Source organism: Lepisosteus oculatus, chromosome 18 (genome assembly GCF_040954835.1).
Source record: "Lepisosteus oculatus isolate fLepOcu1 chromosome 18, fLepOcu1.hap2, whole genome shotgun sequence".
Classification (NCBI taxonomy): domain Eukaryota; kingdom Metazoa; phylum Chordata; class Actinopteri; order Semionotiformes; family Lepisosteidae; genus Lepisosteus; species Lepisosteus oculatus.
The window spans coordinates 14,119,224-14,263,402 of NC_090713.1; the positions used below are offsets into that span (position 1 = coordinate 14,119,224).

General features: G+C 45.5%; 2 protein-coding genes across 2 annotated transcripts; one reads left to right on the forward strand and one right to left on the reverse strand.

Moving 5' to 3' along the window:
- The first annotated feature begins 37,383 nt into the window (after positions 1–37,383).
- On the forward strand, positions 37,384–43,874 carry LOC138224120 (thiosulfate:glutathione sulfurtransferase-like). The gene is made up of 4 exons (XM_069180557.1): positions 37,384–37,838; positions 39,807–39,931; positions 41,816–41,979; positions 42,653–43,874. The coding sequence occupies exons 1-4, from the start codon at positions 37,826–37,828 to the stop codon at positions 42,705–42,707; spliced, it is 357 nt and encodes a 118-aa protein (XP_069036658.1). The 5' UTR covers positions 37,384–37,825; the 3' UTR covers positions 42,708–43,874.
- A 5,566-nt stretch (positions 43,875–49,440) lies between these two features.
- Positions 49,441–100,370, reverse strand: LOC138223996 (latent-transforming growth factor beta-binding protein 3-like). Its single transcript, XM_069180183.1, has 19 exons — positions 100,322–100,370; positions 92,983–93,108; positions 91,672–91,803; positions 89,353–89,481; positions 87,869–87,988; positions 83,062–83,184; positions 82,831–82,953; positions 77,937–78,056; positions 75,540–75,668; positions 72,988–73,158; positions 71,336–71,419; positions 70,269–70,397; positions 66,454–66,591; positions 65,303–65,443; positions 61,370–61,498; positions 53,482–53,643; positions 52,502–52,591; positions 51,638–51,769; positions 49,441–50,627 (listed from the first exon to the last, which is right to left on the reverse strand). The coding sequence occupies exons 1-19, from the start codon at positions 100,368–100,370 to the stop codon at positions 50,473–50,475; spliced, it is 2,382 nt and encodes a 793-aa protein (XP_069036284.1). The 3' UTR covers positions 49,441–50,472.
- Between the last annotated feature and the right edge of the window lie 43,809 nt (positions 100,371–144,179).

Consider the following 144,179-nt stretch of genomic DNA (forward strand, 5'->3'; position numbering starts at 1 on the left):
GCTCTGAAGGAGGAATGAGTTACCACTGAACTGAAATGGGCTGTGTTAATTGGAACTCTTTAGTTTAGGAACAAGTACAGTATAAAGGACCACAAGGTAATTACCATAAGACTGGTAAGGTAATTCCTTCTTAGCCACAGAGCCACCATGCCATCCCAAGGGTCAGAGGTTCCATCTCGGGCCTGTCCGGGCCTCGGGCCACAGAGGTGTAAATCAGATGTTTCAGCCATTAAATGGCTCTGTGGCTAAGGATCTGCGCCTGTGGCTGGAAAGCTGCTGGTTTGAATCCCATGGCCAGCAGAGGAATCCTGCTCAGTTGGGCCCCTGAGCAAGGCCCTTAACCCCAACTGCTCCAGGGGTGCCGTAAACATGGCTGAGCCTGTGCTTTGACCCCAAGCTGTCTGCCTGTCTACATGTGTCTGTGTCTCATGGAGTGTAAGTTGGGGTAGGTGAAAAGATTAATTGCTAATACAAGAAAATTTTATTTGGCCAATAAAGTGTATCTTATGTTAAATTATTTTTCTTCTTCAGGCTGTGTGTGAAACATTTGTTTTTATACATTATACATGCAGATATCTGGGTCTTTGCAGTAAGACTACTGTAGCAGTCCCTGTGTCCCCAGGAAGCAGTGATTCAATGAGGAAGCCATGAGGATAGTGAAGATTAGAAATGTGGAGATTAGAAGAGGTTTTGTGGGGAACAGACCTCACACTTCAATGTGATACTATGTGCATAATGTCCTTTCATTTAGTGTGGACTGGATTTCGTGAAATGCAAACTGACAGCAAGTTATTGAACTTTCGATTTTTAGACAGTAATTGTCATGTATAAGCATGTCTGAAACACTTCTCCAAATATGAACATACAAACAAGATTTATTATAATGAGTCTCAGAAGATAGTTTCACTGATGAAATCATTTTTTCTGTTACAAAGAAGACAGCAATGACCTGTTCTGTCCCCCTCTTGTGGTCATTATTAATATTGCAGTCATTGTTGATTCTTGTGGTTCTGTTTGATTAACTTATCTGAATGAAAAACATCCAGATCTCCAGTGTCACACTGATGACGTACAGAATTCTGTCCAAGATATTCTTTCTGCAACCGAGGAAATTTTCTGTTGGTGAACCCACTCTTATCTTTGCCTTATATTTCAAAATAAGACAATTTGACACTTTCTTTTTCTTGACATGTTGAATGGACAAATCGAGTTCACCCACCTGTCTACCTTGTGGCCAAACCCAGGAAATCAAACTGTGCAAGATTGTTTTTAAAGACCAAAGTTCAGTGAGACGTGGTTATCCACAGGTGAAACCAGCTTCCTGTCTGACTGCATTTCCGCGGCAACCAGCCTGACTGGTAGAACTAGCCAACTCCACTGCAGCCCTACAAGAACAGAAGAGACAACTGGTACATTGTATTAACAGCCAGACCCAGACATCACTGTGTTCCTGAGCTGATAAAACTTCAAGTGAATTTCTTTAGCTTCTTCTAAAGTATAAGAAATAAAAACTGTATGAAGAACAGTAATGAATCAATAGTGCAAGCAGATATAACCCTGCAATATATCTTTGAAATTTTCAAAATCTAAATTATAAACCAAACGGGATTTTGCAAACATTTTTTGAAACGCTGCAGTATGGTATTGAATGAAGGGCACAAAATTCAGCATCAGCACAGTGTAACATGACAAAGTGGGCAGGAGACTTCAGTGTTAGAGAGCTGTGATACACAGTTCAATGAATATCATGAAGCTGACAAGAGCTCCACACTCACATGTCATTCTGAGAGTGGTCTGAGTAAAACTACAGTTTATAGGAATGATTTTTTGAGTTATGGCATTGCTGCCTGGCAGTGCTGGAGCCCTGGATTCAATTCCCGGGGTGCTGACTGGGTGGAGTTTGCAAGTTCTCTCCGTGTTCATGTGGGTTTCCTTCATGTGTTCCTGCCGCAGTCCGAAGTCATACTGGTAGAATAACAGGCTGCAGGCTGGAAACCTTACCCCAGTGTGAGTGTGTGAGTGTGTGTCTGTTTGTATCTGTCTGCACTGTAGTGGACTGGCTTCCCATCCAGAGTGTATCCTGCCGTGCGCCCTTTGCAAGTTATACAAGTAATGTAGCATCACATTGTATTCTGTATACATGGAACAAGTAATAGGTTCATTCCAGGCTGAAAAGAGAAGAAAGAAAACACAACGTTTCGGCCATGGAGCCTTCTTCAGGTATGCACCTGAAGAAGGCTCCACACCTGAAAAAGGCTCCCTGACCTACCTGAACTTCTGTATACTGTATATGTATTCCTTAGGATTTTTCTTTCTGTTCTTGTATCTATATCTGTTATATCAAGCACACCATAAAAACATTCTTAGCAACCAAAATGTTTATTTTTGCAAGAGTGTTTATCTTGACCTTGCTCCCCTGTGTATAAAGTGGTTAGAAAATGGATGAATGGAATTTTTGGTGCCACCAGTGAACACAGTTCTCATAAGCAGAAAAGTAAAACCCATTGAATATCAGAGATCTCAGATGTAATCAGTATCTCTCCAGCCTGACACTCAAATTATTGAAACAAGAGATCATTTAATCACACTTGTTTGAATACTGTGACTGTACTCTTATAGTTTTAAAATAAACTTGTAAGTGCACCTGCAGTAGGTCCCAGCTGCAGCAGTGCAGTCGCTGTGCAGTCCTGCTGAGGGAGGTTTTTGTACGGCTGTGTAACACTGTGTGGGCAGATATTTACTGCTGAGGTAGTGTAAACTCTGACAGTAATAATCTGCTGCATCTTCAGCCTGGACTCCTGTGATGGTCAGAGTGAAGTCAGTCCCAGATCCACTGCCACTGAAACGCTCTGGGATCCCAGTTTGACGGGTAGTTGCATAATAGATCAGGAGTTTAGGAGCTTCTCCAGCTTTCTGTTGGTACCAGGCTAGGTAGTTGTTATTATACACTGCAGGACTGGTCTTACAGCTCACAGTGACTGTCTGTCCAGAGAGAACAGATTTCACTGTTGGAGTCTGAGTCACAGTAACCTGTCCCCTGGATTCTGAAAACAAGACAAAACACAATTATTACAGGAATTTAATAACTATAAAGTTTGATTTCCATTTTGTTATTTTACACTTTTCTGTAAAGCTTATTTTAATAATATTCTACAATAACGTTCTATAATCTTCAAAGATTGAAAAAAACTGAGTTTAAGTCAGTTAAATAATATGCTAGAAGCTGTATACTCCATCACAAATAAAACAACTTTTTTAAATCAACACCTGGCCAAATATAAAATTATACCCTGAGCAGAGATGAGGAGTGTCCAGAGGAAGATGGTGATGAAGGTCATTGTTACGGTGGGTTCTGTTGCCATGAAGGGCAGCTCTCAGTCATGAAGTGTTAAACTCACAGGGCTATAAACACTCCCAGAGCACTGAAGCACGTGCTGCCAATGCAAAGTGTCTCTTCTATGCAAATTGTCTTCCTGGGTTCAGCAGCACTTGTAGCCAGTCAGAGCTGAAAACACAGGCTTGGTGCTGTGTGTTGTGACAGAGCAACATGAGCAGTTTAGCATGAACACTCCCAGGACAGCAGGACTAGACAGAGAGCAGCTTTATAAGGAGCAGAGAATGAGACACAACCAGCTGAGCCCTTATTCCACTCAACACACCTGGAATGGAGTGGAGTGTGGAGAGTCTGGTTAAAGTAGCTCTTGGCTCTGTGTGTGGGGCTGGAGAGTGAGACATTGAAGAGGACCTCTCTGATTTCAGGGACACACTCTGAGAGAGTGTGCCCTCTGGTGGCATGAAAGTGATTTGGTTTTCAATGAAAATACATTTATTGGAACCTCTTCATTATAAATACATACAGTACTTACTCTATACATACTTGTCTAGCTTGAAAAATCATTCCTATCCATTGTGTTTCAAAAGGAGCATTGGATGTACATTCCTAAGCCAATACATTTTTCCGTCTCCAGAAATCACAAACCATGAAAACAATCTGAGACCCAAGCAGCCCTTCTTAGCACCAGTTGTGTTCCTGTTTTATTTAATTTTTTTCCATGCTGCTCCCCTTGAAGCAGCTCCAGGAGATAAACATGCTCCATGGTTGTCCTGACATTAAAATCAATTATCACCCTGGTCTCAAGCAAGATATAATCATATTAAAATAGAAAAAAGAGACATACTGGGGGATTTACTGTACTGAGCAACGGCTTCGGCAGCCGCTTTGTCGTTCACATGCTGTTCACCTGCACGTAATAGGACACAATAACACACAGGGAGAGAGAACTAGAGTGGTGCCAAAGGAAAGAAAATAACAAACAAAATGGAGCTGGCTAAGAAAGTGAGGGAAAGCTGACCTAACTACAAAAGTACTACACACAGTCTTCGGCTTCTTCAAACACCCTAGCTAACCTTCACTGACTACCCAAAACCATACAAGACAAACGACACTCACCCGTACTAAAGTAGTGTGACTAATACAAAAATCAACTACGTGTGCAAAATGTACCCAACAACCTAAACTAACTCAATACACAAAAGTTCGCACAAATACACAAGTGAACTACGAATACCAATAAGGGAAAATGAGAGTAGACACAAGTAACAGGGTACAAAAGAACACAGAGTTTGATACCATACGTTTGGACAAGGTAATGGCTAAATACAAGATAAACACACAAACAAACGAAAGTACAAAGAGACGAATACAAACCAACAAAAGCCGGAGCTATAGGAAAACACACATGCGCGCATACACACATGCGCTGTGGATGGCAGCCAGGTCACTCAGCACCAGCCCCTGGCAGGCCTTGTCGCTCCTCTTCAGGAAGAACAGGGGCTCGTCTGACCAGGTGTGAGACACCAGACCAGCCCGACCCCGCTCTTGAGCGCTTCGCTCACATAGGAAATAAAGATCGATGGGCGATCCGTGATGGACTTGCCCCCGTGGATCCCTTCCTTCTCCCAGAACCTCTCCTTGAAGACCAGGAAGAATTCAGTCCAGCTCTTGTAGTGGACACTCTGCAGGGCCTCTCTCTTGTACAGGGGGAGAGGGGGGTTAAATCTGACTTATATGAGGGTCCCATAACTATGACATGGAATCCAGGCACAGAGAAACAAGACCTATGGGTGTAATGAGGCTGTTTAAGGTGGAACTGTAATAAAGGTCTGTAGGTCATAAGATGAATCCTAGAGCTGGAACAGGTCAGCTAGTGAGCAGCAAGCAGGAGCAGCAAACAGGCAAATCACAGTCAAGAACTGAAGTCAGGAAAAAATCGCAGCTCTGAGCTGGAGTGACACATCAAAGGAACAGGGAAACATCTGATGTTTTAGGACTAGAGAAGCAATCCAGGTACTCAGTTAAGTGAAATATAAGGAAAATTCAAAGCCAAAGTTAAGACAAATCAGGTCGATAGTCCAAGGAGAAACACAGACACAGCCAGGAACAAGGCAGTGGCTCAGAGCCAGACCTTATACAGCCTGCTTCACCAGGAGACGGGGAGGACGTGGTGATCCACAGGTGAAGCAGGCTTCCTGTCTGACTGCGTTTCCACAGCAACCAGAACTAGCCAACTCCACAGTGCCCCCACGGGGACGGGAGAGACAACTGGTTCACAGTGTTCCTGAGCTGATAAAACTGAAGGATAATTTCTTTAGGTTTTTCTAAAGTTTAAGAAATAAAAACTATCCAAATCCAACTAACTCTTAAATGGACCAGTGGTGTTTCATTATTACCAGGAGATATAATCTTACACTTACATCTTTGTATCATTACATTGTATCTTTGAAGTGTTCAACTGTAAACAGAGGAGGATAAAGACTTTAAAGAAATATAAAAATAGGGTTTTTCAAAATGTTTATCTCTAAAAAAAGCACTACAGTCTGGTATTGAGCTCACCTGTCATTCTGTGAGCAGTGTGATTAAAAATACAGTTTGTAGGAATGATTTCTTGAGTTATGGCATTGCTGCCTGGCAACTCTGGGGCACTGGATTCAATTTCCTGGGTGCTAACTGTGTGGAGTTTGCATGTTCTCCCTGTGTTTGGTGGGTTTGTGTCCAGGTGCACTGGTCTCCTCCCACAGTTCGAAGACATGCTGGTAGAATTACTGGCTGCTGAGGAAATTGACCCCACTGTGAGTGGATGTGTTTGTGTCTGTCTGCCCTGCAATGGACTGGCTTCACATCCAGAGTGTATCCTGCCTTTTGCACTCTTTGAGATTAATTCAAGTAATGAAGCATCAAATTGTATTCTGGATATATGTGTTACTTATGTTTTTCTTTCTCTTCCTATATCTATGTTTTTTTTTGTATCTTTATTATTTCAAACACGACACTTTTCAGTTGCAGGAAAATAAAACCCCTTGGATATCAGAGATGGCATATGTAATCAATATCTCTCTCCCCTGCCTCACAGTCAAAATGATTCAAATGATAAATAATTTAATCACAGTTCTTTGAATACTGTAACTTTGTGAAAAGGTCTCTTATAGTACTAAAATAAACATGTAATTGCACCAGTACTGTAGGTCTCAGCTGCAGCTGTGCAGTCCTGCTGAGGGAGGTTTTTGTACGGCTGTGTAACACTGTGTGAACACATAGGTACTGCTTGGATAGTGGAAACTCTGCCACTGAAACGCTCTGGGATCCCAGTCTGACGGGAAGATGCATCATAGATCAGGAGTTTAGGAGCTTCTCCAGCTTTCTGTTGGTACCAGGCTAGGCGGATATTACCATACACTGCAGGACTGGTCTTACAGCTCACAGTGACTGTCTGTCCAGGGAGAACAGTTTTCACTGCTGGAGTCTGAGTCACAGTAATCTGTCCACTGGATTCTGAAAACAAGATAAAACACAGGAAATGCAATAATTCAAGAACTAGAATGCTTGAATTTATTTTAGCTATTTTTACATTTCTGTAAAGCTTGTACATAATATGTTAATAGCCATATCTTCCATCACAAATTAAAAATATGTTTAAGACAACAACTAGCCAAGTATTAAATTATACCTTGAACAAAGATGAGCTCTCAGTCATGAAGTGTTAAACTCACAGGACTATAAACACTCCTAGAGCACTGAAGCATGTGGTGCCAATGCAAAGTGTCTCTTCTATGCAAATTGTCTTTCTGTGTCTGTAGAAAATGGAGAAGAGCAGCTGCTGTAGTTGTTAATTAAAACAGTGTGGCTCTGATATGCAAAGCGCTTTATTCTCCTGTATATAAATCCTGTGCCAGAGCTGCCATTGTGATCTGAGCAGTGAGCAGAGGTAGGACTTGAAAATAGACAGATAGTTTTCCTCTGTTCTGTATCATTCAATAGTCACATTTTTTTTGAAAGATGAGATAGAGGGGCTTTCTGTCTGATCCCTGACTGAATTTAAGAAAGACATTGAGCAACAGGAGACTCCAGTAGGTGAGGGCCAGGGAGAGATCACATCATCTCACTCTGTACAATATCTCCCTCTGCTGGGGACTGTGGGGAGAGCATTATCATTACAACCCTGCTCTCCTCACGATCTCAACCTGGGAGGATGAATTTCTCACACAGCCTGCTCTCAGCCTCCAGGGGACAGCAGCTCCCTGTAGAAGAGAGCAGGGACCTGTAGCCTCCAGTTGACAGCAGAGGGAGCTACACTGAGGGGGCTGTTCTTTCCACTTGCTGGAGGGTAGAGTTCACACTTTCACACACCGGTCTGCTGAAGTGGTTTCATTATATACAGAAAATTCAAGGTGGAGGTTGGTGTTGGGTTTTGAAGAGCCTCCAGAGGAAAGATTTGCTTTAATAAAAACTCCTTGCACTGTAATTATTCTGCAACTGCAAGTTTTAATGTGCCGAGGCCACATGATCCGCATGTCACAAACCGTATTCCCGCGTGCACCTCTCGCCGTCAACACCTGTACACTAGTTAAGCTATTATCACTTCTCACACCTTTTCCTATTTATACCCTCTCACTCCTCTCAGTCCCCGCTCACTGTTCAGCTTGACTTTTGACTTTCTCTCGTGCACATACCTTTCTGACTTGACTTCTGGATACCCGACCCTGTTCAATTTCTGGCTTCGACTTCGTCTCTGTCTAATATCTTTTGGATTTGGATACTCTCGACCTGACACTCTGGAAACCCGACCCAGTCTTCCTACCCCGACCTCGTATTCTTCCTTTCGCTTCTGGGATTTGGATGCCAAACTCATTCAAACTACTCTCTCAGCACACAGCATAGGGTCTGAGCAGTTATTCTCACACGTCGTAGTGACATTGACACTGCAGGTATTTACAGTAGGTTGAAAACTATCATGAGCAGATATTTCTTATAGCCAATCACAGTACTGCTGGGCTTTTGCACAGTGCTGCTGTCTGAATGCTTGTGGACATTGCAGCTGTTTTACTTCTAATTTATACTACCGCTATTGTGTTCTGTATTAATTACATCCATATTCCTGCAAACCACAGTTTTATTTTGTTTTATTTTATACTATTATGCTGTTGTCACACATTCCATTATGTTCCTGTCTCCAACAATGTCATGTGTTATGTGAGGAAACATTCAAGTAAGCATTTCATTGTACTCAGGTACACATGACAATAAACCTGAACTTGAGGTATGAGCAAAAGTGACCCTTGTGTCTTATGGGAATCAATCATTAATCAAAAATAGGAATTTTATTTTATTCAGTGCTAGTAGTATTAGAGTACTGTATTTTTAGAATAGTTTAAAGGAGGCTTCAATATCTTAAATATAAAGATTTCTGTCATACTGTATGATGTTGTTCGTTCCTGTTTTATCTGGGGAATGAATATTGCTGGAGCCACTGTGTCTAATAATTGAACTCCATATTACTGCAGATATGTCATTCATGAAATTCAGTGTGTTTGTGTGCAGTTGAGTTCTGTTTCATTGTCTTCTCTCTCAGCACCTGCAGGAGGTCCCAGCTGCAGCAGTGCAGTCACTGTGCAGTCCTGCTGAGGGAGGTTTTTGTACAGGTGTGTAACACTGTGTGCTTGGCCAGTTACTGTTGATGTTGCGTAAACTCTTGACAGTAATAATCTCCTGCATCTTCAGGCTGGACACCAGTGATGGTCAGAGTGAAGTCAATCCCAGATCCACTGCCACTGAAACGACTTGGGGTCCGAGAGTTTAGATTATTTACAAGATAAATCAAAAGTTTAGGACCTCCTTCAGATTTTTGATGGTACCAGCCCATGCGTTCACCATAGCTGTCACTGTAAACTGCAGGACTGGACTTACAGCTCACAGTGACTGTCTGTCCAGAGAGAACAGATTTCACTGATGGAGTCTGAGTCACAGTAACCTGTCCAGTGGATTCTGAAAGGAACAAAACAGAACAAGAAACACTGAAAGTTATACCAGAATATTGTTCAAATATGTAGTACAATATTTGTTTACATACAGTATTTCTGTTACAAATTCTTTCTACTGTATACCATTCTTACCTTGAAAACAGAGAAAAATAATGAAATAATATCTTACCCTGAGTGCAGACGATGAGTGCCCAAATGAAGATGGTGATGAAGGTCATTGTTGCTGTGGGTTCTGTCGCCATGAAGGGCAGCTCTCAGTCATGAAGTGTTAAACTCACAGGGCTATAAACACTCCCAGAGCACTGAAGCACGTGCTGCCAATGCAAAGTGTCTCTTCTATGCAAATTGTCAGCAACAGTTCTAGAAAATATTTTGTCTTTGAATGGACTAAGATTAGCATTAAAACATCCATGAAGAAAACAATTGATCCTGACAAGATTTATAACAAGAACATGATAAGGCAAAATTGGTCGAGATCATATTGTATTTGTTGAGGTTACGAGGTTTCTGATAAATGATTTTGAGAAGTTATGGTTTGTGACTTGATTACATTTTTATCTGAAACCTGTTCTTATACTGTACATTCTGTATGTATGGTGTTCCTATCCTTTCAATTGTGAAGATTAAAGTATGAAGGAGGTGAATATGAAAATTATGAGAATTTATCATTTCATTGCAATACAACAGATTCCTATTCTTATAATTATGTACAGTATGATATCACTGTCTGTTGAGTTGTGATTAAAAGGGCAGTAAGAATAAATAAATACAGACTGACTTACACCTCAAAGCAACTTAACCAGAGCCTGTAGATACACTGTTGGCCACACCTGAGAGGGAAAGTCAATTCTATTGTTGATTCTACTGGAGATGAAGAGATTTGACAACCAGACACCAGCAGTGAAATCACAATGAGGCAGCAGATGTTTCTCACTGTAAGGTGCTCAGACACTGGTGGCTGATGTTACTTTTATATTTCTGCCAGGTTGCTTGTGAGCCAAATCTATGCCATGGTCACTGCCTGTGTGTAATCAAAATGGAGCAGCTTGACTTCATTATAAATACATCTTTCTCGTTAATAGATATTTGATGTGAAGTCTTAAATGACAAAGCAGTGTGACAAATAATCAACAAAGAAGAATTAGGTTTTGGATCAAATTAGGGATAAAGTAAAAGGCACGGATCAGAAGATTACTTTTCTCTTTAAGTACAGTGACATTCATCATTATGTCCTGGAATGTGCATCACATCACCCAGACCCCTAGATAAGACTCCTGCTTCTCCTGCTGCTCAGTGTGGAAGAGAGAAGTGATTAGAAATGCCACTGTGAAGCTGTTCTGTGTCTGAGCCTGGAGTCATTGTTCACACATTGACAATATTCCAATCTCTATAGATACAGTAACTCATTTGTATGGGTAGAAATGGACTAAGTAAAGTCTGTGTAATTCTAGAGGAAATATTTGACTTAGCCAATAAATTAAAAATGAGTAGAAAATTAACTTTTCATTAGCACAATAACCCATAGCTCAAGTCCAGAGCCACACTGAAGAGGTCTGACAGGAAGAGACTGGATGTCCTTGAGTGTTCCAGTCCCAGTCAAAGCCCAGATCTGAATTCCATAGAAAAGTGATGAGAGGCTTGACAGCTGAAGTTCATAATCAATCCCCAACAGACCAAATGAGGACTGAAGCTGTTTTACCAGGAAGAACAAACTACACCATCCTGCTGTTCACATCTGAGGGAGACATACTGTATCCAGGAATGCTGACAACAGTAATATTTGCCAAATTTGCTTCTCAGCAACGCCTGCCTTAGGGGACTGAATACTGATGCATCAGTACGTTTCTCCATCTATATCATCCTTGAAGGTTTCACTGGCATTTAGCCTCCTACACCTATAATAGAGTTAATTTAAAACTCAATGAAAATAAATGCTTGAAAAAAAAGAATAAGACATTACTTGGAATTCAACAAAGTGTCTATATCATGAAGTATAAGATAAGATCACTTTATTGTCCATATACAATTTCTTGTTTAAATAATTATATAATAAATTTATTTTTGCATACCCCAGCCTGCTCTCCAGGGAGAGAGAAGCCTGGGGTCAGAGCGCAAGGTCAGCCATTTGTGGTGCCTCCGGGGGAAAGGTTTGTGATAGAGACAACAGTACTTACACCACGCTCTCTTCTTTAATTTTCGTGGAGTTTTTCTCCGTTTCCAAGCCAGCCCGCAATCCGTTCTCTCAATCCTTATTCAATCCGAGTTCCAAAGTCCGTAAAGTTCCACCAATCCATGCCGTATCTAAATCGTAAACCGTAAACCATAAACCTTTATTTCTTCCGTGAATCCGTTATCCTTAAATCTGTCCCAATACCAACCGACTTCCACTATCTTCTCCAAACACATTCACCTACTATCTTCCGTGCCGGTTCACTGTTTCCAGGGCATATACAGTATATTTTGTTTCCTGCTGAGACACACCTGTGTCTCGTTGTTTTTCGGACTAAGCCCTTTCCATCTGCGGGTCAGCTGACTTCTCTTAGCGGCCATCTTGGTCAGGTCTAATTCAAGTATAGTGAGCAGATCGTTCCTGAAATACCTGTCCTGGATGACCCTTCCTCTGGTCGTCTTACACATTGTATACAATGTCTCTGGAGCAGATGGGGTTAAGGGCTTTGCCCAGGGGCCAAAAACCAGGGGTTTAAAAACCGAAAATTACGTGAATCACAAGTCCAAACTACAATCACAGACCTGAAACTCACAAAAAAAGATGAATTGTGTTTTATGATTACTTTTTCACTTTTTGTACTGTAAATCAATGAAAGACTATATATCAAACTCTGTGAATTGTCTGTACCTGTATAGTTTTTTACTTCTTGTATTGACATGTTGTATCTAAACAAATGCATTTAGAATATGGGAAACTGCCTAATTTGCAGAAAAACCTAATTTCATAAACATTACAATATTTTAAACAAATACCACGATATCAGAAAAAAATTAAATAAATTTATCTTTTATGTGAAATTAATAACTATGGATAAGACTGGGGATTCTTATAATGACAGTAAATAAGTAACAGAATACAGTACGGATATGAACAAATATTTTAATTTCTCCCTTCATTACTTTTGTTTTCATGTTTGAACATGTGCATGAAACTTTTATTTTCCCTGTTGTTTGAAAATAGTATAAATATGAAATTCTTGCATAACTCTAATATTTTTCTTCAATGTCAATCAAACCCCATCTACACACTGAGTTTGGACTTGGGGCTCAGGATGATCTGGGATATTACACAGGGTCACTGTGAGCTCAGACAGGAAAGACAGTGAGAGACTGTAGATGTGAGATGAGGACTTTAATAACTGTACATCACTGTTCTTTTTCACACAGACTTTCAGATTTATAAGCTGGGCTTTATGATCTTGTGTTTGAGCTTTCCTTCTGTTTTGGAGTGCATGACCGATTATTTTCAAATGAACACAATTGAATTAAGTGTATAAGTTACAGAATTTGCTAACACAAATGTTTATATTACACCTACATCTTTTTTGTGTATTTTATATTGTGTATAATTATTAAAAAAAATAATTTAGGGCATTTCAGGAATCCTTCTTCAGATGCTTAGAAAGGAAGGCAACCATTGGCACAGAGGAGACAAATGCCAACAATCTGCAATGAACCCGAGGCTGTTCTGTTGTCTTTATCGATGGGCTGTTGTACAGTGCAGGTAGCAGTAATCTGTCTCCCTCTTGTGGTCAGTTTTGAAAACTGCAGTCTGTAATGATTGTGGTTCTATTTGACAATAAACACACAAGAAGGAGAATCATCACGGGCTTCAGTTTCTTCAGGCTCCTGATTCATCTGATTGTCATTCTAACAGACCCAGGGTCCTGTGAACAGGCAGTCCCACATGTTAATAAGAAATTAACTCTACTGCCTGAACAGTAGCTTTTGCTTTCTCTTCTCAGTGATGGAAGCTATCAGTGGAGCAAACATAAAGAATATACAATATTGTTTAAAATGCTGAACAGATATACTTTTAAATTTTATCAATAATATATAACATATTATCTACTTAACTGTTAAAAGCAAAAAATATTCATATTTTTCATTTTCAGTTTCATTTAATAATGTGGATACATGTAGAAGTAATTTGGGTAAAAAAATAACTATAACATTAAGATAAAAGTTCATACATTATGTACAAACTAAGTGGTGCTCAGTTCACTTGCAGCAAATCTGCAGCTGTTCTCAGTCTCAGTCCTCTGTGGTTCCTGTTGATGAGTCAGAGCAGCTCCTGTAGAGCTGAGGGAGGTTTTTGTACAGACATGTATCACTGTGTGAAAGGGTAGCTTCTCCTCTGCCCACAGTAATAATCTCCTGCATCTTCAGCCTGGACTCCAGTGACTTTCAGTGTAAAGGCTGTTCCAGACCCACTGCCAGTGAATCGATCAGGAACCCCAGACTGACGGTTTGTTGCTCCATAAATCAGGAGCTGTGGAGCCTGACCAGGTTTCTGTAGGTACCAGTTCAGGTAGTTGCTAACAGACTGACTGACTGTACAGCTGATAGAGACAGAGCTTCCTGGGAGAACAGACTGAGCTGGAGACTGAGTCAGAACAATCTGCCCACTGGACTCTGGAGGTGAAATGGAAACAAAGAAAGAGTATTAATACTTGCTTGTTATAAATTTTTGCTGTTTTTACACACTGAACTTCTAAAACTTTGGTTAAATATTTTGACACAATAATGAAAATCAAGACTGCTTCATCACAAATTATGAAAGATGTTTAATTTTTAATCCTCACCTTGAGCAAAAAGCCCCAGTGTCCCCAGCAGTAGAATCAGTGGCATCATTGTCCTGTGTGTCAGTGACTCTGAAAGGGCTGAACAGTGACTGATCCACACTGTGAGTCTTAAAGTGTTTAGAGCAGTGAGGCGGCACAGGTACGCAAAGCTCCTTCCTGTATACAAATCCTCTCACAGACAGTTTAATGTGATCTGAGCTGTGAAAACAGATGGGGCTTGTTAGGGTTTTGTGTCTGTTAATGTTTTGCTCTGTTTATCCCAGTCAAAGATGGGTTACTAATCTCTAGCATGCTAAAAACACAGCTTATCATATTACAGCTTGAACCTTATACTACAGTATATGTATATTACTGAATTATACAATAATTCTGAAACTGAACTGAAAAAACAACAATCTTGTTTGTCTAATAGATGTTATATTGAGTTCAGTACCACATATCAGGAAAAAAAAAGAAGAAATGAGCTCAGATAGAATTAAATTAACTGCATCATAGGGCAATTGATTGGATAAGGAGGTTGTTTCAAATAAACACTTTGTGTTGTTTTCAGTTCAGAAATGTGAAATAAATATCTTTCTTTAATATCACCAAAATGTTTGGCTAAACGTGTGACCTCTGAACCCAAGAAAGGCTGGTCCTGGTCAGGTCTGCAATGGGAAACCAATAATATGATTGTGTTTCTGTGAGTGGTGCTTGTAGAGCAAGAGTGTGCAGACCTTCAGCTGTATCAGGAATTCAGTAGCTGTCCTGTAGGAGGTGCTGTCCTATTGATGGGCTCTGCGACACAGCTGTCGTTTTTTCACCTGAAGTCCTGCTAGTCACCACTAGAGGGCACTGGTGGACCAGGAACTACACTCGATCCCAAGGGCTCTGGTAGCCGTGTGGGAATTCTGCCTTGATTAAATGCCCAGCAGCTGAGTCTCTTGATAGGGCAGCTATAAAAGGTGCTCATTCATGTGCTTTAGTGTTTAGTACAGAATCTCACCTTTTGTCCTTCAGATGCAGGAGCAATTTTCCTTTTCACAAGAAGAGCAAAGGTCTTTTGTTTTCTTCCTTATGACCAGTACAAGCTTGGCTTGTCACATTTCCCTTAAGCCTCAAAATAATTAAAGGAAAGATCCCTGAGCTGGTCCTCTGGCTCTCACTCAAGGGGTATTGATCTGAGACCGTTGTCGACGCAGGACCAGAGTTATTCTAGCACCACAACCCTGTTACAGGCATTCAGTCAAATTCTTGAGCTGCTGGTTATTAAAGACCCATGACACTTTTAGAATGTTTACCACGGTATCCAATGATGTGAATTTGCACAAACAATAGTAATGCCATATTTACTTATCTTCAAGAGTATGAATGCTGAGTGTGTTGACTAATTGATCCTGCAAGTTAGACCATAACAGATGGTGTATTTCAAGTTCAAGCTCAAAACTTTATTGCCAGAAAAACTAATTGCATAGAATGTGGTTTGTTGAGTTCATACAATGAAATACATGCAATACAAATACAATATAAAGCCAATAACACAATGCATCCACCTAACACATTCACAAACCATCCTAACCACATGTATTTGATGAATTTTTGGTGTATTTCGATGGTGTATTTTTTACTTTGACCTTATTCAAATATTTTTTTGTCATTCCGGAGTGACCAATTAGCCTTTGCATAAAACACGACAATTCATACAGCACATACTGTATACAGCAGTAGCAGATCCTCTTTGAGGTATCATGAATAGAAGGGGTTTTGCAGATAAACCCCAAATTTTCTCTGTTTTACTGAGGTTATCCCAAGCTCAGGCAGTAACAAAGTGTTATTTTCTCTGCCCTCGTTGTACTTGGTCTTGAATCTTCATTTCTCTTTCATACTCTAGCTGTAGATTTATTGTTATTTAGTCTTTAACCTTAATTTCTCTTTCCACACTCCCTTTTTTACACCTTTAATAACCTGGAGTTCAGCCAAGCAGACACTGTTGGGCCCAAGGCTGCTGATACAGTACATGTGACATAATGAATGACGCAATGTACTGCCAAATCCTACAGGAAAACATGTTTGACTCACTAATCTAAACAATGGGCAAAAAATTCACTCTTCGTTGTGAATAAAGATCCGAAGCATAAGGCCAAAACCACACTGAAGAGGTCTGACAAGAAGAGACTGAATGTCCTTGAGTGCCCAGTCACAGTCAAAGCCCAGACTTGTGTCACGAAGCGTGTTTTCAGGACCCTATGCAGATGGCAGAATCCGGAAGTGAGTGAAACAACATGGGAAAAGAAGACTAGGAGTGGGTCTGGTAGACGAACAGGGGGGGCGTGATCCAAGGCAAACAAGTCCAAAGGGAGTCTGTAGGGAAATCCAGACCGGGCAAAAGTCCAGAGGCGGGTAATCCATCCAAGACAGACATGACAGAAGCAAAAAGCCGGAGTGGGATCCAGTGAAGGGTCAGGGAGATAAAAAGGGGTAACGGGGCCAGGCGCTCCCAACCCTGGACCCAGATGGTCAGGACGCCATTATGAAGTCAATGCCGTCTAGCCTCTCCTGGGCTCGCTGGTAGGCGGGCTTCTGAGCGTCTGTCTTCCAGATCTGAGGCTGGAATGGTAGGAGCGTCTGGCTTTTAAAGAAAAAGGCTGAGACAGGAGGCAGGTGCAAAAATCAAGACAAACAAGAAAGAGCCAGAGTGTCCTTAAGAGGAGGGACTTATGATCGTGACAACTTGAATCCAACAGAAAAGTGATGGAGAGACTTGACAAGTGTGGATCATTAACTGATTTTGCCAAGATGAATGGACCCATTTACGTTATCCCTCAGCACAAATCCAGTAAAGACCTGCAACCTACTGTATGCAATAACTGAGCTGAAAGGAGAACAGTGGTCTGGGCTGGTGATGAATCCTACATGCAGGCAGGCAGACGAGTGAGCAGGAGGGCAGACAGGCGAACAGGCAGTAAACTGCAAGCTGGAAGGAAACATTCAGCAGCCAGAGAAACACAGTCCTGTGGCCATGCTGTGATCATGCAAACAGGCTTTCAAGGATAAGAAACAATGTGCACAAACAAAAGGAGTATAGTCAGGTGAAGTGAGAAGGTCTGTAGCACAGGAGAGGATCCAGACAAGGTAGAAACTGTCAGGGTCAGAGACAGGGAAACAAGCAAAGCAGAAGGGAGATCTCAAACATAGTATTACACCCCAATATGGCTGTATTAAATTGCAGTTCATAAGAAAGTTCAACTTATCCTTGATGACCCCTCCCAACTTCTTCACTCCAATTTCCAAGAGCTGCCTTCAGCAAGGTGGTTTAGAAAGGCTGTGGCCAAGAAAAATGTCTACAAGAAATCCTCTGTTCCCTGAGGAGTTTGTATATTAAACACAGCTCAGTGTCTCTTTCCTGTATGGGAATATATGTAATGGTAGTGTAGTATGGGCAGAGCAAGATTTGTGTACTGTATACAATTCATATTTTTGCGTGCCTAGGCCTATTGTTTGTATTGAATGTGAATTTATTTTATGTTGAGTATTGCCTTTTTTAGTTTTGTATGGTGATGCCAAAGACAAATTTCCACCCTTTTGGATGGCAAATAAAGTTATATCTTAACTTATATCGTTAATGAAGTTCAGCTTTTGTCTCAGTTCAATTGCTTCATACAGTAAACTGTGTTCTGTTCATCTGTCTTCATCTCAGAAGGTCCCAGCTGCAGCAGTGCAGTCGCTGTGCAGTCCTGCTGAGGGAGGTTTTTGTACGGCTGTGTAACACTGTGTGAACACACCACCACTGTGGTAACTCTGACAGTAATAATCTGCTGCATCTTCAGCCTGGACTCCTGTGATGGTCAGAGTGAAGTCAGTCCCAGATCCACTGCCACTGAAACGCTCTGGGATCCCAGTCTCACGGTTAGTTGCTGCATAGATCAGGAGTTTAGGAGCTTCCCCAGCTTTCTGCTGGTACCAGGATAGGCAGTCATTGCTTGAATAGCAGTTGCCTACTGCACTGCTGGTCTTACAGCTCACAGTGACTGTCTGTCCTGCAGTTACAGATTTCACTGATGGAGTCTGAGTCACAGTAACCTGTCCTCTGGATTCTGAAAATAAAAAACATCATTATATTTATATTGTTTGTTTTCATTGCCAGCATTATATTTTTGCATTGTTCAATGTATTATACTTCAATTATATCTTCCCCCCTAAAATAAAAATAAATAATGAAATAATATCTTACCCTGAGTGCAAACGAGGAGTGCCCAGATGAAGATGGTGATGAAGGTCATTGTTGCTGTGGGTTCTGTTGCCATGAAGGGCAGCTCTCAGTCATGAAGTGTTAAACTCTCAGGGCTATAAACACTCCCAGAGCACTGAAGCATGTACTGCCAATGCAAAGTGTCTCTTCTATGCAAATTGTCTTCCTTGGTCAGTAAACCGTAGACTGTTATTATAGCAGTTGCTTAGAGCAGGGAGTTTTTTCTGAAGTATGAAAACAACCTTATTTTATACATACTGTATCTATATTGTAGGACTAAAAGAGTTATGATCTGCTTGAAGAGTGAAAGTTCAGTCTGCACCACAGATTGTCTTTCTCTTATTGCAGATAAAAACAGATGACACAGTGGCTGCTATCGCTGCCTCACAGCACTTGAGCACTGGGTTGAATTCCTGTGGTGCTCTCTGCATGGTGTTGATATGATTTCACCTGGTTCAAGTGAGTTTTCCCCTGGTGCTTTAGTTTCAGCCCACAGTCTAAAGGACATACCAGGCTTTTTGGCTTCTGGGAAAGTGGTTTGACAATGACCATGTTTGTTTCAGTGTCTGCTGTGTGGTGGATTGCTGTCACGTATATCCTGCCCTGTGCTGTTTGCTGGCTGGGATAGACTCTGGCACCCTCGTGATCATGAATTGGATCAAGCGGATAGAAAATGGATGGATGGAATATCAATAAAGTCCAACACTGAAACGTATTTTCAAATGACATAGAATGATAATTGTTAATCATCATGAGGTAAGAACTCATTTATTTGTATTTTCTTCCCTAAGCCCTAGAAAAACGTGATGAGTGACTCAACGTGCTGTCTTTATTCTCTGCAGTGTGGGACAGGGTGTAGTCAGAGGATTTTTACAGGTGTTACAATCCTTCCTCTTACTCCTCTGTGATCAAAGAGACCCTGGAGAGGAGGAGCACTCTAACATAACAAGTGTAGCTGCTACTGGACTGGTGAGATGAGTGGGTCACAAGTTGTGGGCACAGTGGAACAGCAGACATACAAAAGACTTTGAAGACAAGGGAGGACCCACTCCAGATCTCCAGCACTGTCCTTCTGCCGTCTCTGTATTAAAATATTTCCTGAAGAAATAAAGTTAACCATAATTTGAAAAAGGGATGAAATTAATTAATTAAGTGACGCGCCGGTTGGAGTATTCTCGGTCGCATTTAATGGCAACGTCAGCTCAAAGATTTGGTTCAAACCACCAAATGGAGACGGGCGTGCCGACAAGCGGACCCTGCTGATGTGGGATTAACGCTAGGATGAGAGATTGCTTCTCATTGCAATGTATTTCTCATTGCATTGTCACTGTGCAAAGTGTCATTTGACAAATGTATAGACTTTGTGCAAATATTTTATAATAACTTTCAGAAGAAATCAGGGATGTAAAAGTGTCCCATTTTTTCATTCACGAGTACAGGTAAAGATAGCCACAGTTAAGCTTTTCATTACTGCCCTGTAATATTGTGTGAAAAGTGGGTAGTTTTGATCTTTATAAGAAGATAAAATACGCCCAGTGCGAGAGGGGACAGGAGACAAGGAGATGAGCCTGATAGAGCTGGAGAGGAGAGGAAGAAGACTGATAGGCTGGAACCCACTCAGGCCAAGTAGGGACAGAAACGGAGCAGCTCTGTGATATTGATACTGTATATTGATGTTGGCAATGAGCGCCCTCTTCTGGGCATTGCAAGAGCTTTTTAAGTGTAATAGTGTGATAGGCTGGAGCCGCAAGTTTTGTTGCAGACAGCATAATGAATGAGGAAACAGGCCTTCATTGATAACAGATTATAACATCACTGGAGACTAAAAAGCCTCGATAGAATTCCTCTACAGACAGCTGCACAGCAGTGCTGAGATATTCAGAAACACTGCTAAGTTAATAATTATAATAATTGCTTACACTTATATAGCGCTTTTCTGGACACTCCACTCAAAGCACTTTACAGGTAATGGGGACTCCCCTCCACCACCAGTGTGCAGCCCCACCTGGATGATGTGATGGCAGCCATAGTGCGCCAGAACGCTCACCACACAGCAGCTCTCAGTGGGGAGGAGAGCAGAGTGATGAAGCCAATTCATAGAGGGGGATTATTAGGAGGCCATGATTGGTAAGGGCCAATGGGAAATTTGGCCAGGACACTGGGGTGACACCCCTACTCTTTTCAAGAAACACCCTGGGATTTTTAATGACCACAGAGAGTCAGGACCTCGGTTTGACGTCTCATCCGAAGGACGGCGCCTGTTTACAGTCTAGTGTCCCCGTCACTATACTGGGGCATTAGGACCCACACAGACGGCAGGGTGAGCGCCCCCTGCTGGCCCCACTGACACCTCTTCCAGCAGCAGCCTCAGCTTTCCCAGGAGTCTCCTCTCCAGGTACTGGCCAGGCTCACATCTGCTGAGTCTCCAGTGGAGCTGCCAGTTGTGAGTTGCAGGGTGATATGGCTGCTGGCGAATAGTTAAGAATAATTTAAAATAAAGGTGGGTAGCTAGATCTGTCACACTGTTAGAGTTTTTACAAAACACACAAACAAATCTCTGTTGTAACTGAACCTCAGCAGGTGTCTGTTTTCACTCGCAACATTTTACCTGAGTGTTTTAACCGTAATTGTGTGTATTTCTTTGTGAACCTGTGAAAGTATGTATCTGCACAGGTTTTAAACAAAGTCGGTGTCTGATTCACTAACACTGCAATGAGGTGGGATCAGTGGCGGATTAAGGTGATCAGAGACCCCTAGGCTACACGTTGTGTAGCCCCCCCATCCCATTACCAGAAGAAAGTGAGAGAAAATACCGCTTCCTCTCCTCTCTATTCCACTCTGTTCTTCCTCTCTCACACTCTTCCTCTTCTCTCTTTTCCACTCTGTTCTTCCTCTCTCACACTCTTCCTCTTCTCTCTTTTCCACTCTGTTCTTCCTCTCTTACACTCTTCTTCTCCTCTCTCTTTTCCACTCTGTTCTTCCTCTCACACTCTTCCTCTCCTCTCTCTCTGTTCCACTCTGTTCTTCCTCTCTCACACTGTTCCTCTCCTCTCTCTTTTCCACTCTGTTCTTCCTCTCACACTCTTCCTCTCCTCTCTAGTCTTCCTCTCTCACACTCTTCCTCCCCTCTCTATTCCACTGTTCTTCCTCTCTCACACTCTTCCTCTTCTCTCTCTTTTCCACTCTGTTCTTCCTCTCACACTCTTCCTCTCCTCTCTCTCTATTCCACTCTGTTCTTCCTCTCTCACACTGTTCCTCTCCTCTCTCTTTTCCACTCTGTTCTTCCTCTCACACTCTTCCTCTCCTCTCTAGTCTTCCTCTCTCACACTCTTCCTCCCCTCTCTATTCCACTCTGTTCTTCCTCTCTCACACTCTTCCTCTTCTCTCTCTTTTCCACTCTGTTCTTCCTCTCTCACACTCTTCCTCTTCTCTCTTTTCCACTCTGTTCTTCCTCTCTCACACTGATCCTCTCCTCTCTCTTTTCCACTCTGTTCTTCCTCTCTCACACTCTTCCTCTCCTCTCTCTTTTCCACTCTAGTCTTCCTCTCTCACACTCTTCCTCTCCTCTCTCTCTATTCCTCTGTTCTTCCTCTCACACTCTTCCTCTCCTCTCTCTCTATTCCACTCTCTTCTTCCTCTCTCACACTGTTCCTCTCCTCTCTCTCTTTTCCACTCTAGTCTTCCTCTCTCACACTCTTCCTCCCCTCTCTATTCCACTCTGTTCTTCCTCTCTCACACTCTTCCTCTTCTCTCTCTTTTCCACTCTGTTCTTCCTCTCTCACACTCTTCCTCTTCTCTCTTTTCCACTCTGTTCTTCCTCTCTCACACTCTTCCTCTCCTCTCTCTCTATTCCACTCTGTTCTTCCTCTCACACTCTTCCTCTCCTCTCTCTCTATTCCACTCTCTTCTTCCTCTCTCACACTGTTCCTCTCCTCTCTCTCTTTTCCACTCTAGTCTTCCTCTCTCACACTCTTCCTCCCCTCTCTATTCCACTCTGTTCTTCCTCTCTCACACTCTTCCTCTTCTCTCTCTTTTCCACTCTGTTCTTCCTCTCTCACACTCTTCCTCTTCTCTCTTTTCCACTCTGTTCTTCCTCTCTCACACTCTTCCTCTCCTCTCTTTTCCACTCTGTTCTTCCTCTCTCACACTCTTCCTCTCCTTTCTCTATTCCACTCTGTTCTTCCTCTCACACTCTTCCTCTCCTCTCTCTCTATTCCACTCTGTTCTTCCTCTCTCACACTGTTCTTCTCCCCTCTCTCTTTTCCACTCTAGTCTTCCTCTCTCACACTCTTCCTCCCCTCTCTTTTCCACTCTAGTCTTCCTCTCTATTCCACTCTGTTTTTCCTCTCTCACACTCTTCCTCTCCTCTCTCTTTTCCACTCTGTTCTTCCTCTCACACTCTTCCTCTCCTCTCTCTCTATCCCACTCTCTTCTTCCTCTCTCACACTGTTCCTCTCCCCTCTCTCTTTTCCACTCTGTTCTTCCTCTCTCACACTCTTCCTACCCTGTCTTTTCCACTCTGTTCTTCCTCTCTCACACTCTTCCTCTCCTCTCTCTTTTCCACTCTGTTCTTCCTCTCTCACACTCTTCCTCTCCTCTCTCTTTTCCACTGTTCTTCCTCTCTCACACTCTTCCTCCCCTCTCTTTTCCACTCTGTTCTTCCTCTCTCACACTGATCCTCTCCTCTCTTTTCCACTCTGTTCTTCCTCTCTCACACTCTTCCTCTCCTCTCTCTTTTCCACTCTGTTCTTCCTCTCACACTCTTCCTCTCCTCTCTCTCTATTCCACTCTAGTCTTCCTCTCTTTTCCACTCTGTTCTTCCTCTCTCACACTCTTCCTCTCCTCTTTCTTTTCCACTCTGTTCTTCCTCTCTCACACTCTTCCTCTCCTCTCTCTCTATTCCACTCTCTTCTTCCTCTCTCACACTGTTCCTCTCCTCTCTCTTTTCCACTCTGTTCTTCCTCTCTCACACTGTTCCTCTCCTCTCTCTATTCCACTCTGTTCTTCCTCTCTCATACTCTTCCTCCCCTCTCTTTTCCACTCTGTTCTTCCTCTCTCACACCCTTCTTCTCCTCTCTCTTTTCCACTCTGTTCTTCCTCTCTCACACTCTTCCTCTCCTCTCTCTTTTCCACTCTGTTCTTCCTCTCTCACACTCTTCCTCTCCTCTCTCTCTATTCCACTCTCTTCTTCCTCTCTCACACTGTTCCTCTCCTCTCTCTTTTCCACTCTGTTCTTCCTCTCTCACACTCTACCTCTTCTCTCTTTTCCACTCTGTTCTTCCTCTCTCACACTCTTCCTCTCCTCTCTCTTTTCCACTCTGTTCTTCCTCTCACACTCTTCCTCTCCTCTCTAGTCTTCCTCTCTCACACTCTTCCTCCCCTCTCTATTCCACTCTAGTCTTCCTCTCTCACACTCTTCCTCCCCTCTCTTTTCCACTCTAGTCTTCCTCTCTATTCCACTCTGTTCTTCCTCTCTCACACTCTTCCTCTCCTCTCTCTTTTCCACTCTGTTCTTCCTCTCACACTCTTCCTCTCCTCTCTCTCTATCCCACTCTCTTCTTCCTCTCTCACACTGTTCCTCTCCCCTCTCTCTTTTCCACTCTGTTCTTCCTCTCTCACACTCTTCCTACCCTGTCTTTTCCACTCTGTTCTTCCTCTCTCACACTCTTCCTCTCCTCTCTCTTTTCCACTCTGTTCTTCCTCTCTCACACTCTTCCTCTCCTCTCTCTTTTCCACTCTGTTCTTCCTCTCTCACACTCTTCCTCCCCTCTCTTTTCCACTCTGTTCTTCCTCTCTCACACTGATCCTCTCCTCTCTCTTTTCCACTCTGTTCTTCCTCTCTCACACTCTTCCTCTCCTCTCTTTTCCACTCTGTTCTTCCTCTCACACTCTTCCTCTCCTCTCTCTCTATTCCACTCTAGTCTTCCTCTCTTTTCCACTCTGTTCTTCCTCTCTCACACTCTTCCTCCCCTCTCTCTTTTCCACTCTGTTCTTCCTCTCTCACACTCTTCCTCTCCTCTCTCTCTATTCCACTCTCTTCTTCCTCTCTCACACTGTTCCTCTCCTCTCTCTTTTCCACTCTGTTCTTCCTCTCTCACACTGTTCCTCTCCTCTCTCTATTCCACTCTGTTCTTCCTCTCTCATACTCTTCCTCCCCTCTCTTTTCCACTCTGTTCTTCCTCTCTCACACTCTTCTTCTCCTCTCTCTTTTCCACTCTGTTCTTCCTCTCTCACACTCTTCCTCTCCTCTCTCTTTTCCACTCTGTTCTTCCTCTCTCACACTCTTCCTCTCCTCTCTCTCTATTCCACTCTCTTCTTCCTCTCTCACACTGTTCCTCTCCTCTCTCTTTTCCACTCTGTTCTTCCTCTCTCACACTCTTCCTCTTCTCTCTTTTCCACTCTGTTCTTCCTCTCTCACACTGTTCCTCTCCTCTCTCTTTTCCACTCTGTTCTTCCTCTCTCACACTCTACCTCTTCTCTCTTTTCCACTCTGTTCTTCCTCTCTCACACTCTTCCTCTCCTCTCTCTTTTCCACTCTGTTCTTCCTCTCACACTCTTCCTCTCCTCTCTAGTCTTCCTCTCTCACACTCTTCCTCTACTCTCTCTTTTCCACTCAGTTCTTCCTCTCTCACTCTTCCTCTCCTCTCTCTCTATTCCACTCTGTTCTTCCTCTCTCACACTGTTCCTCTCCTCTCTCTTTTCCACTCTGTTCTTCCTCTCTCACACTCTTCCTCTCCTCTCTCTTTTCCACTCTGTTCTTCCTCTCTCACACTCTTCCTCTCCTCTCTCTTTTCCACTCTGTTCTTCCTCTCACACTCTTCCTCTCCTCTCTAGTCTTCCTCACACTCTTCCTCCCCTCTCTATTCCATTCTGTTCTTCCTCTCTCACACTCTTCCTCTCCTCTCTTTTCCACTCTGTTCTTCCTCTCTCACACTCTTCCTCCGCTCTCCCTTTTCCACTCTGTTCTTCCTCTCTCACACTCTTCCTCTCCTCTCTCTTTTCCACTCTGTTCTTCCTCTCACACTCTTCCTCTCCTCTCTAGTCTTCCTCTCTCACACTCTTCCTCTCCTCTCTTTTCCACTGTTCTTCCCCTCTCACACTCTTACTCCTCTCTCTCTATTCCACTCTGTTCTTACTCTCTCGCACTCTTCCTCTCCTCTCTCTTTTCCACTCTGTTCTTACTCTCTCACACTCTTCCTCTCCTCTCTCTCTATTCCACTCTGTTCTTCCTCTCTCACACTCTTCCTCTCCTCTCTCTCTTTTCCACTCTGTTCTTCCTCTCTCACACTGTTCCTCTCCTCTCTCTCTTTTCCACTCTGTTCTTCCTCTCTCACACTGTTCCTCTCCTCTCTCTCTTTTCCACTCTGTTCTTCCTCTCTCACACTGTTCCTCTCCTCTCTCTTTTCCACTCTACTCTTCCTCTCTCACACTCTTCCTCTCCTCTGTATTCACCCCTCTCTCTCTCTCTCTGTGTGTTTCTCGCGAGACTGAGTGAGTGAGTGGGCGGAGCTTCGGTGGGTTTGATCGTGTGGCGGTGTTTTCTTCCCTGGGTTTGTGTTTTTGTGTCTTTTTTGGGGAAAAGCGGGGTTTATTTTCTCTTCATGGCCGGTTCTGGAGGCTCTGATCCTCCAGACCTCTCCTTTGAGAAACTAACTCGTCGCCATGGTGTGAAAATCTCCCCTGCGGAGTTCTGTCCGCTTGAGAGGTGCGTTCTTGCGGTCGGGGAGGTCGTGGGCTGCAGGAACATCAGGTCCGCTTCCCGCATGAGTGGAGGTATAGTCATTTTCTTGCAGTCTACCGATTTGGCAAACACCCTGGTGGAGAAGGGAGTTGTCCTGGACGGCACCTTCACCCCGGTACTGCCTCTCGCGGCCCCGGCTCGAAAGATCACCCTCTCCAACGTGCCTCCGTTCATGAGGAACGAGCTGCTGGAGAGGGAACTGTCCCGATACGGACAGGTGGTCTCTCCGATCAGGAGGGTCCCTCTGGGCTGCAGGGCTCCGCAGCTGAAGCACGTCGTCTCTTTCCGGAGACAGGTCTACGTCATCCTAAAAAACCCCACGGAAGAGATCAATGTGGCCCTTAAATTTCGTATTGACAGCTGCGACTATGTTGTATTCGTGACTTCGGAATCGATGAAGTGCTTCAGGTGCGGGAGCGAGGGGCATGTGGTGAAGAACTGCCCGGAGGTGGAGGAAGAGACAGGCAGGGAGCCTCAGCCCCAGGGCGCACAGGAGGCTAGCCGACAGCGTCAGGCAGCGGGGAGCGGAGCAGCGCAGGGAGGCAGCGGGGAGTCAGAGCCCACGGCCGGGGTGCAGGAGAGGAGATCGCTGGAGGGAGCAGGTGAGCCCGAGCCGGTGGCGTCCCAATCAGGAGAGCAGATAGTAAAGAGTGGACCACCGCAGCCCTCAGAAGAGCAGGGAGCCCCCCACACCGGAGAGCAAGAGATGAGCGCTGGCGGAGAGATGAGCGCTGCTCAGGAGAGTCAGGGAGAGAGAGAGCAGGTAGTGACACCGACAGGGGAAAACGCGTCTCAAGCGCCAGCGAAAATTGTAGACACGGTGTGGGGAGGAAATGAGTTATCATCTGAAAAAATAGATGATGGTTTTAAGACGCCGCGGAGAAAGCGCACGAAAAAATCTGTGCAGAGTGCGGTGCAGAAGAAGCGCAGCACAGAGAGCTCGGTGGAGGGCGGCTCTGTCGCCGGCCCGGGGGCCGCGAGTGACTCCGACACCGGGAGAGTGAGGACGCGCTGGAGTGTCCTCGCCGCCACCGCCGCCGCCGCCCGGAGCTCCTCGGAGTCCGGGAGCGACGACGAGGGCGGCTTCACCGACTCCTCTCTCGCCTCGGGCTCCTCGGCCCGGCGGAGCTGCAGAGGAGGCTACAGTTTCCAGAGCATTAGGGAGTTCTTAGAGAAGACTAAAGGTAAGAGGGGAACTGTGGTCGAGGACTTTTTTCCCGACACCGAGCTCTTTGTCCTCTCCGCGACGCGCCATCTGAAGAGGGGCTCGGGTGCGAATGACTTCAGCGATCAGGAGAGATGGCGCCTGAAGAGCCTTTTAGGTAAGATCAAGGCAGGACCGCGGAACGCACCTCAGCACGAATGAGTCCTGTCCCTCACGTCACTTCACTATCCGTCTGCGTGCTACATGTCTCTTCGTGTTTTATGTTTTTTCTTTTTTTCTTTTCCGCAAACATGGGCGACATTAGGATAGGGAGTTTGAACACCAATGGGTGCAGGAGGGCTTTGAAGCGAGCTGCGGTGTTGGAGATTATCAAAGAAAAGAACCTGCAGGTGACTTTCCTGCAGGAGACCCACACCGACAGCTCCAACATCGTCGCCTGGCAGCGGGAGTGGCAGGGGGACATCGTGTACAGTCACGGGTCCCCTGTGAGCTCGGGGGTCGCGGTGCTGTTCTCTGTGGGGTTCAAGCCCCTCTCTATCGCCGTCCAGGAGGTGGTGAAGGGTCGCCTGCTACTCGTGCGAGTAGTTATCGGAAAGAAAACCTTTGTTTTTATTAACGTTTACGCTCCCACCGACGGCGGGGAGAGGGTCACCCTCTTCAGGGAGCTTGAGACTGCACTGGCGACCTGCCAGCCTGAAGAGCTGGTCTTCCTGGGGGGGGATTTCAACTGCACAGAGAGCAGCACACTGGACAGGAATCATGCAGAGCCACATGGCCCGTCGGCCAGGGAGTTGTGCAGGATCCTCGTCAAGTCTGACCTCACTGACATCTGGAGGAGATGTCATGGGGACACGAGGGAGTACACCTGGGCCCAGGTCAGGGGGAATACCCTCTCTCTGGCCAGGCTAGACCGATTCTACTGTCGTAAACATCATTACAGCATCGTCAAGCAGTGCTCCATCTGTCCAGTGGGCCTGTCGGACCACTGTCTCACTGTCTGCACAGTCGCTGTGCCATCAGTGAGGTCCCGCAGTGCCTACTGGCACTTTAATACCCAGCTGCTTGACGATGCTCACTTCTGCGACTGCCTCGTGTTCTTCTGGCAGCAGTGGAGGAGTCAGAAAGCCCACTTTGTCTCCCTGAGGCAGTGGTGGGATATTGGCAAGGTGCAGATTCGCCAGTTCTGCCAGCAGTACACTGGAAGTGTCACGAGAGGTATCCGTGAGTCCATGAAGGCTCTGGAGAGAGACATTCTGGAGCTCCACCAGGCTCTGGAGTGTCGTGCAGACAGGAGGCTAATTGATGACCTCCACACCCAAAAAGAATCACTCATTGGCCTTCTGGACACAAAAGTACAAGGAGCTCTAATAAATTCTAGGGTTCAGAGTGCATCACAGGTAGACGCCCCGACTCGCTATTTCTTCGGCCTAGAGAAGAAACCGGGCCAGAGCCGGCAGATCCACTGCCTGCGCTCGGAGACAGGGCAGGAGCTGCACGAGGCCGGGCAGATCCAGGAGAGGACCGTGCAGTTCTATAAAGCGCTCTTCTCCAGCGAGGCTAGTGAGGACTCGGTCCGCACACGCAGGTTCCTTGAAGACCTTCCACAGGTCCCCGAAGAGGAAAGGGCAGGGCTGGAGAGGCCTCTCTCCCTGGAGGAGCTCTCCACCGCACTCAGTGGCTTGAGCAATGGCAAGACCCCTGGTCTCGATGGCCTGCCAGCCGAATTCTATCGTGCCTTCTGGGCTGTGCTGGGTCCTGACCTGCTCGATGTATATTTGGAAAGTCTGGAGCAGGGGGATCTGCCACTGAGTTGCAGGAGAGCTGTTGTCACCCTGCTGCCCAAGAAAGGGGACCTGTGTGACATTAAGAACTGGAGACCTGTTGCCCTGCTGTGTGTGGATTATAAAATCCTGTCCAAGGCTCTGGCCAACAGGCTGAAGGTGGTGCTGGGGTCTGTGGTGCACTCCGACCAATCGTACTGCGTGCCCGGAAGGTCAATCTTTGATAACATATTTCTGATTCGAGATGTTTTGGCCACCTCCAGACTATTGGGTTTAGACACTGGTCTCATTTCGTTAGACCAGGAAAAGGCCTTCGATAGGGTTGAACATCAGTATTTGTGGAGGACCATGAGGTCCTTCGGGTTCAGCCCTGTCTTTGTTGCCATGATTCAGGTGCTGTACAGTGACATCTTCAGTGTGCTAAAGGTCAACGGAGGGCTGAGTGCTCCGTTTCCAGTGCGGAGGGGAGTCAGGCAGGGCTGTGCACTCTCAGGAATGCTCTACTCCCTTGCCATCGAGCCTCTGCTACATCAGCTGCGCCGGGTCATCAGGGGCCTGTCCATCCCGGGCTGCCCCGACTCCACTGTCAAGATCTCGGCGTACGCTGATGACATCATGGTCGTGGTCAGTGGAGAACAGGATGTCAGGGCGCTACAGACAACTTTAAGTGATTTCCAGCGGCTATCATCAGCCAAAGTGAACTGGGCCAAGAGTAGCGCCCTACTCCTGGGGGAGTGGAGCGAGATGGGTCCCCCAGCCTTGCCAGAGAGGCTCAGCTGGACCAGAGGGGGACTCAAATACCTGGGGGTGCACCTGGGGGACGAGGCCAGCGTGAAAAAGAACTGGGAGGGGCTCCTTGAAAAAGTGAAAGGTCGTCTGGACCGCTGGCGCTGGCTGCTCCCCCAGATCTCCTACAGAGGCCGGGTTCTGATTGTCAACACCCTGGTGGCTTCGATGTTGTGGCATCGCCTGGTGTGTCTGGAGCCACCAGCCGGACTGGTCGAGGAGCTGCAGGCCACGCTCCTCGACTTCTTCTGGGACGGACTGCACTGGCTGCGGAGGGGCGTCCTCTATCTGCCCAGAGAGGACGGAGGGCAAGGACTTATCGACATCCGGAGCCGAGTGGACGCCTTTCGCCTGCAGGCAGTGCAGAAGCTGCTGTTCGGCCCGGCCTCGCTGTCCTGGAGGGAGCTGACCTTCACCCTGCTGCGTCGAGCAGGACACCTCGGGCTCGACTGTGTGCTCTTCCTGATGGACACCAGCAGGGTTGACCTGTCTCCACTGCCGCCTTTCCAGCGCAGTCTCCTGGAGGCCTGGCGGCATCTGCGCGTGCAGAGGGAAGAGGAGCGGCCCAGTCTATACTGGACACTCAGGGAACCATTAATACACAATCTACGAATGGACATAGAACCGGGCCGCTCCTTGGACTTTACCAGCAGACTGGTCCACGCCAACATTACACAGCTCCACCACCTGCTGGACGTGGATCAGGGCTGCTGGCGCAGCGTGGAGTGGGCGTGTGACGCGCTGGGACTACACTCGCGGCGGTGTGTAGACAGGTTTCTCAGTCAGCTTCGCTCTGCTCTGCCTCTCGAGGAGATGCTGCTGATCCAGGGTCTGTTTGAGGATCATCGCATTCCAATCACACAGCCTCCTTTCCCTGGTCTGCTAGTGTCTCCTGCGCTCAGTCCCGGACCGACGGGATCTCTCCTTGAGCCCCTTGCCTCAGAGGAGAGGTCTCTAGCTGGTGTTGGGGGGAAATGTCTGTACAGACTAGTCGTAACATCTAGGCACCAGGCCCAGCTGTCCGCGCTCCCTGACACTCCCTGGAGGGCTCGTCTGGGAGTGCCGGATGACGTCCGGCCTGCCTGGGGTAGCCTCTACAGATTTCCCCTCAACAAGAGGGCTGGTGATCTGCAGTGGAGGGTCCTGCACACCATCCTGGGGGTCAACTCGTTTGTGTCGGTTCTGGACCCGGCGGTGTCTGACGCCTGTCCCTTCTGCGCTCAGAGGGAGACGGTGTTCCACTGCTACAGCGCCTGCCCCCGCCTGTCGCCCATGTTTGCCGAACTGATCCGGCTCTTCACCAACCTTGGCCTGGCCTTCAACAATGTTATCTTCGTGTTTGGGGTAGGTCATACAAAAAAACGGAAAACTCAGACCCTCCTCGCTAATTTTCTGCTGGGCCAGGCCAAACTCACCATCTACAGGACTCGGAAAAATAAGATCTCTGGTTCCGGGTCTGTAGACTTGGTGAGGATGTTCGAAGGGTTGGTGAAGAGCAGGATATCGTTAGAATTTTTGTTTTACAAATCGCATAATGACCTCAGAACATTCGAAAAGTTTTGGTGTTTTGGAAATGTCCTGTGCAGTATCATAAATAATGAAAGAGTTTTATTCCAATTATGATTTTTATTTATTTTTATTTTTTTTCCTCTTAATTCTTAAAATAGAGTTTTAAGACCCTTGATTAATACTTTTGTTTTTTTTCTGTCAAATAAAGTTTGATTGAACTCTCTCTCTCCTCTCTCTCTATTCCACTCTCTTCTTCCTCTCTCACACTGTTCCTCTCCTCTCTCTTTTCCACTCTGTTCTTCCTCTCTCACACTGTTCCTCTCCTCTCTCTATTCCACTCTGTTCTTCCTCTCTCATACTCTTCCTCCCCTCTCTTTTCCACTCTGTTCTTCCTCTCTCACACCCTTCTTCTCCTCTCTCTTTTCCACTCTGTTCTTCCTCTCTCACACTCTTCCTCTCCTCTCTCTTTTCCACTCTGTTCTTCCTCTCTCACACTCTTCCTCTCCTCTCTCTCTATTCCACTCTCTTCTTCCTCTCTCACACTGTTCCTCTCCTCTCTTTTCCACTCTGTTCTTCCTCTCTCACACTCTTCCTCTTCTCTCTTTTCCACTCTGTTCTTCCTCTCTCACACTCTTCCTCTCCTCTCTCTTTTCCACTCTGTTCTTCCTCTCTCACACTCTACCTCTTCTCTCTTTTCCACTCTGTTCTTCCTCTCTCACACTCTTCCTCTCCTCTCTCTTTTCCACTCTGTTCTTCCTCTCACACTCTTCCTCTCCTCTCTAGTCTTCCTCTCTCACACTCTTCCTCCCCTCTCTATTCCACTCTAGTCTTCCTCTCTCACACTCTTCCTCCCCTCTCTTTTCCACTCTAGTCTTCCTCTCTATTCCACTCTGTTCTTCCTCTCTCACACTCTTCCTCTCCTCTCTCTTTTCCACTCTGTTCTTCCTCTCACACTCTTCCTCTCCTCTCTCTCTATCCCACTCTCTTCTTCCTCTCTCACACTGTTCCTCTCCCCTCTCTCTTTTCCACTCTGTTCTTCCTCTCTCACACTCTTCCTACCCTGTCTTTTCCACTCTGTTCTTCCTCTCTCACACTCTTCCTCTCCTCTCTCTTTTCCACTCTGTTCTTCCTCTCTCACACTCTTCCTCTCCTCTCTCTTTTCCACTCTGTTCTTCCTCTCTCACACTCTTCCTCCCCTCTCTTTTCCACTCTGTTCTTCCTCTCTCACACTGATCCTCTCCTCTCTCTTTTCCACTCTGTTCTTCCTCTCTCACACTCTTCCTCTCCTCTCTCTTTTCCACTCTGTTCTTCCTCTCACACTCTTCCTCTCCTCTCTCTCTATTCCACTCTAGTCTTCCTCTCTTTTCCACTCTGTTCTTCCTCTCTCACACTCTTCCTCCCCTCTCTCTTTTCCACTCTGTTCTTCCTCTCTCACACTCTTCCTCTCCTCTCTCTCTATTCCACTCTCTTCTTCCTCTCTCACACTGTTCCTCTCCTCTCTCTTTTCCACTCTGTTCTTCCTCTCTCACACTGTTCCTCTCCTCTCTCTATTCCACTCTGTTCTTCCTCTCTCATACTCTTCCTCCCCTCTCTTTTCCACTCTGTTCTTCCTCTCTCACACTCTTCTTCTCCTCTCTCTTTTCCACTCTGTTCTTCCTCTCTCACACTCTTCCTCTCCTCTCTCTTTTCCACTCTGTTCTTCCTCTCTCACACTCTTCCTCTCCTCTCTCTCTATTCCACTCTCTTCTTCCTCTCTCACACTGTTCCTCTCCTCTCTCTTTTCCACTCTGTTCTTCCTCTCTCACACTCTTCCTCTTCTCTCTTTTCCACTCTGTTCTTCCTCTCTCACACTGTTCCTCTCCTCTCTCTTTTCCACTCTGTTCTTCCTCTCTCACACTCTACCTCTTCTCTCTTTTCCACTCTGTTCTTCCTCTCTCACACTCTTCCTCTCCTCTCTCTTTTCCACTCTGTTCTTCCTCTCACACTCTTCCTCTCCTCTCTAGTCTTCCTCTCTCACACTCTTCCTCCCCTCTCTATTCCACTCTAGTCTTCCTCTCTCACACTCTTCCTCTACTCTCTCTTTTCCACTCAGTTCTTCCTCTCTCACTCTTCCTCTCCTCTCTCTCTATTCCACTCTGTTCTTCCTCTCTCACACTGTTCCTCTCCTCTCTCTTTTCCACTCTGTTCTTCCTCTCTCACACTCTTCCTCTCCTCTCTCTTTTCCACTCTGTTCTTCCTCTCTCACACTCTTCCTCTCCTCTCTCTTTTCCACTCTGTTCTTCCTCTCACACTCTTCCTCTCCTCTCTAGTCTTCCTCACACTCTTCCTCCCCTCTCTATTCCATTCTGTTCTTCCTCTCTCACACTCTTCCTCTCCTCTCTTTTCCACTGTTCTTCCTCTCTCACACTCTTCCTCCGCTCTCCCTTTTCCACTCTGTTCTTCCTCTCTCACACTCTTCCTCTCCTCTCTCTTTTCCACTCTGTTCTTCCTCTCACACTCTTCCTCTCCTCTCTAGTCTTCCTCTCTCACACTCTTCCTCTCCTCTCTTTTCCACTCTGTTCTTCCCCTCTCACACTCTTCCTCCTCTCTCTCTATTCCACTCTGTTCTTACTCTCTCGCACTCTTCCTCTCCTCTCTCTTTTCCACTCTGTTCTTACTCTCTCACACTCTTCCTCTCCTCTCTCTCTATTCCACTCTGTTCTTCCTCTCTCACACTCTTCCTCTCCTCTCTCTCTTTTCCACTCTGTTCTTCCTCTCTCACACTGTTCCTCTCCTCTCTCTCTTTTCCACTCTGTTCTTCCTCTCTCACACTCTTCCTCTCCTCTCTCTCTTTTCCACTCTGTTCTTCCTCTCTCACACTGTTCCTCTCCTCTCTCTTTTCCACTCTACTCTTCCTCTCTCACACTCTTCCTCTCCTCTGTATTCACCCCTCTCTCTCTCTCTCTGTGTGTTTCTCGCGAGACTGAGTGAGTGAGTGGGCGGAGCTTCGGTGGGTTTGATCGTGTGGCGGTGTTTTCTTCCCTGGGTTTGTGTTTTTGTGTCTTTTTTGGGGAAAAGCGGGGTTTATTTTCTCTTCATGGCCGGTTCTGGAGGCTCTGATCCTCCAGACCTCTCCTTTGAGAAACTAACTTGACGCCATGGTGTGAAAATCTCCCCTGCGGAGTTCTGTCCGCTTGAGAGGTGCGTTCTTGCGGTCGGGGAGGTCGTGGGCTGCAGGAACATCAGGTCCGCTTCCCGCATGAGTGGAGGGATAGTCGTTTTCCTGCAGTCTACCGATTTGGCAAACACCCTGGTGGAGAAGGGGGTCGTCCTGGACGGCACCTTCACCCCGGTACTGCCTCTCGCGGCCCCGGCTCGAAAGATCACCCTCTCCAACGTGCCTCCGTTCATGAGGAACGAGCTGCTGGAGAGGGAACTGTCCCGATACGGACAGGTGGTCTCTCCGATCAGGAGGGTCCCCCTAGGCTGCAGGGGACCGCAGCTGAAGCACGTCGTCTCTTTCCGGAGACAAGTCTACATCATCTTAAAAAAAACCCACAGAAGAGATCAATGTGGCCCTTAAATTCTGTCAATTTAATCTGACGAACTCCCAGCGCTCAGCGGTCTGAAAGTCGACTTTAATAGAAGGCGAGCGCTTCTTCGTAATATTTTAGAGCACAGGGTGCTTATTTTTACAGTACATGAGTGCACCTCAGGGTGGTGTTCATCAGGTACCTAAGCGATATTACCTCAGGGTACCGCTGTAACCAGGAGCGCAGATCCGACAGTCACAGCCTGATGTAGCTCTACATTAACAATAATAATTGCTCACACTTATATAGCGCTTTTCTGGACACTCCACTCAAAGCGCTTTACAGGTCATGGGGATCCCCTCCACCCCCAGCAGTGTGTACCCCCACCTGGATGAGGCACCAGAACACTCCCCACACCCCAGCCCTCAGTGGGGAGGAGAGCAGAGTGATGGAGCCAGTTCAGAGAGGGGGGTTATTAGGAGGCCATGATGGGTAAAGGCCAGGGGGGAAATTTGGCCAGGACACCAGGGTAACACCCCTACTCTTCTCGAGAAACACCCTGGGATTTTTAAGGACCACAGAGAGTCAGGACCTCAGTTTGACGTCTCATCCGAAGGACGGCGCCTGTTTACAGTCTAGTGTCCCCGTCACTATACTGGGGCATCAGGACCCACACGAACCGCAGGGTGAGCGCCCCCTGCTGGCCCCACTAACACCTCTTCCAGCAGCAACCTCAGCTTTCCCAGGAGTCTCCCCTCCAGGTACTGGCCAAGCTCACACCTGCTGAGCTCCTGTGGGGCTGCCAGTGGTGAGCTGCAGGGTGATTTGTCAGTGAAACCGTCTGAGCAGTATTTCTACTGGATTAGAAGAGCTGGATTCACAAGCCTGCTTGTTTACAGGGTCACAGGGCCGCTCCACCTCACCGGAAGTCCTGCTGCCTCGTTCTGAAGCCCAGCCCTGCGGCTTTCCTCTAGTTTGTGATGTGAATTGGAGGTTTTACAAGTCACTGTTTCCAATTGACTTTCATTGTGGTCTGAAATGCGCTCCTCAATGCCGATCCTTTCGATCCCCGACACTATAAAAATAGCCGCGCACTGTGGATAATGGGGATTACCGACTGTTTTGTTTGGCAAGTGGTTGTTAAGCCTGGATTCACACAACAAAGAGTTCCTCCAAGCCTCCTGGGTGATACCATTTGCTGTAGCCTTTTCACTGTCCCTGAGCCCTGACCAGGCTCCCACTTGGAGCGGTGGTTCTGTGGCTCAGGATCTGCGCCTGTGGTTGGGAGGTTGCCAGTTCAAACCCCACAGCCAGCAGAGGAATTCTACTCTGTTGGGCCCCTAAGCAAGGCCCTTAACCCCAACTGCTCCAGGGGCGCCGTATAAGTGCCTGACCCTGCGCTCTGACCCCCAGCTTCTCTCTCCCTGTCTGTCTGTCTCATGGAGAGCAAGCTGGGGTCTGTGAAAAGGCACATTCCTCACGCAAGAAACTGTATAGGGCTGATAAAGTGATCTTGAGTTCTGATTTGATCAAATCTGATTGATCTGATGTAAATCTGTACCAGTCAGAACCAGGGATACAAGCTTTGATGTAATCTCAGGTGTAAAGGCCACTATCCACCCACCCATTTCCTCACTGCTCCCCCCAATTCAGGGTGCACAGGGGAGCCGGAGCCTATCCCAGCAAGCAACGGGCACAAGGCAGGGCAGGGTGTGTGCCCTGTGAGGGACGCCAGTCCATCACAGGGCACACACAGACACTCACATCAGAGCCAAATTTCACCTTCCAGTATGTCTGGACCGTGGGAGGAAACCGACACGAACACGAGGAGAACACGCAGACTCCACACAGACAGCTGGAACTGAGCCCAGGACCTCAGTGCTGTCAGTATCTTATATAAATAGCTGAAGGATGGAGCTGCGTCAGCATGACTTGGCGACAACGGAACAAGTGAGGATTTAATCCACGCTGAAAAGATGAGAGAAAAAACACAACGTTTCAGCTGTAGAGCCTTCTTAGGGTGTAGTGTTACTTTTGTTATTTTTTCAGCATGGAATAAACCTTTACCTGTTCCTTTGATATAAATATACTTGCTTTCTTTACCTACAAGGATCAGAACTGAACTGTATATGATTAAGACACGGTGTCAGGTTTCACGCCACCTGCCCTGACCGCGGTTGGAGTTTTTGCCAAGTCATTGCGGGCGGTTTCTGGACACTCCACTCAAAGCGCTTTACAGGTCATGGGGATCCCCTCCACCAGCACCAGTGTGTACCCCCACCTGGATGAGGCGCCAGTCCGCTCCCCACACCCCAGCTCTCAGTGGGGAGGAGAGCAGAGTGATGGAGCCAGTTCAGAGAGGGGGGTTATTAGGAGGCCATGATGGGTAAAGGCCAGGGGGGGTGATTTGGCCAGGACACTGGGGTAACACCCCTACTCTTTTCAAGAAACACCCTGGGATTTTTAATGACCACAGACAGTCAGGACCTCGGTTTTACGTCTCATCTGAAGGACGGCGCCTGTTTTACAGTCTAGTGTCCCCGTCACTATACTGGGGCATCAGGACCCACACAGACCCCATTACATGCACCAATATTCCAATGTATTTTTTATAGCGCCTTTCACAACAAGGTTGCCCCCCAGGGCGCCAACAAGCAGGGGATCGTTAGCAATGAAACACCGGAACGTATCTATACCGCTGCGCTGTATGAGTTAGCGATGTTTTTTTTAAAAAAAAAACTACTGCGTTGCAAATAATTGCGATACGTCCCACCCCCTGCGTCCGCTGTGCTTTCCTGAGCTCCCAACCCAACCGGTAGCAGGAGTTTGCGTAGTTACCAAGGTTTAACAAGAGAGGGGAGTCCGCAGGGCATTTGGATGAGCAGCAACAAGTGAAAACGGCCAAGAGCCAGCTTTCACCGTCTCTCTAGCTGCACACACGGGCGCTGCTGGAGCTGAACCCGCCGCGGACGCCATGTCGGACCCAGGTAAGTCTCGCCCTGTTGGACGCCGGTGTCCTCATTTCGGACTTATCGGGGAGGGCGGGGAGTTTCACACATCCGAACCGCTGCTTCCCTCACTCCAGGCGGAAGCTAAGACAGCGATCTGTAGCGAAACGGGGGGGTTTCACCCCTGAAGTTGTGACAGACGGACCTGTATTCCACATATGCGCGAACATGGCTTGGTTTTGGCCCGATCGCTTGAGGCAGTCGCTATAGGAGGCAACAAATCTTAAGCATTTTTGTGTCAACTTGGCCCGGAGTTGTGTATTTCCGCGATATAACATGAGTTCTATGTTGCAAGAGGCGCCGGCTGTGAACACGGCTCGCTCGGACTATGATTTGATCTCATTCAAATTGAACAACCGATCGCCCGTTCAGACGTTTTCACCAAAAAATCACTCCCACCCACCTTGAAGTATATATGCATTTGTATGTTTAACGCCGCAGGTGGGTGAATCGGCCGTTTCGTTTTGCGGTTTAATACTCAAATTTTCCACCTGGGTCCAGAGCGGCTGTATTTCCGTTCCCTGCTAGTTCCGACAGTAGGCTGTTGAATTAATGTGCAGCTGGGAGCGACTGAGCACTTTCCTGACTTCAACACACGGTGTGGCACAGTAGCTCGGGTGGGGAGCCGCGTCAGCAGGCGTAGTCTGCAAAGGAGCAAGTAATAGGTTTATTCCCGGCTGAAAGGAGAAGACAGAAAACGCAACGTTTCGGCTGTGAAGCCTCCTTCAGGTGTAGGACAGTGTGGTGAAGTCTTGCGAATGGCAATCCTACCGCGAAACGTACTGCTCTCGCTCACCTTAACATTCACAGTCTCCATCTCGACATTCAAACGTGTACAGTATGTTGTGGGTCGCCTTTCAGAGAAGGGCATCATTGTGGTCTTCATAAATGAGTGCTTATTAATCATGTTCGCATATCCCAGTAAGTCGAGGCGGAAGCTGCAAGGGTTAACAATCGTTGTTTTAAACCACCGCTCTGTCAGTGTGTCGTAGCATCACGCCCTCAAAGATTTAGGGACGGTAGTGATTTTTATACCCGAGACGAGCGCCCCCTGGTGTTCATGTTCCACCACAATGACGAGGAAAAACGGACCCATCCAGCTTCGAACAGGTTCTGGCAAGTCAGGGGCGCCGGGGAAACCGGATCTTATCCCAGCAAGCAACGGGACGCCAGTCCATCACAGGACACACAGAGACACTCGCACCAGGGCCAGTTTTCCCAGAAACTAATGAAACCACCAGCATGTCTTTGCACTGTGGGAGGAAACTCATGGAAAAATAGGCAGAACGTGCAAACTCCACCCAGACAGATGCCCATGAATGGAACCCAGGGCCCAGGTGCTGCAAGGCAACAAGACTAACCACCCTGTCAACTCTCTTTCTATTTAATTTGTAATCATTTAGTTTTGTAATAATAATAATAATAATAATCATAATAATTGCTTACACTTATATAGCGCTTTTCTGGACACTCCACTCAAAGCACTTTCCAGGTAATGGGGATCCCCTCCACCACCACCAGTGTGTACCCCCACCTGGATGAGGCGCCAGTCCGCTCCCCACACCCCAGCTCTCAGTGGGGAGGAGAACAGAGTGATGGAGCCAGTTCAGAGAGGGGGGTTATTAGGAGGCCATGATGGGTAAAGGCCAGGGGGGAAATTTGGCCAGGACACCGGGGTAACACCCCTACTCTTCTCGAGAAACGCCCTGGGATTTTTAATGACCACAGAGAGTCAGGACCTCGATTTTACGTCTCATCCGAAGGACGGCGCCTGTTTACAGTCTAGTGTCCCCGTCACTATACTGGGGCATTAGGACCCACACAGACCGCAGGGTGAGCGCCCCCTGCTGGCCCCACTAACACCTCTTCCAGCAGCAGCCTCAGCTTTCCCAGGAGTCTCCCCTCCAGGTACTGACCAGGCTCACACCTGCTCTGTGGTCCCTGCAGGCAAAGTGATCTCCTATTCCGAGCTCAAGGCCCTCCTGGGGAAGAGCCCGGACCTGCTGCTGGTTGACGTGCGCACCCAAGAGGAGGTGGACAAAGGGAAAATTCCAGGCTCTATCCACATTCCCGTTAAGCCTCCTACAGCCCGGCTCTTGAAAACACAAGGCAGGTCCTAACGAGAGGGGGGGGGGGGGGGCATTCAGCCATATCGAGCCCAATACAATAATTGTTGTATTGTTATTGAACAATAAACAGGGTGTCGGCTTCAACAGCCTGGCTCTGCAGCTTGTTCCACACCCCCACCTTCCTCTGTGTAAAGAAGGACCTCCTGTCCTGACTGGAGGGTCTCACCCAGCTGTGTCTTGAGAGCAGCCAGGGTAGGGGCTTCAACCACAGGGCTGGGCAGCTTGTTCCCCACCCCCACCACCCTTTGTGTAAAGAAGGGCCTCCTGTCCCGACTGGAGGACCTCACCCAGCTGTGTCTTGAAAGCAGCCAGGGTAGGGGCTTCAACCACAGGACTGGGCAGCTTGTTCCACACCCCCACCTCCCTTTGTGTAAAGTGATGCCTCCTCTCTTGACCGATGGATGGCATCCAGCCATTTCTTAGAAAGCAGCTGGGACAGAGGAGTTTTAAAGCCCCCTCCCTGGTCTGGATTTATGTTTTTTGACCTTTTTCTGTAAAAAAATGTGTAACATTCTGAGCCAGAAGACCGTGACTAACATCATCTGGGTTTCTCACAGGCTAGAGCACAGCTGGGCCTTTCATATATACTGTCAACTCCCTTCAAAGAAAGATCAAAGAAATCAATAACCAATAAAAAACTCAAATCTGAGCGATAATGTAAGTCCCGCACCTATCGCAGTGTTTTGCTCACTTTCCACCCAGAAGCCTGAGGAGTCTTAAGTATAAATGAGCAAAAACCTAGTGTTAAGGACTGTTTTTTTAAAACTTTTAGGTTAGATACTGAAATTAAAAGTGAATTCATATTTAAGTGCCTTAAATGGAGTTTTTAATGAAAGTTCGGGAGGAATGAAGGCAGCCGCGCTCATTCGACACAGCTGCCGCAATTCTCACTAATCCTGACGTAAGCAACCGGTCTCCATAAATATCAAACGTCACCCTCTCCTCTTCCTCGTTCGTTTTCTGCATCCCTCCTCCACACCCTCTCCACCGTTGCAGCTACCCCATTGGTCACACGGGGGTCCTATCCTCCCCGTCCAACGGCCGGGAGGTTGGCCCTCAGCCAAGCGGGTTACGCCAAATCTCCACATCACAATAAACGATTCTAATTTCTCCCAAGCTTTCGGCTGCTGTCATTCCTTGTGAATTTATGATGTTACTGAAGCTTCATCAGGGGATGATGAATACTCATTTAACATTTGATCACTTATAAAATTAGTAATTGGGGTGGAGTGGTGGCTCTGTAGCTCAGGATCTGCACCTGTGGCTGGGAGGTTGCCAGTTCAAATCCCGCGGCCGGCAGAGGAATCCTACTCCGTTGGGCCCCTGAGCAAGGCCCTTCACCCCAACTGCTCCAGGGGTGTTGTATAAATGGCTGACCCTGCACTCTGACCCCCAGCTTCTCTCTCCCTGTCTGTGTGTCTCCTGGAGAGCAAGCTGGGGTCTGCGAAAAGACACATTCCTAATGCAAGAAATTGTATATGGCTGATAAAGTGATCTGATCTTAAAATGATATATATATATAAAAACAATGATTTAATTAAATAAATGGAATCTGGTTTTGTTTGACTATATTTCCATTCCCTTATGATCCTACGTGACTTCCTTTCAGGTTTTTATCACTGTGAAGGTGCCCTGAGCTTTTGCTCAGCCTCACTGCGTGTCCGCTTGCTTTAATCTCGTCTATCCAAAAAAGCCTCGTACCCAGAACCCCACCCTCGTCCCCGTTTCTTCCGGATACCAGGGACTGTACTGTACTGGGACTGTCTGACCTCCCAGCTCTGCAGTTCTCTTTGTAATGCAGTGGCGCGTTTCCTCTCCCGCCCTGTAGTGGGCGCTGTGGAGCGGGAGCTGGCCCTGGACCCGGCGGCCTTCCAGGACAAGTACGGTGTGCAGAAGCCCCCCCCGGACGCCCCTCAGCTCGTCTTCCACTGTCAGATGGGTTGCCGAGGAGCAACGGCCACAGAGACAGCACGCGCCCTCGGATTCGAGAAGTATGCTTTCCTGGCGATCCATTTCGCCCTGTGCCTCTTAAAGCTATTTTAGTACAGGCCTTGCAATCAGCTGCTGAGCCGCTAATTTGCTCCTTCTATCTGATCAATTAATCGTGTTGGTTCGATTTCGTAATTAATTGATTAGCAAGCCAAATCTGGGATGGATCACCCCATCCGACAGCACCCTGTCACTGGATTAGAGGGTGCCGATGAGGAATTGCTGACGCTGGTAATAAAGGGCGCCTCCTACTGGTCGACGCCAGGAAGTACTCCCAACAGCTTTGGTCTATGAGTTGGAGATGGGGTCTCCTTGGAGTTTCCCCCGGGAAAGATCAGGGTTCTCCCAGGGTGGGGATGACCAGTAGGTGTGGTGGGAAGAGCGCCTCCTACTGGTGGACACTGAGAATACCGATCGGGTCAGTTCAGGCTTAGCTCCTGGGATGACTGAAAGTTGTTATTGCAGTTATGTCATGTAAGTAGTGATGAAACTAATTCAGTTCATCTTCGGCAGGGAAACCAGGATATAATCTTGAGAGGAAACGGTATTTGAAGTTTTTTAAGGGAAACTTGCTCTGCAGTGCATCACAGTGCACGCCACCTGGTGTTTTTTCCTGCTGCTTCTTGAGTCCTTCGTAACTGAGGGCGTTTTCTCTCTCTCTCTCGTTACTTTCAGGGCCCGGAATTATGCTGGCGGGTATAAGGAGTGGGCAGAGAAGGAGAGGTGCTGAAGTTGCCCGCATCGCTATAAAAACCTGGCGGGTTTCTGGATCTCCGTATTCCGAACTTGCAACCTAGCGAAAGTGATCAACACACACACTGCTGTGGAAATGCCTTGAAGAGCTCTAATAATAATAATTAATAATTGCTTACACTTATATAGTGCTTTTCTGGGCACTTCACTCAAAGCGCTTTACAGGTCATGGGGATCCCCTCCACCCCCAGCAGTGTGCAGCCCCACCTGGATGAGGTGCCAGTCCGCTCCCCACACTCTCAGTGGGGAGGAGAGCAGAGTAATGGAGCCAGTTCAGAGTTTAATTCACAATTAATAGCAGATGAACGTTTTCAGCGTCAAAAATGTACCTGACAGTTTCACTCGAGTTTTCTAGTATTTTGAACAGCTCTGATCTAGTACTGCTGCTCAGTGTGGGGAAAACTAGGTTTCAAATGTCATCAAGTTAAATCTCAAATTCCCTCCGGCAAGACTGCTTAACGACGTGGTCACAAGATACACTACTAATGAGCGGCCAGCAGAAAGTGTTGCAGTGGCTGATCTCACCGGGTTTAACCATCTGATTTAATTGGCTCGTAGGCGGGTGTCCTCATTAACGGCGTCCTCTCCTCTCTACACGTTTAGAAAATTTAAAAGGCTTCTGGCTGGGCTGGAAAGACACAGGTCAGGACAGTCTGTTAGCATGAAGCATGAAATTGCAGTAGGCGATACCAGAGGCAGGGTGTAATCCGAATTCACGAGCGCATTCAGTAATTAACGAGAAACCGTAATTAACGAGCCCAGGACAGCTGCCCTAACAAGTATAAGAACTTCCTGAGCGCCGTATCAGGAAGGAATAGGATGAAGATGCGTGTTGCTTTGACTACAGAGCCTTCCGATATTGCTGATCGGTCAACACTGTTGTCTTCAATTAGGCTGTGAAGCTCTTAGCTTCTAGCAGGAATGTCGCCTTTAAATTTGATCTATATGCAATATGATTCTTCACAGCAAAGAGAAACTAGATCCAAAACACGGTTTTAGTCTCTTTAAGCCTGAAATTACCAAATGCAAAATATCCCAGACATCTGCACAGCAGTGTGTATGTTCACGAGGTCTGGAGATGCTAAAACGTCCTTATTTTAGATTGTTAAACTGGAACTGAAATAAAGCCATTTTCCGTTCTGGACATCTGGTTGGTTGTTTTTGTTCGACAGGCTTGACAAAACAAAACGAACGTTTTGTATTCCATACCGAAAAGAAACGAGACACCGTCGTGGTTGAGAAGAAGCCGGCCATGTTTTCTGTTTTTACTTTGGTCTTGGCACGGTTTCTCTCTCTTTTTAAAACACCTTCACCCTCTACCGCCCCTGGATCCCAATCCGGTGTTTCTCCGACGCTGCGCGGCGTGTCGGAAAGCCGAGCTGGTGGCTGCTGTCGGGGCGGATCTGTTGCGACGTTTTTTTTTCTGTCTTTCTCTCCTGCTGGTTCTCTATCATCTTTTTTTCCCCCTGGTGGGTTTTCCCCTCTTTGGATCTTTGAGTCCTGGTGCGCTGTCTGCTTTCTCTTCCCGAGTTTTTTTTTTCCTTCATTAGTCTGCTCGAGCCGTTTAGGTATGGAAGCGACTTAGTATCTCAGAATTGCGATTTAGTAATTCTTTAGCTCAGCTGGCAAGACCCGGGTTCGAGCCCATGCAGGGAGGCACGAAGTAGGGTAGGAGCGGCGAGGGGCACCAGCCCTAGAACCCGAATCCGTTACAATAACAAGAGGACAGACCATGAAATGTGGGATATTTTGAAGTCGCAAATGTGAGATATAAAGTCGCAATTCTGAGTTACTAAATCGCAATTCTGAGGTACCATAGCGCGTTTTTTTTTTACTCCCTGGCGGAAATGGGCTTCCATAGGTTTAGTCCAAACTTTCGCTCCGCTTGGACTTAAGCGTCTTGGGAGGGTGAATTTGTTTTGTTCCTTTACGGTTCTGCTTCTGAAGTATAACCTTCCTCCCCCCGTCTCTGCCCCCCTCGGTTCATCGCAGGCTCTGCCACCTTTCTTTAACGTAGCGCTTTTCTAATATTTGAAATCCTCCTCTTTTAAATCGCCTTTAGGCCCTGAACTGGGCTAAATTTTTATTTTTTTGAAGAGTATTCTGTCATTAGAAAGTGCACTGTTGAACGGTGTTCTCCATGAGCATTGTTTCAGGGTTAAATAGGTTAAGAGTCAGGAATAGCCCATACATATTAGCTGTAACAGTTAAAAATGCCAGTGCATTACGTGCCAAATGCAACAGTTTGAAAAGCTGAAGCCTTTTCTTTCAAACTTTTGCTTTTAAGTCATCATTCCCATTTAGGGCAAAGCAGTGCAGAGAGCCATATAGGCAAGAAAAAAAATTGTGAAGATGATATTGAAATATCACTTTTTCTAAAAATCCTTTCTGTCCTAGAACACAACCATTCCATCAAACATCCTCCATGTTTTCTAATTATCCTAACCCTAGCTAAAGGTTTGACTAAAATCCGATCAAGTCCGTTGCCTTCAGCAGTTGGTTGAAAGGGATCGGATCAAAAAGATGATCTCCTCTCCTCAGGATGAAATGTTTCCCTCCAACTTGCTCCTTTGCCACTCTAATGGTGCTGCAGCCTGCCTGCTCGGATGTCGTCCCTAGGGGGCGCTCTTACAGACGGCGGGGAGCTCGATTTCAGCTGCCACACCCCTCTTTCCTGACGCTTCCTCGTCCTACAGGCGTCTGGGTCCGTGTCAGGTGGTCTTCAGCCACACGCGGGAGGTAGCAGGTGGTCAGAGAGCTGTACCAGATCACCATCATTATGGAAATAAGCTCTCTATAATGACAAGAAACACCTGCCTTTGCATTTAATAATAATGATGATGTTGCTTTATCGGCCCTATACAATTTCTTGCATTAGGAACGCGTCTTTTCACAGACCCCAGCTTGCTCTCTATGAGACACACAGACAGGGAGAGAAGCTGGGGGTCAGAGTGCAGGGTCAGTCATTTATACAGCACCCCTGGAGCAGCTGGGGTGAAGGGCCTTGCTCAGGGGTCCAACAGAGTAGGATGCCTCTGCTAGCTGCTTGATTTGAACCGGCAACCTTCCAGTCACAGGCACAGATCCTTAACCACAGAGCCATATAGCCAATTTGAACAGAGATCTTCGCCGACCACAGTCCGTTCGGGAGATGTGAACCCAGACTCTCGCCGACCGCAGACCAGCCCCCTTCACGACAAGCCACAGCGCCACAATTGTCTCACGTTTGCCCGCATTTGTCTCAGGCGGCCCTCCTCCAGCCTTGCAGGTGCCCCTGGACTGATCCCTCCTGGGGTGGGGGGGTTCAAGCCTCCAATGGCCAGGAAGCCTGCCCGTTGACCAAGCAGGTTAAGCCAGTCGCACAGTATCGCACCAAGAATTCCACGCGCTCACTCCTTGGATGTTGGTGTCCCCGGTGAGCTATCGACGACACCTCGACACTTCAGCGTTCCCAGCTTGATTTTAAAAGCCGGCATCCTTATGCTCCAGTGCTACAGCTTGAAGGCTATCGGGATGTGAGATTGAGTCCCGCACGTCACCATTAACGTGCGCCCATTAATTCTTATTTATAATCATCTTCATCATTTTACACTTCTATAGCGCCTTTCGGGACCCTCCACTCGGAGCTCTTTCCAGGTCATGGGGATCCCCCTCCACCCCCCAGCAGTGTGCTGCCCCACCCGGATGAGGCGCCAGTCCACTCCCCACAACCCAGCTCTCAGGGGGGAGGAGAGCAGAGTGATGGAGCCAGTTCAGAGAGGGGGGTTCTTAGGAGGCCATGATGGGTAAAGACCAGGGGGGAAATTTGGCCAGGACACCGGGGGTACACCCCTACTCTTCTCGAGAAACACCCTGGGATTTTTAATGAGCACAGAGAGTCAGGACCTCGGTTTGACGTCTCTTCTGAAGGACGGCGCCTGTTTACAGTCTAGTGTCCCCCATCACTATACTGGGGCATCAGGACCCACACAGACCGCAGGGTGAGCGCCCCCTGCTGGCCCCACTAACACCTCTTCCAGCAGCAGCCTCAGCTTTCCCAGGAGGAGTCTCCCCTCCAGGTACTGGCCAGGCTCCCACCTGCTGAGTCTCCAGTGGGGCTGCGGGTTTGTCCTTTGTCTTGTACTAATGCAGTAGCTCCAAGGTTCTGCACTGTATTTCCTGTGCTTCTAGCTCTGTTTACGTTACTTTAAGCGACACACTGACGGCAGACTCTTGCAAGAAGACACGGCTGTATTTTGACACTTTATTGGCAAAAACGTGGAAAAGTGCAAGTCTAACAGTCAATAATAAGACTGAAGATTTAACGAAAGGGAGCAGTAGAAAAAAAAGTAGGAATCCCATATAGAAATGCAGCATAAAAAATATTCAAAATGCCCTTTATTTCCAAAGTCAGCATTTCACTTTGTCTGTGACAGGTGCAGATCAGCTTTAGGCTGCTAACAATGTTTTTTTTTAAAAGCAGGTTTTACAGATTTTTAAGGTGCAGATCTAGCAAGAGAACACAGAAGAGAAATGCCATCTTTTCACAGGATCTTTTTCATCTTGCCTATGGCTTCTCCCCTAGAGTAGAAGGAGTAAGAAAAAAGACGAGACTCTTATTTCACATGCTGTGCGCTAAAACAACCCAGGAGACAGGCACTGTTGTTCAAAAGCTAGAGATATTATTCTCCATCAGGCTTTCTGCCGAGTACTTTTCCAACTTGGTGTGGAAACAGTCCGGATCTGTTACCGTTATTAAAACAGATTTTTTTTAGCTTACAGTGGATTACAAAGGATCTGTACTCTGCAGTACAAAAAAGCAGCCTTTTATCATGATCTGCAGAGAAGAGCAAAAAAATGTTCATGATGAGGGATTGCCTGTCAATTAGGCCTGGTTGATTCATGCAATTGAACAGCTACTGCAATACTTCCTATTGGCTGCATATGTACTGTATAGTTCACCTTGAGTATTCGAAGACTCGACTGCAAGGTAAATTAAAGGTTTAGAAGCCTCACCACAGTGCCCTTGCATGGATAACATCCCAAATTGCTAGAATAACTGAAAACACAACTGAAGGCACCCCGAGTCTCAAAGCTGATTCCTGGAGAGTGTGGTGTGTTCTGCTTTTATTCATGGATGCTCCAGCTACGGTGCTCAAGGGAACGTTTCCGCAGGTCTTTCCTCCCGGCGGCTGTCAGGGTGTATAACGCTGCCCTAGGACGAGGCTAGGACTGTTAGCCCCTCATCTGCTAATCTGTGGACAGCATGGTGCTCCATTGTACTTTTTGGACAATCTGAATGAACCCTATTTGCACATATTTTATTGTTTTTACAGTGACTATGATCATCATATTTTGCACACACCTATGTATTTATTTTTATTTATTTTGTATAATTTTTCATCTATTCTGATGTCTGTTTTTGCTTGTCTTGGGCTAGACTGTTGTAACACATCAACTTCCCTTTGGGATCAATAAAGTCTTATCTATTTATCTTATGGTCCAAATCAAACTCAGTAAGTCAATCCATTAACCTCATTATGGACTTCATTGAACTAATAAAGGTTTTTTTCAGTTTCTTAAGATCTTTCACAGTTGGTTAAAGTACACGTTGGTACACCTCCGAGCCTTGTTAGGAGCACTGTCATTATCCTGTTTGTTAAATAATTAGAGCAGGTCCTGACACCCCTATTCTAAGTGAAATGTTGATGTTCGTGTTGCCCATTGGAACTCCTGATTGTGTCTAGGATGTCTGCACTGCAGTGTAAAGAGCAACTGCCCCAAAATGCCTTTTACAGCAATCCACTGCAGGGTGGTTTGAGAGGAGAGGAAATAAGTATTACAAAGCTGACCTCAGACTGAAAGAAATTCATATTTTAAAAAAGCATGACACCTGTGCTCAACTGAGTAAATACTGCAACACATTTTTTTTCATGGATCAGTTATTGGAAATAAAAAAAGGTTACAAAACCAACTGAAAATAAGTAATTCAGTGGTTTTCAAAACTATGCATATCTGTCGGAAAGTAAGAATCACAAAGTCCACATACTTCTGATGCCTCTTTGAGCATGAGGTCACAGTTCCCAAAGGGTGACTCTCATTGTACCGAAGACAGGAAACAACGTGTTGAATTATCAAGCGCCCTGGCATTCTTTAAGTGCGAGTAAAGTATAATAAATCTCTTTTGGTTTTTGAGGGCTCTTGTCTCAGGTGCAAGAAATCGCACGTCTTGCCTTAAAGCCAGGTCTTCATCCCCGGTCCTGAAGAGTTTCGCCAATTCACTGCTTGGAATCCAGCGATGGCGAAAAACCATGTTTACTCGAACCAAGATCCTTTTAATAAGGTGACTTTTTTTTAAATAAAGCACTTAAAAGATCATTTGGCACCAAAAAACAAAAGTGAAGATACAGCATCCCTCCAGCTAGACTCGAGTTCCCTTTAATTGAACCGGTGACCTGCTTCCTTGATTAAGTTACAAGTGTCGCCCAGTTGAGAGACGATAAAACAAGCGATTCAAGATGACTTAGTAGACCAACTGTCAGGACATCATGTGACCCTCGTCCCACGCCAGAATTCCTAAAAACTCGGAATTCTCTCTTTTACCTGGACCATCATCTCTGGAGTCGAGCTTCCAGTCCAATTTTTTTTCCCAGGTAGTCAGGAAAGGGCAGCTCTTGTCTCAAAGCGAGACAGCGCTACGACCTGCCTGGACGAGAGCTGGGATGTTTTTACCTCTGTGCTCGCGGCGGCCGGGTTTTGAAGGAATCGGGCGATTTCAGTCCGTCAGTACTGGGGGAGGGGGGGGACGCTGCCGCCGCTGATCTGAAAAGTCAGTCCGAGCCCGCGGAGCTGCGGGGATCTTCCGAAACCTCCGATAGGGGCCCGGGATTTCAGAGTCTTTCGAGACAAGGCACCTACGGGTAACGTCCGGCACACAAAGGAACAATCTTGGTCCTCGATGTTTTAAGGTCACAAGGGGAGGGGGGAACAAACTTATTCTACCAAGGGATCAGCAGCCCTTTTTATTGGGGGTCTTTGTTTCAGTCTCTGCACTGGTCTCGGAGGGGGGGGGGGGACTGTGGGGGGTCAGCTCGAGCAGAAAGAGAAATCCGCCAACGGAAGCACCGAATGGAAAGCGTGAGTCCCGCCCCTCGGCGTTGGCGGACGTGGCCGGGAAATGCGATTTATTCATGTTTTTGGTGTCTGTCGTACAAGACGTCTGCGCTGCGTCCAGACGGTTTTGCTTCACTCGTCCAGGCGACGATAGGAGAACAGCCCCTTAGTAAGAGGCCTCGAGTTCAGTCAGGATTGCGGGGACGCGCGAGTCGACTCGCCCCGCTGACGGCTCCTTTCGGACGGGCGGCCAATCAGGACGCCGGGTGGCAGAGCCTTCTGGGAGTTGGCCATTTTCAATAAGGTACCTGGGGCGGGATGCTACAATCTGTGTGCGGGCTTTTCGGCGTCACCGCCTCGGTCCCACCCCCTCCCCGACACGACGACAGCCGGGAATCTGTGTCACCCGTGAACTCTACCTCTCCCCTCCTCCTCGTCTCGGCAGGGCCCCAGAGGCACCCTGCTACAGGAATGCTGGGAAATGACTGGAAGCAGAAGGACAATGATCTGCTGGGAGACCCGTGAGCTGGACGAGCCTTGGGGGGGGGAAAGGGTGGGGGGAAGGCAGAGGGGAGCTGGGGAGAATGGAGACAGAGAGAGACGGGGGGGGGGCAATGGGGAGAGAGAGCGCAGGCGCCCAGCGGGGGGCGCTAGGGAGCCCGGCCGCGGCGCACGCAGACGTTGGGCTTGGCGGCGTGGCTGAAGCCCTGCTTGCACAGGCACTTGTAGGAGCCCGGGACGTTGACGCAGCGGCCGTTCTGGCAGGGGTAGGCCCGCGCGCTCAGGTCCGCGCACTCGTCGATGTCTGGGAGGAGGAGAGAGAGAGGGGGGGGGGGGACACGTGTCAGCAACTCCATTTGGCACCGCCACCTCCCGAGGAATTCTCTGCTCTTTCAAATGTGTGTCCCCACAACCCAAACGTTATCCTACAGAGACTCCACCGAACCCGTCCCGACAGTCACTGGGGGGGGCCTGGTTTGGTAGCTTGAATACACGCAACACAGCAAAAACAGACTGAGCAGGACTGTGAAGACCAGCACCATCGCTGGTGCAAAACAGCTACAGAAGGCAGAAATAAGCAGCGCAGAAGACAAGTACAATCACTGCCCGTCATCACCTTACACAGCGGAGATCATTTCGAACAACATGACACCTTCCATCCAGATCTATCGATTTAGACCACCTCGAATCAAGTGCAGTACAACTAGGTTATCTTTTATTCCCACAGCTATAAACCTGCTTTATTTGGGGAAAAAAAATCATTGCATATTTTATTTATATTTATATTTTATCTCCTAATGCATGTCTCTTATTAGGTAATGGGTTCATGCGGTGTTAAATGTATTGCGTGCTTTGTTGATTCTGCCTGCAAAGTAAATTTCGGTATCTGGGACAATAACAGGAAGGAAGCTCATTTTTGGTCCAAAATGAATCCAAAACTAAACAGCTGTTTGTGTTGGGAGAGCCTGGTGGGGGGGGGGGGATGTCTAGCCCAGTTGCTCTCTCTGACCTCTGACCCCTGTTTCAGTGGAAGGTCTCTTAAGTGCTGGAGCACTGTTCTGCCATCACTACAGCCAAAAGAGAGGAGAGAGAGATGGGTGATGGGAAAGGATGCAGCAAGAAGGGGAATGATGGGAAGGGAGGAAGGAGGAAGAGAGATGGATGATGGGAAAGGACGCAGCAAGAGGGGGAATGATGGGAAGGGAGGAAGGAGGAAGAGAGATGGATGATGGGAAAGGACGCAGAAAGAGGGGGAATGATGGGAAGGGAGGAAGGAGAGAGGAGTTTGGAGGTTCTGTTCTGTAGGGTACCTACCGATGCAGCGCATCCTGGTGTGGTCGAGCCTGAAGCCAGGGTTGCACTCACACATGGTGCCCAGGTAGGAGCGCACGCAACGCCCGTTGGCACAGCTGCACTCGTCTGAGTCCTCTTCCGAACTGTCTCCTTCTGGGAGAGATGGACAGTGAAGGAGGAGGAGACAGAGAAACAGGTGGTGGAGAGAGAGAAAGGGATGATGGGAAAGGGCACAAGGCGGGATGATGGGAAGGGAGAAAGGAGGGAGACGTATAGGAACAGAGAGGAGAGAGGGATGATGGGAAGGGGCATACCATGAGGCGGTATGATGGGAAGGGAGAAAGGAGGGAGACATATAGGAACAGAGAGGAAAGAGGGATGATGGGAAGGGGCACAGCACGAGGGGGGGATAATGGGAAGGGAGAAAGGGGCACGTGAGATGGAGCAAGGGACGGGTGGCAGGAAGACATAAGTAAATGAGAACGAGAGAGTTAGGGGGAGGGACCACATAGCAATATGCTACCTAGGTACAATTCTGACCCTGGTGTCCCGAACTCTCTCGTACCTTTAACAGTCAATGTCTTGACTTCATACGAAGTAAAAGACTATATGTATTAACTATACTATAATAAACTACAATTTACTATACTATAATATATACTATATTAAAAAATAACTCTTTAATTGACTAGTCAGGTTGAAATAGAAACCAGAAGGCCCTGCGGGATCTGGACTGGAGAGCCCTGCTTTAGAGGGATTTAACTGGTCATTAACTTGATGAGACCCAGAATCCAGGAGCACGCAGGCCGTTCGCCCAGTTCTGTGCAGTAACTAAGCCCAGAGGCGTCTGGGGCCCGCTGCCCGGGGCCGACGACGCAAGCTCACCGGGCTTGTAGTTGGAGAACGCAGCCAGGAACTCGCCTTCCCCGTCCGACTCGGTGTCCAGGTGCAGCTCGCACAGCCGGTTGAAGATAACTGGCCGGGACAGAAAGGGAGATGGTTGGCCCCCCTGTCCGCCTTGCAAACGAATCGTCCGGGCTTCGCACATTCGTAGACACAGAAAGGCATGCTGGGAGGGAGGGGGCGCAAACCAGAAAACTGCGCCCCCGGGTACACCAAGCAGCTTTCCAATCATTCGATGTGTGCTGGGGACATTGACGATGGTGACCGGTCATGAATCCATGATTTGAACCGGAACTGATTTTGCAACACAGGGTAACAGTTCTAGCCTGCCTGTACGCATTTCTTACGAACAATACAACGGTAACAATTTAAAAATATATATATATTTTTTTAAATGGGAACCGTTGTCCCAATTTCTCAGACCGGGTATTAGATCTCGGTGACAAAAATAAATCCACTGACGGTATCGAAAAATTTGACAACATTCCGAATTAGGCACAAAATACTTTTGGGAAAATGCTGGAGAGTCTCCGTGTTGTCGAGGGTTTGCACAAATTGTGACATGAAGCAGCCCTTCCTGCTCACTAGTCCCTGTCATGACTAATGCACTGAGATGTACGAGCGAATAAGTACAGGTTGTGCAGCAGACATTTCAGCGCAGAAATGTTCCGGCGTGATCCGCAGGCAGAGTTAACCAGTGAACAGTATTTGCCAGTGAAACTGCCTGGGAGAGAAGAGCAGTATTTCTATTGGATTAGAAGAGCTGGATCCACAAGCCTGCTTGTTTAGTGTCACAGGGCCTAGGTTAGGTTACCCTCATCCTAACCCTAACCTTAGCCCTAGCCCTAGCAGCAGGGCAGGGAATCCTGATAGCTTGACTGCACCCTGGGTTGCTGGGGGAGTCTGCTGTACTTCTTGGAAACTCTACCATGGCGAAGGTGCAGCAGATGGGGGTACTGTACCTGAGTTGCGCTGGGGGCAGGTGCGGCACTCGGGACCCCAGCCCCGGCCGTAGTGGCAGCAGCACTCGGAGTAGGTGACCCGCAGGCGGTTCTGGGGCATGCTGCAGATCAGGTCCTCGTCCACCTGCAGGAAGCACACGTCCTTGTGGGCAGCAGTGCGGTCTGGTGGAGGAGGAGAGGGAGAGAGAGAGAAAGAGACACAGAGACGCCTTACAGGTCTGGGAGCGCCTTCCCAGAATGCCCTCGCTGCGGAAGAACGCTCGCGTCAAGAGCTACTGTGTGTTCTGGGGGCGGCTTGTCAACTTGAACGCCTGCTTAGCTTCACCGGCAGCCCCACTGGAGACTCAGCAGGTGTGAGCCTGGCCAGTACCTGGAAGGGAGACTCCTGGGAAAGCTGAGGCTGCTGCTGGAAGAGGTGTTAGTGGGGCCAGCAGGGGGCGCTCACCCTGCGGTCTGTGTGGGTCCTGATGCCCCAGTATAATGACGGGGACACTATATTGTAAAAAGGCGCCGTCCTTCGGATGAGACGTAAAACTGAGGTCCTGACTCTCTGTGGTCATTAAAAATCCCAGGGCGTTTCTCGAGAAGAGTACAGGTGTTACCCCGGTGTCCTGGCCAAATTTCCCCCCCTGGCCTTTACCCATCATGGCCTCCTAATAACCCCCCTCTCTGAACTGGCTCCATCACTCTGCTCTCCTCCCCACTGAGAGCTGGTGTGTGGTGAGCGGACTGGCACCTCATCCAGGTGGGGCTGCGCACTGCTGGTGGTGGAGGGGGATCCCCATGACCTGTAAAGTGCTATATTGGTGTTGTTATTACTCAAAACGCGTCTCTGAGTAGCAGGCCAGGCCAGATGGCGTCACTGAATCCGTTCTTGAACCCCGGACTGCTTCCGGATCAGCTCTGAAACAAGCCCCCTCACCCGCCTCCCCTCCCAGATCCTGCTGCCCAGCCTTTGCTGACGGAGGCAGCTCTTGACCTTTGGATCGGTCCGGTACAGCGGCCAGGCTGGCGAGACGAGCCGAACAGGTCTGCTCTGCGGTCTCATCTCTGACCTGTTTGCAGCACATTCTTGTGTTGACGAATCACCCAGAAGCCAGCAGGCGCGTGCGAGAAACCAAACAGGGCCAACGGGGCTCTTGTGCTCTGGTATGTTCTGTATTAATCAAGGGATTTCAAATCTCCTGAGAATGCATCACTAAGACCTTTAACACCTGACATTGATTAGTTTTAGCTAGATTTGTACGGCATACTGCTTTGGACTTTCTATAGGGACCTTCATTCGGATTTGAATCAAGTGTGTAGGATTGGTGTGCAAATCCACACGCATATACCTGTTTGATAAACCTGGTAACATTTTTAGCTGCTGCAACAGTACTTGCATACAGAAGATGTAGGAGAACAGCACTGTTCAGAAGCCGGAGAGAACACCCTGAGAGAGCAGGCAGGCATCTATTTAAATACCCGAATTACCTTCTGCACCCCTCCAAAGACTGCTGGAATGCACTGGAATTCAATAATGGTGGAGTGTATGGAAGTGTTGTTGTGCTAGGCTTAAAGAATTGAAAAAAAAATGCTTAAAAATCAGCCCTACATTCTCATTTTCACGATGCAGATAAATGGTAGACGTATTTCTAAATAGTAAACTGTCACATGGGAATTAGTGCTTACTGCCTCATCGCTTCTGGGTCCCGAGTTTGATTTGGGAGTGAGATACCTTCTGGGTGGAGTCTGCATGGTCTGTCCCATGTTCTTGTGAAGAGTGCACGTGTTCTTGCCCCTACTATTGGGAGTCAATCCTGATCGCTCACAGCACAGCGCCCCTCCCTGGACAGGGGATAGCTCCTCCACCATGACAGAGTTCTACATCTTCCACATGGCCTACATTGCGGGGGGGGGGGGGGGGGGGGTGATGTGATGTCACTGCTAGATGTGATGTCACTGCTGGAACTGGCTCAGGCGCGCTGAGGCCCGTTACAGTCAAACGGGTTGCTTCCTCTTTCTCCCACCTTCCAAAGACCTGGCGTCTCTGAATTTATCCCTGTGTGCTTGTGTGTGGTACATCGGTATGGGGTATCGGGGTATCGGCCTGCCTTTAGCCCTAGGCATCCGGGACTTTCACCAGGAATGAGAGCATTTTTTGGCGGGGAACAGGCGAACCGACAATTTGGGGATCGGATCCTTATAGCCGACAAAATCCACACATTCCACTGGAACAACAGATCCTGAAGTCAACAGACTAGCCGCCCTATTCACCCAATGCTGACCTTCGTCTTCGCAAATACAGCAGCCTCACTCATGCAGTTTTAGAGCATGCAATAAGTATTCTTGGTTTTTGATACCGAAAACACTCACGGCCAAGTCAGATTGAAATGTAGAGGGGTGCTCTCTTTCCATGGTGTTAAACTATGAGGTTAAATGACATGCGCTAAGTTAGCCGTTTCCCCCAGTTCATGAAAACATAAAGAAGTCATAAATGAGAGACAGAGAGCTGGCCTGCCCAGGACCTACTGACCTTCAATGTGAAGAGAATTTCACTGATTTCCTTAATATACCCCAATCTAGGGTCTGATGTTTATTAAAGTAGTCCGGTCAATTCTTTCTTCCAACAAGCACTCTACTGAGTCTGCCCATTTGGACTTTGTCCCTAAGCCCTACATAGGCTCAGAAGTCCTGCAGGCCAGGCCTGTTCCAACCCATAGGGGATCCTTGGTGCTCATCATCACCTCTGCCTGTGGTGTAATAGTTCTTTAGATCGACTTATTTGACCTCTTCCCACATCTTTGCTGCTATTTTCAGTTAACAGTACCCAGAAAGGGAGGGTATAGAGGTGCAGTGGCAGGCGTTACTGCCTTACAGCGCTGGGGCCCTGGGTTCAGGTCTGGACTCGGGGTGCTATCTGTGTGGAGTTTGCATGTCCCCCTCCCCCGTTGGCATCGGTTTTCTCTGGGTGCTGCAGTTTCCTCCCACGGTCCAAAGACGTACTGGTCGATGTAACTGGCTTCTGGGAAAACTGGCCCTGGTGTGAGTGTGTGTGTGCCCTGTGATGGACTGGCGTCCCGTCCAAGGGGTATCCAGCCTTGTGCCCATTGCTTTCTGGGATAGACTCGGGCCCCCACGTGATCCTGAATTGGATGGAGCAGTTAGAAAATGGATGCATGGTTATAAGAACCCCACTGATGAACACACTCCCGTTTTGTATTATTCCTAGTCTTGCTACTGACAGCTACTGTGTATTTAACTTGAAGCCTGCCTGCAGGATTGTCGCCTCTCCTTCACATCGAGCGGTACTGCTCAGACTCCTAACAGGAGCTCCGTAACGACACTTTCTGTGTGCACATTTCATTACCATGTAAATCCCTAAGATACCAGCACATGTGACCAGAAAACATCTTTAATTATAGATCTTTATATATATAGAACCTATAAATATATATTTTCAGCTCAACAGTAAACTGGTCACTTCATCTTTTGCTAGACATTTACAAAAAAGATTTAACAGTTTTACAAACTGTAATAACAACTCTCTGCCGAGATCCAAAGGGTCATAATATTGTTAAGGATCATCTCCAGGGTGTTGTAATTTTATGAGATTTATGGATGTTAAGGAGCTGATGATATGGTCTTATTACAGTATCTCAGCTTTGAACGAGAAGAGTAAAATGTTCCTCTTTAACTCACATCTTTTTTGGGGGGAACTGAACTTGGCCATTGAGAACTAGCGCTAAAACCATTCCAGATAATCAATTTAAGTGGAGGAGATGAGAGATGAATCGCTTTGTGTGGGTATTAACCGACTAGAATCGGTAATGCCACAATGCTGAAGATAAGCCGAGATGATATTAGGGGTTTTCTAGAAGCAGAATGGTGTACCCAACATGAATATTCGGAGTACACTGTCTACACAAAATACAAACTTATAATTCAGTCAACAGAGCATTTTTTTGACTACCCTGTACATTCAACTAATATACAGCCTCTTCACAAGTCAACCAGATACAAACATCAAAGCAGTATATAATCTATACTGTAGTATTGCCTAATATAGTGTTTTTATAAAGTCTAAAATCTGGAATATAGACTACAGGACAACACTTTGGATCAGGGATTTCAAATGGAATTTACAACTATTATGAGAGAACAGTCCTGTCAGGACCACATTCCCTAGAACCCTCTGGGGGAGTGAGCTGCTGCTCTCAAGTCACCTGACCAGTTGCAGGAAGACAATTGGTCAGGTAACGGTTCAAAACCCAGGAAGCAGAGGCGTCCTGTGTCAGTCTGTGTGAATGGAAGCCTACTGTCTTGAGGGGCTGAGGGCGGAACCCCTGTCTGCACCAAGACCTGAGCCAGGTAACTTCTGCTTACTGCTTTTTTTAAACAGTCATCTGATCCATTGTCTTTGGGCGACCAATCAGGTGACGGAGAGCAGCGCCTTACTGCTCCAGAGGATTCTGGGAAATGCAGTCCTGACAGGCCTACTTATAAGGAGCGCTAACTTATATATATATTCTGAAGCATTAATGGCGAGACCGTGATGAAATATTAACTAGGTTCTGCTGTCGACTGGAATTAATAACAACATCATAATCCTGACCACAGCCTGAATCATGACAGTCCTAACTCAAAACATCTAGTTATGCAACATTGTTTATAACTTTGCATTACATCATTAACAACATTATTTTAGACATGAATACATGCTATAATATACAACAGTATCCTATGTTATTACTTTTTATAGTAATTTATATTATGCAATATCATATTCCTATTATATTACATTGCGGCGCCCTTTCGTACTGAATACAAACTTTGAACCGTTTTTTTAACCTGAATGGTTCACCACTCAGAAAAAGGGACGCGTGTCATGTTATTAACGGGCAGCGGGGCGAGCGCCTGTACGCGGTTAATCGTTTTGCGAGGCCATCACCGCCAATGGTTGCCGGGTCACATCTTTTCAGAGCTCAGCCACCTCCAGATGCAGGAGAACAAGGCGCTTCAACGGAAAGCAGCGTAGCAGCGTCAAGCGCCTGGCAGGAGGGGGGTCATTAAAAGCTGTTAAATGGATTAAGCCGCAGGGCACTGATCCCAGCTGTGCCCGCGCGTGCAGAAGTGCCAGGCAGGAATAGCAGATCCAGGCTCTCTCAGCTTTCCTGCCCAGGAAGATCACAAGCGGGCGAGCCGATCACAGAGCGGGAGATCAGGTGCGAGAGAGAGAGAGACAGAGACATGAGGACTCGAAGGAAGAGAAGGTCCTTCCCCACTTTCCATCCCTTTAAGAAGGACGAGGAAGAGGAGGGAGCTAGCCTGGCTAAAGGTGAAAGGGCAAAGGTCAAGGGGCAGTGCAGTGCCTAGGGGGTGGACTGCTACAGTATTGTAACAGACATGGATGGTGTAAAATAATTTTGCCAAAAAAGTTAAGAAAATATCAGAAAACCCCTTGGTTTTAATTCCCCAAAGAGTATATAAAGATATTCATGGGGGATTGTAGATATCGCAGTCATGTTTTCATAAGCCCAGAGATACTGTAGAGTACAGGGTTCTGAATTCCCTTTCAGTGAATCATATGCAGTTTTATGACCAAAGGCTTTTGAACAAGAACTTACCTTCTTTTACCTCTCCTTCTATCTTCAGATATTTACGTGACCCAAGTTTAGTTTTTACAGGTTCTAACCTTTAGTATTTGTAATAAACGCTTTGAAATTCCTGAGAAATCAAAAGTATAAGGCTTGCGATACACTAGAGGTTAAATATGCGATGGTATAGATTCTGTGAAAACACTGAAGTACAGCATTGCAAATATTAAAGTCAATGCTATAATAGGCTGTATAATATATAATGTGCTACAGTGTCTGCTGACCCTCGTCATGTCTATCAAAGCAGGTGAATATCAATATCAATATTGATTTTGATACGGCAACACCAAGACACCCTCTCCTTTAGGGCTTTCATGTCAGCTGGAGGACGGACACCCAGAATTCCAGATTATGGGGGCTGACATCCCTTTGTTCCCAGTTGCATGGGAGATCTCGTGTTCCAGTCGGAAATTAGTTAGCCAGAGTCGGACGGGTTCGAACCCGCACACCTCTGCCCTCTGCATCCGAGCAGAGGCTTTTCCGTGATGAGATAACAGCTTGGAGGCTGAGAAACACACATGCTTGACGGGTTCTTCGGTGGGGGTAGATTCTATACTTGTTTGCTGGTGTACCATGGTAAAGGTGGATTGCAGTGCAGTAAAGCATGGTAAAACCACAGTGAAAACGCAGGAAAGCTCCGCTCGCACAGGAACAAAGCTGCTGCCCATTTTTTTTGGAAAATGAACCCAAGAGCAGGGGACAGGTATACCAGATGGACACAAGCAGGGGAAAGCAGGCGAAACAGAAATCCAGAGTCTGTGGTCAGAAACTGGCTGTGGTCAAAGCTGGTACTGGACACTGTAGCGAAGCACAAACAGTCTGTACAGCAAGCCGGGGTCTAAGCTGAGATTACCAGTGTAGAGAGAAACCAGAGCAGGGGGTGATCCAAAAGACAAAACGCTGTCAGGAATCCGAGGAAGTAAAGGACAGGAGATGGGGGAATTATAAAATTGAGGGGCTTCGAGCGACACTCGTAGAGCAGACTCAGTCATAGAGGTCACCTCTGTACCCCCTTCCCAGCAAACCTTAGACATTCTGTACCACCTGGTGCGGCTGTTGATGCAAATCGCCCTGCAGGTGATGCAGGTTTACTGGTGGACTGTACTTCCCATGGTAACCGGTACAGTGTGACAGGCTTGTGGAGGGGTGGCTGGTTACTGTGGCAAATGCCAGCTGACCCTGCAGCGCTCCAACCCCCTCCACCCCACCCCACTTCCACAGTGGGAGCAAGCCTGACAAGTGACAAGGACTGGACAGCACTGCACACACACAAACACCAAGCAGCAGCCATGTTACCCTGCAATTCACATCTGGCAAACTTCTGAAGCTCATAAGGAGTGATCCTGGCAAGTACCTGGAGGGGAGACTCCTGGGAAAAACCAAGGTTGCTGCTGGAAGAGGTGTTAGTGGGACCAGTAGGGGGCGCCACCCTGCTGTCTATGTGGGTCCGAATGCCCCAGTATAGAGATGGAGACACTAAACCGAGGTGCTGACTCTCTGGGGTCATTAAAAACCCCAGGGCGTTTCTCGAAAAAAGTAGGGGTGTTATCCCAGTGTCCTGGCCAAATTCCCCCCTGGCCTTTAGTCATCATGGCCTCCTAATAACCCCCCTCTCTGAACTGGCTCCATCACTCTGCTCTCCTCCCCACTGAGAGCTGGGGTGTGGGGAGCGGACTGGTGCCTCATCCAGGTGGGGGCGGCACACTGCTGGGGGTGGAGGGGATCCCCATGACCTGGAAAGAGCTCTGAGTGGAGGGTCCAATAAGTGTAAGCGATTCTTATTATAATCACAGGAAACATTCATGGGGGGCTGTTGATTTTTACTGCGCTTTCCTCCTTTCCGTGATTCTGTCAAGCTATGAAATGTCGCTCTTCCGAGTGGCGAAACTCAAGTTTTACCGCCTGCCTTCCCGACAACTGAACAAGCACACGGCGCACAAAAAGCAGCTGCAGCCCGTCCGAAATTTGGGACTGGGGAATTGGGAAAGGGAGGGGGAGAAACCCGCAATCTCGATTCCCGGTGACGACCTCCTCCCGGACGCACGCGACGCCACGCTGATGGCTTCCTGCCGGCCAGTCGGCGGCCTGAAGGATGCTCTGTTGTGCCGAGGGTCGGCCCCGACCCCCTGGGCCCGTCACTAACCCCCCCCCCCTCCTGCAGTCAGTAAGTGGCCCAGCCTGGCCAGCGCCACTCCCACCCTGGCAGCAGCTAGCCCTAATGCTAAAGTTGCTCAGCAGCGTTTGATACCCACCGTCATAGACGCACTGTTTGAGCGCAGCGCTGAAGGTGAAGGGCTGAGTGCAGATGCAGTGATAGGAACCAGGCGTATTGATACACACTCCATTCTTACAATAGGATGGGTCCTGACATTCATTCACATCTGCAAGGGATCACCACAAACATGGGGGTTACACAAGGCAAAAACAATCCGGGTACATCGCACAGGTGTCTCTCTCTCTCTCCCTGCTGTCTCGCCCCAACAAGCGGCACGGGCAGGCAAAAGCAGGACCGCCTCGCCTGGGTCGAGCCCCAGCCCCTCCCCCCCCCGGCCATGGGGGACGTGGAAGAGGGGTGGGGGGGGTAGCAAAAGAGGCATGTGTTTCGGCCCCCAGGGCGAAATCAAAGGAGGGGTTTGAAACACAACCCTTCCTCGAGCCACAGGCATGTGCGCGCACAACACTCGAGCAGACTCCCTGATCGGCTGGCTAGTCAGGCAACTGATCGCGCTGATGACTGCAGGTGGTGCAGGGCGGAAAGACGGGGCGGTCTCGTTGGGTGGAGGCAGTGTGGGGGAGCTGATGCTGAGACTCGAAGTGACGTCATAAAAAGGACAGAGAAACCAACAGGCTCTTTGATTTCTGGGGGTTTGATGGATGCAGATGCAGATCGATGCAGCATGACCACATACTGTATAACACCTGATACACACTCATTCCTGCTCTGCTCACATGTCACAATCTGGGTGTTTTGAGTTACTCAAAACCTGTGCTTTTCTGCGCAGCGATTTTGCACTCTGCAGGGCCTAACGGTTGAAGTCCAAACTCAAGAGATAGATCACTTTTTTGGCCATATACAATGTCTTGCATTATGAATGTGTCTTTTCACATACCCCAACTTGCTCTCCATGAGACACACAGACAGGGAGAGAGAAGCTGGGGGTCAGAGCACAGGGTCGGCCATTTATACAGCACCCCTGGAGCAGTTGGGGTGAAGGGCCTTGCTCCTTGCTCAGGGGCCCAATGGAGTAGGATTCTCTGCCGGCCGCGGGATCTGAACTGGCAACCTTCCAGCCACAGGCGCAGATCCTGAGCCACAGTGCCACCGCTCTGCCCGAACTGGTGTCAGGTTTAAAAAACAGCACTATAAAGCCTTTTCCTTATCTTCTGTGATAGACACAGTGTCAGGGGGGCTCTGTCTATCTGATTTTCAAGGATACCTGCTATCGAGAGTCTCCTAGCCTACTTAGAACTGACAGATAAAGACGTGTATATGCTGACGATCTCTCTCAAGACAGATGAGAGATATCTTGGTAAACTGATCATTGTCTTGTGACAGTTCTGTGGCTTTCCCATCATCATTTCCTGGGGGCCAGTACTATAGTAAGCAAGTGAAAACAGAGTAGAGACCCCCTAGAGTCCACAGCAGGAGTATGGTAAAATTGTGGTAAAAGCGCAACATTTACCAGTGTAAAGATCAATAAGAGGTATCCGGTTTGCATCCTGCATTACAAATAGTGGCCAAAACACATACTGGAACACATTTATCAAATGTTAATGACCATCAACAAATATGCATTTTTAAAACGCATATCATTATATCTCAGACATCTGTCATTATATTTCAATGTATACTGACGTTACTCCCGCAACGTTAAAAGACGGATTTTAGACTGCATTCAGATTTCCAGTATCTGGGCACTGTGCAGGATGCACGTTCTACCAATGAAGTGCATTTTCTGCATTGCAATGTTTTTTCACGTGCATTCGATATGTTTTTATCTTGGTCATTCCATCCGTATGGCAGCAGGTGATGTACTGTAGTTTCCATATGTGTGAACTATGGAAGGAAGGAAGACTGAGGAATGTGTGATCCCTGCTCTTGATGTGGAAACCTGGTTCTCTCAACACTGCAGACAACATTCGGAATTTGCCTCGTGGTTGGGACATGGCTGAGCTGTGTGCATCAGTCACACTTACCTGTAACGTTCGGGAGACAGTTATCATCTCATCCTTCTGCTCTGACTGAACTGCCCCAGCTTAGATCTCCCCCCCTCCCTGGCCCTCCCTCGTTAATCGCCCATCATGGATTATTCAAGCGCAGGGGTCGTACCAATATTCATATTTTCAAAGAACCCCTTTCGCCTCTTTCAATCAGACAGGGATCGCTTGAAATTGAACGGAACCTGCCAAAACCGGGGACGGCGCAATTCGAGGTCTCCTGTCCCTCTTGTTTTCATCTTGCTGTTAATACCTATTGGCTGACGGGTGACCTCCCTCTGTCAGCCCGACTGAGGAGATCCCCTGCTTGTCTGACGCCCCGAATCTTTTGCAGGATCGCGACGATCGATTTCTGCCTGGCTCGTCACGGGGCCAGGCAGGAAGAACAAGGGCACAAGTCGGAAACCACAGAGCAGTGCACTTAAAAGTGAGAACAGGGGGCAGGAGCCTTTACACTAAGAGGAGTGGGAGTCTGGAACACGCACCCAGCCACGTCACTAAAATGAACACCCTGGCCCCTCTTATTTGTACCTTTTTTATGCTCTTATCACAGCCTTGCTGAAACCAATTTAAAAATATACCGGAGTAACAGTACATGGCCAGAAACACATTCAAAAAGGTGTCTACCCATTATGTGAAATCTGCTTATTCCTGGTAAGAGTAGCAGTGACTCAACACCTATCCCTGGATGGGCCATCGGTTCTTAAAGGGTATGCACACACGCCCAAGCACACTGGGACATTTTAAAGACCCCGACATGCCATTGGAAGACGAGCCAACAACGGAACACCAAAAAAAAAGAACATGCAAACTCCACACGGAAGATGCCCCAGTCCGGAACAGAATGAACCCCGGACCGAAGAGCTGCGAGGTGCTCACTGCTGTGCGTATTTAAATATCAGTGAACATATTTAACAATTAGAAGTTTCTACAGTTCCTAAATTCCCTAATTTGGGCCTCTTTTGTTCTTAAAAAAAGAAAAACCACAGTAAGTGCCTCACACTTGCTTATCATTGTATGTTATATGCAATGTCTATGCTGTAAGGGGCTGACTGGTGTAACATGCACCTACAGTAGTTTAAGGGATTAATTTACCCCTGTTCGCCCTCTGATCTGGGGCTCTGGGGGAGCTCTGCTACTAAACCAGGAGCCGCGATCAGTGGAAAACCACATTCAGGAAAGGCACGGATTTCAGATCGTCAGCGCTTGGTTCGTCCCGAAACAGACCCAGGGAGAAGGACATCCAGAACAGACTAACTCAAGCTGGAAATGTCTTTAGGATGCTTCACAACATTTAGAAGTCACCCCAATATAGTACTCGCACCCTGCTGGAGCTATACTAGAGCTGTGTCTAACCCTAACTCTTCTGTATGGCTCAGAACGTTAGGGCATGGCGCAGGGAGATCTGAACCAGCTCACAACACTTCATCCCACAGGCTTGGGAAGGATCCTACGCCTCTCCCGGAACAAGGACTACCTCCGGGCGAAGAAAGGCTAGCCCCCCCATGCCATCGAGAGAGTACGGCCACCGTCGGGAAGAGAAGACGGGGGAGACGGATCGCGAGAAGGGAGAACTCCATCACTAAGGCTGCCCTGCGCTGGACTCCTGAAGGGGGAAGACGCCAGCGAGGAAGACCCCGAACCACCTGGCGGAGATCTGTGGAAGGAGAACCTGCAGGCTGTGAGCCATAGCTGGGATACCATAGAAGAACTGGCTAAAGACCGACGGATCTTTTCCGCTGCTCTACAAGCCAGCAGGCGTGATATAAGAAGACCCCAGGGAGACCGGAGATGAAGGCCAAGGGAGGAGGAGGAGGTCCCGTCTTGCGGCGGTTTTCAACAGGTCCCTTTCCATTTTAAGCAACACCCGCCGGCTTAAAATCGCGCTGAAGGGGTCGGGAGGGGTCAGGGTTGGGGGGGTTGGGGGGCAGTCCTTCGAATATGAAGATGGGTACGCCCTTACTCACCACCCTGTTCCTCGGGGGGGATGCAGCTGTTGCGGTCGGTGGCCAGGGTCCAGGGCAGGGAGCAGATGCAGTAGTAGGACCCCAGGGTGTTCAGGCAACGCCCGTTCTTGCAGTTGGCCGGGTCCTGGCATTCGTCCACATCTGCAACTGCACCCTGCCGTGTTAGGAGGGGGTGGGGGTGGGGGATCGCCTCCAGACAACAGCACACAACACAGAACGGGGCTTCCCAAACTCACTTCCCAAAGTGTGTCCAGCGATGGACTGATGTCCCGTCCAGGGTGTGTGTGTGTGTCTAGTGATGGACTGGTGTATCGTCTAGGGCGTGTGTGTGGCATGTGATGGGACTGCTGTCCCGTCCATGGGATGTGAGTGTGTGTGTATCCTGTGATGGGACTGCTATCCCGTCCAGGGTGTGTGTGTGTCCTGTGATGGGACTGGCATGTCCAGGGTGTGTGTGCGTGTCCGGTGATGGACTGCTGTCCCATTCAGGGGGTGTGTAGGTGTGTTTGCGTGTCCAGTGATGGACTGCTGTCCCGTCCAGGGGTTGTGTGGGTGCATGTGCGTGTCATGTGATGGGACTGGCATGTCCAGGGTGTGTGTGTGTGTCCGGTGATGGACTGCTGTCCCGTCCAGGGGGTGTGTGGGTGTGTGTGCATGTCCAGTGATGGACTGCTGTCCTGTCCAGGGTGTGTGTGCGTGTCCGGTGATGGACTGGCATGTTCAGGGTGTGTGCGTGTCCTGTGATGGACTGGCATCCCGTCCAGGGTGTGTGGGTGTGTGTACGCGTGTCCCGTGATGGACTGGCGTCCCGTCCAGGGTGCGTGGGTGTGTGTACACGTGTCCAGTGATGGCCTGGCATCCCGACAAGGGGGTGTGTGGGTGTGTGTGCGTGTCCTGTGATGGACTGGCGTCCCGTCCAGGGTGTGTGTGTGTATGTGTGTCCAGTGGTGGACTGGTGTCCCGTCCAGGGGGTGGCCTTACTTTGTGCCCTGTGCTTCTGGGACAGCCTCTGAGGTGCTGTGGCCCTGACGAGGAATAAGCATCTTTCTGACACTTTCTAAATCTCGAAGAGCCGCGCCGCGCTGCTGCAGTGTACCGGCCAGGACCGGTCTGCTGCCCTTCAGAACAGGACTTCCTCCCTTGCCACGTACCTACGACCGCGGGCATCACACACTTAATCTTGGACGAGTCGGAGGCCCAGGGGGGGGTGCAGGTGCAGAAGAAGGAGCCCCTAGTGTTGACGCAGGCCCCGTTGGCACACAGCGACTCGTCGTGGCACTCGTCCACGTCTGGTGGCACAGAACAGCGCCCGATCAGGGCAAGCTCCCCTCTTCATCGCGGCACCGCAGCAGGGAAGACCCAACTCTCGTCGACTGGGGGGCAGGCCTGCATCTCAGGCTACCCGTGACCCCCAGCTTAGTAAACGACGGTGGGCTTTTAAGTGACGTTTCAGAGGCGTGCCCAACACCAGTGTTTTGTTTTTTTCAGCTAGCCTAACCTTGCTCCTATACAGCACATAGGTGTTCAAACAGAGATCTTTGACACAGCTTTTAATCATACAAACAAAAAACGACATGGCCAAACGTTTTGCCCTTTCAAAAGCCATTTAGCTGGGCGGAGTGGTTGGCCTTGCGGACTGGGGTGCTGTCTGGGTGGAGTTTACATGTTCTTCATCAGTTTGCACGAGTTTCCTCCTATAGTGCAAAGACATCCTGGCTGGGGGGTTAAGCAGCTTTGGGAAAATTGGTCCTGGTCTGAGTGTGTGTCTGTGTCTGTGTGCGTCCTGTGATGGACTGGCATCCTATCCAGGGTGTACCCTGCCATGTGCCTGTCGCCTGCTGGGATAGACTCTGGCCCCCCAGTGACCCTGAATTGGATAGAGCCGTTAGCAGATGGAAGAATGGCCGGAAAAGCCCTTTAATTTGCGAGAGTCCGCAGCACAGTGCCAGCTGTACCTGTTGGTTTACGCAACGAAGGCAGAAGAGAAAAAATAAAATCTTCGTCCCCTGCATGATCGCCCCAGACGCTCAGACGACAAGACAAGAAGAAAGGCTTGTTATCCGTCTCTCTGACTGGACTTGTCAACGCTCTCCCCTGCTTTCCCAGTTACTATCATTTCCAGGTATGGAGACCGAGACCGGATAATAGCTGAGCTACAAACTGCATTGCCTTCGAGGAACGCCCGGAAGGGAAAGAAAAAAGCTATTTTCCTTTTCGGAATCAGAAGTTCACCTCATTGACCGTTCGCCTAGTTAACTAGTTAACGATTTGGCTGTTGTGACCTGTGCGGTAGTGAGTTGTTCGTTTTTCTGAGGACGTCATCCAGCTGTTTCTTGAAAGATGTTCAGCTTCAACCACATGGCTGGGCAGCTTGTTCCACACTCCCACCCCCCTCTGTGTAAAGAAGAGCTTGCTGTCCTGACTGGAGGATCCCATCCAGCTGTTTCTTGAAAGCAGTTCAGCTTCAACCACATGGCTGGGCAGCTTGTTCCCCCTCTCCCACCACCCTTTGTGTAAAGTGGTCCTGACTGTCTGGAGGATCTCATCCAGCTGTGTCTTGAGAGATGCCAGGGTATCGGCTTTAATCACATGGCTGGGCCCCCCTCCCACCACCCTTTGTGTAAAGTGGCCCTGTCCTGACTGGAGGACCTCACCCAGCTGTGTCTTGAGAGCAGCCAGGGTAGGGGCTTCAACCACAGGGCTGGGCAGCTTGTTCCAGACTCCCACCGCCCTCTGTGTAAAGAAGGGCCCCCTGTTTTCGCTTTTAAATGCGTTCCCACACAGCTTCCACTTGTGCTCTCTGGTTTGGGTTTCACTCTTCAGTCACTGACTGGAAATCAGCTGCGCTAAGGAAAGTCGGGGATACCTCAGCCCAGCTCTGGGGTGCTCAGGCAGACAGGAGCCTGTGCTTGGGAGCAGGCAGTCAGGCCAACCAGCAACCAACAAGCTCGGGATGATGGGATGATACTCTTACTGGCTGAGCTGATCAGCTACCACTGAGGTAAACAGACTGTGCCATTGGATTGCAGAACGACTGGCCTTGCGTGAGACGTGTTTGATTTGATCAATGAAGGGAACTCGTCTCTGTCTTAATTCTATTGGAACCATTTAGGGGCTTAAACAGCAAACGTTTCTTCTGCAATGCTCCAGTGATTAACAGGGCAAACTCGCCACCGTTGGATGTCTGCTCCAAAATCTGGAAAAATATTACCCCTTTTTTTATTTTGTTTTCCCAATTTGGGGTTTTATTCTGGAGGGCTAAGAAAACTGTCCCAGGACCTGCTTTTATAAAGCCTCCCGCAGGATCTGTCTTTGTTCTATGAGTTTCAATGTTTGTATCCGATGGAGGAGATGAGGACAAGCCCTGGGAAAAAAAACTCCGGCACTCCACACATGCTAGAACTTGCCAAACTGACTTTCGAAGAAAGAAAACGGAATGTTGTTTGTTGTTTTGTTTTTCTCATTTCTGTGTTGGCTGTTCATTTTTAGTGTGTGTAGTGAGACAAACAAAAAAGCAATCGGATGGTTCAGACCTGGTGCCCAAGGAGTTCCCTTGAATTCAAGCCCTCAACCGGGCCTCTGCTGTCAGAACTTTCCAAGTTACAGGGGAGCTGCAACACCATTTTTAAATTTTGAGGTTAGAAAAAGTCGGTAGTGATGAGTGCATTTCAAACTACGGTGAAAGTAAATTGTGCACAGTAACTTGTAAAACCTCCTGTTTTCATCATTTCCAGGTCTGCTCAGCGCCATGTTTCTGCGATTCAGAACGAGGCAGCAGGACTTCCGGTGAGGTGAAGCGGCCCTGTGACCCTGTAAACAAGCAGGCTTGTGGATCCAGCTCTTCTAATCCAGTAGAAATACTGCTCTTCTTTTCCAGACGGTTTCACTGACAAACACTGCTCACCGGTTAACTCTGCCTGCGGATCACGCTGGAACATTTCTGCAGTGAAATGTCTGCTGCACAACCTGTACTTGTTCCCTCGTACATCTCAGTACATTAGTCATCACAGGGATTAGTGAGCAGGAAGGGCCTCTTCACATCTCTGTACATTAGTCAGTACGGGGACTAGTGAGCAGGAAGGGCTGCTTCAAGTCGCAACTCTCATGAAATCTCGACAACATGGCAACCTTACAGTACTTTCACAAAGTTCATGATTGTAGACTTAATTTGGAATTTGTCTTTTTTTCTAAAACGTCAATGAATTGATTGCGTTACGAGATTTGCTAAACGGGTGTGAGACGTTAGGACTGCACCTCCCCTTATATGATCAGCAAGACGTATAAAGGTGGAAACTGCCTCTAGACTGCGGAGAGTGGGTGACGTTTGAAACAGTTTTCTCTCTCTCGAGCCTCTTTGAGGTAAAGGCACTGTTTGGTACCTTGTTGAGAAACCGCTGGAGAGTGAGAGTTCAAACGAATTGTGGCATGAAAGTGGCCCTTCCTGCTCACTGTACCCCTGCAACTGTAAGCAAATGAGAAACATGGTCTCCTAACAATGTTAATTATTATGAGTGTGTTTTAGTCAGTCGGCAGCTTGCTCTTTTATTCCAATGCTTTAAAGTACCTAAAAAACGTGTTGCCTTGTACGCGCCGGTTTGATGAAAATATTTTACTGCTAATATCGTAGTGAAATTCGCTTGGTCTAAAGAATGTTTACAGTGTTAATAGGGCTGTTTTTGCATCAATGACAGCAATATGGCGTTACGCATACTTTGAAACTTTGTCTCTTTTTGGATGTAAACTGGAGCTTGTACACCTGCCCGTGTACTTGGTAGTTTCATTGTGGTTTTACATGCATTCATCACTGCCAGGCATCATAACCCCGAAATGTAAAAATAGCTCTGCAGTTCCCTTTTAAGATGACCTCTATGCGCCCTCTTGTGGCTTTGGGTAGAACTACCAGCTACATCTCACCTACCTCTGACTAAGGCTCAGACAGACACCACAATAGAGAGAACAGAATTACCAATGCACTCCAGCAGGTTACTGTCGTAGTAGAAGCCTTGCTGACAGTAACACTCATACCCAGGCTGTGTATTCACACAGTGGCCTTCTTTACAGATCTCTTTCTTGAACAGCACACACTCGTCGATATCTGCCAAGACACAGAGAGAAACCAAAACACCCAGCAGGAATGAGACAAAGCATTCCTGTGAGAAGAGAGAGCCTGAAACTGCACCTACTGTGTGCCAACAGATGCCCATGCCCTCAGGAGAGCTTACTCCCCTGCTCAGTTTGGCAAAAACCATTAAGATATGTTTAATAATAATATTAATCGACTCAAAGCTCTTTACAGGTAATAGGGATCCCCTCCACCACCAGCAGTGTGTACCCCCACATGGATGATGTGCCAGAACGCTCCCCACACCCCAGCTCTCAGTGGGGAGGAGAGCAGAGTGATGGAGCCAGTTCAGAGAGGGGGGTTATTAGGAGGCCATGATGGGTAAAGGCCAGGGGGGAAATTTGGCCAGGATGCCAGGGTAACACCCCTACTCTTTTCAAGAAACGCCCTGGGATTTTTAAATGACCACAGAGAATCAGGGCCTCATTTGTCTCATTTGAAAGACGGCACCTTTTTACAGTCTAGTGTCCCCGTCACTATGCTGGGGCATTAGGACCCACACAAACCACAGGGTGAGCGCCCCCTACTGGTCCCACTAACACCTCTTCCAGCAGCACCTTTATCTTTCCCAGGAGGTTTCCCAGTCAGGTACAGGCCAGGCTCACAGCTGCTGAGCTTCAGCTTTTGTTTGAATACAATTAGACTTTGCATTTTCCACCACAATGCTGGAGAAGGGTGGCTGTTGTTGTTGACAAGCAGTTTATTGAAGCACTTATGCGGAGAAATTAAATCTGCAGGATCTCTATAGTGCACTCCAACAATCAACATGTCGGGCACATTAATTACATTAAGTAATACATTTTGTGCTGTCTAAGACAAAACAAACAAAACAGCTTGTTTTGGAGGGGGAAGTTCAGCTGTATAACAGAAATAGGGGTGTGTATGTATCTCTTGTTTTAGCGAGAACCTACCTCTGTGCGCTGGCAGCCCATACTCTGTGATGCTCTCCTCGATGTAGAAGCCTCTTCCAATCGGACACAGGGAGTGGAACTCCGCTGCGGAAAACAAGCATCGGAAAGGAGCTTCAGGGAAAGAACACGACGGTGTCACAGTTTAAAGCACTGTTTCGCAGCGCTTGGGCCCTGGGTTCAGATGTGGACCTGGGGTGCTTGTCTGGGTGGAGTTTGCATGTTCCCCCTGTGATCATGTGGGTTTCCTCCCACAGCCCAGAGACGTGCTAGTAGATTAACTGGCTTCTGCCCTGATATGAGTGTGTGTATGTGTCAGTGTGTGCCCTGCGATGTACTGGCTCTTGCTGGGATAGGCCCCAGCTCCTCTGTGACCCTAAAATGGAAGAAGCTGTTTAAAAAAGGATGGAAGGCTCATTAGGGTTCACACTGCTGGTCCAGATGTACACCGTTTTTTTACTGGTTACACACACCTTTCCATAAGTGAATTGTTATTTCACCATTCTATTATTATTATTATTATTATTATTATTATTATTATTATTATTGTGTTCCAGGATGACTGAAACAAACACCTTAGACCGTTAGACCGTTCCCTTATGTCAAGCTAGCAGGCAGCACAACGACTTTCTCTGAAACTAGATGCTGGAATTTATATTCTCCAGATCCATATGTTCTTCTGCCTTGTCCTGTGCTGTGCCTGTCCTCGATCTATTCATGAGAACACTGAGGGTATGCCTGTTCATACAAGCAGGGTCTCAATGTCTGCAAAATGAATGATTTAGTCTGTCCACTGGGGGGTTTGGGCTGGAATCAGAGCAGAGCTGGATAAAAATGAGACAAAGGTTGCTCATTTCAATGTCCAAATGATCTTGCACAGAAGATATGAATCTGAGATGAATCTGTAGTAGTTTCTGAGCTGCCCAAGTACCAGCAGCTCAGCCTGCACTGGAATGGACGCTCCAGGTTCTGTGTCAGCTGTGTGGGGAATGACAGTTTTATTGCCCACTTCATTACAGTGGGGCATGCTGATCACAGAGCAGAGAGAGAGAGAGGGATTCACGTTGTTTATTGTAGCTGATTACTACACATTTGTGATTGCTGTTGTTTGTTTTAGTTGATCAGTATTATTTTACTTAACTTAAAGCCAATGCATTAGTGTTTTGTTATATAAGAGCTTTACTTATGTCTTTTAAACTGAGTACTATACTATAAACTGCAGTAGATTATGTGGTGGTATAAATGACTTAGACTTAGTTGTATGTGAATCTGGCAACCGGCGATGGTTCTCTGCACCAAACCTTCGCGAATGTCTAGACCCTGCTATACCATTCTTTTTTATGTGACTGGGGTGACTGATCCTGCTCAATGATGAACAGAAGTTTAAATAGAAAGAATCACGACTAGATCTAATTTAGCAAAGTTAGAAAGCTTTGATACTGCCTAGCTTCAGAACCAATTTAATTAGGCCTCATTGCTTAGTATCAGTCTCTTATCTTTTTGCACGTTATTGGTGGAAATAAACCTGCACTGACGTTTGAACTGATAAGACTGAATTTAATATATTTCCCCATTCATTTTAAAGGCTTGTTGCAAAACTGGACACACACACAGAAGTGGGCTGAGTTAAGGGTGGGGGGAGTAGACGGTCGTACCGGAATTGTGGACGGGACAGGGGTAGATCTCGCACCTGTCCCCCCAGCCCACCCCGACGGTGCAGCAGCATTCCTGCTTGGTGATGTTGACGGCCAGGACACTGTCGCAGAATACTGTGTCGTCCAGGTTCAGATAGCACTCCTTCTTGTCGTCGTCGTCCGTCTCGATCTCTGCAGAAGAAAACAGGAGCTTGTCATGCTGGCACCCCCCCCCATGGATCACCACTGAGCCCCCCAGCTAGCATTGCCACAGCATCCAGAGGAGTTTCTACTGGTTGCAGGGGTTACCTGATCCGACCGGAAGCCTGTTCCACCTGTCCACCATTTACGACCCAACCCATCTCAGGTGGAGCAGGCTTCCTGTCGGATCACGTAACCCTGGCAACCAGTACCTTGGCAGTGCTCTGGGCTCTGTTATAGAATTTTGCCCTGAACCACAGCTGAGTTCCCAAGCTTTGTGTTCCCTCCCTTGTGTTACTCTATTGGCTTCCTAGCCTACCTTTGTCTCAAATTCACCTTTCCACTTGTGCTTCGCTCTCGAGTCTACTTGGATTTCATTCTTCCTTTGTTAGACCACAACTCTGGACTGTTTGCTTGCTCGTATCCACTGTGCTGCATCCTCGAACCGCTGCTTTTCCCCCCATATAAGCAGCGGCCACTACAAAGCTGGCTAGCTTGCCTTCACTCGTGACCTCCTTGTATAAAAGCATGTTCTCCAGCTGCCCATGGTCTGAGCAGTCCTTGTTTCCTCTTGCAATTCTGTGCACTCAAAGCAAAGGTCTTGGTTTCAGAAGGAGAAGATTTGTTTCAGGGAGTCTTTAGCACTGGATCTGGTGAGGATCCTTTTAGCGGGGTGTAGCAAGGTGCCTGTTTATTCCACCCCAAGCCACAAGAGAGCACCCATGTCTTCTCAGTTCTCTGAATGTGGTTCCTCTCTTAGTGAGCAGTGGTACGGAAACAACATCACCAACAACCTGCCAGCTCATGTTTCCTGTTAGCGGGTGGAAAATCCAACATTAGATTTCCAAGCTTATCGCTTTGAAACACACAGATCCAATGCATGATGAATTCCCAGCTAATCACGTTTAAAGACATGGATCGATTCAAATGCTGATCAGTTACAGAGGTGATTTTAGAGAGCTGCGATAAAAAAAATCTGCAAACACTTCTTCTCACAAGGACCAGACCAGGGTTTTGAGCTTACTGCTTTCTTAAAGGTGTAATGAAATCTGTACTTGGATGCTGGGATCAGGGGATTTTAAAAAGCAGGGATACCTGAGTGTGGCTCAGCTGATGAAAGGCAGATCAGAGGATGCAGGCATTCCTCGGGTGGTTTAGATCTGGACAGCATCATTGCGACTGGGATTCTCCCCAGAAACCGGGTTACACCACAGGGAGAGCATGGTTGGGGGTGGGCCTTATCCATAGGGAAGCAGCTCCTGTTGCTTGCAGGGTAAGTGCTAGCTTGAAGTGAAGACAGCTCCTCAATTCAGTGCTTCGCTCTACCGGATTTGAAGGCTGATGGTGGCCTGTTTGTTGAAGGACATCAAGAGGAGGTCTTTATCATTCCTTTGGAATTCCAATCCATGACTGTTAGTATCTAGGTATAACAGACCCTCCTGTCATGTAGCCTTGTGGAGGATTCACACACATTAAACCCATCTTCTCTCAGATATTTATATGGGAGGTACTTACTAAGTTTCAGACCAACCTGATATCTTACCCTTCCTGCCCGAGTTAGGTCCTCAACCTTCGCTGTTCCACTTTCCCTGTTACATCGTGATTAAATAGATTTTTAAATCACTGGCAGATCCTGTTTGGCCAGAGGACAAGACTTGAACTTCGGTCATCTGGCAGTCAGAAACAGCAATCTTCAGTTTTAATTTTCCTCTTTACTTGAACAGTCTCCGTAAATGCCCCTTGTTGTGCCTAACCCGAGATATCACAGTTCTATCTCCCTGGGTGTGGCCACTCTCCGTCTGGTTTTGTTCTCCTGTCTGACGAGAAAAATCAGCTCCCTTAAGGTGCTACTGAATCCTCTCATTTCCATGTGAGGAATGCACCCCGAGACACTTCTTTGATTCTCAAGAGTTGACACGTTGGCCCAGCTGTATGAGCCCAGCTCATCACTGCACTCCTTCATGTCACATCAGGAATGCCCGACAAAGCCGATAACTGTCGGTTACACCTCTCTGCAACATTCGGCTTTTTGATGACCCGGCCACTCCGCCATGCCTTATGGGATGGGTAGCACCGAGTGATGATGTCATGTGTTTCGGCGGGTCACCGCTTAACCAAATCGCCATGAAGGCCCTGGCTGACTAACATTCCTCCTACCCCTTTGGCAGAATGCCTACTGCTCAGGGAATCCCAGCTACAGCAGACCTAAGACCAAGGTTTGATTCAGCGTTGTCTGGGCCTAAGGACTCATGGTGTGTTCCGAGTGAATACAGTTACTGGTTGAGTCCTGGCTGCAAAATAAAGAAACAAAAGCCGAAGAAACAGCGGGGAAGGTGGCAGGTCTTTTTTCGCAGATCACAGATGTAATCTACCTTCACAGCTGTGCTTGTCCTCTGAGCTGATGAAGCCCTCATGGCACAGGCAGATATAGTTGCCCTCCACATTCTGGCACAGCCCATTCGGCTGGCAAAGACTCCTGTCGTGGGCGCACTCGTCGATGTCTACGAGGGGACAGAAATAACATGAAGGCAAGGCTGCCAAGATTTCACCTTTACTATGACCAAGAATATATATAAATAAAAAACAGTTTTCCTCAAAGCTGATCCAGACCTTACAAGCAAAGGAGGCAGAGAGTCTACGTGGCGCCGTCCTTCGGATGAGACGTTAAATCGAGGCCCTGACTCTCTGTGGTCATTAAAAATCCCAGGGTGTTTCTCGAGAAGAGTAGGGGTGTTACCCCGGCATCCTGGCCAAATTTCCCCCCTGTCTCTAAACATCATTGTTCGGCCACAGAGCCGTACAGATCATGGACTGGAAACCGGATACGCATGGACCTTGTTTCAGAATATATTAACGCAGTTAAAGATCTGTACTAGGCTGAATAAAAACTCATTCCATGCTGAAAGGGAAAGAAAAGAGACAACGTTTCGGCTGTGGTGTCTTCTTTGGGTGTCACATACACCTTTACCTGTTCCTGGACAAAAAGCAGTTGCTACGCTATGGAGGGTTTAGGATATTTCAGAAAGCCGCACAGTGCGACAGGAGTTCAGGAGGCCTCCAGTCACTGGACAAAATTTTGCTACCAGAAAGACGGCCTCTTTTTTCCTGGCTTAAAATCCAGCAAATCAAGCAATTACTCTCCCCCCCCAATTAAGACTAAACTAATTTTGTATCAATCCCAAAGTCAGCGCTCTTAGGGGATCAACAGAGGAGACCGGACCAATGCTGATACAGTAGTTAACAAAGAGAAGAAAGAAAAACAGGAGAAGGATCAGGACCACAAGAGACCAGACCTCAACTGACAGACCGTAAGAACAGAACACCAGTTAATCTGAGCACTAAACTCTAGGCTTTAGGTAAGGGACTGCTCTCTTATCAATGTGTAAATACCGATTTCTTATAGATAGATAGGACTTTATTGATCCCGAAGGGAAATTGATGAGGGATCAATAAAGGGAAATAGTGGATGATTATATGTGTGTAGCTTTCGTCTCTCGCTTGTTTAGTGATGTCAAGTTTGGAGTCGGGAAGAGGTTCCCCACTCATTTAGCGTCCATTTGAGGAAGAAATTTAGTATTGAACAGGATCTTTACTTTATAAAGAACGACATCCCCTATTTTCCTATATACAGTATCCGATAACTCACACTTTTATTAATATCTAAACAAAATAGATGTAGATGTTGTGCTTTGGGGTCTGTAAATTATCGCAAGCAAATATTAGTTTGTTTTTTTTACATTTGCTGCCTGGTTTCTTCGCCCTGCCAGAGACAAAAGAAATCATGTGCCGATAAGCCTTCCCGTTTCTTCATTCCTGATCAGAGGGAATGTGCAGTTCTTAACTTTTTAAGGATTTGCTTGACAGGCAAACCTTAGCCAGCAGCCCCATTTTAATCTGTTTCTCTCTTTTGTTTTTTGAATCACTACCACGTGACGCCCTACATGAAATTATTCACACCCCCTAACCCATTACGATACCTTCTGATGGACGATGAGGTTCCAGAAAACAAGAGCGGGAAGGGAAGTTTTATTTGTGCTGGAAAATGGCGGGCTTTCACAGGAAATAATAATAATAATTGCTTACACTTATATAGCACTTTCCTGGACACTCTCCTCAGAGCTCTTTCCAGGTCATGGGGATCCCCTCCACCCCCAGCAGTGTGCAGCCCCACCTGGATGAGGCGCCAGTCCGCTCCCCACACCCCAGCTCTCAGTGGGGAGGAGAGCAGAGTGATGGAGCCAGTTCAGAGAGGGGGGTTATTAGGAGGCCATGATGGGTAAAGGCCAGGGGGGAAATTTGACCAGGACGCCGGGGTAAAACCCTTACTCTTCTCAAGAAACACCCTGGGATTTGTAATGTCCACAGAGAGTCAGGACCTCGGTTTTACGTCTCATCCGAAGGACGGCGCCTGTTTACAGTCTAGTGTCCCCGTCACTATGCTGGGACATTAGGACCCACACAGACCGCAGGGTGAGCGCCCCCTGCTGGCGCAACTAACACCTCTTCCACCAGCAACCTTAGTTTTAACCAGGAGGTCTCTTCATCCAGGCACTGACCAGGCTCACACCTGCTGAGCTTCAATGGGGTGCCAGTTGTGAGTTGCAGAGCGATATGGCTGCTGGCTTGAAATGAACATTTGGATTGGGACATGCTTTCTCTGCTGCACTACAATCACCGTGTCGGACACTAAGCTCAGGGAGACGGGGCCCCTGTGCCCGCTAGTGTCACTGGTGATTATATCTCCTGACCAATGGCAAGCACCAGCCTACCTTGGCAGAGACGCCCACTGACCAGCTGGAAGCCCTTGGGGCACTCGCACCGGTAGGAGCCCATGGTGTTGATGCAGCGGCCCCTCTGACAGTTCGAGGGTCTCTCACACTCGTTGATGTCTGCATGGGGAGGGGGGAGGGGGGGGGAGAAGCCAAACCTGTCAATCTATCAATCAATCAAAGTTGATTTATCAAATGCACAAACAATACAGCATGCAGCAGTAGTTGCTGGCAATGAAATGTATTTTCGACATGCTCAAAGGGAGTGGTATAAATCAGAAAATGAAAGGTTACATAATAATAGATAATAATGCAATAGAAATGGAATAAAATCAACTCAAGACAGAGCTCAATATACATAGAGCTGCAATGCGTCCAGGGTGTATGCAATACATTATGTCTAAGTAGTGCAGCAGGCCGAATACAGTGAAAACTGTGTGTCAATGTAGCCATTACAGGTGATTTGCTGAAGGTGACTGCAGCTCGGCTATTTAGCAGTCTTATTGGAGGTAGAAGCTGTTCTGTAATCTGTTAATCCGGATGGTAGGTAATAATAATAACAATAATAATAATAATTGCTTACACTTATATAGCGCTTTTCTGGACACTCCACTCAAAGCGCTTTACAGGTAATGGGGATCCCCTCCACCACCACCACCAATGTGCAGCCCCACCTGGCAGCCATAGTGCCCCAGAACGCTCCCCACACATCAGCTATCAGTGGGGAGGAGAGCAGAGTAATGTAGCCAATTCATAGAGGGGGATTATTAGGAGGCCATGATTGGTAAGGGCCAATGGGAAATTTGGCCAGGACACCGGGGTAACACCCCTACTCTTCTCGAGAAACGCCCTGGGATTTTTAATGACCACAGAGAGTCAGGACCTCAGTTTTACGTCTCATCCGAAGGACGGCACCTGTTTACAGTCTAGTGTCACCCGTCACTGTACTGGGGCATTAGGACCCACACAGACCACAGGGTGAGCGCCCCATGCTGGCCCCACTAACACCTCCAGCAGCAGCCTCAGCTTTCCCAGGAGTCTCCCCTCCAGGTACTGACCAGGCTCACACCTGCTTAGCTTCAGTGGGTTGCCAGTTGTGAGTTGCAGGGTGATATGGCTGCTAGGTGTTATACAGTCACTACTAGTGTTATTTCACAAGGCCTATAGCAAGGATGTTTGTGTGAGAGTAATAAGGAGTCAGACCACAGCACCCCTATTCTACCGATAATTGCTTACACTCTACTCAGAGCTCTTTCCAGGTCATGGGGATCCCCTCCACCCCCAGCAGTGTGCAGCCCCACCTGGATGAGGCGCCAGTCCGCTCCCCACACCCCAGCTCTCAGTGGAGAGGAGAGCAGAGTGATGGAGCCAGTTCAGAGAGGGGGGTTATTAGGAGGCCATGATGGGTAAAGGCCAGGGGGGAAATTTGGCCAGGACACTGGGGTAACACCCTGGGATTTTTAATGACCACAGAGAGTCAGGACCTCAGTTTTACATCTCATCCGAAGGACAGCGCCTTTTTACAGTCTAGTGTCCCTCGTCACTATACTGGGGCATTAGGACCCACACAGACCGCAGGGTGAGCGCCCCCTGCTGGCCCCACTAACACCTCTTCCAGCAGCAGCCTCAGCTTTCCCAGGAGTCTCCCCTCCAGGTACTGGCCAGGCTCACACCTGCTGAGCTCCAGTGGGGCTGCCAGCGGTGAGCTGTGAAAGGAAAAGGGTCCCATCTACCTCACTGACTTTCTGCTTTTTCAGACTTCACCCCTGTCTTTATGATCAGGTCAGTTTAATCTGCTGCAGGTCCCCAAACTACCTGCTCTGGGTTCCTCACTGGAACAGCCAGACAAGAAGTTTTCCACTGAGACCTTTAAAGGATCTTAACATCCTTCTCTACAAACAAGCTGCTCAACTCCCATTACTATAAACTGTCTGATTTCCCATCTTTTTCCTTCTTAGTCATTTTCAAGCTCCTTGACTTCTCTTTTAGCTTTTTTTTGTAATTTCTAACTGTGAGGTTTTGCGTGACGTTAATGATCCCCGGCCTCAAAGGAACATCTTGCGGATGACCGAATCCCATTGGTCTGGAACAGAGGAATTTAATTTCTCCAAGCAGTGCGTTTTTCTAGTTGAAGCGGTGCAGTTATCCTACGTAAATTTCATTTGTGCCCAATTTTTTCACGGGGCTAAGCATTTTCAATTCAACTCCAAATACTTTATTCATCTCCAGGAGGGGGTAATTTAAGCCGCAGGCATGCAACAATGACTCATTCCACATAAAATAACATTACTAAGAAAATATCAAATAAAAAACAGCCAACAGACCATAGAAAAGTTGCAGGTGGTGCTTTTGCCTGTATAGAGTACCCGGTACCATATGGGGTTGGATTCAAACTGGGCCCAATCCTCCCGGCACAAAACTGGCGCCACATCCACAATGCCGACATGCACTGCAGATCTTGAGCAACCCTGGGAGGGACGTCACCCTTAAAATATCATGTCAAGAGGGCTCATCGCACCCCGTTATTAATATACTGTATACTGTTGCGTAGTGTCAAAGAGTATACTGTATACTATACTGTAAACAGGCGTCGTCTTTCAGATGAGACGTAAAACCGAGGTCCTGACTCTCTGTGGTCATTAAAAATCCCAGGGTGTTTCTCGAAAAGAGTAGGGGTGTTACCCCAGTGTCCTGGCCAAATTTCCCCCCCTGGCCTTTACCCATCATGGCCTCCTAATAACCCCCCTCTCTGAACTGGCTCCATCACTCTGCTCTCCTCCCCACTGAGAGCTGGTGTGTGGGGAGCGGACTGGCGCCTCATCCAGGTGGGGCTGCACACTGGTGGTGGTGGAGGGGATCCCCATGACCTGTAAAGCGCTTTGAGTGGAGTGTCCAGAAAAAGCGCTATATAAGTGTAAGCAATTATTATTATTATAATTATTATTATAAAGAGTCAGTTTTGTAGGACATGCCCCAGTGATCTCACTGCTTTGACAGTGACGTTCCTGGCAAAGACGTGCAAACCACCCCCACCCCCCCCCCCAAAAAAAATCTCCACTTCTTTTCTTTAAAAAACACAAAATAAATGAACCGAAATGGCTAACTGGCCATATCAGAACTAGAAATCATTTTGGAAACAGTATTAAAGTGACATGTTGATACTGGGTGCTATGAAAGGGAAATTAATTCTAATGCTGTCAATGCTACAGCTTCCCGGGGCAAAATACGGCACCATGAAATTGAGGAGATCTGTCTTTTTCTTGGAAAACCTTCTTGATGGGACAGTCTGCATCCTCACCCCCATCTTTCTTTGTACAACTGTCTGCTAGAGGTCAGATGCGCAAAACCTGCACTTGAAATTTGCCAGCAGCCATATCACCCTGCAGTTCCCCACTGGCAGCCCCCCCCCCGAAGCTCAGCAGGTGTGAGCGTGGTCAGTACCTGGAGGGGGAGACTCCTGGGAAAGCTGAGGCTGCTGCTGGAAGAGGTGTTAGTGGGGCCAGCAGAGGGCGCTCACCCTGCGGTCTGTGTGGGTCCTAATGCCCCAGTATAGTGAGGGGGGACACTAGACTGTAAACAGGCGCCGTCCTTCGGGTGAGACGTAAAACCGAGGTCCTGACTCTCTGTGGTCATTAAAAATCCCAGGGCGTTTCTCGAGAAGAGTAGGGGTGTTACCCCGGTGTCCTGGCCAAATTTCCCCCCTGGCCTTTACCCATCATGGCCTCCTAATAACCCCCCTCTCTGAACTGGCTCCATCACTCTGCTCTCTTCCCCACTGAGAGCTGGGGTGTGGGGAGTGTTCTGGCGCACTATGGCTGCCGTCGCATCATCCAGGTGGGGCTGCACACTGCTGGTGGGGGGAGGGGATCCCCATTACCTGTAAAGTGCTTTGATTGGAGTGTCCAGACAAGCGCTATATAAGTGTAAGCAATTATTATTATTACTGAAATTATTTGATCATGAGATACAGATGTTCTCTAGGTGAGAATTAAAAAGAGATTGTGTCGGGAAGCTCAGGGCTGGTGCCACAGCTCGTTAATCAAGAAAGTTCTAAAACAAAGGAAGGAGGCATACTCACACGAATAATTTTTTTCCACAAGTGAACATCCCTGACTAATACAAGCTCTGAGTGTGTGGCTCATTCTTCCTTTTTAATTCTACCTTGCTCCTGGCTGTTGTCCTAACTGTCTTCACAGACATGGTAAGGGTGTAACACTAGTTAAAGTGCGGGATAATATTCTGAGTGCAACAATAATATTGATAGACAAACTTGAACAATTTCGGACAGTGAAATGTTTTAATCTGATGATGCACGCATACGTTGAATACCCCCAATGCATTCCTAGTTTTAATCTGATGATGCATGCACACGATGGTATCAAAATCTCCAGAGATGTCTGACTTTTATGGGTTTACAGTCAAAGACTGCACAAGACGTGTTAACTAACATAATACACCATTTCGGTTCAGTACAAAATGTTGTTCAGGAATGTTGTTCTACTGTTCTGTGTGTGCTATAACTTCTCCATATGACCTCTCCATTGATAATGCATTTAAACGAAAAAAACAGTGTTGGTGAATTCTACATGCTATAACCCACAATTAGCAGTTTTCCAAGCAAACTGGAAAAGTATCTAAATGCAATGGGCTGATGTCCGGTTATGATCGCTTGGAATGAAGCGAAGACTTTTACCTCTATTTGAATGGGTATTGTAATGGGTGTTGCTTTCACAGGTGTTTTGCTTCTGAAAAAGAAATTTGGGCTCTAACTGCGCTCGTAAATCTGGGGATTAGGGTGTCTATTGTCGGGACTCGTGCTTTCTTTCTCCCAGGTTATTTAGGCAGAGCTCTGCTGAAACGGGGTGAGAACGGGACAGGGCAGAGGGAGGCCTACCTTCGCAGTGGCTGCCCTCCTGCGTGGGCTGGTACCCGGGGTAACACTGGCAGTGGAAGGAGCCTTCGGTGTTGATGCAGTGCCCGTTGGCACAGAGCCGGGCATCCTCGCACTCGTTGATGTCTGTTGACAGGGAGCACAGTGGTGGTGGTGGGGGTGGGGATGGGAGTCACGGGCTAGCACAGACCATCACCACGGCGAAGGGGGGGGGGGGGAGTGGGCGGATCTCACCTCGGCAGCCCTTGCTGTCGGATTCGGGGACGAAGCCCTCGTGGCACAGGCAGCGGTAGGTGCCCACCAGGTTCTCGCAGTGGCCGTTGGGGCACACGCCGGGGGTCTGGCACTCGTTGATGTCTGCAAGATTCCAGCAAGGCGAGGGTTAACCCGCCTGTTTCCCCCCGCCCCCCCCATGATTCCCTTCACCCACCCCGAAGAGAAACGTCAACCAGCCAAAATGTCAAGAGATCCGAGTCCAAGCCACCTGCCAATCCACCACATCAAACGCAGAACCACCTGGAAACATAACTATATTTTCTAAAAATATAGTTATATAATAATACAAATATTTTTAGCATATTTATCTCTTTTATCTTTAAAAGAGGCTTCTTAAAGCACTTGACAGTAAGGGGAAGAAAAGCACACAGCTGGAGGAGAGAGCAGGATTAGACAATTCAAAAAAAGGTTTGGAATACAGCAGGAAAGCAGAGGGACAGACACAGAACCCGTTAAATCAAACCCTTCTGAAGGAGAAGAAGCTGTGAGTCTGGATTTGAGGGAGTTTAGAGAAGGTGGCTCTCCGATATCCTTGGGGAAAGAACTCCAGAGCTCTGGAGCGCAGCAGGAGAAGACCCTGTCATCCAAAATATTTACTTAACATTAGTTTGATTTAAATGTATATGGAAATGTTTCAAATATACATACTAGCATGTACAAAATTATGTAAAATTATGTCTAAGACATTTAACATTAATGTCAGTTTTCATGTCTGAAATGTAAGATTAAAATGTCTAAAATTTAACGCTAGTGTTTCTACTTTTCTGCAGTATACTGTAGAACACTTATATTTTCAAACGTTTTTTTTCATATAGATATAGGTACATGTTTAATACTGCTGTGCTTCTGAAGTGTCCCTCTGCAGACATGTTCCTGCCGATTTTATCAGCGATTGTCAAATTGTGAAAAATGAGGAGATCTGACTGGTTACTTGGATAAGTGCCTGTAAGACAATAAGGATGAAGGGTGGAATGGAACTGGCCTTCCTTGAGGGCTGGAGTCGGCCTATCCTGATAAAAACCGTCAATCCACTCCAATCGTCCTTGTCGAAAGAGCAGCCCATTTGTGATTGATTAAAATCATCAGGAAAAATAGGATATGCACCTTCCAACTGAACAGGATAATTACTAAATTAAGCACCTTACATTGGGCTTTTATAAACATTTTCAAATGCTCCATGTATTTTGACATGTATACGTTATAAGTATATTGACTTCAGTGGGACACTTTTCCGATCAACAGTGCAAAGGTGCTTCTTTAACTGGCAGAGATTAAGCAAACAGTGATCAGGAATAGTCTGTAAAAATGGTGGCGATGCACAGTGTTAATCTGCAGGAAAATGACCAGCGTAGACAGTTTATTCAGTACGCTGGTTTATGTTGTGCAAACTGTTTTTTGGCATCTCCTTTTAACCTACTCCCAGAAACATCAGCTGAATTGATATCTAATCCCACTAATAAGAACATAAAAACAATCCAAGTGAGGAGATTGGCACTTTCGCCCCGTTAGGTTAATGAATCCCAGGATCTCCTCCAGCTGTCTTGAAAGAAGCCGGCATGGCTGGGTAGCTTGTTCCACGCCCCCACCACCCTTTGTGAAAAGCAGCGTCTCCACACCCGGCACTGGGGAATAAGAGCAGCCCTGGCCCGGCAGACTTTGCAATAAATGTACTGTGGTAGGAACACTAGAGTCAAAAAGCCCCGAGATTATTATCAAGGGAAACGTGCAGAGGCAGTGTCTGGCTGAAAAAGAAAAGACCCTTAATTTATGAAGAGAAAGATGAAACCGTCGGAAGAGCCCACACCATGTTTCAGACAGCTCCCAGCATCCCCTCGAAACAGGCCACGTCTATTCTACAGAGGAAGGAAACAATGTTACTGCACGTGCAGGCTGCTCTGCATTCCCCTGGAGAGAGAAGGTTATCCAGCACCCTGCCTCCTCCCTCCCGCTGGATTGCACTCACTGGCCAAAATATTAGGAACCCCCTCAACGGGTTCGGGCTTCGGCAGCAGGAACAACCAGAAATGGACTCGAAACACTTGCCGCCCGATGTTCCCCCGCAGGATCCCCTTCAGTCCAGGTTGTGAGGAGTGGGGAGTTGGACTGCCGGCCCGCCTGGATCCCGCTGGGGATCAAAGTCCGTTTTACCGCTCCTCGAGGCCCAACCACACCTTGCCGGCCACCGTGGGTGCACGGCAGGGCCCGGCCTCCTGCAGATATACCCTTCCCGGATTCGCAATCCAGTCAGGTCGAAGCCGGGCAGAGCGGGGGACGTCACCAAGCCCGAGGCTGGCATGTGCGGCGGTCCAATTAGCGCCGTGCCGGACCAGGATGGCGAGACGAAATCGAGCGAGCGAGCGAGCCTCTCCCTGCCCCCTGCCCAGCTACCCACTCCCCAGCACCCGCAGCTCAGCCTGCTCAGGGTAACACACCGGAGCCAACGCTCCAGGTTCTGTGTCAGCAGTGCTGGGAATGACAGGCCGGAGACGACTTTGCAGGCTCTCTGACAGTTTTATCCTTCATTACAGTGGGGCGTGCTGATCACAGAGGCAGAGAGAGACTGCAGGCATCCGCTGCACAGCAGAGGAGGGATTCATGTTCTTTATTTTAGCTGATTACTATCAGTTTGTGTTTGCATTTGTTCGTCTCAGTTGATCGGTTTTATTGTGCTTAACTTAAAGCTAACGCATTAGTACTTGAATTATCCGATAAGGGAGGGTTTCTGATGTCTTTGAGCCAATCATTCTATATACTGCAGTACACGATGGTGTAATTACGGTACAGGGGGGAGAATTTGGCTGTTCGCAACAGTTCACTGCACCGGACCCTCGTGGTTGTGGAGACCCTGCTGTCCCAACACTGCGGATAGCGAGCGTGGGGTGTCGCACGTATCGGAACACATCTGGAGCGAGACCCCCCCCCCAGCTAAAAGAGAAACCAGCCGAGAGAGGTCAAGGAAAGGCCACCCGAAACCCAGAAGGCGGAGTGTGTGCATGCAGACCCCAGCGCAGGACCCCAGCTGCCCCCAGCGTGTCAGCTTAGAGAGGGAGACCCGGCCCGACCGAGCAGGTCCCGACGCAAACTGGCCACCCCATTCGTCACACGAGTGAGTTCAACCCGCCCGATACGTGCATCGTGGGATTGCTCAGCAACTGCCTCATCTTCCGCCACCAGCAATGACCTACTGTATGAATCACACTCACCTCTTCAGGCTGAATAACTTACTGGATCATTTTTCTTTATCAGCTCCTTATCTGCGCAGCACTGCGGCACAGTGGTCAGCATTGCTGCCTCATACATAGCTCTGGAGCCCTTCAATTCTGGCCTTGTGGTGCTGTCTGTGTGGAGTTTACATGTTCTCCCTGTGTTCCATGTCTCCTAAGGGGACTCCGATTTCCTCCCGCACTCCAGAGACATGCTGGGAAATGCCTTGGCTTCTGGGAAACCGTGCTCTGGTGTGTCTGTGTCTGTGTCTGTGCTCTCTCTGCACTGCGAGCGAATCTCACAGTCTCGTTCCTTGGTCTGAAAACCTCACGCATTTGCGTCGAGTACTGGGTTGACAAAAAAAAACGAAGCGATGAACGGAAAATTGTGAAATTGTTGTGGAGATGAGCGATTCCATTAATTAAGCCATGTGTTTCCGTTCTATCGATATGATTAATGCGCTATTAATATTTTTGATGGAACATTTCACTCATTAGGGATTTGGACCCCGGAGAGCTGCGTTGGTCATCGATGAAGAAAAAAAACACAGAGAGTTTCCTCGCAGCTGAATCACTGGGTCACAGACAAATACTGTGTACCTTCGTCCCCCTGTCACTTCATTTTCAAAACGTGTGGGTTTCCTCCCACAGTCCAAAGGCATGCTGGGAGGTGAACTGGCTTCTGGGAAAACTGGCGCTGGTGGGGTGTGTGTGTGTGTGTGTGTGCCCTGTGATGGACTGGTGTCCCACCCAGGGTGTACCCTGCCTTGCACCTGTTTCTTCCCAGGATAGGTGCCAATGTGCCACCTTCTTAATATTCCCAAATTCCTTCAAAAGCTGCTATGGGATGACCAGTGTGCGCCGGGGGGGGGGGGGGTTGGGGGCAGGAGGCAGGCAGGGAGCTGGATCCGAGAGTACGTGGCTGGACTCCGCTGGGTAACGCTCCGGCTCGTGACACTGTGGGCAGCTGCAAACAGATGCATACGTCAGTGCGTGTCCAGAAGTGCCATCACTACAGCAGCAAGAGAGAAATGCCCACCCACCTGCTGGTTTCCATTCCAGCCGGGCCTAATGGGGCCTTAATGGAAGTAACAGCTGGGTTGACGGGTGTCTCTGCAGGTTTTCTACATAAGAAGTGACTTGGCTTTTGAAAGGCAGTGGATAAAAGCCGGACCTCCGACGCATGACAGGGCAGAAAGGGGTTCAAATGGATCCCCCTGATAAAGTCAGTTCGGGGACTAGGGCCGGGCTGGAATGAAAACCCGGCAGGTGTGAGTGCTAGGGCTTCCTGGATCAGGATTGGGGAAAAGACGAAAACGGCCGGATTCCAGCTAAAGGAGCAGAGGGAATCAATATCCGACTTGGCCAGTGCCCGTTCTTAGCGACTGCTCAGCCCTGTACCGCAAAACGCGATCTGACTTGACCTTTGACGATGCAGAGCAGCTCTTCATCTGTCGGCTCTGCTCTCCCCCCAGGCTGCCGAGAAACAGGAGGACGAGACAAAAAAAAAGAGACGATTTTGGGTGTCCGGGCCTCGGACAGTCGGGATGGGGGGGGCTCACCGTAACAGATGCCGTCCTTGGCGCGGTGCCCGGGGGGGCAGGGTACGCACTCGTAGGAACCGGGCGTGTTCTCGCACTGCTCGTTGGGGCAGGTGTGGGGGTCCAGACACTCGTCGATATCTGGAACCACAGCAGAGGGAGCATCTTCGTTAAAACTGGGGCGGGGGGCTGCCCCCTCTTCGAGCTTTCCTGAACCCTGTCTTTGGAATTCGCCAGGTCGCAGCGGAGCAGGGCATCCCCGATCTCGTGCTTATACTGGTAATAAACGTTAAAAGTAGCTTCTTTAAGTTACTTTACAGTAAGGGCACAGTGAGAGGAGCCTGGAGGATTAGACAATTACAGTGAGGTTTTGGAATACAGGAGGAAAGCAGAGGGACAGACACAGAGCCAGTTAAATTAAAACCCTTCTGAAGAAGGAGGAGGTTTGGAGTCTGGATTCGAAAGAGCTCAGGGGAGGTGACTCTCTGCTACTCTTGGGGACAGAACTCCACAGCTCTGGGGCGCAGCAGGAGAAGACCCTGATCTCGCGCTTATACTGGTAATAAAACATTTTAAAGTGGCTTCTGAAAGGTACTTTACAGTAAGGACACAGTGAGAGGAGACTGCAGGATTAGACAATTACAGTGAGGTTTTGGAATACAGTCGGAAAGCAGAGGGACAGACACAGAGCCAGTCTGGATTTGAGGGAGTTTAGAGAAGATGGCTCTCCGATATCCTTGGGGACAGAACTCCAGAGCTTTGGGGTGCAGCAGGAGAAGACCCTGTCGCCCCCAGAGTGTAGATAGGCTTGGGGGACAGATAGGAGACCAGAGTCTGAGGAACAGAGGCTGTGAGGTGAGGAGGAGGAAGACAGTAACTCAGACAGGTACGGAGGTGCCAGGCCATGCAGAGCCCTACAGGCGAGCAGGAGGATTTTGTAGTCGACACGAAACCCGACAGGAAGCCAGTGGGGGGACTCCAGGACGGGAGTGATGTGATCACTGGCCCACGGACCTGGTCAGGATTCTGGCTGCCGAACTCTGGGCAGACTGGAGTTTGCCCAGTGTGGATTTAGAAACCCCAGTGAGCAGACCATTCCAGTACTCAATTCAAGACGAGTCCAACATGTTGACCAGCTTTTCAGCAACAGTCGAAGACAACACAGGACGTAGTCTGGCGATACTGCTAAGGTGGGGGGGGGGGGGAATGATGTTTTTACAATATTTTGCACATGCAGATGAAACGTCACCCCCCCACCGAGGTCTTCAATTTAGAATGAAATTCAAGTACAGCGCCGTCCACAGACTGGGTGGTGGAAAAATGGAAAGTTAGATCAAAAGAAAAATTTTGAAAAAAGGAAGAGATTAATGAGAATACTAAAGAGAAATAAAGCAGAAATGCCAGCCAAACTGAGAATGAGACAGCGAGGAGAGAGGAAGGGAAGCGTGTTGTTATTGTTCAAGATGGCGGAGCGGCGGGGGGAAGTGGAGGGGGGGCTCGCTTACCCTCGCAGACGGGGTGCCGGTGGGACTTGCTCTTGTAGCCCTCGTAGCACTTGCACCTGTAGCCGCCGGGCAGGTTGACGCAGCGCCCGCTCTCCCCGCAGGGGTTGTGCTTGACGCACTCGTTCACGTCTGGGGGAGGGGGACGGGACGGAGAGGAGACTCAGAGCCGTCCGCTGTCCGACGACTGGAAATCTCCCCCCTCTCATAAAAACAAACTACCGATTTCGGCAGCGCGTCCGTGAGGTGAAAAAAAAAACAGCCCGTTGTTTCTGCGTTTGTAGAGGGGCTTCGCCGCGTATTAAACGCGCCTGCGAGACGTATTTCATCGGGAGTTAACGAGAAAGTTCTGTCCAGGTGCCTGATTGTGGGGGTGCGTAGACCCCCCCTCCAGGGGGACACTTTCACTCTGAAACCGTGCAAAAAGAGCGGGAAACGCCGATGGAATGAGGTCGACTGACGTGACGCACTTGAAATTAGTCTTCATGGCCGAACCATGTGATGGATGGGGCGCCCGTCGCTGCGATACCTCTAGTTTCTGGAACAGCGGAGTGTTTCAAGATGGCGTTCAGGGGGAGAGGCTGAGGAGGAATTGTGAGTTTTTCCATGACCTGAATGTTACGTTATGACATTATTTATTATAATTATAATATAGGTGGGTAGCTGCATCAGCCTGCGTAGGCTGCAAAGGAACAAGTGATTCCAGGCTGAAAAAAAAATTAGAAAGAGAGCACAACGTTTCGGCCGTGGAGCCTTCTTCAGGTGTGAGAAAGTTACCTTTGCCTACTGCCCTGTCTTTCTCACAGCTGAAGAGGGCTCCACAGCCGAAACGTTGTTTTCTTTCTTCTCTTTTCAGTATGGAATAAATCTATTACTTGTTCCTAATTATAATATAATAATGTAGCGCTATAGGGTTCAGGTAGGCACCCTCACCACTGCCACCTCAGGTCAGCCCTCCAAAGTCAGGGACTTGAACCCAGGCTTCTGGCATCACTCAACAGGGACCCAGCCTCTTGAGCCAAAGGGAGATCTCTCAGGCTGGCGGCTGAGGTCCCTGCTATCCACAGGGAAGGGTGGTGACGTCACCGCGCTGGTAAGCCTTTGTTCTCCCGCTACTTTACCTTTGCCTACAGCCCTGTCTCTCTCACACCTGAAGAAGGCTCCACGGCCGAAATGTTGTGTTCTCTTTCTTCTTTTTTTCAGCAGGGAATAAACCTATTATTTGTTCCTTTGCAGCCTACGCATGCTGACGCAGCTACCCACCTGAATGTTATATGAATGTTGACTACAGAAATATAAGGACGTAACAGTAGTTGTTTAGACTTCGGTAATAATTTAAGAACAGCTAATAAGGTTGTTTTTTTTAAGTTTAAGAATTTTGATATGAGTAGTACTGGGAAGAGAAAAGACAGCGCTGGGTTGTCGAAAGAGAAGTCTAAGATACCTCCATCGTGTATGTATAGCACTACAAGAAAATCAATGGCAACTAATGAGAAAAGCGAAACAACTGGAGGTGATGTGGGGAAAAAATAATGGAGATGCACTCGTACGTACGCAAGAGGAGCTCTAGACCAACGTCTCGGAGTAGATGTAAAACAGTCGGAATTGAAGGTCTTAAAAATAGTCCATGGACTGTGTGTTTAAAGAGGTTGAGGAATTGAAGAATTAAGTTTTGAAATAAGTAAATACTGAACAAGAAAAGCAGATTTAAAGACCTTGAATTGGGGGGGAAAAAGTTTGTAGTACAGCTGCTACAGAGACGTATGATTATTGATCTGGAGCACCTAGAGAATGCTTTTCCAGCTCGTTTCTCGTGAGTCACTAGTGTGTCCCTCCTTTGTGGGGCCCTAAAGATTTCGTAGGCCCCCAGTCTCTGTGCCTGTGGTGCCTCATGGGAAAATCTGGCGCTGGTTCTGCCATGCAGTAGTTTCCGTTTTACGTTGTCGTGCAGATTTGTTTTTATCGTGGTGTCAGTGTAAGAAAAGTTTTAACTGACCTCTGATCCCCACAGGAGTGTTGTGGTGTCTGGTGATGGGGTTTTTCTTTTTTTTTCTCTTCATTTGTCCCCGATAAAGTTTGATAACCAGCCAGGGTTATCATGTTTTTTTTTTAACCTTCCCCGAGTGAAGGAAAGCTTAGGTTAGGAAATTAGTTCAATTGTACTGGAGGTTGATAGGCTTGCCGGCACAGAATACTTTTAAGACGTACTTTAAAAGTTTTGTTTTTCGTTGAGTATTTGTGACGTTTTCCTTCTTCGAGAGGGATGTTTTTTCCTTGGTGTCTAAGGCCCCAGGTGGTACCTAAGGGACACCCCCCCCTTACCTGCACAGGTGCGCTTGCCAAGGTGAATCTGCAGCTTGTAGCCATGGTTACAGCGGCAGGTGTAGGACCCGCCCGTGTTGATGCACTGGCCCCGCCCACTGCCGCAGGGCTCCGCCTCGCACTCGTTGTCGTCTGAAACCTAGAAGGCCTCCTCATTTCACCACAGTTAGTGCCCCCCCCCTCCGGTGCAGTCAAACAGGCAGGCATCTAGTGGGATCTTTCCTCTTACTGGGTGTCCTGGCCAAATTTCCCCCTGGCCTTTACCCATCATGGCCTCCTAATAATAATAACTCTTCAGGAGGTGGTCACAAGCTCCACTACGCCTAACGGGAGGGGCAGCGCCTGTTGAAGGACTTTGCTGAAGTCATCAAACAGCGGGCAAAAACAACAGGCGTCACCATTCAGCTGAAAGAGAGCAGAGGCCCTGGCTGCCCAGTGCCCAGCATAGTGCTAACTGTGCTCTGGCAGTTAAATGAACCCTGGTCCATCCATCTATTGTCTAACCACTCTATCCAGTACGGGCTCGTGGGGGAGCCGGAGCCTATCACAGCATACAACAGGCGCAAGGTGGGGTACTCCCTGGACAGGACGCCAGTCCATCACAGCGCGCACCCACAGACACACCTGTCCGATTGCCCCAGAAGCCTATTAATCTCCCAGCCTGCCTTTGCACCATAGGACGCGAGCATGGTGAGACCATGCAAACAGACAGCACCCCCAGGTCTGGAATTGAACCGGGGTCCCCAGCACCGCCAGGCAGCAGTGCTGACCCAGGGTTCATTATGTTGTCACCAGGTCCCTCTCTGAGCTCAACCTCTGCCTTCCCAGACCTACCCACCCGGGAACAACTCTCCCTCTAATTTCTAATGGCCTGTGTGCGCAGAAATTTGTGAAAGTTGTGCAAATTTCTTTCCCAGTGACAAAAACCTTGTGCGCACTAAATTGAGCGTATGTCAAATTGTAAACCTGAAATTATTTTTTTGTTAATATAGCCATCCTCATAGAAGCATAGAGATCCAAAAGATCCGGGACAGCTATTCCATGAACCCAGTCATAGAGACCGAGTGTCAGAGCGGGCAGGAGCAGGGAGGTACGAGACTACAAGAGCATTGATATTGACGATCAAGTAGCAAAAATAATGCACACAATTTTTTGTGCGCAATTCAATTTCCTATGTGCACTGATTTCATGACCTGTGTGCGCATGGGCACACGCGCACGGCTAAGAGGGAACGTTGCCCAGGACTCTCTGAGAGCCAGCTTGTGAGCAGCTTGTGAGCAGCTTGTGAGCGGCGGGGCACGGGCTCCTCACCCACACAGTACTTCCTCTGGGCGTGAGCCTTGTACCCAGTGTTGCAGAAGCAGGCGAAGCCGTTGGCAGAGATGATGCATTCTCCATGGCCACAGATGTTCCTGTTCAGCCTGCATTCGTCCGTCTCTGGACAGAGGAAAACATGGAAGGGGGGGAACCCACAAACAATTAGTGACGGAGCAGCTGATGATCACAAGCTTTCAGGCAAAAATAAAACCAGAGGGCACAAGCAGAAACTATGGAGAAGTGCATTTAAATGAAACAAGCTGCCATGTTGTTGAAGCAGATAGCCTGGCTGCAGTTAGGAAAGACTTTCTTTACACAAAGGGTGGTGGGAGTGTGGAACAAGCTGCCTAGCCATGTTGTTGGAGCAGGTAGCCTGGATCCCGCAATGAGGAAAGACTCCCTTCTTTACACGGAGGGTGGTGGGAGTGTGGCACAAGCTGGCCAGTCACGTTCGTGAAGCAGATAGCCTGCTTTCTTTCAAGAATCAGCTGGAAGAGGTCCTGCAGTTAGGAAAGACTTTCTTTACACAAAGGGTGGTGAGAGTGTGGAACTAGCCATGTTGTTGGAGCAGGTAGCCCGGATCCTGCTGTAGCGGCAATGCTTGTTAATAAGACAGAATAAGTGTTGCTGTGCTTTCCCAAATGAGGCCCCATCTCTCTCTTCATCTCTGGTGCAGCCACAGAGAAACTATTCATGCAGGCTGATTTAAGGTTTCCTTTGATAAGGGACAGCTCCCAAATGGGGATGCAGTTAGCTAAGCCTGGCTATCATGATCAATGGTCATCCATTGGCGCCTATCTGTCTAGGTAGTGCCAGATGGACATCTGGACTGCATTCCTATGTGTCAGGAGTAAGTGACTCATATCTCACCTTGATCAACCAACCAGGGACTGGTAGGGCCGAGTAACCCATGTGGGACTCTGATGCCAATGAAACTTTCAGCCAATGAACGAATTGAAGTTCCTCATGGTAAAAACAGGCAACACAGAGAGCCTGGAGTAGGGGAAATTGTAGGAGACTATTCTAAAGAGAATTCTAAGGAGAATTCCAGGGGTGCGAAACAATTCCAGGGCAGGACGGCCCAGGAGCAGAAAGGCTCCCAAGGGCAGGACATTCTCGCAGCGCGCCTCCTGACCATCCTGAGACTCAGCCTGGACAACCACGGAACGGCCAGTGTGTCCGAGTGCCAGAACTTTCCTTTGTTCTAAGAGTCGAGAGCGGAGGTTGCCAGAGAGTAACCAAAAGATCCACCCGAGGTTAGCATCAGCAGCAAGCCGAACAGGTCAGAACTGTGGACAGCTGAATCACTATTCAGAACTCCTATTCCTGACTTGCTGGGACCCACAGTCATCTTTTCTCCTGTGCACAAACTTTGCTAGTTAAAGCCAACACTAACTAGCCGGTCAGTGAACATCAGCAGCGCACCGTCGCAAGCCGCACAGCACAGCCTGGCACCGAGCCAGAGAGCGCGGATTGGACAGCAACAGCCTGCAACTGTTTCTTTGTGCCCGCAGGAGATCTGAATCCCCAAAGATTGGATGAGTATTCAACTTCACTGCATTACTGCTCGAGAATTCAATTGTTATCCCAACCAGTTGATATCAATTTAATTCCTAAGAATTAAATGTACTTGTTTTGAGTATCTAATGTAGAAGTTGTAACCAAGTTCATTTACGAAACGGTCTTAATGAATGATATACTGAACATATGTCCTCTTGATATGTGTAACACTTTGTAACTGACTGAATATATACCTTTTGTATTCTGATAACCCTCTCGATAAGATCTGTTAGGTTTATCTGCATATTTTATGTATTAATAAATGTATCCTCGTGTATTAGTACCTGTGTGTTTGCGTTGTTTGAGTTATATCGCAAGGTTGGATTCTAAAGCCATTAAAAGAATAATTTTGTGACTTACTGCTACAATTAATAATTGTCCCAGTAAATGCCCAAACCCCTACAGAACTGGTGCCTTGTGAGAGCACACTACAGTCTTCATGGTTAAAACTGTGTTTACGTGAGGCACAAAATGTAACATTTCATTTTGAATAAACTCCAGGGGAAAGTAAGTCTGTGAGCGTTATGCAGTTTTGCATATTGTCAGGAGCACTAAACCCACAGTGCCAGCAAAGCTATTGGTAGTTTGTAGGCACTGTCATTGCACAGTTACTTTGGTAATTTTCCACAGTTATTCTGGTATTTGTCTTGCTGTTCTTTGGTGGCATTAAATGATTAAAGTCCCAGTGATTTTTACCAGGAAGGTAATTGCTTTGGTTTCACACAAGAAAAAGAATGAAATTCTATACAAAAAACAAAACAAGCTCACAATACTTAACAGAGACAGATAGATATTCTCCATCCCTCTACTTTAAACAGGACAATCACCATTGTTTTTCAAGTTCAGCATTGAAGTTCAATGTTCTCCATACAGTATGTTTTAGCCAGAAAATTATTTTTCTTCTTCAGGCTGTGTGTGAAACATTTGCATTTATACATTATGCATGTAGGTAGTTGGGTCTATGCAGTAAGACTACTGTAGCAGTCCCTGTGTCCCCGGGAAGCAGTGATTCCTTGAAGAAGCCAAGAGGATAGTGAAGATTAGAAATGTGCAGATTAGAAGAGGTTTTCTGGGGAACAGACCTCACTCTTCAATATGAATAACCCAGATACATCATGTACATAATGTGCATTCATTTAGTATGGACTGGTGTTCAAGACATGTGAACTGACAGCAAATTATTGAGTTTTCTTTTTTTAAAAGAGTAATTTTCTTGTATAACCATGACTTAAACACTTCTCCAAATTTATAAAGAGAAAAACAAGATTTATTATATATGGTATATATTTAATTTTATTATTATTTTTATTTATATATTAGATTTATTTATTAGAATCCTTCACGAGACAGTTTCACTGATGAAATCATAGTGCTGTTACAACAAAGACAGCAATGCCCTGTTCTGTCTCCCTCTTGTGGTCAATGTTAATAACTGCAGTCAGTGTTTCTTCTTGAGGTTCTGTTTGATGATCAACACGTCTCAATGGAAAACATCCAGATCCCCAGTGTCTCACAGTAACTTCTGTGATCTGTCTATAGATATAGAGTATATTGCTTTCTATTCTACATAAACAATACAAGTCACAAGATAAATATAGATATATAGTTATGCAACAATATTGAAATATTTTGTTTGATTATAATGCTAATAGCAGAATGAGCTATAATGCTAATAGTTTGTTTGATTTGTCATTTTGAGTTTCGTAGTCTATTAAGCTTAATACTTAAATACATCTACAGATCCTTTCTGTGTGTTTATTACACAAGATTTACTGTATACATGATCAAGTAAAGGTTTATTCCATGCTGAAAAGAGAAGAAAAGAAACACTGTTTCAGCTGTGTAGTCTTCTTCGGGGAGACCACCTTTACTTTTTGCCTTTGCAGGCCAACCCAGATGATGCAGCTACGTACCTACTTGAACTATTTATAAATGATGTACAAACACAGTCTGTTTAGAGATATAGCAGCTCTGCAGCTGTTCTAACTCTCAGTCCTCAGTGGTTCTTGTTGATGAGCTCCTGTAGAGCTGAGGGAGGTTTTTGTACAGACGTGTATCACTGTGTGAGAGGGTAGCTACTGTATATTTCTGCTGACAGTAATAATCTCCTGCATCTGCAGCCCTATTAATAGGACAGCACCTCCTACAGGGCAGCAGCTGAATTCCTGATACAGAGGAAGGTCTGCAAACTGCTGCTCTTCAAGCACCACTCACAGAAACACAATCATATTATTGATTTGCCATTGCAGTCCTGACCAGGACTGGCCTTGCTTAGGTTCAGGGTCACGTTTAGCCAAACATTTTGGTGATATTTAAGAAAGATATTTATTGCACATTTCTGAACTGGACACAACTTATCAAAGTGTTTACTTAATCAATAAAATTGTCATTCCGGAGTAACCACTTAGCCTTTTGCATAAAACACAGCAATTCATACAGCATACACTGTATACAGCAGTAACTGATCTTCCTTGAGGTATCATGAATTGAAGGGATTTTGCAGATAAACCCCAAATCTTCTCTGTTTTACTGAGGTTTTCCCAAGCTCAGGCAGTAACAAATCCAGTGTTCTTTTCCCTGCCCTCGTGTTATTTGGTTTTGAACCTTCATTTCTCTTTTCTCACTCTCTTGTAGATTTTTTACACCTTTAAAAACGTGGAGTTCAGCCCAGCAGACACTGTTGGGCCCAAGGCTGCTGATACAGTCCATGTGATATAATGAATGACACAAAGTACTAGCAAATCCTACAGGAAAAAATATTTGACTCACTAATCGAAACAATGGGCAAAAAAATCACTCTTCTTTGTGAATAATGATCCGAAGCACAAGGCCAAAACCTCACTGAAGAGGTTTGACAAGAACAGACTGAGAGTCCTTGAGTGTTCCAGTCCCAGTCAAAGCCCAGATTTGAATCCCATAGAAAAGTGATGGAGAAACTTGATAAGTGTGGTTCATTAACTCTGTCAAGAAGAATGGATACAATTACAGTATCCCACAGTGCAAATCCAGTACAGACCTGTCCAAACCTGCATCCTGTGTAATAACTGAGCTGAAAGGAGCACAGTGGTCTGGGTTGGTGATGAATCCTACATGCAGGCAGGCAGACGAGTGAGCAGGAGGGCAGACAGGAGAACAGGCAGTAGACTGCAAGCAGGTGGGAGACATTCAGCAGCCAGAGAAACAGTCCTGTGGCCATACTGTGGTCATGCAAACAGGATTTGAAGGAAAAGAATCAATGTGCACACACAAAAGGAGTATAGTCAGGTGAAGTGAGAAGGTCTGTAGCACAGGAGAGGATCCAGACAAGGTAGAAACTGTCTGGGTCAGAGATGGGAGGAAACAAGCGAAGCACAAATGAGATCTGAAACATAGTATCACAGCCTAGTTATGGCTGTATTCCATTGCAGTTGATAAGAAAGCTCAGCTTATCTTTGATGACCCAATCCAACCTCTTCATTCCTATTTCCAAGAACTGCATCTTCAGTCTGGACTCCTGTGATGGTCAGAGTGAATTCAGTCGCAAATCCACTGCCACTGAAACGCTCTGGGATCCCAGTCTGACGGGTAGTTGCGTAATAGATCTGGGGAGTTTAGGAGCTTCCCCAGGTTTCTGTTGGTACCAGGCTAGACGGTTATTACTGTACACTGCAGGACTGGTCTTACAGCTCACAGTGACTGCCTGTCCTTAGAGAACTGATCTCATTAATGGAGTCTGAGTCACAGTTACCTGTCCACTGGATTCTGAAAATAATTAAAAAATATTTGTCTGATCCTTGACTGAATTTAAGAGAGACATTGACCAACATGAGTCCTCAGTAGGTGAGGTCCAGGGATAGATCATAGCATCTCACTCTTTACAACATCTCCCTCTGCTGGAGACTGTGGGGAGAGCATTATCATTACAACCCTGCTCTCCTTATGATCTCAACTTTCTCACACAGCCTGTGCTCAGCCTCCAGGAGACAGCAGCTCCCTGTAGTAGAGAGCAGGGACTTGTAGCCTCCAGTCGATAGTAGAGGGAGGCTACACTGAAGGCTTTTCTTTCCACTTGCTGGAAGGTAGAGTTCACACTTTCAGTATGATACAGTATATACAGGGAATTCAAGATAGAGTTTGCTGTTGGGTTTTGAAGAGCCTCCAGAGGAAAGTTTTGCTTTAATAAAAACTCCTTGCACTTTTTATATTATTTTACAGTTGCAAGTTTTAATGTGCTGAGGCCACATGATCCACGGGCATTAAGGTTGAGAACTGTCACAAGTAGATATTTTTATAGCCAGCCTTGTGTGGTTAATTACCATCTCCCTGCAGTCTTGAAGGAGCTCTCTGTTCTTCACTGTGATAATACCATCTGCAGCTGAGTGTTTTCTGTGTGTTGCGTCCTTTTTATACCGCAGGGAAACTGTAACCTGTTAAAGGCTTCTAGGTATTTCTCTATATATCCTTGGACATGTTTATTGTAATTTCACAGTGGAACGTTATTGTTGTTTTAATTTTGTTGGATTTTATTTTAAAATGGAAGTATTTGCAGTATTTAAAAGAAGTCTTTGCCACAGCCATTAGACTCCTAAACTCCAGCTCTTAATTAACCAGCCCCCCACTCACATCCCACTGTTTCTGCACTGAACTCACAATACTGCCTCTGCTGGGCTTTTGCACTCTGCTGCTGTCTGAATGCTAGTGAACACTACAGCTGTTATACTTCTACTTTATACTACTGCTATTGTATTCTGGATTAATCGCATGCATATTCCTGCCAACCACAGTTTAATTTTTTTAGTTTTATTTTATACTGTTTCTTACCATTATGCTGTTGGCACACATGCCATTATGCTCCTGTCTCTAGCAATATATGTTGTCATCTGTTATGCCATTTGTTATGTGAGGAAACAGGCAAGTAAGCATTTCATTCATTTCAACTTGAGGTGTGAACAAATGTGACCCTTGTGCTTGATTAATAATCAATTATTAATCAAAATTATGGATTATATTTTGTTAAGTGCTATTAGTATTAGACTATTGTATTTATAGAATAGTTTAAAGAAAGCTATTATATCTTAAATAGAAATATTTCTGTCATATGATGTTGTTTGTTCCTGTTTTATCTGGGGTATGAATATAGCTGGAGCCACTGTGTCTAATCATGAAACTCCATTTAACTACAGATATGTCATTCATGAAATTCAGTGTGTTTGTGTGCAATTGAGGTCCTCCACAAGCTAAGTTCTATTTCATTGTCTTCCCTCTCAGCACCTGCACTAGGTCTCAGCTGCAGCAGTGCAGTTGCTGTGCAGTCCTGCTGAGGGAGGTTTTTGTACGGCTGTGTAACACTGTGTGAACACACCACCACTGTGGCAACTCTGACAGTAATAATCTCCTGCATCTTCAGCCTGGACTCCTGTGATGGTCAGAGTGAAGTCAGTCCCAGATCCACTGCCACTGAATCGACTTGGGGTCCCCAAGTTAATTTTATTTACAAGATAAATCAGAAGCCTAGGAGCTCCTTCAGATTTTTGATGGTACCAGGCCATGCGTTCACCTGCTGAGCTACTGTAAACTGGACTGCTGGTCTTACAGCTCAAAGTGACTGTCTGTCCTGGGAGAACTGATCTCACTGACGGAGTCTGAGTCACAGTAACCTGTCCTCTGGACTCTGAAAGGAATAAGACAGAACAAGAAATACTGAACGTTATACTAGAATACTGTTGAAATATGTAGTACAATATTTGTTTCCATATATCATCCACAAAATCTTTCTGCTGTATATCATTCTTACCTTGAATGCACAGAAAGAGAACAAAGATGAAGATGGTGATGAAGGTCATTGTTGCTGTGGGTTCTGTTGCCATGAAGGGCAGCTTTCAGTCATGAAGTGTTAAACTCACAGGGCTATAAACACTCCCAGAGCAATGAAGCATGTGCTGCCAATGCAAAGTGTCTCCTCTATGCAAATTGTCTTCCTCTGTCTGTAGAAAATGGAGAGGAGCAGTTTCTGTAGTTGTTAATTAAAGCAGTGTGGCTCTGGTATGCAAAGCACTTTCTTCTCTTGTATATAAATCCTGTTTCAGACCATTCAATGTAATCTGAGCAGTGCGCAGAGGTAGGACTTGAAAATGGATGGATAGTTTTCCTCTGTTCTGCATCATTCATTAATCGCAGGGTTTTGAAAGATGAGAGAGAGGGGCTTTCTCTCTGATCCCTGACTGAATTTAAAAGAGACATTGACCAACATGAGACCCCAGTAGGTGAGGACCAGGGAGAGATCACAACCTTTCACTCTGTACAACATCTCCCTCTGCTGGGGACTGTGGGGAGAGCATTATCATTACAACCCTGCTCTCCTCACAATCTCAACTTTCTCACACAACCTGCGCTCAGCCTCCAAGGGACAGCAGCTCCCTGTAGTAGAGAGCAGGGACTTGCAGCCTCCAGTCGAAGCAGAGGGAGGCTACTCTGAGGGGCCGTTTTTTCCATTTGCTGGAGGGTAGAGTTCACACTTTCACACACTAGTCTGATGAAGTGGTTTTGTTATAAACAGGGAATTCAAGGTGGAGGTTGGTATTGGGGTTTGAAGAGCTTCCAGCAGAAAGATTTGCAATGTAATTATTCTTTCTTCTCAAGTTTTACTGTTCTTAGGCCATGTGATCCACACCACTTAGGTTAAGAAGTCACAAGTAGATATTTTTCTAGCCATTCCTTCACCCTTTGGGGTTAACTACCATCTCCCTGCAGTGTTGAATAAGATCTCTGGTCTTCATTGTGATAATGCCATCTGCAGCTAAGTGTTTCCTGTGTGTTACCTCCTTTTTATAGCCCATGGGAACAGTAACCTATTGGAGGCCTCTGTATATTTCTATATATATTTCCGGATATGCTCACTGTGAGTCCAGAACATTGTTGTAGATTTAATTTTGATGGATTTTATTTGAAAAAGGAATATTTTAAATCCAGTTTTATTAGAGGTCTTCCCCACAGCCATAAGACTCCAAACATCTTCCCACTCAAAGCCCCTGAACTCACAGTACTGCACTGCTGGGCTTTTGCATACTGCAGCTATCTGAATGCTACTGAAGATTACAGTTGTTACTCTTCCCAATCATGTATTAATCAAAAACATGCCTTTACTGTTCAGTGCTTTTAATATTTTAGTCTTGCATTTTTTTGAATTGTTTAAATGAAGATACAATATCTTAACTATAGATTTCAGTCTCTTGTTTTTAATAATAATAATATACTTTATTTTATATAATGCCTTTAAATGTGGCTTCTCAAAGTCCTTTACAGAATGACAACAACAATAAATTCAAAAAAGAATAGACAAGATAAAACACAATTACAATATACAGTGGAAACTGTGGATGGTGGTACTACTTAAAGTAGATTCAGAGGGGTAAAGAATGGAATCAGTTAAGTAACAGCTCTAAGTTTTTAAGGTTCTAAGATTGGATTTGAATGAGTTCATAGAAGGTGACTCTCTGATATCCTTGGGGAGAGAGTTCCAAAGCTTGGGGGCATAACAGGAAAAGGCCCTGTCACCCATAGAGTGTAGACAGGCTTAGTGGACAGTTAGGAGACCAGAATTAGAAGAGCGAAGGTTGCGAGGTGGGGAGTAGGATAATAATAGTTCAGACAGCTACTGAGGTGCCAAGCCATGCAAAACCTTATAGGTGAGCACGAGGATTTTAAAATCCACATGGAATTTGACAGGAAGCCAGTGCAAGGACTCCAGGATAGGAGTAATGTGATCACTTGTACTTCTACTAGACCTGGTCAGGATTCTGTGTGCCAAATTTTGGACATACTGCAGTTTGTTCAAAGTAGATTTAGATACCCCAGCGAGTAGAGCATTACACTAGTTAATTCGAGAGAATACAAATGTGTTGATCAGCTTCTCAGCCACAGTTAGTGATAACATAGGGCGTAGTCTAGCGATATTTCTGAGGTGAAAAAAAAATATGTTTTGACAATATGCTGCACATGTGGGTCAAATGTTAAGCCAGAATCGAATATCACCCCAAGGTTTTTCAATTTAGACTGAAGTTCAAGTACATCTACAACCATCTACAGATAGAGTTACAGGATTGGCTTTATAAAGTTGATGAGGGGTGCCAATAAGCATGACTTCAGTCTTGTCGCAGTTAAGATGAAGAAAGTTTTGAGTCATCCAAATTTTTATGTCAGAGATTAGATTATAGACAGCTACATCAGTGTCAGGTTTGGTATGGAATTATATTTGAGCATCATCAGCATAGAAATGATAGCTGAGGCCATGTGATCTTAAAAGCTGACCAAGTGGAAACATGTACATGCTGAAGAGCAGGGGGGGCATTATTGAGCCCTGATGAACACCAAACTTAGCAAGACCAATTTCAGACCTATACCCATTAAGATGGACAAAGTGACAGCGATCAGTGAGACGGCGATTTGTTCCTATCTCATTATTGAGCTCCTCACTACTATAGAAATGTCATTAATTAAATTCAGTGTGTTTGTATGCAAGTGAGCTCCTCCTTAGACTGTGTCCTGTGTCTTTGCCCTCACACCCAGCAGCTGCTGGACGTCCCAGCTGCAGTAGTGCAGTCGCTGTGGAGTCCCGCTGAGGGAGGTTTTTGTACGGCTGTGTAACACTGTGTGCGTGGCCAGTAACTGTTGATCTTGTGTAAACTCTGACAGTAATAATCTCCTGCATCTTCAGCCTGGATGCCAGTGATGGTCAAAGTGAAGTCAGTCCCAGATCCACTGCCACTGAAAAGACTTGGGATCCCAGAGTTTAGGGCATTTACATAATAAACCAGAAGTCTAGGAGTTCCTTCAAATTTCTGATGGTACCAGGCCATGCGATCACCTGATGAGCTACTGTAAATTGGACTGCTGGTCTTACAGCTCACAGTGACTGTCTGTCCTGGGAGAACCGATATCACTGATGGAGTCTGAGTCACAGTAACCTGTCCACTGGACTCTGAAAGGAATAAAACAACAAGAATTTACAGTACATTTTTAACTAGAATATTGTTCATATATGTAGTATGACATTTGTTTACATAAATCTTCCACACATTTTGTATCTTTCTACAGTATACCATTCTTAGCTTGAATACAAAGAAGGAAGGCAGAGATGAAGATGGCAATGAAGGTCATTGTTGCTGTGGGTTCTGTTGCCATGAAGGGCAGCTCTCAGTCATGAAGTGTTAAACTCACAGGGCTATAAACACTCCCAGAGCACTGAAGCATGTGCTGCCAATGCAAAGTGTCTCTTCGATGCAAATTGTTTTCATTTGAATCGTGGACACTTCAAGAAAAATGTTTGTCTTTGAATAGAGTAAGATTAGCAGTTTAGTATTAAAACATCCATGAAAAAACAGATTTATATGGAGAACATGATAAAGTACAATCATCTGAGGCCATATTGTATGTGTTAAGGTATATTTTTTAAATAAATATATTTTTTAAATAAATTATTTTTAGAAATTATGGTTTGTAACTTCACTACATTTTTAGCTGAAGTCTGTTCTTATACTGTACACATACTGTATGTATGGCATTCCTATCCTATTGGTTCTGGTGATAATGACATGAAGGAGGAGTATATGAGAAATAATGAGAATTTATCATTTCATTGCAATACATCAAAATCCTATTCTTATAAATATGTGTAGTATTATGTTACTGTCTGTTGAGTTGCTTTGAAAATGGCAGTATAAAAATAAATACAAATTTGAGTTACAACTCCAGAGCAACATAAACAGAGCTTGTTGGCCACGCCTGAGAGGGAAAGTCAATTCTAGTGTTGTAGAGGAGATTTGACAACCAGACACCAGCAGTGAGATCATTGAAGCTGTCTGTTGAGGCACAATGAGGGAGCAGATGTTTCTCACTGTCAGGTGTTCAGACACCAGTGTCTGATGTTACTCTTATATTTCTGGCAGGTTGCTTGTGATACAAATGTAATCACAGTCACTGCCTGTGTGTAATCAAAATGAATTAGCTTGACTTCCTTATGAATAAATCAACTCGCTTTTGAACCAAATTAATGATGAAGTGTTCAAGAGGTACAAATGACTTTTTTTCTTTAATCATAGTGATGTTCATCATTATGTACTAGAATGTGCATCATAACACCCAGACCCCTAAATAAAACCTCCTTTTCCCTAAGGAAAACAGGGGGTGTATCCATGGTGCGCTGGTGTTCGGGGGAGGTGTGGCTGAGGCAAACAATCCGAGGGAATCCAAGGCAAATCAGAGAGTGTAGCAAATGTCCAAGACCAGGTAATCCATCCTGACAGACAAACAGAGTTAAAAGCCGGAGCGGGGGAATAAAAAGGGGGTAACAGGACCAGACGCTCCAGTCCCAGTCCCAGATGGTCAGGACACTATGGTGAAGCCGATGCCATCGAGTCACTCCTGGACTCCTGGGTAGGCGGGCTTCCGGGCATCCATCTTCCAAAGCTGAGTCCAGATTGGCAGGAATGGCTCTTTTATAACACAGGGGGCAGGAACCGGAGGCAGGTGCAGGAGATAAGTACAAAACAAGGAAGGGCTGGAGCGTCCTTAAAGGAGGAGTTTACGATCATGACACATCCTTGCTCAGTATTAGGTTTTCACCTGAAGGTTATACATCCTGTTTTACTATGAGATTCTCTCTGCTGTCCCCTTTTGGCCCATGGACTTTTGCCTTGTCTTTTAACCACAATTTCTGGATTTTCCCTTGGATACTTATTGCTCCAAGACTTTTTGGCTTTTTGACCTATTGCTTGTTTGGACTTCAACCTTGTACTTCCCTGTTTCTTCTGCTTGCAGCTCTTTGAGTTCCCTGTATCTGCATAGGGTCCATCCCTGACTATAAGCCGCTCTCAGCGGAGCAGTATGGATAGAGGCAAAAATATACTGTAGAGGAAAACATGTTTTAATAAATTCAGTAATAGTGAATTAAAAATGAATAGAAAATTCACTCTTCTTTAGTGCCATGGTTCGAAGTCTAGAGCCACACTGAAGAAGTTTGACAGGAAGAGACTGAATGTCCTTAAGTGTTCCAGTCCCAGTCAAATCAAAGACTTGAATACCATAGAAAAGTGATGGAGAAGCCTGACAGCTGAAGTTCATAATCAACCCTCAACAAACCAAGTGAGGACTGAAGCAGCTTTCCCAGGAAGAATAAATACGATTTTACTACACCATCCTGCTGTACACATTGAGGGACATGCACTGTATCCAGGAATGTTGACAATAGTATTTATTGTTAAATTAGTTTCCAACAGTGATTGCCTTAGGGGAATGAATACTGATGCTTCAGTAAATTTCACAGTCTTTGGCATCTTCGAAGATTTACGCTGATATTTATCCTCCTACACCTACTGTATAACAGAGTTCTTTTGAAATGCAATGAAAAAAAGCACTTGAAAAATTACATTAGAGACATTACTTGGAATTCAACAAAAGCTGATATCATTGGCAGGAGGTACTGTACATGGTACTTTGCAGTACTACAGTTTTACTTGTACTTAATACTACTCATATGTATAAGTAGGAAAGCTTTGTGGTATGAAAAAAGCCTTAGGTTTTTTCAAATGTAAGAATATAATTATTTATTTCAGGCTTTAAAACCTAAAAATTGCTTGAATCACAAGACTAAACTACAATCAATAGACCAAAAACTCCTGAAAAAGATCAACTGTGTTTTATTATTACTTTGTCACTTTTTGTACTGTAAATCAATGATAGACTATATATTAAACTTTATGAATTGTCTGTACCTATATAGTTTGTTAGATTATTGTATTGACATGTTGTATCTTAACAAAAACATTCTGAATGTGGGAAATGGCCTAATTTACAGAAAGACCTTATTTCTTAAAAATGGCGAGATTAGAAACAGATGCCACAATATCAGAAAAAATGTGAAAATTTGTCTTGTACTGTATGTGAAATTAATAACTGTGCGTAAGAGTGGGGATTTCTTGTACACTAAATAACTGAATAACAGAATACAGTTTTAATATAAAAATATTGTATTTTCTCACTTTGTTAAATTTGTTTTTATGTTTGAATATGTGCTTGAAGCTTTTATTTTCCCCGTTGTTTGAAAATAGTATAAATATGAAATTATAGGATTCCTCTAATATTTTTCTTCAATGTTAATCAAACCCCACCTACTGTACAATATGTGGACTGGGGGCTCAGGATGAGCTGGGATATTACACAGGGTCACTATGAGCTCAGACGGTAGAGACAGTGAGAAACTGTAGGTGTGAGATGAGGACTTTAATAACATCACTGTTCTTTTTCACACAGACTGATTTTCAGATTTATAAAGCTGGGCTTTATGATCTTGTGTTTGAGCTTTCTTTCTGTTACAGAGTATAGGAATGATTATGATAAGAATTGAATTAATTGTATGAAATACATTATAGAATATGCAAACACAAATTTTAATATTATACCTAAAAAGGATTATTTTGTACGGAAACGTATTGCTGCAATCAAGGGGAAAAAATCTCACCCTTATCTTATAATTAATGATCTTGTAATTATGAATTAGTAATTCTCATGTACTTCATGTGATAACGCAATAGCACAGTTGTCATATAAAACCTATAATATTTCTACGTGCAGACTTACAGTTTAAAGCAGTGGAACTGATTGCAGATGTACATAACAGAACCAGCGTTGCTTTAATCTCTAAATCCCACACAAGTAGTCCTCATGCTTGTAATGATTCTGTTCATATTTGCTTAAAATGGCAATTTCATTATGACTAAACCCCAGTCAAATGTAGATCCATACAAATTCTGCAGCGCTGGATATTGAGACCATCAATAAACCGAAAGTGCCAGCCGAGCTCACTGTAGCTTCTAAATGTGTTCAGGGGAACAGGTTGTACATACACTGACGTAAGCATTGCTATTTCGTAATTACGAGAAAACTATCTCCTAATTACAAGATAACAAATGACCACGTAATTATGAAACACCTGTACTTTTCTCGCAATTACTGTTATGCTGGGCATGTGGGTGGAAACGGGGCATGGCGAAGTAATTATTTCCGGAGCCTGTTCAGCAGTGAAGACTAAGGAGTTTATTGGATGATGACAATGGGAAATAGAAGGAGGGATGGTGAACGGCTGAGATGCACAGATGAAGCAGGTAGGAAACGGCAGGCAGGAGAGATGTGCAGGAATGGCAGATGGGTCTGGGATGAGGTCAGGGCAGGTTGATAGATGATTAGCGGTGGCAAGGTCTGGGAACTGGAGCTGGGAGACCAGAAACTGGGGGAAAAAAAAAAACTGTAGTTACCTTCTGGAAACTGAAATAGAGAGCAAACAGACACTAGGGTTATTGACTCAATGTCTGAGCCCTGAGGAATACTTCTTCATGAAGCTGATAAGCCCAGCCTGATCTTGTTAGAGATGGTCCTGACGAGCTCCTTCCATGTGTGGAATGTGTCGTGGAATCGGAAGGAATAATTGTGGGAGCATTGGAACTCGTCAGCATATCACAATTATGAGATAAAGGGGCGTTTTTTTTCCCTTGGTGTCTGCAATGCACTTCCATACTTGTGTATTTTATATTTTGTTAAATTATTAAAATATTTTCATTTGGGGTATTTCAGTAATCCTTCTTCAGGTGCTTAGAAAGCAATGCAACCATTGGCACAGAAAAGACAAAGCCAACAATGAGAGAACTGAAGGGTGAGAACTGCAGGCTGTTCTGTTGGTTTTATCAAGTTGCTGTTGTACAGTGCAGGTAGCAGTGATCTGTCTCTCTCTTGTGATCAGCGTTGAAAACTGCAGTCTGTAACGATTGTCGTTAAATTTAACAATAAACACACCAGGAGAATGATCAAAACTTCTGTGTCTTCAGGCTACTGCTTCATCTGAATGTCATTTTAAAAGATCCTGTGTCCTGTGAACAGGCTAAGAAATAAAAAAATAGACTCTACAGCAGCTTTTGCTTTCTCTTCTCAGTGATTGAAGTTATCATTGGACTATAAACTAAAACTGTACATAATATTTAATATTGTTTAAAATGCTAAACAGCTATACTTTTATTTTATTTTTAATTGTAAAAATGTATAACATATTATTTATTTAGCTGTTAAATGTACAAATCATTCTTCATTTTTAATTTTCAGTTTCATTTAATAATGTGGATATATGTTTACCCAGTAATTTGATACTGACCCCCTGTACTGCTATCAGTACTTGGTACTGCTACCCAGTAATGTGGGTAAAAAAATTACTATAACATAAAAGTTTAATACATTATGTACAAACTTAGTTCTGTTCAGTTCACTTGTAGCAGCTCTACAGTTGTTCTCAATCTCAGTCCTCTGTGGTTTCTGTTTTTTAGTCAGAGCAGCTCCTGTAGAGTTGAGGGAGGTTTTTGTATAGACGTATATCAGTGCGTGTAAAGTAAGCCAGCAGCCATATCACCCTGCAACTCACAACTGGCAGCCCCACTGAAGTTAAGCAGGTGTGAGCCTGGTCAGTACCTGGAGGGGGGGCTCCTGGGGAAAAACTAAGGCTGCTGCTGGAAGAGGTATTAGTGGGGCCAGCAGGGGGTGCTCACCCTGTAGTCCATGTGGGTCCTAATGCCCCAGCATGGTGATGGGGACACTATACTGTAAACAGGTGCCGTCCTTCGGATGAGACGTAAAACTGAGGTCTTGACTCTCTGTGGTCATTAAAAAATCCCAGGGTGTTTTTTGAAAAAGAGTAGGGGTGTAACCCCGGTGTCCTGGCCAAATTTCCTATTGTCCCTTACCAATCATGGCCTCCTAATAATCCCCATCTATGAATTGGCTACATTACTCTGCTCTCCTCCCCACTGATAGCTGATGTGTGGGGAGCGTTCGGGCGCACTATGGCTGCCGTCGCATCATCCAGGTGGATGGTGCACATTGGTGGTGGTGGAGGGGAGTCCCTGTCATTACCTGTAAAGCACTTTGAGTGGAGTGTCCAGAAAAGCGCTATGTAAGTGTAAGCAATTATTATTATTATTATTATTATTATTAAGATGCTACTCTGCTGACAGTAATAATCTCCTGCATCTTCAGCCTGGACTCCATTGATTGTCAGTGTGAAGACTGTCCCAGAGTAACTGCCAGTGAATCGATCAGGAACCCCAGACTGAAGGCTTGTTGCAACAGAAATCAGGAGCTGTGGAGCGTGCCCAGGTTTCTGCAGGTACCATTGGATGATATTGCCAAAAGATTTACTGGCTGTACAGCTGATTGAGGCAGAACTTCCTGTGAGAACTGTCTGAGCTTGAGACTGAGTCAGAACAATCTGCCCACTGGACTCTGAAGAGGAAACATTTATAAATAAAGGAATATTAATAATTGTAATAAGCCTTTTAATGGTTTTAAATTCAGAATTCAGAATAAATCTCAGACATAGAAAGCAAGAATGATCTTTAATTCTCAAGTTGAGCAAAGAGCCCCAGTGTCCCCAGCAATATAATCAGTGGCATCATTGTCCTGTGTGTGTCAGTGACTCTGAAAGGGCTGAACAGTGACTGATCCACACTATGAGTATTGAAGTGTTTGGAGCAGTGAGGCGGCACAGGTATGCAAAGCTCCTTCCTGTATACAAATCCTGTCACAGACAGTTAGAAAAGGCCGGAGCTGGGAGAACAGGTGCAATCTGCAAGGGTTGGATCTGTTGTTATGTGTATATAATCTGTAGTGCATGTACTGCTAGATCAGTACTCTGACGTTAAACCTCTACCACATTTAGACTCTGCATATACACCTCTTAAAAACAACAGCCTTTCCTCTAAACATTCTGAAAACACTGATCCAGCAGAGACTCGCCTTCCCCTGGAAGTCCTCTTGCCAGCACTTGGGGATCCCAGTCCTCCGCTGGCCTTGCTACAGAACCTGCTATTCCTCTGTCTGTTTATTCCTGGTGAACTCTCCCCAGTGACCCTGCTGTCTCCTTTCCACACAGCTTCTCTCACGCTGGTCTCCCCACCTTCTCCACAGACAGGTCCCAGTCTGCAGACTGCAGCCTTCACTCGCTCCCAGCCCAGTCAGCCCTCACATCTCTCGCTCTCTGCTTCCTGCTTGCTGCCTCACCTCCATCTCATCTCTCTGATCTCCCAAAGATCCCTGCAGTCCTGCGCTTGGGGCTCAACCTTTCACTGCAGGGCTTAATAGCAGCTGCAGCATAACATACATGTACATGATGTACAACTTATTGATACAACACCACAACATGCATAATAAACGATAAATCTTAATAGAATATATTTGTGAAATGATCTGCTGTGATAAGAAAGATTGATCTTTCACTCAGGGATTACCAAGATAAGACTTGAAAACATCAGAGTTTATATATATCACATATGTTAATTCTAATGATCTCCTATCTTATAATATAGTGTAGATCGGCTATAAAGTGTTGTTGTAAACCTTGTAGGTTATATCAGTCTCAAGCAGTTAAATCACATTTATTCCTTCATACAAATAAATCTGTTTTCACTACCGTAAAACTATCAAATGTGTCAATACAAATTTTTGCATATTTACTTTTTATTTTGCATCTGAACTTCCTGAAGTTCTTATCGTGGAAAGGTGATCTATTTTGTAGGAGTTTGGAAAGATGTAATATTGTGGTTCGGAATCTTCCAGGATTTTCCACTTGTTATTTAAGATGCAGACCAGAAGATCGGGGTCCACATTTCAGGTGGGTTTTAACATGGCTTTAGGGATATGACTGCCAACTGTATATTGATTCATAGGAGTATTACTATATGATGACTGGCAAAGTGTTGTTGAGTACTGTGTCTTTTTTCCTTTAGTTCCTTCTCTTTAAGTGCTCTTTCTGTCCCTCTATTCCAGTTGTGGGCCAGACTGCACACATCCATTCTAACTGTGTGGTAATTGATGAGCACCCAGGCATCTAGACAAACTGTATGATTCTAAATGTGAAGAAGCTTCTGCTTTGCTTATTGTACTAATAAAGATAATATTTTTAATCATTCTCAATCAGAGCAATCCAATTGTTCATTATGATATCAATGATGTGTTTTCAAATTATTATTAGACTATGTTAATTAGCAGATTCTATTAGAATATCCCTTACTACCAAACTTCTATTAACTTTTTATTTCTGTATTTTGATTGCTCCAAAATACTAGTTTCTGAATTCCCTTCCACTCACCAGATATTCTATAAATACCAGTGTCTCGCATCTGAAGTTAGAGAAATTATTTTTAATAAAAAGTCAGTCTTAATTGCAATTTCCTCATACAATGTTTCTGATAGCACAGTCTGATGATTTTTATTTTTGTTTGTATATCATCATACTTGTTTAATTAGTCTGTTGATTCAATTTTTTGTATGTGAGCTTTTTGGATGATCATGTTCTTTCTACATTGAAAAAGAAGTATCAGAAACATTCTCTTAATTTTCTAATTATCTTTGTGTGCCTTGAGCAAGCAGAAAGGGCACAAGAATGTAGCTGAAAAGGCCCCTGTCTTTAGCTCTATATGGCTCTCATGCTGTGATCTCAGCCACAGAGTGACCTGGTGCTCTTTGTGTGTGGGGAAGTGAGGGAGATGGGTTTGTCTTTCACAGGACAGTGATGACCCAGTACTCTCCATGATGGATGTTTGCTGCTGGTGGCTGGATGTCTAGCAGAGAGTCATCTGGACATGATCATAAGGTCCAAGGTCACTGTTCATCACCCAGAGGAAGATCCACCAGTGGAAGATCTGTAGGGTGGTACCAGAACCAAAGCTGACAGCATCTCAGCCAATCATCAGCTCTGATGTACAGAATTCTGTCCAAGATATTCTTACTTGTGTTCAAGAAATCTTGTGTTCGTGATCCAACTGTTATGTTTGCTGGCTATTTTGAAATAAGACAATTGCACTCTTTCTTTTTGTCGACATGTTGAATGTCCGAATATATTAAGAAATAAGCTGTAGCCGAGACAAACTGATTTCTCCCACCTGTCTACCTTGTGGCCAGACCCAGGAAATCAAACTGTGTAAGAACTTTGTTTTTAAAGACTGAAGTTCAGCAAGACATGGTTATCCACAGGTGAACCCAGCTGCCTGTCTGACTGCGTTTCCACAGCAACTGGCTGGACTGGTAGAACTAGCCAGCTCCACAGTGCCCCCTCTGCTGTGAAAATTGACCTCGGCGTGAGTATTTGTGTTTGTGTGTCTGTCTGCCCCAAAGCCTCATTGTCAAAATGATTTAAATGAGAAATAGAATAATCACAGTTTCTTGAACACCGTGACTGTGTTAAATTATCTCTTTCAGTAGTATAATAAACTTGAAAGTGCACCTGCAGTAGGTCCCAGCTTTAGCAGTGCAGTCACTGTGCAGTCCTGCTGAGGGAGGTTTTTGTACGGCTGTGTAACACTGTGTGAACACATAGGTACTGCTTGGATAGTGGAAACTCTGACAGTAATAATCTGCTGCATCTTCAGCCTGGACTCCTGTGATGGTCAGAGTGAAGTCAGTCCCAGATCCACTGCCACTGAAACGCTCTGGGATCCCAGTCTGACGGGTAGTTGCAAGATAGATCAGGAGTTTAGGAGCTTCTCCAGCTTTCTGTTGGTACCAGGCTAGGCGGTTATTACTGTACACTGCAGGACTGGTCTTACAGCTCACAGTGACTGTCTGTCCAGAGAGAACAGATTTCACTGTTGGAGTCTGAGTCACAGTAACCTGTCCACTGGATTCTGTAAACAAGACAAAACACAGGGAATTTAATTTCTTTTAGCTATTTTACTCTGTTCTGTAAAACTTGTTTACATAATATACTAACAGCGACAGTATATACTCCACAAATCAAAATATATCTTAAAGTCAACACCTAGCCCAATAATTAATTATAATACACACTTTTTACAAATATATTTGCCTCTGAAAACACAATTAAAATTTAAGATTTATTCTAAATTTATTCAGTTCTTTCAACTTTAACTTTAAAAGGTTAATGTTGTGAAATTAATGTTAATAAAATAAATATAATAGAATTAGATAAGTATTTTCTTTAATCCTCACCCTGAGCAAAGAGCCCCAGTGTCCCCAGCAGTAGAATCAGTGGCATCATTGTCCTGTGTGTCAGTGACTCTGAAAGGGCTGAACAGTGACTGATCCACACTGTGAGTCTTAAAGTGTTTGGAGCAGTGAGGTGGAACAGGTATGCAAAGTTCCTTCCTGTATGCAAATCCCATCACAGACAGAAAAGGCCTGAGCTGAGAGAACAGCCTGGTCTCCAGTGATTATCAGTGTAAAGGCTGGTCCAGACTCACCACCAGTAAATCAATCAGGAAACCCAGACAGATGGGCTGTATGCAATATGGATTCTACTCTAGTGCGCAGAGATATCTACACAATTCACACTATCTGACCCAAACCACACTTTATACCCAATCTTTTTTTTAAAATGCTTTCTTCTGTTTCTCTCATTTCATCTTAATTCTGAATCTTTATACACACGTGCCTCTTTTTTAATGAGTCAGCATCTCTGCAGGATAGAGTAGAATCCAATCTTCCCACAATAATAATCTTCTACATTTTCAGCCTGGACTCCAGTTATTTTCAGTGTAAAGGCTGTTCCAGACCCACTGCCATTGAATCGCATCAAGAACCCCAGATTTATGGGTTGTAAGCAATATGGATTCTACTCAAGTCCATAGAGCCTGTAGGTATGCAATATGTTTAGTTACAATCTAGGTCCTGGAGATTGGTAGCAGGATGAGCCGTCAGGTGGGAACGCAGGTGCAGGAGTTTACCAGGGTGTCAGCAAGGTAAGTGTAGGGAGCTCCAGCTGAGAGATGTGGAAGACAGGCTGATACTGTGCTGAAAGCAGGCTGATAGTTGAGGGGAAGGGCAGGTGGCAGAGCAGAGACACTCTGGGGTAAGACAGACAATGGAGCTGCTGAGCAGGAGCTGTCTGGTTGCTTAGTGAATAAGAATGGAAACTGCAGTAGGAAGCACAGCAGCTGAACAAGAAGCTGTGCACATGTGGAGAAAAAAAAAGTCTCTGCTAGTTCAATGCTATTATTATTATTCTGTCTGAAATACCCTATTGATATTTGGTGCAGCCTGGCTCCCCTCAGTTTGCTATTGCCCTTCTGCCCAAGACATTCAGACACCCTCAGCATGATCATTCACTGATGGACCTGATAACATCCTAATCAGTCCTCAGCTGTGATTTCATACCTTAAAATATAGCCACCAACTCATTTCATTGGTAAACTCACTGGCCACACTTCTATCTCTGACTAACTTGGCAAATTGGACTTTACCAACCACGTGACTGCAACAGTCCAGATCAGGACTTAACTTTTCTCCAAGACATACTGTAAGACCCAGACAGTGAGTCACTAAGGTAAAGAATTCTGCCCGAGATATTCTTCCTACAACACATGAAATCTTACAGTATATTTCGCAAACCAATTGTTAATTTTTGATTGATGAAACTAAGGCAGTTGGACTCCTTTTGTCAGCATTCTGAATATCCAGACAAACCTGTATTCAGTTATCTTCCTTGAGGCTGTATCCAAACGGTTAACTGTGACCAGCATATTTTAAGTGGGTTCTTTAAGGTATGCCTATAAGGAGCAGAGGATGAGACACAATCAGCTGAGCCCTTATTCCAGTCAACATACCTGGAATGGAGTGGAGTGTGGTGAGTCTGGTTAAAGCAGCATATGGCTCTGTGTGTTCAGACATACTGTAGCAGGACTGTAGGATTAAAGCTTAAAATGTAAGTTGCTATTATAAGACATCAGTTAACTTCTTCTTAATGTTCAGTGACACCGATGATTAAGTCCCTCCTCAATTCCTGCACTTTGTACAGTATGTTGGGCTGGAGAGCAGCACATTGAACAGAACATCTCTGACTTCAGGAATTGACTCTGGGGGAGTTTGCCCTCTGGTGGCACCAAAGTGATTTTACTTTTCTGTGAAAAGAAATTGGGAAAACTGTGAAACAGTACATTGAATGTACAGTACTTTTCTAAGCCAATATCATTTTCCATCTCCAGAACTCACTGACCTTGTGCAAAACCTGAAAACCGTCAGAGAGCCAAACATTCCCTTGTAGCACCAGTTGTGTTTCCTGCTTTTAAAGAGGTTATTTTTCCAAACACTACAATCCCCCTGAAGCACCTCAAATCCAGTACAGAACAGGCTCTTTGTGGGTCCTGGCAGGAAAATAGAGTATCATCCTGGTTTCTTACTAAATACAATCATATTAAAAATTATACATACTGGAGATCATCGGATTTGTAATAGGTTTCAGATCTGTACATTATTTTGGAGTTTCACTCTGATGCCTGAAATGCAACCAATTGGATCTGTAAAAGGAAAAACCTCTCTGGGTGTGTCTGTTACCTTGTCTGTCTCCAAAGTGGTTCATAACGTGTCACTCCCACTGTGGGCGTGTCTGATACCACATCACTCCCACCTAACTATTCATCTTCAATTAATCAACTAGTAGGAGCTGTTCAATCAGAATAAAAAGCTGACAAATTAAAAACAGGTTGTGTAAAGTGTGAATGAATATCACAACTGAAGTGTGATAAAAGTGTAAACAAGCAAGAATATCAATGAAGTTATGAAAATGCACTGGAGGAGCAGAGCTCAGCTGGAATGAAAACCAGCAGACTGTGTTCCTGCAGCCCCAGGGCTGGGAGCCACTGCTCTGGATTTATTTTCACGTCCAGGGAAATTTGAGACTGACTCTCAGTGAGACTCTGATCTCTGGAGTGATCTCTACAGACCTCCAGCCTGTAGAGATCATTGTGCTTTGGAAAGAAGAGCCCAGAGGCCCTGCAGATTTTTTTAAAGCTCCGTCTTTATACATGGAACGGCTTCGGCAGATACTTTGTCGTTCACATGCCGGGCCGCCCTCACAGCAGACTTCCTGGACATCTCAATCCCTGTGTGTAGCAGGGCGGTGTGTTCCCCCAATAAGCAGACTCTATGAAAGGGCACGAGCAGGTCCTGGTGATAATCCATCAGCTGGAAGGGTGTGAAGAGCACAAAGGCACCCAGGCTGGACTCATCCAGGCTCCACTTTTTCACCAGCCCGCCTTCGTACAGAGCGCGGATGCCCTTGCTGTGGATGGTGGCCAGGTCGCTCAGCGCTGCCTTCTGACAGGCCTCGTCGCTCATCCCCAGGAAGAACAGGGACTCGTACGACCAGGTGTGAGACACCAGACCAGCCCGACCCGGTCTCAAGCGCTTCGCTAACGTAGTAGAAAAAGATCGACGGGAGATCCGTGATGGACTTGCCCCTATGGATCCCTTCCTTCTCCCAGAACTCCTCCTTGAAGATCAGGAAGAGTTCAGTCCAGCTCTAATAGTGGACGCTCTGCAGGGTCTCTTCCTTGTGCAAGGAGAGAGGGGGGTTAAATCTGATTTATATAACAGGTCAGCTGGTGAGCAGCAGGCAGGAGCAGCAAACAGGCAAATCACAGTCAAGAACTGAAGTCAGGAAACAATCGCAGCTCGGAGCTGGAGAGACACAGCAAAGGAACAAGGAAATATCTGAAAGTCAAGGTCTAGAGAAGCAGTCCAAGTACACAGCAGAGTGAAACACAAGGAAAGTGCAAAGCTCAAATTGAGACAAATTTGATCGATAGTCCAAGGAGAAACTCAGATATAGCCAGGAACAAGGTAGTGGCTCAGAAATGAAGCTCTAAACCACAGTCCAGAGCAGAGCTCACTTAGACTTTAAATAGTCTAAGCCTTCTTTACCAGGAGACGGGGAGGATGTGGTGATTCACAGGTGAAGCCTGCTTCCTGTCCGACTGTGGCAACCAGCTGACTTGAAGAACTGCCAGCTCCACAGCACCCCCGCGAGGTCGGCAGAGACAACTGGTACATTGTACTAACAGCCAGACCCAGACACCACAGTGTTCCTGAGCTGATAAAACTGCAGATTTCTTTAGTTTCTTCTAAAGTTTAAGAAATAAAAACTATCCCAATCCAACTATCTCTAAAACAGACCAGTGGTGTTTCATTACTACCAGGAGATATAATCTTACACTTACAATGTATCTTTGAAGTATTCAACTGTAAACAGAGGAGGATAAAGACTTTAAAGAAATATAAAAAATAGGGTTTTTCAAAATGTTTTTTTCCCCCGCAAAAAAAGCTCTACAGTCTGGTATTGAGCTCACGTGTCATTCTGTGAGCAGTGTGATTAAAAATACAGTTTGTAGGAATGATTTCTTGAGTTCTGGCATTGCTGCCTGGCAGCACTGGGGCACTGGATTCAATTCCCCGGGTGCTAACTGTGTGGAGTTTGCATGTTCTCCCTGTGTTTGGTGGGATTTGTCCAGGTGCACTGGTCTCCTCCCACAGTCCGAAGACATGCTGGTAGAATTACTGGCTACTGAGGAAATTGACCCCACTGTGAGTGGGTGTGTTTTTGTCTGTCTGCCCTGCAATGGACTGGCTTCACATCCAGAGTGTATCCTGCCTTTTGCACCCTTTGTGATTAATTCAAGTAATGAAGCATCATATTGTATTCTGGATATATGTGTTACTTATGTTTTTCTTTCTCTTCCTATATCTATGTTTTTAATTTCAAACACAACAGGTGCAGGAAAATAAAACCCCTTGAATATCAGAGATGGCAGATATAATCAATATCTCTCTCTCCTGCCGCACAGTCGAACTGATTCAAATAAGAAACAATTAATCACAGTTCTTTGAATACTGTAACTTTTTGAAAAGATCTCTTATAGTACTAAAATAAACATGTAAGTGCACCTGCAGTGCTGTAGGTCTCAGCTGCAGCAGTGCAGTCACTGTACATTGCTGCTGAGGGAGGTTTTTGTACGGCTGTGTAACACTGTGTGAACACCCAGTTACTGTTGGGGTAGTGTAAACTCTGACAGTAATAATCTGCTGCATCTTCAGCTTGGACTCCTGTGATGGTCAGAGTGAAGTCAGTCCCAGATCCACTGCCACTGAAACGCTCTGGGATCCCAGTCTGACAGGTAGTTGCTCTATAGATCAGGAGCTTAGGAGCTTCTCCAGCTTTCTGTTGGTACCAGGACTGGTCTTACAGCTCACAGTGACTGTCTGTCCAGGGAGAACAGTTTTCACTGCTGGAGTCTGAGTCACAGTAATCTGTCCACTGGATTCTGAAAACAAGACAAAACAAAGGAAATGCAGGAATTCAAGAACTAGAATGCTTTAATTTATTTTAGCTATTTTTACATTTCTGTAAAGCTTGTACATAATATGTTAATAGCCATATCTTCCATCACCAATTAAAAATGTTTAAGACAACAACTAGCGAAGTATTAAATTATACCTTGAACAAAGATGAGAAGAGTCCAGATGAAGATGGTGATGAAGGTCATTGTTACTGTGGGTTCTGTTGCCATTAAAGGCAGCTCTCAGTCATGAAGTGTTAAACTCACAGGACTATAAACACTCCTAGAGCACTGAAGCATGTGGTGCCAATGCAAAGTGTCTCTTCTATGCAAATTGTCTTTCTGTGTCTGTAGAAAATGGAGAAGAGCAGCTGCTGTAGTTGTTAATGAAAACAGTGTGGCTCTGGTATGCAAAGCACTTTCTTCTCCTGTATATAAATCCTGTGCCAGAGCTGCCATTGTGATCTGAGCAGTGAGCAGAGGTAGGACTTGAAAATGGATGGATAGTTTTCCTCTGCTTCCATCATTCATTAATCACAGGGTTTTGAAAGATGAGAGAGAGGGGCTTTCTGTCTGATCACTGACTTAATTTAAAAGAGACATTGAGCAACAGGAGACCCCAGTCAGTGAGGGCCAGGGAGAGATCACATCATCTCACTCTGTACAATATCTCCCTCTGCTGGGGACTGTGGGGAGAGCATTATCATTACAACCCTGCTCTCCTCACGATCTCAACCCGGGAGGATGAATTTCTCACACAGCCTGCTCTCAGCCTCCAGGGGACAGCAGCTCCCTGTAGAAGAGAGCAGGGACTTGTAGCCTCCAGTCGACAGCAAAGGGAGGCTACGCTGAGGGGGCTGTACTTTCCACTTGCTGGAGGGTAGAATTCACACTTTCACACACCGGTCTGCTGAAGTGGTTTCGTTATATACAGAAAATTCAAGATGGAGGTTGGTGTTGGGTTTTGAAGAGCCTCCAGAGGAAAGATTTGCTTTAATAAAACTCCTTGCACTGTAATTATTCTGCAATTCCAAGTTTTAATGTGCCGAGGCCGCATGAACCGCATGTCACGAACCGTATTCCCGCGTGCACCTCTCGCCGTCAACACCTGCGCACTAGTTTAGCTATTATCACTTCTCACACCTTTTCCTATTTATACCCTCTCATTCCTCTCAGTCCCCGCTTACTGTTGAGCTCGACTTTTGACTTTCTCTTGTGCACATACCTTTCTGACCTGACTTCTGGATATCCGGCCCCGTTCAATCTTTGGCTTCGACTTCGTCTCCGTCTAGTGTCTTTTGGATTTGGATACCTTTCTGACCTGACTTCTGGATACCCGACCCTGTTCAATTTCTGGCTTCGACTTCGTCTCTGTCTAATATCTTTTGGATTTGGATACTCTTGACCTGACACTCTGGAAACCCGACCCAGCCTTCCTACCCCGACCTCGTATTCTTCCTTTCGATTCTGGGATTTGGACGCCAAACTCATTCAAACTACTCTCTCATCACCGCATAGGGTCCAAGCAGTTATTCTCACACGTCGCTAGTGACAACATTGACACCGCAAGTATTTACAGTAGGTTGAAGCAGATATTTTTTTATAGCCAATCACATTATAAATCATAATTCAGCAACAATGATTTTATACAAAGTTGCAGCTTTTTTATTATATCAGCGTTATTTAGTTAGCAGGGTATTTTTTAATCAATGCGTTTTTCCTTGTTCCTGTCAGCTTGTAATGCTCTAATTGTCTTTATGCTTTCTCTAAGGAATGTAACTACTTAATGTTTGTACAGTATCTTGTGACAGATGGATCTTGTGGTAGTTTGGGAATAATCTCTATGAAAAAGATTACTTTAAGCCTGTCTGTTGAATCTGTCTGTACCGATCACAGCAGAACAAAAGAGATGTGCTGAAGTCAGAGGAACTAATCTAGGATAAACTGTGGCAAAGAGTGAAAGATGAACACAAAGCTTAACAAAGCAGAAAAATGTTCAAAATACTGTGGAAACATACAGTATGTGATCTTTCAGAAAGTGTTTTTATTTAATAGAATATGGAAATTATAATATCTCTGCTTTCCCAGGAAATGGAGGTATTAGTAATGTAAAATGAGGACTTAGACATCCTACCAAGTATTTTACTTGCTGTAATTACACATACAGTACAGTAGTGTAGTGATAATATTTTACTGCACTCAATGGGTAGAAAAAAGCTATTATTCTTGGCACTTCAGATTGTGTATGACTCTTCCAGGCTGTATTAAGATTAATGTTGTTTTGAAGCTGAGGTAACCAACTGCAATTCTTTGTGCTGGAAGTGACTCAGCAGAGTTACCAGCAGTGGCAGGAAATGGTAGGAGAATTGAAGGAGAGTCTTCAGTCTGTTCACTTGTATTTCAGATGCAGTATATACAGTACCTTATTATACACAACTAAGACTCACATCACATACATTACAATCCACAGGGAGTTCTGGGATAAATAAACCTTTATAGTTTTGCATTTAGATAAAAAAATAAAGATTTACTTTAAAAGTAATATGTGTCATTGGATTTCTTGTTCAATTAGCAGGAAAATATTGTGATTGCACAAAGACAAAGTAAAATACAACAGAAATGCCGACAGTGGAGCACGGAAGCGTACGGAGGCTTATTATTATAAAATATCTCATTTATACAAGATAGCATTGCAGAAAAGTATCTCATATATAAGAGGCATGTATTGCGTTTACACAAGTTAATTTGTGGACAATGGTGCCTACTATATTAATACTGTAACACTTACGGCCGACAGGTACTGTGTAAGAGCCGGCTTACCAGAGCAGGTGACCTCACCGCCCTTCCCAGTAATAGCAGGACCACAGCCCGTGGGCTGTGGAGAGATCTCTCTTTGGGTCACCGGGCTGGGTCCCTGCTGAGTGATGCGGGAGTCCCGGGTTTGAGGCCCTGACGGTGGGGGGCTGACCTAATGCGGCAAGGGCGCCCGCCTGAGCCCCCGTTGCGTTACAATACTGTAAATTGCACTGTACTGCATATTGTAACGAGACGGGGTCAGCGAGCATGGAGACAGGAACTCGGGCTCATTTAAAACCACAGCGCTTTATAGTTGGACGTGCGTCCAGCTCCAGCAACAGAGAAAGGGAATAAAGAGAGAAACAGGGTACAACACACTGGGGTCATTTCGTGTACAGTACGTGGTATACAGTGCCTTGCAAAAGTATTCGGCCCCCTTGAACTTTTCAACCTTTTGCCACATTTCAGGCTTCAAACATAAAGATATAAATTTTTTATTTTATGTGAAGAATCACCAACAAGTGGGACACAATTGTGAAGTGGAACTAAATCTATTGGATTTTTGAAACTTTTTTAACTAATAAAAAAAATGAAAAGTGGGGCGTGCAAAATTATTCGGCCCCCTTGCGTTAATACTTTGTAGAGCCACCTTTTGCTGCGATTACAGCTGCATGTCGCTTGGGGTATGTCTCTATCAGTTTTGCACATCGAGAGACTGAAATTCTTGCCCATTCTTCCTTGCAAAACAGCTCAAGCTCAGTGAGGTTGGATGGAGAGCGTTTGTGAACAGCAGTTTTCAGCTCTTTCCACAGATTCTCGATTGGATTCAGGTCTGGACTTTGACTTGGCCATTCAAACACCTGGATACGTTTATTTGTGAACCATTCCTTTGTAGATTTTGCTGTATGTTTGGGATCATTGTCTTGTTGGAAGATAAATCTCCGTCCCAGTTTCAGGTCTTTTGCAGACTCCAACAGGTTTTCATCCAGAATGGTCCTGTATTTGGCTGCATCCATCTTCCCCTCAATTTTAACCATCTTCCCTGTCCCTGCTGAAGAAAAGCAGGCCCAAACCATGATGCTGCCACCACCATGTTTGACAGTGGGGATGGTGTGTTGAGGGTGATGAGCTGTGTTGCTTTTACGCCAAACATATCGTTTTGCATTGTGGCCAAAAAGTTCGATTTTGGTTTCATCTGACCATAGCACCTTCTTCCACATGTTTGGGGTGTCTCCCAGGTGGCTTGTGGCAAACTTTAGACGAGACTTTTTATGGATATCTTTGAGAAATGGCTTTCTTCTTGCCACTCTTCCATAAAGGCCAGATTTGTGCAGTGTAAGACTGATTGTTGTCCTATGGACAGACTCTCCCACCTCAGCTGTAGTTTTCTGCAGTTCATCCAGAGTGATCATGGGCCTCTTGGCTGCATCTCTGATCAGTCTTCTCCTTGTCTGAGCTGAAAGTTTAGAGGGACGGCCAGGTCTTGGTAGATTTGCAGTGGTCTGATACTCCTTCCATTTCAAGATGATCGCTTGCACAGTGCTCCTTGGGATGTTTGAAGCTTGGGAAATCTTTTTGTATCCAAATCCGGCTTTAAACTTCTCCACAACAGTATTACGGACCTGCCTGGTGTGTTCCTTGGTCTTCATGATGCTCTCTGCGCTTTCAACAGAACCTTGAGACTATCACAGAGCAGGTGCATTTATACAGAGACTTGATTACACACAGGTGGATTCTATTTATCACCATCAGTCATTTAGGACAACATTGGATCATTCAGAGATCCTCGCTGAACTTCTGGAGTGAGTTTGCTGCACTGAAAGTAAAGGGGCCGAATAATTTTGCACGCCCCACTTTTCATTTTTTTATTAGTTAAAAAAGTTTCAAAAATCCAATAGATTTCGTTCCACTTCACAATTGTGTCCCACTTGTTGGTGATTCTTCACATAAAATAAAAAATTTATATCTTTATGTTTGAAGCCTGAAATGTGGCAAAAGGTTGAAAAGTTCAAGGGGGCCGAATACTTTCGCAAGGTACTGTAGAGTGATAAGTGGGTACAGATATAGAAGGGGCTGCAAAACCGGGATAACTATTTACAGGAACTCCGACAGCCTATCTAGGGTGTACACCCGTTCAGAATGGTCAGCGGCACTGGCCAGTGGCTGTCCTAGTCCCCGCCCTGACCACTACCACTACTCCCGTCCTGCCCCTCGCCGCGCACCCCAGCCAGGCGCTCTTCGGCCGCAACGCCAGGCGAGGACGCCACACTATGAAATAATATTGTCCCCTGCAAAGTAGCATTGACTTAAACAACAGCAGAATATTTCCACTCTCCTCTTTTCGGGAAAAAAAAATAAAGTAACACGTGTTCTGTCTTTTGTATACATGAAGTACAACGCCGTGTCAGTAAATACGGAAGCGCATTGCTGCCACCAAGGGTAAAATAATCGCCCTTTCTACGAGATTACAAGATAGCAATGATTACTTCAGTGTATACACAACCTGTTGTGTTGTTCACTGAACGCATATAAAAGCTACCGCTTAGAGCTTGGCTGGCACTTTCGGTTTAATGATCATGTCAATGTCTGGCGCTACAGAATTAGTACGGATTTACTTCCGGCTGGGGTTTAGTCATAATGAAGTCTTGCAATTGTGAGCAAATATGAACAGAATCATTATAAGCATTAGGACCAGGTGTGTGGGATTTAGAGATCAAAGCAATGATGGCTCCGTTATGAACAGTTACACGTGCAATCAGCTCCACTGCTTAAAACTGTAAGTCCGCACGGAGCGATAGAGGTATTACAGTATATGGCGATCGTGCTGTCGCATGATCACATAGAGTACGCGAGAATTACTATCTCGTACGAGAAAATTCCTTATCGAGGATTTTGTTTTCTTTAGTGGCAGCAATGCGCTTCCGTAAGTAAGCATTCCCAGGTTAAACGCTTATCGTTTTCACCGTTTCTGTGAGAAGAGACGTCACGGCTTTCCAAACTTTCAGTATGTTCTTCTTGATGTGAAGCTGCAGAAACATGTCCTGTACATAGGTTGTACATTGCCTCCTCTTTAAACATTGAACGCAATACATTCACTTGACTTGATAGTAAGATTTATGCCAAGTGTTATCGCTGGAAACAGTAAACGGAACGCCAGCCGTGTGCAAGCTGTAATACGGGTTGTGTGCCGTCCTGGAATTTGTCTTTTTCAAAAAGTTTTTGTTTGGCATCACCCTGTCTCTGTACACATGCACAAATACTGTGTCCCATCAAAATGCACTTTTCCTGCATTTTGCTGTGTAAATCCAAATTCAAATTCATTTGATGTCAGCATACTGTAGTCTAAAAGCTTTTAATAATTATTATTACTGCTCCTCTTATGTGACACTTGTCTCAGTGAGTGAGAACAGTGCTGCTCTTTCATTTCACCCTGCGTGTCCAACAGATTGTTTCATCCTATCAATACAGCCTCTCCTAAGAATCCAGTCTGCCTGATACTGAGATACCTTACCTGTGAACCTATCTTGCTGCCTCACACCTCTTCTTTGTACTTCGGGATGTTCACCAGTTTCACTCTGTTTCATCAGTTTCTGTATATGATGCACTGAAAGTATTGAAATAAGAACAGCATTTGAATCTGCAGCTCATAACAATAAAAAAAAACTTGCAGTACAATAATTATACTTTAAGATTACAGTTGAGAGGGTATCTTTGAAACATACCCTCAATAAGAGTGATATGCTGCCAAGGTCTGGCAAGATTATTATCTCTGAGTGAACATATGTGTTTTCTTGTAAGTAGAGAATTGTTGGAGAATATGGGCCTGTGCAGCTACACAACCCTTCCATGAGTTCACGAGCCCCGGTTCTGAGCTGTAAAATCCCTTCACACTCACAGGGAAAGGCTGAATGTGGGAGGTGTCTGCAGAGGATTTCTGGGTTCTCAATGTGCTTCAGACATTCAGAGCTCAACTCAATATTAGTTTTCTTTACTGTTTTGTATTAACAGTATCACTCTGAGCACAATCTAACCTGGTTCATGATCCCTGCAGGTATTGTTTTACAACAAGAATAACATACTGTGCATTTGGAAAGCCATGTCATTTCTACTTGTCACAGAAACTGCGACAAACACGCGTTTAAAGTTTGGCATGAAAGTGATTTTGTTTTCAATGATAATACATGTATTGGAACCTCTTCATTACGAATACAGACTTACTCTATACATACAGTACTTGTCTTGTCACCTGGAAATGCAGCCTGAAAAATCATTCCTATCCATCGTGATTCAAAATGAAGTTTATGCCCCTCTTAAATCCTTAGATTAAATGATCTTCTTAGCACCAGTTGAGTTCCTGTTTTATTTTATTTTTTTCCATGATGTTCCCCTTGAAGCATCTCCAGGAGATAAACATGCTCCATTGTTGTCCTGACATTAAAATAAATAATCACCCTGGTTTCAAGCAAGATATAATCATATTAAAATAGAAAAAAGAGACATACTGTAGCTCCTCCAATCTCTATAAATGACTACTACAGCATTTGAGAATTCAATAGCCTAGTAATAGCATGTCTTCAGCCCCTCTCTATAATATTTGTAGATTTCCATGAACGTATCTACATTGTCACACCTGAAGAAGGCTCCAGAATCAGAATCATTTTTATTTGCCAGTACGTATCAGGTACAGGAATTTGCCTTAGCACTTTTGGAACCTGCTCACACCAAAAGCACACAGGAGCATTAACTTTACTGAAATATTTAATTGGACAGTATACAAGAGATGGGGAGACACAAAAACACAATCACACTATGTGCTCACATTACAGTTCAGATGTGCAGAAACATGTAGACATCACAGTTATATATAAGACACAGTGCATTTCACATTTTGCAGTACAGTGCTAATGTACAAAAACAATAGACAATTTCAGACCATATACAAGAGTACGATCTGAGGAGTAAGGTGCAATAGTGATAACATATTGGAAGACATACCAGTTCTTAGGTGCAAAACTTACAATATGTATGAAGCAAGTTGGCAATAATAATAGTTGAAGTTTTTCAGCTGGAATGGGGGATTCACATGAGCAACGGCTTCAGCAGCCGCTTTGTCGTTCTCACGCCAGACCTCCCTCATGGCGGACTTCCTGCACGTCTCGATCCACACATGGTGTTACAACCCCAAGTGTCTAGGGGTAAAGGGGTGTAACATTTAGGATAGTTTTTGGATACAGGTGGGTTCTGGTAAGGGACTTTGGAAGCGTGACAACAAGTGTTGGTGCAAAAGTGATTTATTTTAAGGTGAATAAGTGACTGGTACTGTACATAATAGGACACAATAACACACAGTGAGAGGGAACTAGAGTGGTGCCAAAGGAAAGAAAATAACAAACAAAATGGAGCTGGCTAAGAAAGTGAGGGAAAGCTGACCTAAATACAAAAGAAAACCCAAAACACTTGGTCTTTGGCATCTTCAATCACCCTAGCTAACCTTCACTGACTACCCAAAACCACCCATACTAAACTAATGAGACTAATACAAAAATCAACTACGTGTGTAGAATGTACCCGACAACCCAAACTAACCCTATACACAAAAGTTCACACAAATACACAAGTGAACTACGAATACAAACGAGAGTAGACACAAATAACACAGTAAAAAAGAACACAGAGGTTGATACAATATGTCTGGACAAGGTAATGGCTAAATACAGGATAAACACACAAACAAACGAAAGTACAAAGAGACGAATACAAACCAACAAAAGCCGAAGCTATACGAAAACACACACATACACGAGGCGAAACGAAGCCGAAGCAAAACCAAAAGCAAAGCGGGACCTAAGTCAAACAAAAGGCCCATTCATTCAGAAAACCTCCAAGTTATATACTAAATAAGCTGCACTCTGATTGGCCGAGAAGCTGAATGTTGATGACGTCATACGGAAACAATGGTGTAATGATGATCTAAAGGGGGAAGGAGAACAATCAAGGTCAGGAAGTGTGGAACATAGCAACAAAACACACATGGACCACACACTGGGACGTAACACATGGGCAGGGCAGTATGCTCCCCCATGAAGCAGACTCTCTGAAAGGGCACAAGCAGGTCCTGGTGATAATCCGTCAGCTGGAAGGGCGTGAAGAGCGAAAAGACACCCAGGCTGGACTCATCCAGGCTCCACTTCTTCACCAGCCCACCTTCGTACAGAGCGCAGGTGCCCTCGCCATGGATGGCGGCCCGGTCGCTCAGCACCAGCTCCTGGGAGGCCTCGCCGCTCCTCACCAGGAAGAACAGGGACTCGTCCGACCAGCTGTGAGATGCCAGACCAGCCTGTCCCCGCTCTCGAGTGCTCGGGTAGTAAATTAAGATCGACAGGCGATCCATGACAGACTTGTCCGCGGATCCCTTCCTTCTCCTAGAACCGTTCCTTGAAGAGCAGGAAGAGTTCAGTCCAGCTGTCGTAGTGGACACTCCGCAAGCCCTCTCTCTTGCGCAGGGGCAGCGGGGGGTTAAATCTGACTTGTATGAGGGTCCCATAACTATGACATGGAATCTACGCAAAGAGAAACAAGACTTATGGGTGTAATGAGGCTGTTTAAGGTGGAACTGTAACAGTGGTGTTACGAAACGTTTTTCAGGACCCTATGCAGACAGCAGAATTCGGAAGTGAGTGAAACAAACACAGGGAGGAGACAAGGAACTGGGCTGGTAGACAAACAGGGGGGCGTGACGAGTGTGCACTGGTGCTCGGGGGGGGTGTGGTCCAAGCGAACAAATCCGAGGAAGTCCATATGGAGAAAACCGGGGCAAAGACCAAAAGTCCAAAAGCCGTGAAATCCAGGAGATGAAAACAAAAAAGCTGGAACAGGATCTGGTGCAAGGACAGGGAATAAAAATGATTAACAGGACCAGGCGCTCCAAGTCCTGGACTCGGCTGGTTCAGGACGCCGATAGGAGGCCTATACCCTCAAGCCGTGGACATAGGGCTACTTGGTGGTAGGTGGGCCACCAGGCTACGTGTTCCAATGCAGAGCCAGGAACAGAGTGAGTGTCTGGCTTTTGTAGGGAAGGGCTGGAAAAGGGAGCAGGTGCACAAGATCAACTAAAATGTGAAAGAGCCGGAGCGCCCTTAAGGGGGTGGGATTACAATCGTGACAAGTGGCCTGAAGTGATAAGATGAACCCTAGAGCTGGAACAGGGCAGCTGGTGAGCAGCAGGCAGGAGCAGCAAACAAAGCACAGACCAGAACTGAAGTCAGGATACAATTGCAGCTCTGAGCTGGAGAGACACATCAAAGGAACAAGGAAACATCTGATGGTTTAGGACTAGAGAGGTCCAGGTACACAGTTAAGTGAAACTCAAGGAAAATGCAAAGCCAGAGTTGAGACAAATCGGGTCGATAGTCCAAGGAGAAACACAGACACAGCCAGGAACAAGGCAGTGGCTCAGAGCTGAAGCTCTATACTGGAGCCCAAAGAAGAGCTCAGTCAGACCTTAAACAGCCTGCTTCACCAGGAGACGGGGAGGACGTGGTGATCCACAGGTGAAGCCAGCTTCCTGTGTGACTGCGTTTCCACAGCAACCAGAACTAGCCAACACCACAGCGCCCCCGCGAGGACAGGAGAGACAACTGGTACATTGTACTAGCAGCCAGACCCAGACATCACAGTGTTCCTGAGCTGATTAAACTGCAGGAGAATTTCTTTAGTTTCTTCTAAAGTTTAAGAAATAAAAACTATCCAAATCCAACTATCTTTAAAACAGACCAGTGGTGTTTCATTAGTACCAAGAGATATAATCTTATACTTACAATGTATCTTTGAAGTATTCAACTGTAAACAGAGGAGGATAAAAACTTTAAAGAAATATAAAAAAAAATCCCCAAAAAACACTACAATCTGGTATTGAGCTCACATGTCATTCTGTGAGCAGTGTGATTAAAAATACAGTTTGTAGCAATGATTTCTTGAGTTCTGGCATTGCTGCCTGGAAGCGCTGGGGCACTGGATTCAATTCCCTGGGCGTACTGTAACTGTAATACTGTAACTTTGTGAAAAGATCTCTTATAGTACTAAAATCAACATGTAAGTCCACCTGCAGTACTGTAGGTCTCAGCTGCAGCAGTGCAGTCACTGTACAGTGCTGCTGAGGGAGGTTTTTGTACGGCTGTGTAACACTGTGTGAACAGATATTTACTGTTGGGGTAATGTAAACTCTGACAGTAATAATCTGCTGCATCTTCAGCCTGGACTCCAGTGATGGTCAGAGTGAAGTCAGTCCCAGATCCACTGCCACTGAAACGTTCTGGGATCCCACTCTGACGGGTAGTTGCAAGATAGATCAGGAGTTTAGGAGCTTCTCCAGCTTTCTGTTGGTACCAGGCTAGGTATACATTACCATGCACTGCAGGACTGGTCTTACAACTCACAATGACTGTCTGTCCAGAGAGAACAGATTTCACTGCTGGAGTCTGAGTCACAGTAATCTGTCCACTGGATTCTGAAAAAAAGAAAAAACAAAGGAAAAGCAGGAATTCAAGAACTAGAATGCTTTAATTTATTTTAGCTATTTTTACATTTCTGTAAAGCTTGTACATAATATGTTAATAGCCATACCTTCCATCACAAATTAAAAATATGTTTAAGACAACAACTAGCCAAGTATTAAATTATACCCTGAACAAAGATGAGAAGAGTCCAGATGAAGATGGTGCTGAAGGTCATTGTTGCTGTGGGTTCTGTTGCCATGAAGGGCAGCTCTCAGTCATGAAGTGTTAAACTCACAGGGCTATAAACAATCCCAGAGCACTGAAGCATGTGCTGCCAATGCAAAGTGTCTCTTCTATGCAAATTGTCTTTCTGTGTCTGTAGAAAATGGAGAAGAGCAGCTGTTGTAGTTGTTAATTAAAATAGTGTAGCTCTGGTATGCAAAGCACTTTATTCTCCTGTATATAAATCCTGTGCCAGACCTGACATTTTGATCTGAGCAGTGAGCAGAGGTAGGACTTGAAAATGGATGGATAGTTTTCCTCTGTTCTGCATCATTCATTAGTCACATTTTTTTTGAAAGATGAGAGAGAGGGGCTTTCTGTCTGATCCCTGACTGAATTTAAAAGAGACATTGAGCAGAACATGCATGAACAGAATACATGAACAGAAAAAGTCCTGATGTGCCACACACATTTAAGATTTCCATGAAGTAATATCCACAGACATCCATGTTGTGCATCAACTAAAGTATTAGTAGCATTCTTGCACACTGCCTTCATCTAGATGCAATTATTTACATTACAACACTACAATGCAACTTACAGTACATGACAAAGTTATTGAAATCAAATCAAATCAAAGTTTATTTATGAAATGCACAACAATACAGCGTGCAGCAGTAGTTGCTGGCAATGAAATGTCTTTTCTGCGAGCTCACAAAAATCACAAGAATCACAAAAATCACAAAATTATGGTTACGGAAATAAGGTTACATAATAATAGATAATAATGTAATAGAAATTGAATAAAACGTAATATTAATAGAGCTGCTATGTGTCCATGGTGTATGCAATATATACAAGTAGTGCAGTATGCTGAATACAATGAAAAATATCCATGTAGCCATTACAGGTGATTTGCTAAAGGAGCTGCAGGTTTGCTGTTTAGCAGTTTTATTCCCTGGAGGTAGAAGCTGTTCTGTAATCTGTTGGACTTTGACCGAATCCCTCGGTACCGTTTACCAGATGGTAGGAGAGAAAACAGTTTGTGACTGGGATGACTGGGGTCCTTGAGAATAGACCTGGCCTTCTTAAGATATCTAACTGAGTAGATATCCTGGATGTTTGGTAGCTCACAGCCGGTAATGAGCTACACTGACTTTACCACCCTCTGCAGTACAGTACTTTGCGATCCTGGGCGGAGCAGTTCCCATACCAGGCAGTGATGCAACCAGTCAGGATGCTCTCAATAGTACACCTGTAGAAGTTGGCCTGGATATGTGACGGCATGCCAAACTTATTTAGCCTACGGAGAAAGAATAGGCGCTGCCGTGCTGTTTTGACCATGGTGTTGGTGTGGTGGGTCCAGGTTAAGTCCTCTGAGATGTTAACTCCCAGGAACGTAAAACTGCTGACCCTTTCCACTGCAGTCCCATTGATATAGATAGGTGTGTGATCTCCTCCCTGGTGTTTCCTATAGTCCACAATCATCTCCTTAGTCTTTCTGATGTTCAGAGAGAAGTTGTTCTCCTGGCACCATGCTGCCAGGGTTTCAACCTCCTCCCTGTACGCAGACCACCATCTGTGATCAGTCCGATGACTGTTGTATCATCCGCAAACTGGAGTTTGAGTTAAATCATTATTATTATACAAAATGTGAACATCTTACAACCAGTTTTAGACTGTGAGGAGGGTACTAGTGGCTAGATCATATCTGATGCAACTGTTTTGATGCTGATGATTTAATATAAATTTTTATTTCTGTGCACTATAGGATTGCAGTTCAAAAAGAAGCTGTTGTTTGTCTCAGAATTTGTTACTTGTCATTCTGTAGGAGCTGAGAGGGAATTTCTGTCCCTGTGTTCTTTCACTGTGTTTTTTTCTCCTTTTCATGAGCAGTCCCAACCCACCACAGATTCTCCAAAAAACAGGAAGTCAGTATATTTTGAAAGAAATTTGCTGCAGCGGCGTCTTACAAAATTAGTTTTTACATATACAGTAAATTGCACAATGCACATTGCACTTTATATACCCTGTACCCTGTTAGAAATGTCTATGTCAACATTGTAAACATTGTCTGTAGCATTGTCTTGTCAGTTTCTAGTCTGTATTCACACTGTAGACCTGGAAAACGATATCTCGCTCCTATGTATACTTGTATTTGGCTGGAATGACAATTGAACTTGAACTTGATGTTCTGTAAATGTCCCCATTGTGGTTTAGCCAATGCACTTAGAACAACACCCTTACTACAAGAAATTGACAAAAATGCAATTTTAAATGTAAGAGTTTTATTATTACATTTGTGCATTTGGCAGATTCTTTTACATAAAACTAGATGCTTCAGTCTTTATCTGCAGAAGACAACTCCATGTGTCTCCCAGGTTAGTGTGTAGACCCTGGAAATGATCATTAAGCTGGAGCTGCTCACAGTAGGCAATTTCAAAGTTGAAACTAGACTGCCCAGGCATGATGGAAAGAAAGTTATTTGAGTGACAGGAAACAGTCCAGGTATTTTTAAGAGTATCTGTGCTAAAGGTACAGGTGTAAAAAGGAACAGAGAAACATACTTTAACACTCAACAGTCTCAATTTGATGTGCGTCTGCTGAGACTCAACATAACTAAAAGACTGAAATGAGATAGTGAGGTGATGAAAGCTGGAAAACAGTGTTAAGTGATGTAAGATACTCATTCTGACCAACAGCAATGGTGCTCTTAAACTGATATGAAATAAGGGATTCTGGTTACTACTTGGAGACTGTTGCATAGTGTATATCATTTTTACCATGACCATATTTCACCAATCCATCCATTTCACTTGAATCCTGATTTCAGACTCCAAAATTAGAGAGAACACGCCAGCTGTAATATTGGATGACTGCTATTCTTTCTTTCACAGCAAAAATAATGTTCTGTAGCCGGCGCTTTAGAGACAATTTCCAATTCAGTGCTCCTTTGATGTGCTCTATGTGTATCTGAAAAGTTGCATGTATAGAAAGTACTGTATGTTGTAATGTACATACAGTACGTGTTGTAACAGGAATGTAATTATTGCACTCCAGCACATTAGCAGTCCATTTGAAGCAGCTCTACAGTTGGTGGTTTATGAGCCAGATCAGCTCCTGGAGAGCTGAGAGAGGTTTTTGTACAGATTTGTATCAAAATTCCAAAAAGGTCATTTTTCATTACAGAGAATTGTAATAGGTTACAGATCTGTACCTGTTTCAGAGTTTCGCTGTGGCACCTGACGTAACCAATTGGACCTGCGGAATTAAAATCCTCTTTTTGGTGTGTCTCATACCTTGTCTGGCTCCAAAGTGGGCATGTTCAATAATGTCATTCCAATTGTGGGTGCTTTTCTAATAGTGTCCCACATTAAAATTAGCGGGTCAGATATAGGGTCAGTCCTGCTATAGGCATGTCTGATACCACATCACTCCCACCCTTCTGTTAATTTACAATTCACCATCAAGTAAGAGCTGTTTAATCAGAATCAACAGCCGGCAAGTTGAGGACAGGCCACCTAAAGATCTGTGTGCTGATGCTGCACAGCTGAAGTTTGATAAAAGTCTGAACAAGCAAGAATATCAATAATGTTATGAACACGCACTGGAGGAGTTCAGCTGGAATGAAAACCAGCAGACTGTGTTCCTGCAGCCCCAAAGCTGAGAGCCACTGCTCTGATTTATTTTCATGCCCAGGGAAATGTGAGAATGACTGTCAGTGAGACTGACCTCTGGAGGGGCTCTGTCTGGGCTTACAGCACTCCAGTCTGTAGAGATCACTGTGCTTTGGAAAGAAGAGTCCAGAGGCCCTGCAGGCTTTTTGAAAGCTCCATCTTTACTTGATGAATGGATTCAGCAGATACTTTGTCGTTCACACGCCATGCCGCCCTCACAGCGGACTTCCTGATCATCTCAATCCCTGCGTGGGGCAGGGTGGTATGTTCCCCCGTGAAGCAGACTCTCTGAAAGGGCACGAGCAGGTCCTGGTGATAATCTGTCAGTTGGAAGGGTGTGAAGAGCACAAAGGCACCCAGGCTGGACTCATCCAGGCTCCACTACTTCACCAGCCCGCCTTCGTACAGAGCACGGACACCCTCACCATGGATGGGAGGCCTCTTCACTCCTCCCCAGGAAGAACAGAGACTCGTCCAACCAGGTAAGAGACGCCAGGGGAGAGGGGGGTTAAATCTGATGCTTAGTGTTGTGTCGCGCACAGCATTCGTTTGGGTTTTACTGCTTTATGGTACTTATATGCCTTGGCGGGTTTTTGCCATTCTGTGTCAGTTACGAGTTATGCACAGTAAAGAGCAGACCTCTGTGAAAACTGTCCCCCTCATTCCCTGGTCTATTGCGGTGTAACACTTAGAGTCGCCTTGGCCGTGCTTGTGAACAGGAGGGAGTCCGCCGCTGTTGTTTTGACTGAGTTGTCTGTGTTTGTACGCAACCTGGACACCTCCTCTGGTCTGGTTTATTTCCAAAACTCTTGAATCCAGAAGCACACAGCTGCTTCGAAGGTCTTTACTCACAGCCTGAGGCAGCAGATCTGTGCCTTCATCTCTTTTGTAAAACCTGATGGAAACAGATCAGACGGACAGATCATTTTTATTTTCCTTCCCATTTCCCAGTACTGTCAATCTGAAAGCATTGTAAATATTAATATGGTTTCTGTATTCAAATTACTAGATTTCTCAGGACTATAATAAGTCATCTCAACACTTTTTAATCAATTTTCTCTTTGTTTTAGGGAAGAGTCACCAGTTCTAATAGAAATTTAGAGCTGCAGAAATTCTCATTCAGACATTCTGTATCAGGGATCCTACTGTACTGTATAGTTCTTAAGGAATAACAACATCCAAGAATCAGGGGCTTTGCCGATGTTTGATTATTTAATTATAAAAAGTTTTGGTTTTATCTGCTTTGTTAAGAGGTGATCGAATGAGGACGTTCGACCTTCAAAAAGAAGCAAGTGAACCCCAAAACCACCAATGCAGAAACAGACAGGAGGAATATTGAAATACTTAAATAACATTAAAGGAGAAGGCAAACATTAAATATGTGGGACACTCTGAGACAGAGATTGACCATTTGCCTGTGTGTCACCTGATCGACACTGTTTGTCCCAGAGAGTAACAGGCCGACAGTGTGTACTGTCTCAATCTCTCTGTCAAGATACCTGTTACTGACTGTGAGCAAGCATTTTACAGCCAGAACTGATCTGTCCTTAATTAAGAAATGGTATATATATTTGAGACATGTTAAAACAAAACGGGCAGATTACAGGTATAAATCGAAAAATGCTAGGCTTTTTATGCATTTTATTTGAGTACTTTGTATGTGAGTAAAAATACAGTTTGTATGAATGATTTTTTATTGTTGCGTGGTAGCACTGGAGCCCTGGATTCAATTTCCGGGATGATCACTGTGTGGAGTTTGCATGTTCTCCCCAGGATCACGTGGGTTTCCCACCAGGTGCTCTGGTCTCCTCCCACCATCCAAAGACATACTGGTAGAATAAGTGGCTGCTGGGAAAATTGACCCCGGCGTGAGAGTGTGTGTGTTTATGTCTGTCTGCCCTGCAATGGAATGGCTTATATGTGGTTGTTTTTTTCTTGTATTTGTCATTTTTTTGTATCTCAGTTATTTCAAGCACACCACAAAAGAAAAGGTCTGGTTTGGCATGATGTTTACGTTGACATTGTGCCCCATTATAAGTTAAAGTGGTTAGGAAATGGATGGATGGACTTTCTGTCCCACCAGGAATCATGGTTCTTGTGAGCATGATCAATACCAGAGATATGAGATGTGATCAGTATCTTGCTTTTCAGCCTCATAATCAATATGATTTAAATAAGAAATAATATAATTATATTTCTTTGAATATTGTGACTGTTTTAAAGGTCTCTTACAGTACTAAAATAAACTTGTAAGTGCACCTGCAGTAGGTCCCAGCTGCAGCAGTGCAGTTGCTGTGCAGTCCTGCTGAGGGAGGTTTTTGTATGGCTGTGTAACACTGTGTTAACAGTTCTTTGCTGTTGATGTAGTGCCAACTCTTACAGTAATAATCTGCTGCATCTTCAGCCTGGACTCCTGTGATGGTCAGATTGAAGTCAGTCCCAGATCCACTGCCACTGAAACGCTCTGGGATCCCAGTATGACGGGTAGTTGCATAAGAGATCAGGAGTTTAGGAGCTTCTCCAGCTTTCTGTTGGTACCAGGCTAGGTGATTATTACGCACTGCAGCACTGGTCTTACAGCTCACAGTGACTGTTTGTCCAGGGAGAATATATTTCACTGCTGGAGTCTGAGTCACAGTAACCTGTCCACTGGATTCTGTAAACAAGACAAAACACAGGACATGCAGCAATTTAACTTGAATGCTTTAGTCTCTTTTAGCTATTTTACACTTTTCTGTTATACTCTGTCACAAATGTAAAAAAAAATAAGTCAGCATCCAGTCAAGTATTAAATTATACCTTTAGCAGAGATGAGTAGCGTCCAGATGAAGATGGTGATGAAGGTCATTGTTGCTGTTGGTTCTGTTGCCATGAAGGGCAGCTCTCAGTCATGAAGTGTTAAACTCACAGGGCTATAAACACTCCCAGAGCACTGAAGCATGTGCTGCCAATCCAAAGTGTCTCTTCTATGCAAATTGTCTTCCTGGGTTGAGCAGCACTTGTAGCCAGTCAGTGCTGGAAACACAGGCTTGGTGCTGTGTATTGTGACAGAGCAAGAGGAGCAGTTTGCATGAACACTCCCAGGACAGCAGGACTAGACAGAGGGCAGCTTTATAAAGAGCAGAGAATGAGACACAATCAGCTGAGCCCTTATTCCACTCAACACAGTTGGAATGGAGTGGAGTATGGAGAGTCTGGTTAAAGCAGCACTTGGCTCTGTGTGCTCAGACACATCAGGACTGAAGGATTAAAGATCAGAATAATAAGGCATCAGTTAACTTTTTCTTAAAGTCAGGTGAGTAAGTCCCTCCTCAATTCCAGCACTTTGTGTGGGGGATGGAGAGCGAAACATTGAACAGGACATCTCTTGACTTCAGGGAGAGACTCTAGGGTAGTGATCCCTCTTCTGGAACCAAAGTTATAGTTTGTTTAAATGAAAGTAAATTTACTGAAATCTCCCCCCTATAGATTGTCTTTTCACCTGAAAATGCAGCCAGAAAATTATTCCTATACATTGTGTTTCAACATGGAGCACATGCTTGTCTTGCCTGCTTAGATAAAATGATCAAAGAAGGTACAAACTGTTCAGAGACACAGGGATACAAAAAAACAGGGAGGCTAGTGGGCCCATCTTGCTGTCTCGTTTCCAGTTAGCTAATTGGAAGACTGTTGTTTGAATTTTCTGTTGTTGTGCCCTTTTAGAACACACTTCACCCAGATTGCTGCAGTAAAATGCTTGGATGGATCAATGGCAGTCTTAAAAATGACAGCCAAACTAATTGGTGATTTTTGATGATTAGTGGTGTTCTTCCAGCCCAGCCTATTCTTGAATAGAATCACCTTCAACACAGCAGCTATGACAGTTTGTGCCACACACCTACACTTCTGTGTTTAAAGAAGTACTTTCTGTTTTCAATCCTATAAAATCTCTTTCCTCTCCTATTACTTTCCCAGAATCCAGCCTTGATCCAGGTGTTGATCTTGACATAGGATATTTGATAACCTTAGACCCTTTCAGGATTTTGAATTTTCAATCCCAATTCCTCTCTTGTGCTCTCTGTTTTCACTGTGAATAATGTCTGAGGTGCATTTGGCTTCATTCAAGATGTTTTGGCCACAATATTTCACCAGTGGGACTGGAGAATAGGACATCTGTGACTTCAGAGAGATAGTCTGGGAGAGTGTGCCCTCTGGTAGCACCAAAGCTACCACCTCAGCTGTGACAGCTTGTTCCATGCACCTACACTTCTGTGTGTAAAGAATTACCTTCTATTCTCAATGCTATAAACACTCTTTCCACTCTGTGGTGGCTCAAGCCAAGGCTTTGTCCAGGGCCTCTCCTGGGAGTGAGAATTGGACATACCTGGCTTCACTGCCTGGTCAGTGTCCTGTGTGACTGGAATGCCACTGGAGCTCATGTGAGTGGTCCAGTGAGCAAGGCCAGCCCTGGGCACAGGAGAACTAGGACACTGCTCAGGGCCCTGAGGCCACCAGTGGGCCCCCTCAACATGCAACAGAACATCTTTTTAATCGGCAAGTTTTTAAGTGAGAAAAAAAAGTCCCTATAGTGGCTTCTGTTGCTGCTGTGGCTTATCCTAAAAAATGGCAAATCATAATAATGAACGTAATGCTTCCGAAGCACAGAAAAAAATAGTGGGATAAGTGATCGCAAAATAGAGGTGCACTCAAAGTATTATAATAATGCATAATATGCATGATAGTGTAAAACATTGTATTTTATTATGTTTTGAATCTGTCAGATCAATGTAATTAGCAAGCCGTTTCAAGTCCCAGTCAATGCTGAGGGACAATCTTTTTCCAATTATAGAATGTAAGTTGTATACTGTTTGACTTGTATTAATTTTAAACTGTATTACAGCATATTAAATATTGAACTAATTAAAGAGGAGGTATATTTTACAGAAGCAAGATTGGTCAGTTGGATATATAAAACATAGTTTATTATTATACTGTAGCTTGTGAACGAATTGGGCCTCTTTCAGGTTTACTGTATATAATCTTCTTAGTGTAGACTGTAGTTCAGGACCTGTTAACTGATAGTAATTTCTTTATCTATCTGTCTGTCAGAGAGTTAGTGTAAAAATACTTATCAGTTACTTTCAAAAATAGAACTGCCTTGCATGAGCACTTGTGAAACACTACAGAATTGAAAAAGATGGAGGATCACTGCCATTTAACTATTTCCAGGCAGCACTAAAAGAAATAAGGCCATGCATTTGTAGCTTTTTCGATTGGTCCTGACATTGTTTCTTTTTCTGCTCACACAAAACACAGTCACTTTCATTATTCTGATGAAAAAAAAGTTTGTTTTTGCAAAATGTTCATGATAATGAAATCTCCAGCAACAGACCTCACTAAAATGCACACTGAATATCAAAAAGCCATGTTACAAAGGGTGAGAAGAGGTACAGTACAGAGCAGAACTCTTTAATTATTATTATACTCTGGGCTCTTGTTTGGATTTTTTACTGTATCAGATGCCAGCAATTGCTTATTGCTTCTATTTTCACACAAAAAGGGCAGGGTAATTAGATCTGTTAGCCAACCATTTAAACTGCTTCTAATGCAGATAGAATAAACGCTGAATGTGCGTTTCTTTCTGCACAGGATGCTGCTGAAGGACAAGGCTATGCTTTCCCTGAGCTTGTGGAGAGCATCCAGACAAGCCAGCGAAGACCTCAGTGCTGTCACTGCCCAGCTAGTGAGGACTGTGCTCATGTCTGGTTTCCACAGCACAGCTACTGGTGTTTAAGCCCTCGGGATATATTCACAAGACATCAGGCTCTGAAGACCATCAGCAGTCAATCCAGTGTTTCCTACATTCATCAGAACGAAATATTCAGAATTAGAATTAGAATAACACTTTTCTCAGCCTCTTCCTAAATTTACATTGTTAGCACTTACAGCTGTATTTTTAAAGAGGTGTAACTGGTATGGAATTAATTACATTATTTTTCAAACAGGAAAAAATGTATACTTTTTTGTACAGATGCAGCCATTCAAAACAAGCGGTCGATACTGCATTATTTTGCGATGCGCTTTACACAGTGTACTGCGAGTTACCGTAAATTCTCCTATAGTACCGCAAGCAAAATAATAGTATCCGGAATTTCCGCAAGGTGGAGCTAATAAAGCTCAACCTCTCATGTTTGAGCTGTCGCCATCAAAGTCTTTAACGAAGATATTACTAATAGTATTAATAATGAATGACCTTGGACAAGCTGTAAAGTCAAAGTATTGCCCTGGTCCACATTCTTTTTTTCATTGACCGTCTTTGTAAAAGTAACATCACAGCATATCGCAATCACGCATTTGTTTCCAATCATGCAAAGTACTGTAATTTTTGAGAATCTCCGATTCACCATGCCTTTCACATGTTCATAAAAAAGATTGATTTAGGAGCATAAACATATTACTGTATGCAAACTGTACTGTATACAGTATGTATATGTATATGTATATTTAATGTCTTTACTGTGCCCGTTTAAGTATTGAATTTTTATATGGAATTTTACCACTGAAGGGAAATCTTAGTAGCTGAGCATAAAAAGAATAGGAGCATACTGTAACGCGTGTGAAGGCCATAAACAATATTAATTTTGGAACATAAACATACATTAAATGGCTGGTCTCGGTACTTTAAAGAAAAAATACACACCAGTATTCCATTTCTCCCTAAACATTTTAGCATCAAAGTCTTTAACTAACGTGATACCGGAGTCAGCAAGCATACTTTTAGAATTTGATTAAAAGGGAATATAATATGGAATCGCGTATCTAAAGAAATTATTAACGATATAATTATATTTATGTACCGCAACACAAGATTAGTACATGCTATGTTCCTGACTCCCATATCACACGTTGCCTGTTCAAATCCAGCTTTTAACAAACATTTCTTTGAAAAAATAAAACGTTTCACTGGCTCAGAGATTAAATAAAACTTCACTCGCACCAAACAAATTTAGATTTCTAAATATCACAACATGATCGAATTTAAGTCATTTTAATAACAATGAATAGTCACCTATGCGTTACAATATAAACATTTATATTGATTTAAATCGCGTTTAAATCACCTTTATTTAAAACCCATAAATAAAGCTGATACTGTTTAGACTTTTAATTATTTAAAACTGTATTACAGCAGCACAATGCACAATGCAACGTAAATCGCTATCTTTGTCTTCTGCGTAATAATGTTAAGAAATAAGAAATTAGATTTCTCATAAATGCGCCTTATGATAAGGTTGTTTAATGACTAAGTATTGTTTATCTCATGGCTAAATAGTCAATGAAAAAAAGAATGTGGACCAGGGCAATACTTTGAGTTTACAGCTTGTCCAAGGTCATTCATTATTAATACTATTAGTAATATCTTCGTTAAAGACTTTGATGGCGACAGCTCAAACATGAGAGGTTGAGCTTTATTAGCTCCACCTTGCGGAAATTCCGGATACTTTTATTTTACTTGCGGTATTATAGGAGAATTTACAGTAACTCGCTGTAGACTGCGTAAAGCACACCGCAAAATAATGCGGTATCGCCCGCTCGTTTTGAATGAATGCATTTGTACAGTAACTATGTTCATGCACAGTGGCATGTTACATTATTAATTTGGGTGTCTCCTCTTGCCAGAAAGCTCTAAATTGCATTTTGAGTGTGGTTTTTGACTTTTTTTAAATTGCAACCCGTAAATAAAGCTGCTACTGTTTAGACTTATATTAGGATTTAGACTTATATTAGGATTATATACTTTGTGAAAAGTGATAGTCTTTTAACCTTTTCTGTGAATTCGCTTGTTATCTAACAAATGCATAGAATTTGATTAACAGATAATATAATATGGAATTGCGTATCTAAACAAATTAATAACGATATAATTATATTAATGTACTGTCTGGCGGAATAAACTGAAGAGGTTAGTTAATGCGACACGGAATTATTAAGAATTATCACCTCTTTTTACAATTTAGAACAAATGAGAACATTCCACTCAGTGGGCGGTGCATTGTTATCTCAATCACCTGCTAATTCGTTTTACAGCACTGGACGACAGGAGAATGTGACTGTATCTGTACAGAATGTGTGTTTCAATCAATACAGTAATTGATTAAAATTGCAATCGCATGTTTAATTAAATGCCTTTTTGATTCACAATCTGAAAATTAAAACCGCGGTAAAGTCACCTTGAATTAAAAATAACGATTTTGGCACGCCTGTAGCATTTTCACGAAACCTCCTAGAGTTGTGAGAACACTTGCTTTGTGTATAAAGTACATTGTGAATGTTTTCTCAGCCTTCACTTTGTTGTTTTTATGCCATTTTTTTGACCACGCATGAATATTCCTATGTCCGTATCTTCGCAAGGGAATCAGTGTGACTTTTAATACTAATTAAATGACCGCAAGCACTTTCCACCCCCTCTACATTCTCAGAGTAGAACAGACTAACCTTCTAATGTCCACCCCCCACGGACAGGAAAAGTGCCCACAGGCATTTAAACTTAATATGGTCAGTAACAGTAAACAGTAACATGGTCAGAAGGAGCACGTACAAACATTTCCGAAATAACCACATGTAAGACTCTGGTGCTTAAAATGTTTAGGGAGAAAGTGGAATACTGGTGTGTATTTTTTCTTTAAACTACCAATACCAGCCATATACAGTCTGTAACGTAGGGATTTCTATATGTCTTTATATAGTGGTTACATTAGTGATAAAGGCTAAACTTTTAGCTTCAGTAACGCGTACGCCATATCGCATACATGTTTGTTTTGGGTTTTGCTTGTTCACATATCTCCCCTTTTTATAAAACGACATGGTTGAAAACTGTTCCAGAGCCACTGTTGTTTCATCAGTGAAAAGTACATCATGAAATGCCTCTCCCTGTTCAATCCACTGGAAAAAAGAAAAGGAGCATAAAGCGTCTGATGGTCATAAACGATATTAATTTAGGAACAGCATCAGAGATATGTTTTAACTGCACTGCATCGGAGAGAATACCATAGTGTGTTTTTTTTTTACTCCCTGGCGGAAACTGGCTTCCATAAGAATCAGTATGGCTCAGAGATTAAATAAAACTTCACTCGCACCAAAAAAATTTAGATTTCTAAATATCACAACATGATCAAATTTAAGTCATTTTAATAACAATGAATAATCACCTAGGCGTTACAATATAAACATTTATATTGATTTAAATCGCGTTTTGATTTAAATCGCAAACGCGGGTTTAAATATATGTATTTTATGATTCACAATCAGACAAATGCAACATAACTTGATATCTTTGTCTTCTAAGTATCTTAATAAACTTTCAGCATAGCTTTCTCCCCGTTTAGATTTATTTTTCTTGGGTTCTTGGGATCAAACATGGAAAGATTAGATTGTAATCGTTTTTATTTTTTAAATACATTTTAGAAAAGTGTAATCTATACTAAAAAGCTGTACACCACCTGCTATAAAGATACATATTGTAATACTTTCGGGTTCGGATAGGACAGACACAAGAACTCAGACTTGCGGAGTTAAAGCAAGTTAAAGCCTTGATTTTATATATCACCTTTAAAAGTGGTATCTCAAAGCAAAGTAAATACCCAACACTGATTGTACCCATCTGTCATGCTAATAAAGCACCTTGAATTGAATTGAGAGGGGGGGGGCGAACGAGCGAGAGAGCACAGCCAGGACAGACAGGCAAATAAGATACACTCCACAGACATTCACAACAGCGACATATCATAAAACTTTTGCACATATTGTTAAATTATTATTTGTTTTTCAGGAAGTTAAAAAAAACACTTGAATTACTTATCCAGTCTCTCAAAATAAAATTATTTTTCAAGCAATGCAACTACCGTTGGGCAACGTGTTTTTTTTAATTCAACATTGATAGCCACATCTTAAATCTTGTCAGTCAGCTCTTTTTTCTCTATTTGAATTGTGGCGATTCAAACAACCTGGGATAACAAGTGGTCTCAAAGTCACCGAGCTCACAGAGCTTCAACAACAGATGACAATTCCCTTAGTCCTTCTTTAGTCTTCCTGAAATTGTCAAATTATGAGTGAATAAAAGCATTTTATTAAAAACGTAATAACAATTATTATTTAAATGATTTGTTTAATTTAAAAACTCCCTTGCTTTTAACAGAGCGTTTCATAATTTCTAACTACGAAAATTATTTAAACTGCGACACTTATCATTCAACCAGAGCTCGAAATATCACAAGGATCCTCAAGAGCACAGCAAAGACTGTATTAAAAGAATACTAGTGACAAAC

Bases quoted from the DNA above. Each gene is read 5' to 3' on its own strand.
- LOC138224120 (XM_069180557.1), top strand. The intron at 39,932-41,815 runs GTTAAGCCTCCT...TCCCGCCCTGTA, and splicing joins CAGGCTCTATCCACATTCCC to GTGGGCGCTGTGGAGCGGGA. The intron at 41,980-42,652 runs GTATGCTTTCCT...CGTTACTTTCAG, and splicing joins CGCGCCCTCGGATTCGAGAA to GGCCCGGAATTATGCTGGCG.
- LOC138223996 (XM_069180183.1), bottom strand. From the start codon at position 100,370: ATGACCTTCATCACCATCTTCATCTTTGTTCTCTTTCTGTGCATTCAA. The intron at 51,770-52,501 runs GTGAGCTTGCGT...CATCTCTCCCAG, and splicing joins GTTCTCCAACTACAAGCCCG to AAGGAGACAGTTCGGAAGAG. The intron at 50,628-51,637 runs GTAGGTACCCTA...TCCTCCTCCCAG, and splicing joins CACCAGGATGCGCTGCATCG to ACATCGACGAGTGCGCGGAC.